At 44.9% G+C, this 121,896-nt stretch overlaps 4 protein-coding genes and 1 pseudogene across 4 annotated transcripts; 1 reads left to right on the plus strand and 4 right to left on the minus strand.

Moving 5' to 3' along the window:
- Nucleotides 1-31,869: 31,869 nt before the first annotated feature.
- On the minus strand, nt 31,870-37,303 carry LOC149438040 (uncharacterized). Its single transcript, XM_089660327.1, has 2 exons — nt 37,288-37,303; nt 31,870-33,031 (listed from the first exon to the last, which is right to left on the minus strand). Exons 1-2 carry the CDS (start codon nt 37,301-37,303, stop codon nt 31,938-31,940), a joined length of 1,110 nt encoding a protein of 369 aa, XP_089516453.1. The 3' UTR covers nt 31,870-31,937.
- A 367-nt stretch (nt 37,304-37,670) lies between these two features.
- Nucleotides 37,671-39,381, minus strand: LOC149438041 (uncharacterized). Its single transcript, XM_089660328.1, has 4 exons — nt 39,257-39,381; nt 38,741-38,908; nt 38,451-38,654; nt 37,671-37,958 (listed from the first exon to the last, which is right to left on the minus strand). The coding sequence occupies exons 1-4, from the start codon at nt 39,350-39,352 to the stop codon at nt 37,671-37,673; spliced, it is 756 nt and encodes a 251-aa protein (XP_089516454.1). The 5' UTR covers nt 39,353-39,381.
- A 26,803-nt stretch (nt 39,382-66,184) lies between these two features.
- Nucleotides 66,185-107,742, minus strand: LOC149438042 (NACHT, LRR and PYD domains-containing protein 3-like). Its single transcript, XM_089660329.1, has 7 exons — nt 107,643-107,742; nt 89,880-90,194; nt 89,211-89,249; nt 87,241-88,969; nt 76,398-76,568; nt 71,799-71,972; nt 66,185-66,365 (listed from the first exon to the last, which is right to left on the minus strand). Exons 1-7 carry the CDS (start codon nt 107,740-107,742, stop codon nt 66,185-66,187), a joined length of 2,709 nt encoding a protein of 902 aa, XP_089516455.1.
- On the plus strand, nt 97,775-97,889 carry LOC149438043 (U2 spliceosomal RNA; annotated as a pseudogene).
- A 3,545-nt stretch (nt 107,743-111,287) lies between the features above and the next one.
- LOC149438044 (uncharacterized) lies at nt 111,288-116,796 on the minus strand. Its single transcript, XM_089660314.1, has 2 exons — nt 116,656-116,796; nt 111,288-113,188 (listed from the first exon to the last, which is right to left on the minus strand). Exons 1-2 carry the CDS (start codon nt 116,717-116,719, stop codon nt 112,263-112,265), a joined length of 990 nt encoding a protein of 329 aa, XP_089516440.1. The 5' UTR covers nt 116,720-116,796; the 3' UTR covers nt 111,288-112,262.
- Nucleotides 116,797-121,896: the final 5,100 nt, after the last annotated feature.

Below are 121,896 nucleotides of genomic sequence, written 5' to 3' on the forward strand. Positions count from 1 at the left end.
GGATATGATCTCCATGTATAATACATAAGGAGGGTATGATCTCCATGTATAATACATAAGGGGGGATATGATCTCCATGTATAATACATAAGGGGGGTATGATCTCCATGTATAATACATAAGGGGGGATATGATCTCCATGTATAATACATAAGGGGGGATATGATCTCCATGTATAATACATAAGGGGGATATGATCTCCATGTATAATACATAAGGGGGATATGATCTCCATGTATAATACAGAAGGGGGGATATGATCTCCATGTATAATACATAAGGGGGGGGATATGATCTCCATGTATAATACATAAGGGGGGATATGATCTCCATGTATGATACATAAGGGGGGATATGATCTCCATGTATAATACATAAGGGGTGATATGATCACCATGTATGATACATAAGGGGGGATATGATCTCCATGTATAATACATAAGGGGGGATATGATCTCCATGTATAATACATAAGGGGGATATGATCTCCATGTATAATACATAAGGGGGATATGATCTCCATGTATAATACATAAGGGGGGATATGATCTCCATGTATAATACATAAGGGGGGGATATGATCTCCATGTATGATACATAAGGGGGGATATGATATCCATGTATGATACATAAGGGGGGATATGATCTCCATGTATAATACATAAGGGGGGATATGATCACCATGTATGATACATAAGGGGGGATATGATTTCCATGTATAATACATAAGGGGGGATATGATCTCCATGTATAATACATAAGGGGGGATATGATCACCATGTATGATACATAAGGGGGGATATGATATCCATGTATAATACATAAGGGGGGATATGATCTCCATGTATAATACATAAGGGGGATATGATCTCCATGTATAATACATAAGGGGGGATATGATCTCCATGTATAATACATAAGGGGGATATGATCTCCATGTATGATACATAAGGGGGGATATGATCTCCATGTGTAATACATAAGGGGGGATATGATCCCCATGTGTAATACATAAGGGGGGATATGATCTCCATGTATAATACATAAGGGGGATATGATCTCCATGTATAATACATAAGGGGGGATATGATCTCCATGTATGATACATAAGGGGGGATAGGATCTCCATGTATAATATAAAAGGGGGGGGGGGATATGATCTCCATGTATAATACATAAGGGGGGATATGATCTCCATGTATGATACATAAGGGGGGATAAGATCTCCATGTATAATATAAAAGGGGGGGGGGGATATGATCTCCATGTATAATACATAAGGGGGATATTATCTCCATGTATAATACATAAGGGGGGATATGATCACCATGTATAATACATAAGGGGGGGATATGATCTCCATGTATGATACATAAGGGGGATATGATCTCCATGTATAATACATAAGGGGGGATATGATCACCATGTATAATACATAAGGGGGGATATGATCTCCATGTGTGATACATAAGGAGGGATATGATCTCCATGTATAATACATAAGGGGGATATGATCTCCATGTATAATACATAAGGGGGATATGATCTCCATGTATGATACATAAGGGGGGATATGATCTCCATGTGTAATACATAAGGGGGGATATGATCCCCATGTGTAATACATAAGGGGGGATATGATCTCCATGTATAATACATAAGGGGGATATGATCTCCATGTATAATACATAAGGGGGGATATGATCTCCATGTATGATACATAAGGGGGGATAGGATCTCCATGTATAATATAAAAGGGGGGGGATATGATCTCCATGTATAATACATAAGGGGGGATATGATCTCCATGTATGATACATAAGGGGGGATAAGATCTCCATGTATAATATAAAAGGGGGGGGGGGATATGATCTCCATGTATAATACATAAGGGGGATATTATCTCCATGTATAATACATAAGGGGGGATATGATCACCATGTATAATACATAAGGGGGGGATATGATCTCCATGTATGATACATAAGGGGGATATGATCTCCATGTATAATACATAAGGGGGGATATGATCACCATGTATAATACATAAGGGGGGATATGATCTCCATGTGTGATACATAAGGAGGGATATGATCTCCATGTATAATACATAAGGGGGATATGATCTCCATGTATAATACATAAGGGGGGATATGATCACCATGTATAATACATAAGGGGGGGATATGATCTCCATGTATGATACATAAGGGGGATATGATCTCCATGTATAATATATAAGGGGGGATATGATCACCATGTATGATACATAAGGGGGGATATGATCTCCATGTATGATACATAAGGGGGATATGATCTCCATGTATAATACATAAGGAGGGTATGATCTCCATGTATAATACATAAGGGGGGATATGATCTCCATGTATAATACATAAGGGGGATATGATCTCCATGTATAATACAGAAGGGGGGATATGATCTCCATGTATAATACATAAGGGGGGGATATGATCTCCATGTATAATACATAAGGGGGGATATGATCTCCATGTATGATACATAAGGGGGGATATGATCTCCATGTATAATACATAAGGGGTGATATGATCACCATCTATGATACATAAGGGGGGATATGATCTCCATGTATAATACATAAGGGGGGATATGATCTCCATGTATAATACATAAGGGGGATATGATCTCCATGTATAATACATAAGGGGGATATGATCTCCATGTATGATACATAAGGGGGGATATGATCTCCATGTATAATACATAAGGGGGGGATATGATCTCCATGTATGATACATAAGGGGGGATATGATCTCCATGTATGATACATAAGGGGGGATATGATCTCCATGTATAATACATAAGGGGGGATATGATCACCATGTATGATACATAAGGGGGGATATGATATCCATGTATAATACATAAGGGGGGATATGATCTCCATCTATAATACATAAGGGGGATATGATCTCCATGTATAATACATAACGGGGATATGATCTCCATGTATAATACATAAGGGGGATATGATCTCCATGTACAATACATAAGGGGGGATATGATCTTCATGTATAATACATAAGGGGGGGATATGATCTCCATGTATAATACATAAGGGGGGATATGATCTCCATGTATAATACATAAGGGGGGATATGATCTCCATGTATAATACATAAGGGGGATATGATCTCCATGTATAATACATAAGGGGGGATATGAGCTCCATGTATAATACATAAGGAGGGATATGAGCTCCATGTATAATACATAAGGGGGATATGATCTCCATGTATAATACATAAGGGGGGATATGATCTCCATGTATAATACATAAGGGGGGATATGATCTCCATGTATAATACATAAGGGGGGGATATGATCTCCATGTATAATACATAAGGGGGGATATGATCTCCATGTGTAATACATAAGGGGGGGATATGATCTCCATGTATAATACATAAGGGGGGGATATGATCTCCATGTATAATACATAAGGGGGGATATGATCTCCATGTATAATACATAAGGGGGGGATATGATCTCCATGTATAATACATAAGGGGGGATATGATCTCCATGTATAATACATAAGGGGGATATGATCTCCATGTATAATACATAAGGGGGGATATGATCTCCATGTATAATACATAAGGGGGGGTTGCTGTAGGAAAGTCCTGGATTCTTTCTTGGATACACAGAATATAACTGGATATAACATTTATAGGGAACGTTGATCCAGGGAATATCCGATTGCCTCTCGGGGGGTCAGGAAGGATTTTTTTCCCCTGCAGGAGGAGATTGGATCGTGCTTTGCTGGGTTTTTGCCTTCTGGTGGATCAGCTGTGGGTGTCGGATTATAACTTTTATTTTAATGGTACAACTAGATGGAATGTCTTTTTTCAGCCAGACTAACTATGTAACTATGTAGGTCCCACACCGCTGCCTCCCATCTCCTGAGACTGCACTCAGTGACTTGGGTCTGAGACACTACAGACATATCCCTCCACCCGGCACAGCCAGCAGATAACAGAGAAGGTCCCCTGGAGGAGTCAGGCACAAGGCAGGAGACCCCAGTCACATGTCCTGGGTGCCTACATTATGCAATGCTTAGAGTAAAAATCAACATTTTTCTGCCAGCTGAACCCCAGAACCTCCATAAATCCAGTCTAGATACATAAATTGTGTCTGCAGCACAAAGAAGGAAGATTATCCGAGAGAAATCCAGGAATACAGGACGGGGAACACAGCTCAGGAAAGTGACCAGGGGATTACAGGCTGATATCACCCAGTCCCCGCCCTACTCTGGACCAATCAGTGAGCAGTATGGGTGGAGGAATGGATTTAGTGTTCATGACCCACCTGTGCTGATCTCTGTAGGAGTGTCCTCCTCTATAAATGTCCCCGTTATTCCATCCTCCTCCATAGACTGCTGATCATCCCTCACATACGCCTCTTCTTCTTCTGCTTTCACCTCAAATTCTATATCGATTGGATCTCCACTCTAAATCAAGGAAATGAGAGAAAATATCATCTGTAAAATGTAAGATTTATTATTATTATTTATTATTATGACATCACAAAAATTTCACACATTATCTCTACAAGTCCATGTTCTTGATCCTCCATCCCACCAACCTTGTAATAGTGAGGGATGGTGTGACCTTCCTGTGTGGAATCCCGGGAATACAGAGGACGGGGACATCTCTCTGGTGGGTTCCTGGTATTAGGTGGCTCCATCATATCCTTGTGTCCTTCTGAAAACTCCTCCATCACTCCATACTCCTCATCCTCCTCTTTATACTCTTCTTTAACATCAATATTATCATCCCCGAGGATTCCACTCTGAAAGATATAATAAAACATTCATTGTAACAAACATGCTGTGTATAAATCACAACTACCAATAATTGTCATCATCTACCTGATGATGGTGAGGGATGGTGTGACCTTCCTGTGTGGAATCCCGGGAATACAGAGGACGGGGACATCTCTCTGGTGGGTTCCCATGACTGGATCCATCTGTAGGAAACACACACACTGACTGAATCCATTGTTTCTATGTGTTTATCAGATGATGGGGGATCTAGGTGGATCCTCCGTACTGCTCTCTCCTTTACAATAAAGTCTCCTCTTACCCGGTGATGTGAGGGGCGGCTGATTGTCCATCATGACGTCCTTGTAGAGATCCTTGTGTCCTTCTAAATACTCCCACTCCTCCATGGAGAAATAGACAGTGACACCCTGACACCTTATAGGAACCTGACACACACAATGATACAGTCACCATCCAGACACATCCCTTGTCTGTTACTGGAGAATGTCCCAGAATTCCCGGCACCGCTCACCTCTCCTGTCAGCAGCTCAGTGATCTCTCTGGTGACTTCTAGAATCTTCTTCTTCTTTCTCTCTTCTATCAGGGAGGGAGGTGGAGGCAATGTGATGTCATATGATCTCCAGACTTCACAGGAGGAAAACTCTACATCTGAACACAAATAGTCACATCAAATGATATTCCCAGAATCCTCCTCACCTCTCCATTCAGGTCTCCATTTTATTAAAGCCCCACTTCAGGCTGAGGTATAATTCCCCCCCACAGGACCCCCACACTATGCAGGGTATAGGCTTGTTGCAGCATTCTGATGTCATTACATACAACGCAGGACCAACAGTCCCACTTTACATGTGAGGTTACCAAGGGGCCCCACATCCTAAGAGCATCAGAAAAAAGCCAGATGGAGGGACATTGGGAGGAGGAGCTGTGAGGTCAGTGTGATGTCATAGGATCCTCTGACTCTGGATGGAGGGACATTGGGAGGAGGGGCTGTGAGGTCAGTGTGATGTCATAGGATTCTCTGACTCTGGATTGAGGGACATTGGGAGGAGATGCTGTGAGGTCGGTGTGATGTCATAGGATTCTCTGACACCGGATGGAGTGACATTGGGAGGAGATGCTGTGAGGTCGGTGTGATGTCATAGGATTCTCTGATTCTGGATGGTGGAACATTAGGAGGAGGAGTTGTGAGGTCAGTGTTATGTCACAGGACTCTGACTTTGGATGGATGGACATTGGGAGGAGGGAGGAGCTGTGAGGTCAGTGTGATGTCATAGGATTCTCTCACTCTGGATGGAGGGACATTGGGAGGAGGTGCTGTGGGGGGCACTCTGTGAGGTTTCTGAACATTGCTCCCAGGTGCATACCGCCTCTCCAAACATAAAAAAGATGAACTTTGTCTTTGGGCTGTGCCAGGACACATCATATTTCGCAGATCTCCATGTACTCCGGAGACTTTACTGATCACATTTTAGGATGAATATCTGTGTCTGGGATCATTATGGAGAAATATGCTTTCAGGACATTATCATTATACAGGATTTATATAGCACAGTTTGCTTAGCACTTTACAATATAACGGGAGACAATACAGCAACAATACAGTTCAATACAAGAGAGATAGGAGGGCCTGATCTTGGGAGCTTACAATCTAAGAGGGAGGGGCTAGTGGTACAAAAGGTAGTAACTGTGGGGGATGGACTGGTAGGAGGAGTAGAAGATTCCATTATTAGCTGAGTGCAGGATAGGCTTCCCTGAAGAGAGAGATTTTCAGAGATTGACCAAAAGTGAGCAGAGTAGGTGATGGTCTGATAAATTGGGGTAGAGAGTTCCAGAGGACAGGGGAAGCTCTGGAGAAGTCCTGGAGAAGAGCATGGGAGGAGGAGACAAGGGAGCTAGAGAGTAGGAGGTCTTACAAGAAGCGGAGAGTATGGTTTGGGTGATATTTAGAGACAAGATTGGTGATGTAATTTGGGGCAGAGTTATAAATGGCTTCATATGTTATTGTTAGTGTTTTAAATTTTAACCGTTGGGCAATGGGAAGCCAGTGGAGGGATTGGCAGAGAGGGGTGGAGGACACTGAGTGGAGGCAAGTGGAGAGATTGGCAGAGAGGGGTGGAGGACACTGAGTGGAAGCCAGTGGAGGGATTGGCAGAGAGGGGTGGAGGACACTGAGTGGAGGCCAGTGGAGGGATTGGCAGAGAGAGATGGAGGACACTGAGTGGAGGCCAGTGGAAGGATTGGCAGAGAGGGGTGGAGGACACTGAATGGAGGCCAGTGGAAGGATTGGCAGAGAGGGGTGGAGGACACTGAATGGAGGTCAGTGGAGGGATTGGCAGAGAGGGGTGGAGGACACTGAGTGGAGGCCAGTGGAAGGATTGGCAGAGAGGGGTGGAGGACACTGAATGGAGGCCAGTGGAGGGATTGGCAGAGAGGGGTGGAGGCCAGTGGAGGGATTGGCAGTGAGGGGTGGAGGCCAGTGGAGGGATTGGCAGAGAGGGGTGGAGGACACTGAATGGAGGCCAGTGGAGGGATTGGCAGAGAGGGGTGGAGGAGACTGAATGGAGGCAAGTGGAGGGATTGGCAGAGAGGGGTGGAGGACACTGAGTGGAGGCCAGTGGAAGGATTGGCAGAGAGGGGTGGAGGCCAGTGGAGGGATTGGCAGAGAGGGGTGGAGGACACTGAATGGAGGCCAGTGGAGGGATTGGCAGAGAGGGGTGGAGGCCAGTGGAGGGATTGGCAGTGAGGGGTGGAGGCCAGTGGAGGGATTGGCAGAGAGGGGTGGTGGATACTGAATGGAGGCCAGTGGAGAGATTGGCAGAGAGGGGTGGAGGACACTGAATGGAGGCCAGTGGAGGGATTGGCAGAGAGGGGTGGAGGACACTGAATGGAGGCCAGTGGAGGGATTGGCAGAGAGGGGTTGAGGCCAGTGAAGGGATTGGCAGAGAGGGGTGGAGGACACTGAATGGAGGCCAGTGGAGGGATTGGCAGAGAGGGGTGGAGGACACTGAATGGAGCCCAGTGGAGGGATTGGCAGAGAGGGGTGGCAGATACAGAACGGTTAGTAAGGTGGATGAGTCTGGCAGCAGCATTCATGATAGACTGAAGAGGGGATAGCCTGCGATGAGGTCGGCTAATGAGGAGGGAGTTACAATAGTCAAGGTGAGAGATAACCAGGGAGGGAATAAGTTGCTTAGTGGTTTCCGAGGTTAGGAGCGGGCGGAGGGAATACTAAGAGCTCAGTTTTGGAAAGACTGAGTTTGAGGAAGTGGAGGGACATACATGCGATCCAACAGCAAGAGCACAGAATACGCCATATTGAGACAAAAATGGGAGACATAGTCACAGCACATAACGATGTAATTTACGCACATGATGACCACGCTTCTGAAATCGAGCAAATTCACCTAAAACTAGCAGATTTGGGAGATCGCTGAAGATGCAACAATATAAAATTCAGGGGTATGCCTGAAACTGTCGTCAATGATACACCAACAGTACATGAAACTCCTCATTCCATCTCTCTCAGATATGGAGCTCGCCACAGATCGAGCACATAAAATACCCAATCACGCATTCTTATCAGCGTCCATCCCTAGAGACGTTCTAACCCACATTCACTTCTACCATATCAAAGAAAAAATAATGACAGCAGCCAGAAACCCGCCCTGCTCCCGCCATCACATACAAACATCAGATTATATGCGGATCTCTCTAAGGCCACTCTTCTTAATGAAAAAAAGATGGTCAACATCACCAAGGCCCTACGAAACCATGGAATAGCCTATCAATGGGGATTCCCCACAAAACTGACCATCAGACACCAGGGCAGAACACATACAATGAGAACCCTAGAGGCAGGCATCAACCTACTGAAGACTTGGAACATACTACCCGCTGAGCCCCACCAGTCCCCTCCTATCAATATGCAACATATGGAGGCAGAATAAACCTGACTAACCACACTCTTTGTACAACCCATCCTTACCTCCTCAGATACTATACCTCAACATATCGTTTTCTGGCAATGGCCCTTTACAAAATATTCTCATGTTACGAGACATTGTTTTGCATGACCCTTTTGCTGGTCTATGCTTGTTTGCACCCCCCTGTGCTTGTTTGCACCCCCCTGTTTTGCAGTAGCACTCCCTGCTACCCATGCTACTTGCATTTTCCGCAAGTCTTTTTTTGCCCCCTTCTAAGTCCACTCCCCCCTGCACCATCAGTCGATCAATCGGACCAACTGTTCACCTGAAACCAGCCAAAACAGAAGGAAAACATCACATGCATCATCGAGCGCACCAACACCACTATACCAAATCCATGGAAATCGCTATTGTCCCCCCAAGTCTCTGTCACCTATGTTAGCACGCACAGAAACAACTCCTCTACTCTACCAACCTAACCAGCGAACAACAAAATTATTGATATAACATCACTCAATGTACGGGGCCTAAACTCCCCTTTTAAGAGATGGATGCTCCAAAAGGAAGCCCGAACACTTCATGCTGACATACTCTTCATACAAGAGACACATTTCACAACTGCCAAGACCCCTAAACTACAACTGCACCGATTCACCCACATTTATATGGCTACCAACTCCAAAAAGAAAAATGGAGTTATTACAGCCGTGAAAGACTCTATACACTTCCAATACATCTCGGAAATAGCAGACTCTCAAGGGCGCTACCATATCCTATTCTGCAAACTCAACGACATACCATATACCCTAGTAAACGTTTATGGACCAAACGACAGCCAATTGCAATTCTACCACAAACTCCTTTCCACCATCTCTTCTCACAAACATGGCAGACTTCTCATTGGCGGAGACTTTAACATAATCGGCAACCCGCTCCTGGACTCATTCACCAACAAACGCTCTCCAAAACACAACTTTAATCGTTTCTTGCATGACCATGATTTATATGACATCTGGAGATGTCACCATAGCACCGAAAGAGACTACACCTACTACTCCCCATCTCACCTTTCATACTCCAGAATTGACTTCTTTGTTACAGATAAATGGACTCTACATGTTACATCATCCAAAACTGGCACTATAACCTGGTCTGATCACGCTCCAATCAACATAACTCTGGACGACAAGCAACATTCCTCAATCCCCCGAATCTGGAGACTGAATTCCTCGATATTGAAGAACCCAGATAACCAAAAACACCTATTAGAAGCTCACAAAACATTTTTTGAATTTAACGCCACACCTGACACCTCTATAACCACACTATGGTCCACCTACAAAACATACATGAGAGGTATCCTCATACAACTTAACACTCACATCAATAAACAAAGAACCCAGCAAATTGACCAACTTCTAGCATCCATAAAACTAAAAGAAGAAATCAATAAAAAAAACCAAACCCCTCAACGCACAAATCACTATCCTCAGACAGAAATAAACTCCGATCCCTTCTACTGCACAAGATCTTAACCTTCAAAAATCGAAAGCACAATTCTACTCCCTAGGCAATAAGGCAAATTCACCATTAACAAAACTAATTAAACATAGACGTCTCAAATCCAAAATACCCTCAATTACACACACAACCACCCATAAGTCTCTCACAAACCCGCATGACATAGCCAACGCCTTCGCAACATATTACCAAACACTATATAATATTAAAGATGACACAAATACATCCCAACCAACAATGATTTCCATTCAAAAATTTCTAAATACCACAAATCTCCCCCAACTTACCCCATTACAACTCACTTCTATCTCTACCCCTATCTCTCCCGCAGAAATAGCCAAAAACATAAAAACTTTACCTCTGAATAAATCTCTGGGAAATTATGGCTTTACTAATGAATTCTACAAAATATTTGCCCCCGATCTCACACCACATCTCTCCGTTCTTTTCAACCATGCCACTTCTACAGGTGAATTCCCCAATAAAATGCTACAATCCATAACCACCACCATTTCAAAACCAGGCAAAGACCCCCAACTTGTCCAGAACTACAGACCAATCTCCCTATTAAACACGGACATAAAACTCTATGCAAAAATTATAGCACAAAGACTACTCCTCTACCTCCCCACATTAATCCACCCAGACCAAGTAGGATTTATTCCTGGCCACCAAACTCCGGACGCAACCAGAAGACTCATTTCCCTCATCCACAACTTAGAAACCACTAAAAACAACCCTCTCTACTCCTATCCTTGGATGCCGAAAAAGCATTTGACCGAATACATTGGCAATTTATGCAGCTAAAACTCCAAAAATTCAGAATTACAGACTGGATGCTCTCTGCAATCCATTCTCTATACTCCAACCCTTCCACTAGAGTATTAACAAATGGTACACTCTCGCATACCTTTAAAATTTCCAACAGTACCAGACAAGGCTGCCCCATATCCCCCATAATATTTACATTACTCATCGAACCCTTAGCTTCAAAACTCAGAGACGACCCCACCTTTACAGGAATTACACACCTTAAGACTGAACACAAAATTAGTCTTTTTGCAGATGACATCATGCGTATGATAAATAACCCTCACAAATCACTTCCATCAATTCGGGAACATCTCCGTAGTTATTCGGAAATTTCATATTACAAGCTGAATGAACCCAAATCTTCTATTGTAAACCTTCATACACCTACTAAAACTCAAACAATATTAACCAAACATTTCCCCTTTACTTGGGAACATCAAAGCATTCCTTATCTAGGAATCAACCTTACTACCACAACAGATCAGCTTTACACCTCAAACCACAAACTATTGCTCGAATCCATCCCACGAGAACTTAGTCTCCGTACTTCCACACTCTCAAAATTGGGAAGAGTAGCAACCCTGAAAATGAACATACTACCCAAAATCCTTTATATATTCTGCACACTCCCCATCCCCATTCCTAATACCTTCTTTACCAAATTACAGGCGATACTCACTAAATTTCTCTGGAATGCAAAAAACCCAGATGTACTACAAACCTATTAATACGCCCTACGTCCAGAGGAGAAGCAGGTCTCCCACACTTAAAATCATACTATAATGCCACTTTACTGGACCAACTTTACTACTGGTGGCACCCAACTAAGGAAAAAGCATGGTCCACCATGGAAATGCTCCCAAATACCCAACTTGCTCCACATCACCTACTGTTCCTTCCACAATCTCCTCAATCCAAAAGTTATCTCAAACATCCATGCATCCAAGCCACCGTACAAGCCTGGTATGACTTCCTCACCCCTAACCTTGACAGAAGCCAAACAAATACTCCAATTACAACTCTACATCTCATCACCCCATCCTTACCTATACCGCAATGGGAAGATCGAGGCATATCTTTTATAAAAGACCTCTATACAACCCAACATTTGGATCCCTTCCCGACTCTTCAAGAAAAATGTAACCTTCCCAACAAAAAGCATTTTACATACCTGAGAATAGCTCACTCCTTACAAAAGGCAAACATCCCTCACTCTTTGAAAATTCCCTCCATAGCATACCAATTCTTAAACAAAACACAATACCCGAAAAAGGGGATCTCAATCTTTTATACATATATAACCAATACACAATTCTCCCTACAGACTTCCTCCCTATCCAACTGGGAGAAACTACTCTCCCAATCAATACTACTGCACATATGGGAAAAGACCTTCACCATCACCCATAAAGCATCTCGATGTAGCTCTCACTGGGAATCATACCTGAAAGTTTTGCACCAATGGTACCTAACGCCAACCAAACTCTCTTTATACTACCCTCAATGTCCATCCACTTGCTGGAGACAATGTGGAGAAACAGGATCAATCCTCCATATACTATGGACATGTAGATCCCTCAGACCCTGTTGGAATAGTGTTTTCTGACTGCTCTCAACAATTGCAGACACCCCAAGAACACCAGACCTGGTCCTGCCTCTCCTCCACTTAGGTATCAACAAATTCCCTAAGGACTCCCACACTATTATGATTCATACACTAGCAGCTGCTAAGACCAACCTTACCAAACTATGGAACTCCACCGCCATTCCCTCCCTTTCTTCTTATATCAGACCTTAACTTTCAATGTGATATGGAAAGAAGAACAGCCCTCAATAATTTTTACCACCACAAATTCAAACACCAGTGGTCTCGATGGCTAGTAAACCCAAAATGCATTTTTAAAGATTGATAAACTAAACCTATAACACTTAGACTCTTGACCCTTGACTGGTGCATCCCCCCTCTTTTTCACCCAGCCCTCTCCTCTTATCCATGTTCCTTCTCTCTCCTATATAAGGATCATCAACCCAATACAGTTCTCGTCTAACCGAGCATACCTCTGAAATAAAGAGGGGAGGGGAAGGCACCGTTAGAGAGGATAGGTGTTTGAAGACGAGGAGACTGTGAAGGTGATGAGATTGTGATCAGAGAGAGGAAAGGGGGTGTTTGTGAGGTTGTAGGGAGTGCAAAGATGGGAGAAAACAAGGTCTAATGTATTCCCATCAGAGTGAGTGGAGGACCGTGTCCATTGTGTTCAGGACATTTACTACAAATTACATTTTTCTCTCTTTCTTCCTATTTGAATCTTATAAAACAAAGACATAGATATTCCAATCCCCCTAAATATCCCCCCCATCCCCCCGCCTCTAACTAAAGTCATAAAATCCTTTAGTATAGACTGATGAGGTGAGAAGGTGACACCTCTCAACAATGAGGAGAATGTTCTGCCCCAGAAGTGGGGGAATGTTCTGCCCCTGAAGGGGTTAATCTGGGTGTAACGGAGAAAAGGAAGGACAGAACACACAGAGTGGATGACAGACGCACAAAGCTTTATTGAGACAAACAGATGGCAGTCCTTCAATACGGGGGTGGCAGAGAGGGTGGATTTGCCACTAAAGGGTAATGAGGGGGCCCCATCCACTTATAGTCGCCTAGGAGAGCCAAGGGGGTGTCCCTGTAACAGGGGTAGTTCGACACAGGAGAGGGGTGCGAGGGGTCACCACCGCAACAGTTCAGGTAACACAGTGGGGAAGCAGGTACTCACGGATGCAACAGGGTGCCTGGTCTCCCAAGGGTAGAAGCAGAACGCAGGTACCTGTGGAGTCCGGACAAGGCGGGTGGCCTCTGGCTCTGGCAGATGGGCTGTGGTAGTCTCTCCCCCTTCTGTGGGGTCTCTGGCAAAAATCAGACAGACTGGGATAGTCTCTCCCCCTTCTGTGGCTGGGAGGGAGGGGGCCCAGAGTAATTTGATTAGGCCATTGAATTAGGCCATTTGGCCTAGTGACACAGGGAACAATTGGAAGAATACAGAGCGGGACTCTGAGGGCATGTGATACAAGGCATTAATAAGGGGATTAATAATTGGCAGGATCCCATACCGCGACACTGGGTTCCCACACTATATATGTGTGTATCATCATCTGCTGGAGATAAAAGACATCACAGTGACTATGGAAGAAGAGGACGGACGTGACTATGGGGGAAGAGGACAGACATGACTATGGAGGAAGAGGACGGACGTGACTATGAAGGAAGAGGATGGACATGATGGTTGGTTACTGGGTGTAAATAGGAAATAACATCTTATTACCTCCTCTGCTGCCACTTCCAGCAACGTCTCTGATATGCTTCCTGTCTGTACCTGACATCACTTCCTGTCTGTACCTGACATCACTTCCTGTCTGTCTTCCATAGAGACTTCCTGTCTGGGTAGAAGTGAGATTCCCACCTTGTGGAGCTCAGAGGAACTGCAGCCCCGAGAAGCATCTGGTAGTGTGACCCCGGCCTTGTGCTGGGTGTGTATGGACTGTAGATCCTTATAGAGGGGTCACCTCCACTCCCACCAAGGGGGACAGAAATATATGACTGCCTAGTCCAGCCTTTCTCAGCCAGGGGTCCTCCAAAGGTTTCTAGGGGCTCCTTCAGCAATGAACAATTCCTGTCTCTTAGTAACAAATGGCATCAATGATCTGTAAAATCCATTTCTTGGAATACATCACAGGACACGAAGCATCTTTATAAATCCTTCCTAACACTGTTATGCCCACCTACAGGTGATCGGACATTGGCCAACAATAGACAGGACATCCCCTTGTAGAGCAGATCTCCGACATAGGAAAGGTTTGTAGCAAGCCATAGCCCATAACAGGAGGGGACGGATCTCTGGGATTCCTGAGGGACTCCAAGAAATGGATTTTACAGGTAAACCAAAAAATGTCATTTTCTTTGTCGCACATCACAGGACACAGAACATCTTTTACATTCCTTACTAACAGGGATGTCCCACCTAGAACATGAGGGGAGGACAACAAGCCAACAGGTCCCAAAAACAACCAGAAATAGGAAAGAACCTCATGCAGCCGCCTGCAAAAACCAATGTGTCCAAAGGGAAGTGTCCTTAGTGACTCCAACATCCACCTGGTAACATCATAAAGAGTGCACCGAAGACCAGGTAGAGGCTTCACCAACATGATACACTGAAGGTAGGTAGTGTCATCCCTTATAAAGGGGGAACCTGTCCTTTCATACTGGAAACTGGAGCAACAAGCCGACAAATTCAGGGAATAAACGTAGACATGGAAGCTGCGGGATCCTTCTATTCGGTCCTCAGGAGCCACAAAGAAAAATCCTGTCGCCAAATTGAGGCAGTCAACTACAGGTAACCTGATAGACAAACAAATACCCAACGTGATAAAAACCTATTCCCCCAGTTACTGAGCCTGAGGGCAAAGGGAGGTAATACACTGTCCGGGCTGAGATGAGGACAAAGGAAGGTAATACGCTGTCCCGGCTGAGATGAGGGGAAAGGTAATACGCTGTCCCGGCTGAGATGAGGGTAAAGGGAGGTAATACGCTGTCCCGGCTGAGATGAGGGTAAAGGGAGGTAATACACTGTCCTGGCTGAGGGTAAAGGAAGGTAATTCGCTGTCCCGGCTGAGATGAGGGTAAAGGGAGGTAATACGCTGTCCTGGCTGAGATGAGGGTAAAGGAAGGTAATACGCTGTCCCGGCTGAGATGAGGGTAAAGGAAGGTAATACACTGTTCCGGCTGAGATGAGGGTAAAGGGAGGTAATACGCCGTCCCGGCTGAGATGGAAAGGTACAAACCCCTTTAGGTAAAATAATAAATAAATAAAAAGCTAAGGTAAAAAAGCCATCTTTGTGAATGAACAAAGGGAACAAAAGGAAGGTCCTGAATGGGCTCAAATAGAGAATTCTGTAAAAACTGAAAGAGATCCCATAGAAACAATGACAGGCTGACCGGAGGAACAACATACAGGACATCTAGTACCAACGCATGCAACTAGAAAGTGTAATGCAATCAGCCATTGAAAGAAGAGACTGCCAAGGCTGAAATCTGACTCTTGATTATACACAAGGCCAGGCACACATTCACCCCCCACCCCAAGAAGGAAACCAAGACACGGACCAAAACAAGGAGGAAACCTCTCAGGTCAACAAAACGCTAAATATGATTGTAAGGACCTGTGGGAAGTCTCCCTAATTTAGAATTCCTAGCCTTCAAAAGAACAGAAACAACAAAAGGCCTCGATACTTCTGTCTCTCAAAACCTTTTTGGCTGCAATAGTCAATCCAGTATGCCCACTGACACCATAAGGCTGGAAAAATCAGGCTTTGTAATAGCAGGGCTTGACTATCTGGAGATCCAAGGACTTGTGTAGAATCAAAGCAAAACATGAAGCATGAAGTAAGGAGGGGGACAGTTCCAAAATTCTAAGGCCTGGTTCACGCTGCAATGAACAGCTGCTATGCTCAGCTTTTGGGCTGGGTACATTCCCCTTGCCATACCATCTGGTAGCCTGGTGTACCAGTTCCTAAATTTGCTGGACCATCCTATGTTTGGAAGGGGCAGGGGTTGTAGAGGAGGGCAGCATTGTGTCCTGTAGCTGGATAAAGCCAGATGGGCCAGCAGCAGGTTTGGATGCTTAAGGCTTGGCTGGATTCAAAGGACAATATAATAACCCTATGCTGGCAGAAAGGGTCAGACGTTTCTGAGATTACTTCTGTGATGGACACACAGGACTGAGGGCTGCATGTCGTATTAGAAAGAGGTTACCTGGTGCACTGAATTGCTGAGACAGATAGCTACCTGGACACTGGAACTCTGCTCTACTCTCTGATCTTCCAGAAACTTCTGTCTGTGTGGTCCGGATACTGCGGCAGGACACACAGCCTTCTGAGGACCCGTGATGTGCATATGAAGAACCTCTGCGCACCAGACTATCTGTTTCCCTGACTTGCTGCCTGGACTTCCTAAGTTGGAGCCACTGTTGACTGGTGAGTCCTTGAACCTATGCTCTGTCTTTTGCTGCTCATCCCTCATTGTGCCTGGACTATGGTCCTGGACTCTGGAGTAAGTGCCTGCTGGATCCAATTGCTGCCCAGTTCTCTATCCTGTGTTGACTTAGCTCCTTGTCTGCCTGGATCCCTGCCCTGTGCTGGACTCAACCACATGTACACCCGGATGCCTGCCCTGTGCTGGACTCAACCACATGTCTGCCCGGATCCCTGCCAAGTCTGCTGGATTTGACCCTTGCTACATCCTACCCTGGTCCACCTGGATCACTGCATTGTGTGATGGACTTACCCACTGCTGCACTATACTCTGGTCTCTCCAAATCCGTGCCCTGTGGGCTGTGTACATTCCCCTTGCCATACTGCCCGGTGGCCTGCTGTACTGGTTCTCCATTTTGCTTGGCCATCCTACATGGACTATCTATGTGGTATTACATTGCTACCCGGTGGACTATTTTGTTGTGCTTTGTCTTGTTATCTGTAATGTGCCTTCACATTCCCCAATAAACCCCTGTATGTCGGTTTTGTGTGATCTGCCTCCATGTGCTCTCTCTCTGCACTTCTAGTTTATGACTAGTGATGGGCTGAACACCCCCGGTTCGGTTCCCGGTAGAATATTTGAACAGACCAAAAGTTTTCCGCGAACATCAATCCAATCCTAATCGTCTATGGGACTTGAACTTGCAAATTCAAAAGTGCCCATTTTGATGGCTTATATGTAAGGTATTGGCCGTAAAGTGGTATGGGGACTCGGGTGCTGCCCAGAGGGACATGAATCAGGGGGGAAAAAAAATTAAAATAGTACAATTTTAAAGGGGCAGTCATTTTTTTTTGCTTAAAATAAAAATAATTATTAAATATTCCTTTAAATATCATGTCTTGGGGGTCCCCTTAAACTACGTGCAAAGTTGCACATATGTACAATGTATAGAACCTGCTAAAGCAGGACTCACACCGTAACCCTTCAGTTATTCTTGATGAGTGCAGGATTGGACCCGGCTCTAAAAAGTCTAATTATATGCACCTATCATACAGGTGCAGAAAAATTTTGCCTTGGGTGTTGATGGTGCCTGAACACTGTAACCCCTCACAGTTACTATTGCTGGGTGCAGGAATGGGCCCTGCACTTATAAACTGATAACAATTATAGATAAATGGTTAAAAGAATTGAAATGCCATGCTCTTGTTAAACTTGGGGGTTGGTGGTGCCCTAAACCAAAAAATTGTTCAAAGCTAGCAGGATTGAGGAATAGGATCGGCAACATAGGCAGTCTTCAAGGGATCCCAGATCCCTAACAAATGTAATCAGTTACATCAGCATCAGGGGCAAAATAGTTGCTGTTGATCCAGGACTGATTCCTTTTCATAAATGTCAGCTGGTCAGCGGAGTCTGTGGACAGACGCACTCTTTTATCCATTACAGAACCTCCAGCAGCACTGAATGTCCGTTCGGAAAGCACGCTGGATGCAGGACAGGCCAGTAGCTTGATGGCATATTGAGCAAGTTCTGGCCAGTGATCCATCCTCAAGACCCCGTAACCCAGTGGATGCTCAGTTGGAAAGGTCTCCAAGTCTGTTCTTGCCCCTAGATAATCCTGCACCATATGATGCAGACCCTGCCGATGGGTGCTTAAACCTAACAGCCCTGGGCGCTGAGGACTAAAGAACTGTTTAATCGGTCAGCTGGCCGCCTTCTCCACCGCTCTTCCTTTGACAGAACGAAGCCTCAGAAACACGTTGTCCAGGAAATGGTAACCTCCCAGTGTCTGGAAAGGTGTTACACAATTTCAAGGCATCCTCAGGATGTTTCATCCTCTGCTCCCTCTGGGAAGACTGGATGAGCTCTGCACCTTGACCCTTGTAATGTGGATCAAGAAGGGTTGCCAACCAGTATTGATCCCTCTTCTTGATAACACAAATCCTCAGGTTCTGACGCAGGCTTTGCAGAATCAGGGAGCCCATGCAGTGTAAGTTTGAGGAGGCAGGAGATTCTGAGTCCTCTGTGTGACTGAGGATGACATTGTCAGGAACTACCTCCTCCCAGCCATGTACTACTCCAGGCTGGGTTTCTGGGAACTGAAAAGTGTCCCTTGAAGACTGCTCTATGTGATCCTCTACTTCCATGCTGCTGCAATCCTCCTTCACTTCCTCCTCCTGCTGTGTGTTCTGTGGCCCCACAGGAATGGTTTCTGCATAAAGGGGGCCTTGAGAGGACAGGACATCCTCCTCTTCCTCTCGCTGTTCTGCCTCAAGTGCCCTGCCCATGATTCCACATAGTGTGGAACACTAGAGGGATAGTGTCACTTATGCATGCAGTTTCACAGCTCCCCATCCTTGTGGCCTCCTCAGATGGTGACAGGACAGTGCATGCATCCTTTATCAGCAGCCACTGGCGAGGTGAGAAAAAGCCAAGCTCCCCTGAGCCTGTCCTTGTGCCATTTTCACACAGGTACTCATTGATGGCCCTCTGCTGTGTGTGCAGCCACTGCAGCATTGCCAATGTGGAGTTCCACCGAGTGGACATGTCACAAATGAGTTGGTTGGTTGGTGGGCAGATTGAATTCCCATTGAATTTCAGCCAGCCGAACACTGGCCGTGTATGACTCCTGGAAATGGCCACAGACTTTTCTGGCCTGCCTCAGAAGGTCTTGAAAGCCTGGGTACCTGTTCAAGAAACACTGCACCACCAAATTCAGGATGTGTGCCAAGCATGGAACATGTGTCAAGTGTCCCTGTAAGAAGACGGAGAGAAGGTTGGTGCCATTGTCATATACAACCATTCCTGGCTCAAGCTACCATGGCATCAACCACTTCTGAGCATGCCCCTGCAGAGCTGACAGAATCTCTGGCCCGGTGTAGCTCCTGTCCCCTAGACAGACCAGCTGAAGCACCACATGGCATCTATTAGCCTGACTGCTTATGTAGCTCCTTGAACGCTTATGGAGCACTGCTGGTTCAGAGGACAATTCAGCAGAAGAGGCCATAGAGGAAGAGGAAGGGGAGGGGGTGGAACATGTTGGTTATGTGTTATAGAAGACACTGGTAGTGATAGCAGAATTCAGACTTTACTTGTGTGGCTTAAGTTGCAAACATACAGAGCACATTTCTCAGCAGACATATTACAGACACATTACTTCCAGAAGATGATAGAGAAGAACAGGAAGAACCAGCAAGTATTACCTATATACAACTAGTAACCTTTAGTGTACAGTGCCATCTACTGGTCAAGTGACATTAACACAGAATACTGTATATAGTACATTATAGTACATGCTGTTGCATTCCCAACTCCCCTTCTCAACGGCATGTGCATAATTATATGACATTTAGTCTCTTTTGTAGAAAACAATAACGTTCCCTTGTTTTTGGATAATCTGGTTCCATTGGTGTTTTCACTTCCTTTGCATCTTGCATGTGAAACTGTTGTAACATTTCTGTAATTTTCTGACTTCGGTTAAGAAGATAGCTTCCATCCTCTTCCCGCTCTATTTGAATTCCTAGGTAGTGAGTAATGTTCCCCAACTCTTTAATTTCAAAATTTTGTTTCAGTTTGTGAACTATTTGGTCATAGTCCCCTTCTTGTTCAAAACACGTCAAGATGTCATCGGCGTATATTAGGATGTACAGTCATGGCCGAAATTGTTGGCACCCTTGATATTTCTCCAGGAAATCATGTATTTCTCACGAAACGTATTGCATTAACACATGTTTTGCTATACACATGTTTATTCCCTTTGTGTGTATTGGGACAAAACAAAAAAAGGGAGGAAAGAAAGCAAATTCGACATAATGTCACACAAACCTCCAAAAATGGGCTGGACAAAAGTATTGGCACCCTTTCACAACTGCGGATAAATAAGAATGTTACAAGCATGTGATGCTCCTGTAAACTCACCTGGGGCAAGTAACAGGTGTGGGCAATATAGAAATCACACCTGAAAGCAGATAAAAAGGAGAGACGTTCACTTAACCTTTGCATTGTGTGTCTGTCTGTGCCACACTAAGCATGGACAACAGAAAGAGGAGACGAGAACTGTCTGAGGACCTGAGAACCAAAATTGTGGCAAAATATCAACAATCTCAAGGTTACAAGTCCATCTCCAGAGAACTAGATTTGCCTTTGTCCACAGTGCGCAACATTATCAAGAAGTTTGCAACCCATGGCACTGTAGCTAATCTCCCTGGTCGTGGACGGATGAGGAAAATTGATGAAAGATTGCAACGCAGAATAGTCCGGATGGTGGATAAGCAGCCCCAAACATATTCCAAAGACATTCAAGCTGTCCTGCAGGCTCAGGGAGCATCAGTGTCAGCGCGAACTATCCGTCGACATTTAAATGAAATGAAACGCTATGGCAGGAGACCCAGGAGGACCCCACTGCTGACACAGAGACATAAAAAAGCAAGACTACAGTTTGCCAAAATGTACTTGAGTAAGCCAAAAGCCTTCTGGGAAAACGTCTTGTGGACAGATGAGACCAAGATAGAGCTTTTCGGTAAAGCACATCATTCTACTGTTTACCGAAAACGGAATGAGGCCTACAAAGAACAAAACACAGTACCTACGGTAAAATATGGTGGAGGTTCAATGATGTTTTGGGGTTGTTTTGCTGCCTCTGGCACTGGGTGCCTTGACTGTGTGCAAGGCATCATGAAATCTGAGGATTACCAAAGGATTTTGGGTCGCACTGTAGGGCCCAGTGTCAGAAAGCTGGGTTTGCGTCCAAGATCCTGGGTCTTCCAGCAGGACAATGACCCCAAACATACGTCAAAAAGCACTCAGAAATGGATGGCAAAGAAGCGCTGGAGAGTTCTGAAGTGGCCAGCAATGAGCCCAGATCTAAATCCCATTGAACACCTGTGGAGAGATCTTAAAATTGCTGTTGGGAAAAGGTGTCCTTCCAATAAGAGAGACCTGGAGCTGTTTGCAAAGGAAGAGTGGTCCAAAATTCCGGGTGAGAGGTGTCAGAAGCTTATTGATGGTTATAGGAAGCGACTGATTTCAGTTATGTTTTCCAAAGGGTGTGCAACCAAATATTAAGTTAAGGGTGCCAATACTTTTGTCCAGCCCATTTTTGGGGTTTTGTGTGACATTATGTCATATTTGCTTTTCTGCCTCTGTTTTATATTTGTTCCAATACATACAAAGGGAATAAACATGTGTATAGCAAAACATGTGTTAATGCAATACCTTTTTTGTGTGAAATACTTGATTTTCAGGAAAAATATCAAGGGTGCCAACAATTTCGGCCATGACTGTATGTCCATTTGCTTCCGATGGTTTTGCGACCAGGAGGGAGTTCTGTTAGTGACCAAGTTTTATTTTCTTGAAGTGATTTTATTTCTTCTTCAGCTGCTTTTCTCCACTGATCTGCTTCCCTTCTCGGCAAAGTTTCTATGTCTTCCCAGGATGTTGGCTCCTGTGTTTGATGTGTTTTATCAGCGTATGATAACCTGTGGGGTGGTATCCCTTTTGTCATTCGTGAGGATCTTCTGATTTCTTGTTGTTCAGTGGGTTCTATTGGATCCTTGATTGTAAGTTCCACTTCTTGTTCTGGCTCTTGTCCTGCTTCGCATGGGTCAGTGTCTCTTGCCGATTCAGCGTGTAAATCCTCTCCATATTTTTCAAGAATTGTATTATTTGATGCTTCACTTTCATCAAAATAAACACTGCGGCTTACTGTGACCTTGTTGGTCTTTGGACAAAGGATTCTATATCCCTTACTCTGCTCACTGTAGCCCACCAGAATGCCTTCTATGGCTTTGTTCTCCAACTTGGAGCGTTTCTGACTTGGAATGTGGGCATATGCTTTACAGCCAAACACTCTGATGTATCCTACGTTAGGTTTTGATCCATTCCACATTTCATATGGTGTACTCTCAATAGCTTTTGATGGGAGCCTGTTTTGTAGGTATGTTGCAGTCATTATTGCTTCTCCCCAGTATTTGTTAGGTAAGGCAGCGTCCGTAATCATTCATCTGGTCATTTCTACAAGAGTGCGATTCTTTCTTTCCGCTACACCGTTTTGCTCAGGAGTGTATAGTACGGTTGTTTGGTGTATAATACCTTGTTTCTTTAGGTATGATTCCATCTCTTTATTCATATATTCCCCTCCATTGTCAGTGCGTATTATTCCAGGTTTCCTTTGAAACTTGTTGCTTGTCATAGCTACAAACTCTTGAAGTTTTTCTAATGTCTCACTTTTGTGCTTCATTAGATACGTTATTGTGTACCTGGAATAATCGTCGATGAAAGTCAGTAAATATCTGTTCCCGCCAGGTGTGATGGTTTTCATTGGTCCGCACACATCACTGTGTATCAGTTCCATGGGTTTAATGGTTTTACTCTGCCTGGTCTGTGGAAGAGAGGTTCGGGTGGCCTTTGCTTTGATGCAACACGTGCACTTGTTGAGTGTGTGGCAAGGCAATATTTTCATGTCTTCTGATAGACCTCTCTTTGCAAAGTCCTTTATAGCTTCTGGGTTTCGATGCCCCAATCTTCTATGCCACAGGTGGATGCACTTGTCATGTGGGTTATGAGTTGCCGCATTGGCCTTCTCACTTTCAGTGATGATTTTGTACAGATGTTCATTTAATCTTCCTCTTGTTAGAATTTGCTTTCCATTTTGAATTGTGCATTCATCACCTCTGAACTGGACAGTGAGTCCATTGCTTGCAAGGGTTTTAACTGATAGGAGGCTTCCTTCTAGACTTGGAACATATAGAACATTCTTTACAAGGATGCTCTGCTTGCCCCCTGATGGCGTTTTGCAGTTCACAAATCCCTGACCTTTACCTTCCGCTGTAATACTTTTCCCATTTGCTAGGAAGACTTTATCTTTTACACTAAAATCAATTTCTGTGAAGAATGTCTCGTCGCTTGTCATGTGACTGAATCAATGTACCATCCATGTGAGGTACTATTCTGAGTCACTTTAAAAGTACCACTCCATGATGCACTTTCATTTTCTTTCATGACCGCTTTAGCTCTTTCTCTTGTGGGTAGCTCCCGCTTTCGCTGCTCAGCTTTCCAGATTGAACAGTTCTTTTTCAGGTGACCGGCCTTTTTGCAGCGAAAACATACCCTGGTTTCTTTGCTTTGTCTTATGCCTTCATGCACCTTCAGAGCTGCCTCTGGTCTCTCGTTCTCTTCACTATGCAAATTTTTCTTTCTTCTGCTGTATTCATCAATGAATTTTCCCTTAACATATTCGAGCGTCAGTTCAGCTTCCGGTCTAGTTTCTAGAGCATTTATAAGGGCACTGTATGATTCTGGAAGGCTGCACAGAAGTATTGACACAACATGGTTGCTTTTTAATTTTTCACCTATTGCACCCAGCTGGTCCACAATTTCTAGCATAGCATTTACATGTTCACCCATTTCCTGCCCTCTTTCCAGCCTCATCTTATACAGTTTGCGCAGCAGATATAGTTTACTGTTTAGGTTTGCACGTTCATGCAGTGTTTGTAATGCAGTCCACATACCTTTAGCTGTGCTTTCTTTCCTTATATGAATGAGCTGATCGTCCTCCACTAACAGGCTTATGACTGCTTTTGCTTGCCTGTTTCTCCTGTCCCATTCTTCCGGGTTGTCATTGGGTCTGTGTGTATCTAGTACCGGCCACAAGTCATCTTTGGATAACAGCATTTCAAGCTTAAACTTCCATAGCTGGTAGTTGGTATTGTTGAGCTTTGCTATTGTAAACTTCATATCTGAAGCACTTGCCATCTTTCAGTGAATTGGTAGGATTGTAAATGCAGCACTTACTTGCTTGTAGTTTTCCTTTTTCCAGTGTCTGGAGCTGGGCCCATAACCTGTTGGTTATGTGTTATAGAAGACACTGGTAGTGATAGCAGAATTCAGACTTTACTTGTGTGGCTTAAGTTGCAAACATACAGAGCACATTTCTCAGCAGACATATTACAGACACATTACTTCCTGAAGAGATGATAGAGAAGAGGAACAAACAAGTTTTCAGATATACACAACTAGTAACCTTTAGTGTATAGTGCCATCTACTGGTCAAGTGATAATAACACACAATACTATATATAGTACATTATAGTACATGCTGTTGCATTCCCAACACCCGGCACCCCCCTACTCACGCCAACCACCACAACCCCCTCAATCTCATATCTGTCCCCCTCCTCCCCACATCCACCCCTCCCCTCTCGGTTGCACTCCTGAATGCCTGTTTGGTTTGCAACAAGCTCACCGCCATCCACGACCTCTTTGTCTCCCACTCCCTCAACCTCCTAGCGGTCACCGAAACCTGGATCCAAGCCACTGACTCCACCTCCCCTGCTGACCTCTCCAACAGAGGCCTCGTTTGGACCCATTCACCCAGACCGAGCGGACGCAGAGGCGGAGGGTTTGGTATGCTCCTACCACCGCGGAGCACCTTCCAGGTCCTCCCTATCCCCCCTCCCTATCCTCCTCCTTCGAGGCCCACTGCATCCGGCTCTTCTCTCCCACCCCCCTAAGGATTGCGGTAATCTATCGGCCTCCTGTTCCGCATCCCTCTTCCTAGAGGACTTCGCCGCCTGGCTTCCCTTCTTCCTCTCCTCCGAGCTACCGACCATCATCCTAGGCGACTTCAATATCCCGATCAATGCCAACAGCCCGGCTACTTCCCAACTCCTCCTTCTAACCTCCTCCTTCGCGCTCACACAGCACACTCAGTCCTCCACCCACTCCAACGGAAACACCCTGGACCTCGTTTTCTCCCACCTCTGCACCCCCCATGACTTCACTAACACCCCCTTCCCCCTCTCTGACCACCACCTCCTCACATTCTCCATCTCCCCCTCCCTCAACTCCCCCCCCAAAGCATCTAACCATCACCCGCAACCTCCGCAATCTGGACCCGACCCATCTCCACCCAGCAGCTGACCGTCTGTATGACAGTATCCTCCCTCTGTCATGCCCTGACCTGGCCACTACTGCATACAACGACTCACTGTCAGCTGCCCTTGACTCCCTGGCACCCCTAACCACACGTAGCATTAGACCCCGACCGCTTCAACCCTGGCAAAACGACCACACAAAATGCCTCAAACAACGCAGTCACGCCCTGGAGTGCTTATGGTGCAAAACCAGATCCCCTCCCGGGTTCTCCCTCTATAAAGCTGCCTACCTCGCCTACACCACCTCCCTCCACGCTGCCAAGCAAGCCTATTTCATAACCCTCATCAACACCCTCTCCACCTGTCCTCGTCGGCTCTTCTCCACTTTCAAATCCCTGCTCTCTCCCTGTGATGGTTTATGTAAGAATTTATTCTACTTATGAAGGGCGGTGTTCTTTTCCCTTAAACAAAATATTACAGTGCCTCCAGCCGTTAAAATACGGCAATTATTTAATGAACCAATAATTTGGACACCTTAATAATTTGATCACCACTTATTAATATACCTTGAGTCCTTTTAGCCAGTATGATTTCGTACCATACACACAAAAATTGCCTTTATAATAAATAAATAGATAAATTTATTTATGTACAAAAATTATATATATATTAACACAAAGCGCAAAAGACTGGTGATGAATGGATACTGGTACACACGATCAAAGATATACTATACCAATTCTATACACCAAACAATTCTTCTAGATAGTAATAAAGATTAAAATCAAATTTAGTGATAAGTGTTAATTTATAGTACTTCAGAGGTCATTTCTCCCAAAACGTGGCCATAGAAATGTGAGAAAATATTCCCTGATAAATCGTACTATAACCAATTAAAAATTAATTAATTATGCAATATCTATAATTTCAATATTACACCAAACAATTCTTAGCAGTAATAATATGGATCTCTCTATATATATATGAACACCCAATGCAATTACTATCACCCCAATGCAATTACTATCACCCCAATGCAAGAGAGGAAATATAAAATACAATATTAATTCTTAACAATCTCACCACACCCAGAACCTGGATTATGACGCCTCCCCAGTGGATTTAGCTGGCAATTGAAATTCCTGCAGAAGAATGGCCGCAGGGAGCAAGTGAGTGCAATAGGGGGTAGTGTTTAAGAAAAAGTGTAGGATGGTAGAAGTTCAGAGATTTAGGAGTCTAGTAGAAGTTTTAGTAGTTTGAAAATATTGAGAAATAGTGTTAAAAGGTCTTTAAGTTTTTCAGATGGGATAGATTTCAGCCTCGTCAGATTCCTTCAGCTTTTCAGATCTCCTTCCGATTGTTGATTGGTTTTTCTTTAGCTTTCTTATTTTTCTTAGCATGAGTCTTTTAGTATATGTTTTTTTTTAAATAAGGTGCATGGCTTTTTTATACCATCCAAACCATTGTTTTAAAAGACCCTCCCAACAGGCTTTTTGATTGGCCGGTCGAGAAGTGTATATACCTAAGATATCTCTCACCTGTCCACTGGGGGGCAGTCAGGGATCACAAAACAATTTGAGTATTAATGATGACTCATACCTCGGGTGGAAACCAAGGTGATTTTAGATATTAAATATACGTCTTATCCAAATATATTTGATTTTACCACTAATGTTTCGGATAGGAACCATAGAAAGATATATGTGCATTCAGTTATTCATTTCCCTGAGATTCAAACTTGTGTGAAACATTTGCTTTCTGATGGAAACATACAACTGATACCAATTCACAAAATATCTTACTTTTCACCATTTCATACTTAATTTAGTGGTATGCAATCCCCAACTCTGCTGAATATATTTTTGTGTGTGGAACCCTTTATAACATCCCATTGAGATCCCCCACACTTTCCTTGGCTGGGAATATAGTTCATGGGAATATGACAGAGACCCTTATCCATTGTTGAGTGCTTCAAGTACATAGACTGGCCTGTAGTTAAACCTGAATTCAATAGCCTATTGTGACAGTCCATAACGTTTCCTCTGGGAATCCACACTTTCAAGGTTTTATTTAATCTTCTCAGATCTACAAGTATCATCTCACCATTGTCATTTTGGTCAGGTGTGATGACTCACTGTTTGGAAGTCCAACGGTGGTATTTGACTTTGTAATTAACTTTTTTCAGGTGAAATCTCCTCATTTTCAACAGACAATGGTAATTGTTGAGAAAACATACTTTGCCAGTCTTAGAGTCACCGACATCAGATCCCACTATTATCTTTCCTGGGACTTGTTTGACCACCTGTAGAGATTCAAATAGTATATTGTCTCTGGAACAAGTCTCTTCCACTCATTGTGTGTGTGATTTCACGAGAAGGTCATTTGAATTCTCACCAAGAAAGATTAACCCTTAACAGACGGCTGGGCTTGTTACTGTTGGATTGAAATCATATTTTTAATAAATATTCCCCCAAAAGTCACTACATCCCCCCCACCCCCACCCAGCACCTCACTCACCGCCCACGAGATTGCCAATCACTTCCAAAACAAGATTGACGCAATCCGTAAGGACATTGTCAACTCGCAATCCACCTCTCCACCCAGCCTTCTGCCCTCCTTCAACCGTCCCCTCCCCCGACCTCATAGCCGCACTACCCCCCACTATACCTAATGCCCCACACATCATCACCTCGCCAACACTCCGCTCCTTCAGCTCAACTACCCCCTAGGAGGTCTCTAAGGTCTTCCCTGAAGCCCGCCTCACCACCTGCCCCCTAGACCAAATCCCCTCACAGCTCCTCCAGTCACCCCCCTCCATCATTCGCTCCCTCACCCACATCTTCAATCTCTCCCTCTCCACTGGCACCGTCCCCTCCCCTCTAAAGCATGCACACATCATCCCCATACTCAAAAAACCCTCCCTTGACCCCACCAACCTTAACAACCTTAGACCCATCTCCTTGTTGCCCTTCACTTCCAAGCTCCTTGAGCACCTGGCCTACAATTGCCAAAGCCAATGGCCACTATTCTATCCCCCTGCTCCTCGACCTCTCCGTGGCCTTCAACACTGTTGACCACCCTCTCCTCCTTGCCAAACTGCACTCCCTTGGCATCAAGGACGCTGCTCTCTCCTGGTTCGCCTCCTACCTTTCCCAACGCTCCTTCAGTGTCACCTACAACACTGCCACCTCCCCCTCTCTGTCGGGGTCCCCCAAGGCTCTGTCCTCGGGCCCCTCCTCTTCTCCATCTATACCTTCTCCCTTGGCAAACTTATTCACTCCCACGGCTTCAATTACCACCTCTATGCTGACAACACCCAAATTTACCTCTCCACCCCCCCACCTCACCCCCTCATTCTCTGCCCGCATTGCCCACCTCCTAAACAACATATCAGACTGGATGTCGCTCCACTTCCTCAAACTTAACCTATCCAAAACCAAGCTCCTGGTCTTCCCCCCACCCTGTGCCCCCCCCCATCCTCTCCATCACTACTAACAACGCCACCATCACTCCCACCCCACACGCCAAAGTCCTGGGTGTCACCCTGGACTCCCACCTCTCCTTCCTACCCCACATCCAACTGCTATCTAAATCTTGCAGGCTTCACCTCCGCAACATCTCCAAGATACGCACATTCCTCACCCCAGACACCACCAAACAACTCGTACACTCCCTCATCATCTCACGCCTGGACTACTGCAACTCCCTCCTCACTGGCCCACCCAAACGAATGCTATCCCCACTCCAGTCGATCCTAAACTCAGCGGCTAGACTCATCCACCTCACCAAGCGCTCCACATCTGCCTCCCCCATCTGCCAATCCCTTCATTGGCTCCCAATTGCCCAACGCATCAAGTTCAAGCTGCTAACCCTGACCTACAAAGCCATTCACAACGCCGCCCCAAACTACATAACCGACCTGATACCCAGATACTACCCTACCCGTGCCCTCCGCTCCTCTCAGGACCTTTTGCTCTCTAGCTCCCTGGTCTCCTCCTCCCACGCCCGATTGCAGGACTTCTCCAGGACATCCCCCATCCTCTGGAACTCCCAACCCCAATCCATCAGACTGTCGCCTACCCTCCTCACCTTCAAGCGCACCCTGAAAACCCATCTCTTCAGGGAAGCCTACCCCACCCTCACCTAACACCTGACCACACCTAACAACTAACCTCCTCCACTCCTCCCGCCACTCCATCCCCCACAGCCATCTCCTCCTGTGCCACCTTCTCCTCCCTCCTAGATTGTAAGCTGGAAAGAGCAGGGCCCTCGCACCCCTCGTGTACTGTATTGTTACTGTCTTGTCTCATGTTCTGTCCCCCCCGCTACTGTACAGCGCTGAGCAAACCCTTTGGTGCTATATAAATACTGTATAATAATAATAATAATCCTAACAGGAGTTCTGTCATTTTTCAGGATGTCAGGAAAAACATGTCCTCCGTCAGTAAATGTTCATGTTGTGTCAGGAATAAAAGTCACGGAGGGTTGGGAACCCTGCAAGGGGGGCAGAGATATGTGACTGCCTAGTCCAGCCTTTCTCAGCCAGGGTTCCTCCAAAGGGTTCTAGGGCTTCCTTGTCACTTCATTGGGCTGTATATGGAAGTGTCACCGACCAGCCGTTTCTGGATACACAGCTTTGTCATCATTGCACACACACAGGATTTTGTTTTTCATTCAATACATTTTTATTACAATTTCACTTTTAAAAAGATTGAAGCATAAAAATCAGGAAATAGTAAAGGAAGGAATCCGATTGGTCAGGAAGATCCCTTGTCTGGAATGTGGGGGCGGAGTCATTATTATTGGTGTACAATACAATACACAACGTGTTCCATTATTATAACAAAGTATTGTAGAAAAGATCCCAACATAGAAAATGGGGGAAAGGAGGAAATAAAGGCGGATATGAAGGGGAATCTGTGTACGGGGAACACCTTAACAATCACCACCATTTTATTCTCCAGGGCCTCTGATGTCACAGAATAGATGTTTGGGGGTTTATCTCATCTTCAGGACCAAAATCTGCATTTTCCCATGTGTGCAAAATCATGCAGAAACAGCTCTGGCAGTGAGAGGGTTAAAGTGGGCTAGATGGGATCCTTCTGCTGGGGTGACATTAGAGCTCCCCCTAGCTGCAGCCTGGTAATAACATTGCCCTCCATCGATTGGACATAATGGGGGATTTTTCCAGAAATACAGCAATCAATAACAGCACAATACCACATTATGGCCACTAGATGGAGCCAAAGGAATCAGAGTGTGAAATAAAGTATGCCTAATATTCGTCATGGCCGGGCGAATGTCACTCACATTCCTTCTAACTTTTTTTTTTTTACTAAACCTCTGTTTGTGAAAGCTTCCACCATAAATATACTCAGCCAATGAGAGCTGATGACTCCATATTTATTACAGGTACTTCTATAGCACTGTCCATTTATACATAAATTGTTCATTCCCATCAGTCCCCGCCCCTGAGGAGCATACAATCTAAGGTCCCTAACTCACATTCATACATACACATACTAGGGGACAATATACCTACCAGCATGTCTTTGGCATGTGGGAAGAAATCAGAGTACCTGGAGGAGACCCATGCAGGCACAGGGAGAACATGCAAACTCCAGGCAGGTGGTGCCATGGTTGGGATTCAAACTAATGACCCGAGTACTGCCAGGCAGAAGGGCTAACCACTGAGCTGCTATCAATAGCCAACCCGGTCCCACACTTCATCCATGTCTTTGGGGACCTCTGATCTCCTTATCAACTGTTTCTTCCATGATGAAGATCAGCCATGGAGTATATCTGAGGTGTATATCAGGGTGTGCTTCTTCCCCATATGAGAGCTGGGATGTCCAGCAACATTCATCTAGAAGACATTTCCCGCACTCAGGGCACTAATACACCTCCAGGATTGTGTGGGACCCCTGATGTACAGGAAGACAGGACTTCAGTGAGGAACATTTCCCTCACTCAGGACAGGAAAGTGGCTTCTCCACCGTGTGACATCTCTGATGTTTGTAAAGATTGGACTTCACTGAAAAACATTTCCCACACTCACAACAGGCATACGGCTTCTCCCCCGTGTGAGATCTCTGATGTGTGTAAAGATTGGATTTCTGTGAAAAACATTTCCCACACTCAGGACAAGCATATGGCTTCTCCCCCGTGTGAGATCTTTGATGTGCGTGAAGATTAGACTTCTCTGAAAAACATTTCCCACATTCAGGACAGGAAAATGGTTTCTCCCCCGTGTGCAATCTCTGATGAATACGAAGACTGGACTTATCAGAAAAACATTTCCCGCACTCAGAACAGGAAAGTGGCTTCTCCCCTGTGTGAGTTCTCTGATGACTGTAAACATGGAACCTCAGTGAAAAACATTTCCCGCACTCAGGACAGGCATATGGCTTCTCCCCCGTGTGAAATCGCTGATGTCTGTAAAGACTGGACTTGTCTGAAAAACATTTCCCACACTCTGCACAGGAATATGGCTTTTCCCCTGTGTGAGATCTCTGATGTCTGTAAAGATCAGACTTCTCTGAGAAACATTTTCTACACTTAGGACAGATATAAGGTCTTTTCCCTGTGTGAGATCTTTGATGCTTAACAAGATCTGATTTTGCTACAAAACATTTCCCACACTCAGGACAAGAAAATGGCTTCTCCCCCTTGTGAGATCTCTGATGTCTGGAAAGATTGCACTTCTGTGAAAAACATTTCTCGCACTCAGGACAGGAATGTGGCTTCTCTCCTGTGTGAGATGTTTTATGCTCATTAAGACGACATTTAAAACGGAAACATTTCCCGCACTCAGGACAGGAATACGGCTTCTCCCCCCTGTGAGTTCTTTTATGCACATTAAGATGGGATTTATAACAGAAACATTTCCCGCACTCAGTACAGGAGAAGCTCTTCCCTGTTGGAAGGCCGGCCCGGTCCCGCACCGTCTGAGGTTCCTCAGGATACGAGGAATCCGATGGTCCATCTACACTGGGTGGTGCCGGATGGACATTGGAGGGAGCCGGGTTTTCTCCTGGACTATACTGTGTGATGTCCTCATCTTCTACTTTCCAGTCTGGAGACAAAGTGAGACAATCCTCGGAGGTTTTCCTCATCTCCCGGCCATGGACTAAAATACAAAGACAAAGAGGATTACTAGACAGGAGCTGATTGGTTCCCCCAAACCAGGACTCCGCCCACATCAGGCAGCTTGGTCTCTGAGGAGCTTACAATTCCACCCTCAAGGGAACTAGGAAATGGCTCCTCTGATCTCCTACCAGGTCATTTCTTTATTCATGGACCTTAGTCAGAGAGTGAGGAAACAACCAGAACTGTCTTTTATAGGAGGGACAGTGATGAGGGGATTATAGGACGAGGGTCCCCACCCCCTCTATCACTCATCGCCATCTTCCCAACACAAGAAGTACTGCACTTCCTTATTTAGTCCATGATTTAGTCATGAAGAACAGCGGGGCTGAGCCCCACCAGAGGTCAGAGAGTGAGGATGGGGGGAGAACAACCAAGATGAAGACTGGACTGATCCTGAAGACCACCATCATTGGGGTATTGACTCCTCCCTCATTATCACTTTCTGTTTAAAGGTCCAAAGTTGGAGGATGTTATCACATTATTATCACCATGTAAAAGTCTGTGCTCCAATCACATCATCCGATATAAAATGTCCAGCTGGGAGGAAATGGGGGGAAAATAATTAAGGCCTAAAGTGAAGGAAATGTGTATTTGCTCCCCGGCTGATCCTGAATGTTCGCCCCTCACACAGAAATAATCGGTCTAACAATGGAATGTTCGCCCCTCACACAGAAATGATCGGTCTAACAATGGAATGTTCGGTGTAACACTGAGAGACAGAATACAACAACAAATTCAGCAGAAATGCGTCTAACAAATGATGACTGATCTGCATGTTCATGAGGGAAAGAAGGATTTGATCCCCTTCACAAAACATGACTTAGTACTTGGTGGCAAATCCCTTGTTGGCAATCACAGAGGTCAGACGTTTCCTGGAGTTGGCCCCCAGGTTTGCACACATCTCAGGAGGGATTTTGGCCCACTCCTCTTGGCAGATCCTCTCCAAGTCATTAGGGTTTGGTGGCTGACATTTGGCAACTCAAACTTTCAGCTCCCTCCACAGATTTTTAATCGGATGAAGGTCTGGAGATTGGCTAGGCCACTCCAGGACCTTAATGTGCTTCTTCTTGAGCCGCTCCTTTGTTGCCTTGGCCGTGTGTTTTGGGTCATTGTCATGCTGGAACACCCATCCACCACCCATTTTCAGTGCCCTGGCTAAGGGAAGAAGGTTCTCACCCAAGATTTGAGGGTACATTGCCCCGTCCATCGTCCCTTTGATGCGGTGCAGTTGTCCTGTCCCCTTAGCAGAAACCCCCCACCAAAAGCAGAATGTTTCCACCACAATGTTTCACAATTGGGATGGTGTTCTTGGGGTCATAGGCAGCATTCCTCCTCCTCCTCCTCCTCCAAACACGGCGAGTTGAGTTGATGCCAAAGAGCTGGATTTTGGTCTCATCTGACCACAACACTTCCCACCAGTCCTCCTCTGCATCATTCAGATGTTCAGTGGCAGACTTCAGACGGGCCTGGACATGTGCTTTCTTGAGCAGAGGGACCTTGCGGGCACTGCAGGATTTCAGTCCTTGTCGGCGTAGTGTGTTACCAATTGTTTTCTTGGTGACTGTGGTCCCAGCTGCCTGGAGATCATTGACAAGATCCTCACGTTTAGTTCTGGGATGATTCCTCACTGTTCTCATGATCATTGACACTCCACGAGGTGAGATCTTGCATGGTGCACCAGACCTAGGGAGACTGACACTTGTTTTGTGTTTCTTCCATTTGTGAATGATTGCACCAACTGTTGTCACCTTCTCACCAAGCTGCTTGGCCATAGTTTGGTAGCCCAGTCCAGCCTTGTGTAGGTCTACCATCTTGTCCCTGACATCCTTGGACAGCTCTTTGGTCTTTGCCATGGCGGAGAGTTTGGAATCTGATGGTTTGATGGCTCCTGTGGACAGGTGTCTTTTATACAGGTAACACAATGAGATTAGCAGCACTCCCTTTAAGAGACTGCTTCTAATCTCAGCTTGTTACCTGTATGAGAGACACCTGGGAGCCAGAAATCCTGCTGAATGATAGGGTATCCAATCCTTCTTTCCCTCATGAACATGCAGATCAGTCATCATTTGTTAGACGCATTTCTGCTGAATTTGTTGTTGTATTCTGTCTCTCAGTGTTACACCGAACATTCCATTGTTAGACCGATCATTTCTGTGTGAGGGGCGAACATTCCATTGTTAGACCAATCATTTCTGTGTGAGGGGCGAACATTCAGCATCAGCCGGGGAGCAAATATGCATTTCCTTCACTGTATGCAATGTACAACTTACCATATAGGATACAAAAGTTAGGACTAAACAGTATTAGTTTTAATTTTTCAGGATTTCTTCTACATTCATCTGGTGATCTAGCCAGTAAATCTGTTTTATAAAAACTCTACAGCAGAATGTATCAGTTCCAGGGATGAGGCAGACCATTTACCACTGACAGGGGGCTTACAATGATCAGCTTTTATTTATTCATGTAAAACTTTTATCCCAAAAGGAAAAAATCCTGTTTGATGTAACTGATTATGAAGTGTGAGCTGGAGTTTGGCTTCAATTAGTTACTGTTTTTAAATCTGCTAATACATCTAACACTCCCCTCCCCCAGACTGACTGCTGCTGTCTCCACAGTGGGGGTGCTGTGATAGGGGGTGTGTGTTTTACTGGCCAGATCACCAGGTGAAAACAGGGAAAAAAGTCAAAGAAAAGGAATGCAGCCGCCACACCCAATGATTGGTAAGCTGCAATATGGGACATTTGTGGTTTAATATCCCTTTAGTTTGGTTGGTGAAATCTCATCCTATGTCCAGTGATAGCAGTGACATCTACTGGCCACAGTGAGACATCACAAGACAACCTAAACTTAGGGAGAAACCAAGTGAAGAACTATACAATCAGCCTGAGCCAAGTACAGCCCAGCCACAAACTAAACCCACATAGTACCTCTATTCAGGACAAGGGGCCACACTAATAAATAGTGTAAGGATCACATCAAATTGGTGTTTAGTAATCAGAGATCACTTACAGGGGTTGTAACCCCCAGACATGGAATATGAACAAACATATCCCTCTACAGTGTGTACTTGTCTCACTCCAGAGCAATAAGAGCCACTTCTGTCTGCTGTCTCCTTCCTCTGCGATCAGCATGAATCACTTCTGACAAGTCTTCCTGACACCAAGAGAAAAAATGTGAAAGGGGAGAAGCTCCAGCACACAGCCTGTGATTGACAACCTCAGCTCTGTTCCTGTGTGAAAGGGGTGTGTACCTTCCCTCCAATCATCTTTCAGAGCTCACCTCACTGAGCTCTGCAGAATGTCACTTTATCTCTCTGTCTCTTTTTTCTGACTTCTCAGACAAGCTGTTTACATTCTGGGCTTTGAACAGTTGTAGAGAAGATTGCTACAGATAAAAAGGTGCAACATATGTAGGATTTGTTTTATCTCTGTGTATCACCTGAGGCCAGTCACTGCACTGGGTATATGGAGGGATTACAACCACTTTAAATGTTTCCTGTAGACAAGTTGCAGAGATCCCACACCGCTGCCTCCCATCTCCTGAGACTGCACTCAGTGACTTGGGTCTGAGACACTACAGACATATCCCTCCACCCGGCACAGCCAGCAGACCACAGAGCAAGGAATCCTGGGAGAATTGTACTGTCCGAGATCTTACTAGACCCAGGCATGGAGAGGGAGACCCAAATCACACACCCCAGGTGCCTAGGTCTAGTAACATCTATGGTGAAAATGAAAATTTTGCTGCCAGCTGAACCCCAGAACCTCCATAAATCCAGTCTAGATACATAAATTGTGTCTGCAGCACAGAGAAGGAAGATTATCCGAGAGAAATCCAGGAATACAGGACGGGGAACACAGCTCAGGAAAGTGACCAGGGGATTACAGGCTGATATCACCCAGTCCCCGCCCTACTCTGGACCAATCAGTGAGCAGTATGGGTGGAGGAATGGATTTAGTGTTCATGACCCACCTGTGCTGATCTCTGTAGGAGTGTCCTCCTCTATAAATGTCCCCGTTATTCCATCCTCCTCCATAGACTGCTGATCATCCCTCACATACGCCTCTTCTTCTTCTGCTTTCACCTCAAATTCTATATCGATTGGATCTCCACTCTAAATCAAGGAAATGAGAGAAAATATCATCTGTAAAATATAAGGTCACATACAAATTCCACATATCATCTCCACAAGTCCATGTTCTAGATGCTCAATCCCACCAACCTTGCAACAATGAGGGATGGTGTGACCTTCCTGTGTGGAATCCCGGGAATACAGAGGACGGGGACATCTCTCTGGTGGGTTCCCATGACTGGATCCATCTGTAGGAAACACACACACTGACTGAATCCATTGTTTCTATGTGTTTATCAGATGATGGGGGATCTAGGTGGATCCTCCGTACTGCTCTCTCCTTTACAATAAAGTCTCCTCTTACCCGGTGATGTGAGGGGCGGCTGATTGTCCATCATGACGTCCTTGTAGAGATCCTTGTGTCCTTCTAAATACTCCCACTCCTCCATGGAGAAATAGACAGTGACACCCTGACACCTTATAGGAACCTGACACACACAATGATACAGTCACCATCCAGACACATCCCTTGTCTGTTACTGGAGAATGTCCCAGAATTCCCGGCACCGCTCACCTCTCCTGTCAGCAGCTCCATCATCTTCTTGGTGACTTCTAGAATCTTCTGTGTCTTCTGTCTTGTAGGGATCAGGGATGGAGGTGGGGGGATGGTGATGGGATTCTGCATTCTCGAGGATCTTGTGGTCATACGATGAGATCTCCTTCTGGTGTCATTGTCGGTAGATTTCTTCATGACTCCTGTACAGTTCTGTGTGATACAAAGATAAGTCTCACTCTCCCATAATCCCTCACTTCTATGGTCAGCTCTAGATTTATTCTCCAGGGATTGGCCACAATGTGCCGACTCAGCAAAGGACAGACATGTCCATCCAATGATATGATGACAATGGGGTCAGATTTATAGCTCCTTCTAGAAGTCATATAATAGAGTCACTAATGGTTTACTAGTAAGGCTCACTGACCCACCAGGAAATGTCACCCATGGATTTAGTGGTCAGTGGGCGTGGCATGCTGGTAATCATGGGTCTCCCTGATTGGACTAAAGCTGAGATTGTTCTCTTCTATAACCAATGCCGTCATCTTGTGCTATAACCAAATCTCATAGAGTCCGGACACTTTATGTATTCATAGTACTTGTGTGGATGTCGTTATTGATTACAGAACATCAGAAGACTTCAAGTGACTCTGAATCCCTCCCAGTGTACAGCCGAGTCAGATTTAACCCCTTCATTACACTCACCTCTCCAGTCAGCAGGCTGAGGATCTCCAGGGTGAGCTTCAATATCGTCTCATTCCGGGGAAATTCCTTCCTTACAATCTTCACAAAACCCAAAGTCTGCTGATTGTCCATCATGACGTCCTTGTAGAGATCCTTGTGTCCTTCTAAATACTCCCACTCCTCCATGGAGAAATAGACAGTGACACCCTGACACCTTATAGGAACCTGACACACACAATGATACAGTCACCATCCAGACACATCCCTTGTCTGTTACTGGAGAATGTCCCAGAATTCCCGGCACCGCTCACCTCTCCTGTCAGCTGATGGACCATCATGGTGGTCAGTTCCAGAATCTTCTGCTCTTTCTCCCTCTCAGGTATCAGAGAATGAGATGGAGGCACCATGGTGAGGCTCTGGGTTCTGCTCCATCGTCCTGAGATTGGCTCCCCACTAGACTTCTTCTTTACAACATAATCCTACAGATCAGGAGACAAATAAAACAATATCAACCACCTGACATCATCTAAATGTGTGCAAAAATAAAATGGTCTATTGACCAGAATAGACAAGAGTGATGTCATGTGACCTCCCAGAATCCTCCTCACCTCTCCGGTCAGGTCTGTGTGTTATTAATAGAGATGAGAGTGACGTCATGTGACCTCCCAGAATCCTCCTCACCTCTCCCGTCAGGTCTGTGTTTTATTAATAGAGATGAGAGTGATGTCATGTGACCTCCCAGAATCCTCCTCACCTCTCCGGTCAGGTCTGTGTTTTATTAATAGAGATAAGAGTGATGTCATGTGACCTCCCAGAATCCTCCTCACCTCTCCGGTCAGCAGGTAGATGATCTCCAGGGTGAGGTTTAGTATCTTCTCAGTCATGTGACTCCGGTCCTCCTCCATCCTCATTGGTGCCATCATGTGATCTATACAGGTCTCCTTGTAGACGGATAACTTTGGGAAATGAAAGTAAGAATGATTTGGATGGTATTGGTCACACAATGATAGGATGTGGATGTGAGGGGGGAATAGGAGGGTTGCTGGACATTGAAGAACTACTCCCCCCATGGGAACACATTTTGTTTGGACTGTTTAGTGTTTACTACAATTTTGAGGTCCGGGGCCCCTTTTCTCTGTTGGGTTTGTTTGGTCTCTGAACTGGTTTTGATGAGTATTAGATCTGCAGACAAGGAATGATAAATCTGATCCTTCCTATGACTAGTTTGCTCTGAGGCAGTGCTGTGAGGTCAATGTCGGCTCATCATGCAGTGATGGTCACTTTACATCACCCGACGCCCGGGACATGTAGTTCTGGGGGCCGGGCAAGTATTGTTTTTAATCTTTATCCCTGCTGAGGGCAAGCCGCAGGGCTCTCCTTTCAGGTGCCAGCCTCTGCCACCCCGTGTGTGTGAACCTCTCCTGTACCTACTATGCTTCCCCGGCTCCGCCTATCCATCTATGGGCCCGGGTCAGCGGGTGTCGGAGGGTAGAGGGGATGGAGGAGAGCGGACATGTTCACTCCCTTCTTGTCCTGACCCAGAAGTGACGTTATGACAGATTTCCTGACAATCAAGGCCGGTAAAGAATGTAATGCGGTGCGATGTGCTCTACATTACATCCAATGGAGTACAGGGGAGACATTGGGTCCCCTTAAGTAAAAATGTTTTTTTTAAATGTAAAGAATTAAAGTTACACCCAAGTACATAACTCCTCCTCTTAAAAAATTTGAAGCCCCATCCCCACATATTTGCACACCCAAACGTAAGAGCACACGCTGGAGCGCCTACACGTGATAACATTGATTGTGATGCACGTTACATATCGCCGGTCACACCAGAATGAGAGGATAATTCTAGGAGCAGACCTCCTCCGTACTCTATACTGATGACCTAGAAGGGGCTATAAATGTGTCCCCTATAGATAATACCGGGGACTAAAGGTTGTCACCATTTCAGCACACACAACTTAAGGTTTGACATGTTGGATATCTATTTACTCGCTGCAACCTCGGCTTTTATATTGTTACACATAAATGGGTCATTTATTGCTTTTTGTGCCCTGAAATCAGCTTAAGTGTATTTTTTAATGAAATTTGCCATTTCCTAGACTTTGTGATAAAATTTTGTGATATAAAAAATTAGAACTGCCGCTATTTTATTCTCTAAAGTCTCTACTTGCAGAAAATCTATATTTTGGGGGTTTTGTGTCATCTTCAGGATAAAATGATTTTTTAAATGTGCAAAAAATGAAAAAAATGGCTCTGGGAGTGAAAGGCAGAAAGGATAAGCCGGACACTCCCCTTTCCTGAGGAGCAGCCAATCTGTACTCATTACACTGCAAGGTCTCTCCCCTCCCTGCTAGTCCCCGGGTGCGGTGCTGGAGACAGGTGGGGGAGGGGAGGAGAAGATAAACAGAACAATGTTACACATATTACACATTTAAGTTGCTATAAAGCCCCTTTCATTTTTTTAAAGCCACAAACATTCCTAAAAGAGCCTCAGATTTATATACATTTGTTGTAAATAGGAAATAACATCTTATTACCTCCTCTGCTGCCACTTCCACCAACGTCTCCTCTATACTTCTTCCCGCCTCACCTCTCATCTGAAACTTCCTGTCTTTACCTGACATCATTTCCTGTCTGTACCTGACATCACTTCCTGTCTGCACCTGACATCACTTCCTGTCTGCATTCCATAGAGACTTCCTGTGTGAGTATAGGTGAGATCAGCACCTTGTGGAGTTCAGAGGAACTGCAGCCCCGAGATCCATCCCATAATCCCCCTTCCTGTATAATATGTACCTTACAGGGATACTACGGGAGATGAAACATTACTGAATAAAGGAAGAAGAAATAAATGTAACTCTTATGTAACCAACTGTTCAACAAACATCTCTTATTACATATAGAAAAGTCTTACAAACACAGAACACAAAATACAAATGTATAGCTAATGAGAGCGATCCCGCCAAACCTGATCCTTCTGGGGGGGACAATGCAAAAATATATATCAATCCACTCATAATGACATCATCTTCTGCAGCCTATTAGCTCTCATTTCCCTCTCTATGTCTCAGCGGATCTCCTGCAGCCTATTAGCTACCATTTCCCTCTCTATGTCTCAGCTGATCTCATGCAGCCTATTAGCTCCCATTTCCCTTTCTATGTCTCAGCTGATCTCCTGCAGCCTATTAGCACCCATTTCCCTCTCTATGTATCAGCTGATCTCCTGCAGCCTATTAGCACCCATTTCCCTTTCTATGTCTCAGCGGATCTCCTGCAGCCTATTAGCACCCATTTCCCTCTCTACGTCTCAGCAGATCTCCTGCAGCCTATTAGCACCCATTTCCCTCTCTATGTCTCAGCTGATCTCCTGCAGCATATTAGCACCCATTTCCCTCTCTATGTCTCAGCTGATCTCCTGCAGCCTATTAGCACCCATTTCCCTCTCTATATTTCAGCGGACCTCCTGCAGCCTATTAGCACCCACTTCCATCTATATGTCTCAGCGGATCTCCTGCAGCCTATTAGCACCCATTTCCCTCTCTATGTCTCGGCAGATCTCCTGCAGCCTATTAGCACCCATTTCCCTCTCTATGTCACACATTACAACAAGCAGCCACAAAGATAAATGTAAAATAAAAGCAGAGAGGGAGAGAAGGCTGATAAAGCAGCTCATCGATGAGAGGTACATAAGAACATACAATGTCAATACAAAACAGTGACATGGCCATCAATCACAAACGATCGGAGCAGACAGATCGGTGTCATAGGTGTCCCGTGGGTCCTGAACTGCCTCCAGCGCAGGGACAGTAGCAGGGTGTAAAGCAGGTAGGTACTCCAACTTTCTCATTTCTGCTCTGACCTTCATCAGTGCCGGTAACATGGGGGACATAGAAGACAGCCAATGCATGGGAATGGTTCTCCTGGCTGCCCTCATGTAGGTGGAAAGTTTCCTCGCACATTTAGAGAGACCCGAAAAGGTAGACCCAACAGAAAGTAAATGGGCTCAAAAGGGACAGGAGCCAGGAAAAGTAACCACAATGGAGTAAGGACCTCCTCCAAAAGGGTGCAATGGACCGGCAATCCCAAAAAATGTGGAAAAGAGTGTCAGTTTCCGTCCCACAACACCAGCAAACAGAGGAAACATTCGGGTTACTATCATGGAGAACCTCAGGGGTCCGATACCAAAACATGGGGGTCTTAGAAGGATTTTCTGTACACATTACACACACAGAAGATTTAGAAGAGGCCTCCCAAATCCTACTCCATTGATCCAACCCAATATCACATTGAAGGAAACGGGACCATTTACACATATAAAGGGGAGAACCAATAGAAAAAGGGCGACATCTACAAGCAATGTATACGTAGCGGAAATGATGTCCCGGTGGTGTGGGCCTTGGATGCAGATATGATCTAAAGGGGTAGGTTGTTCAAGAGTCAGAGAAGAGGCTTTGGGGGCAAAAATGTGTTGTATCTGTAGATAAAATACTGATGGGGTGGAATGCGAGCAGCTTTTTGAATGTCAGGGAAGGATTTAAGGTTGTGAATTATGGGATTGACCAAATGTTGCAATTGGAATAGATTAACCTCAGCCCAAGGACGGACTCGACCAATGGCCAGACTATCTGGGAGACTTGGATTAAAAATGATGTTGGTCCAGGGGGAACACTTGAGCCTAGGATGAATCTAACCCTACACCTCCTCCATATAGACAACATAAACTGCATGGGTCCTAATATGAGAGGAGAGGTAGTGCGGGCTGTGACAAAATAAGTCCCCCTCATTCCCTCTTTACACCAAGTCATGGCCAGACGTGCATGCCTCGGTTAGCTAGTCACTGTGGGCGTGTGCATGTGGGTGGGATCTGTGACAGCCTCTGATGACTCCTCTGTCATCCAATAAAGCTGATGGACCTCAGATGTCTTCCTTGTCCTACGATGAAGCTGATGGACCTCTGATGTCTCCCTTGTTCTCTGATGAAGTTGATGGACCTCTGATGACTCCCCTGTCCTCCAATAAAGCTGATGGAACTCTGATGTCTCACTTGTCCTACGATGAAGCTGATGGACCTCTGATGTCTCCCCTGTCCTCTGATGAAGCTGATAGACCTTTGATTTCTCCTCTGTCCTCTGATGAAGCTAATGGACCTCTGATGTCTCCCCTGTCTCCAATGAGGCTGATGGACCTCTGATGTCTGCCTATCCTCTGATGAAGCTGATGGACCTCTGATGACTCCCCTGCCCTCTGATAAAGCTGATGGACCTCTGATGTCTCCCTTGTTATACAATGAAGCTGATGGACATTTTGATGTCTCCCCATTCTCAGATGAAGCTGATGGACTTCTGGTGTCTCTCCTGTCATCTGATGAAGCTGATGGACCTCTGACGTCTCCCCATCCTCTCATATCCACCAGTCAATGTTCACTGAAGGAAGAGAGATCCAGGAGCGAACATTCACTAAAGGAAGGGGAGATCCATGAGCGAATGCTCACTCCAGGAGGGAGAAATCCAGGAGTGAACGTTCACCATGGGAAGTGGAAATCCAGGAGTAAATGTTCAATGAAAGAAGGGGAGATTTTCCAGGTGGTACAGAGTTCCATCTGTGCTTCATAAATTTGATCCTAACGTTCCTGACTTATGCTGGAGAGGTTGCCAGGCAACAGGTACTCTTTTGCATATATGGTGGGATTGCCCGCAACTGCAGCCCTTCTGGATAAAAGTTTTGGACATAATCGCACAAGTTACTACATACGCCCTAGACTTTACCCCAGCGCAATGTCTACTCCATCATTCCTCACTTCCTGTGAAGACCTATCGTAAGTCGCTTGCATTACACATGATAAATGCGGCAAAACAGTGTATCCCTGTTCATTGGCGATCAGACTATATTCCCACCATGCGAGAGTGGATTCTTAGGATCAATAGGATCGCGGAAATGGAGGAGCTGATCTCAGTGGCTAAAGAACACTCCGAGTGATTCAGGAAGACATGGGCATGTTGGACTCACTTCCTATCTACTGATACTTATCATGGTTTAATGAAGGAATGAGCGAGAAGATTTGGAAACCTGGAAAGCCTCTAGAACTTTCACTTCAGGAATAATTCCTTTACTGGACTTTACCGGACTTTAACTGGATTATACCCCTAATTTAAGATAGCATCTGTTATAACCAGGCCGATACTATATGATGTGATTGGTTTGGTTATGCTTATTTAATTCTAATCCTCAACTTCCCCCCCCCTTTTTTTCCCCTATTTATTTGTCTTCCTTGTCCCACTCCACCTCACTCTGATATTACTTCCCATACTCTTTTTCCATTTCCACTCGAGTTTCTTTCTTTTCTTTTCTTTCTCCCTTTTGCAACCCTTTTTCTCACATTCTAAATAGCTATATTTTTTACAAGGTCAGAATACTCCTAGATGTACAAGTGTGATAATACTTTAGAAAACTAACCCACGATTTTTGGATACGGATATAGCAGACATCTGTGCCTTGAGATAATACGTTTGTCTTGCACCTCATAGTCATGATGCTTGAGCTCTCTCTACATAGAGACTAATGTATACCATATTTATCGAAAATTACAGACGGTAAATAGTATTGCTATGGTTATACTTTTTGCATATGCTTTACTGTGGGAATTGGATTCATGTTGATCTAAAATCTATTCTAATGTCCTATTCCCGTCTGCGATACGGGAGAACATGTATGAAGATGTGCACGGACTGCGATCCGTATCTGTCTATGATCTGTTTTGTCTTTCTTACTTCAATAAAACTTTTTTGGAACAAAAAAAGAAAGAAGGGGAGATCCAGGAGAGAATGTTCACTAATTTCCCACCCCTCTAACTGGCATCACCCCCTGTGCCGATCCTAGGTGTGCCTGGAGGAGAGCAGAAGGATGACTCTCTGTGGTGTCAGACTTCTCCCTTCTAACCCCCGACACCACAAGCCCAATAGGCAAACACTGCGCCCAACTGATGCTTCATAGCTACTTTCCAAGGTAGAGCTATTCCCTCCCACACCATGCAATATAGAGGCCTGAATACGCATGCGCGTGCCCGTATGGCACCAGTAACTTCAGTCTCTTGGTAACAGGATGAATGTTGGGGTCTTCAGCGAGACACTTTCATTGGTGCACTTACACTCCTATGGTAAAGTATCATTGTAATCCCGTGGCAGGATTTGTATAGCAAAGCAAACACTGTGTCTGTATAGCAGGACCATCTACACAACCCAGTGCCTGGTGAGTATGGGAGAAGTGTCATGTCTCTGTGTGCCGTGTTCCTGTCATCTGCCAGGGGGCAAAATCCCTCTCACCAGATCCTGGGACTAAGGCCCAAACCATGGTCCTGGAAATGAGCGGCTCCTGTGGTCACCTCACGATGAGCCCTTCACACTGTCGGTGTAGGCACTGTACTGTAGGCCACATCTCTCAGGTTGGATGTTCCCTGACTGATGCAGATACCTAAACATGGAGTGAACTGACCCTGAGCACTTCTCTGCCAGGTCCAGACTGTCTCCTGCCACATGCAGACTGCCTCCCCTCAGGAAAAACAAGATGGAGTCCTTCACTCTGCTCTCACTAAGCATGCTGGTCTCTGTAGTTCCATCCCTCATATCAGCCTATCAGGCCATTTATGTTCAGGACTGCATATCCCACAATGCTTTGCAGCTGCACCTCCTGCTTGAGAAAGTCCCTGTCATTGGCTCCTTTAATACCTCTTCTGATTGGCTCTCTCTGTATTACAGTCTGAGAGGAGAAGGGAGGGGCTGAAATCCCTGACTGCCTTGTGTGTATCCAGTGCAAGTGTCAGATTTCACAGGAGATGCCAGTCAGCAGGTTACAGCAGTCACAGATAGGAGTCATTTCCTCCCCTACACAAGGATCTACAGTCCATACACACCCAGCACAAGGCCGGGGTCACACTACCAGACGCTTCTCGGGGCTGCAGTTCCTCTGAGCTCCACAAGGTGGGGATCTCACTTCTACCCACACAAGACGTCTCTATGGAAGACAGGAAGTGATGTTAGGGACAGACAGGAAGTGATGTCAGGTACAGACAGGAAGTTTTGGGCGAGAGGTGAGTTGGGAGGAAGCTGAAAGGAGACGTTGCTGGAAGTGGCAGCAGAGGAGGTAATAAGATGTTATTTCCTATTTACACCCAGTAACCCCCCGTCATGTCTGTCCTCTTCCTCCATAGTCATGTCAGTCCTCTTCCTCCATAGTCATGTCCATTCTTTTCCTCCATAGTCACTTCCATTCTCTTCCTCCATAGTCATGTCCGTCCTCTTCCTCAATAGTCACTGTGACGTCTTTTATCTCCAGCAGATGATGATACACACATATATAGTGTGGGAACCCAGATGAACCCCTTCAGGGGCACAACATTCCCCCACTTCCGGGGCCGGAACATTCTCCTCATTGTGGAGCTGTGTCACCTTTCCCACCAATCACTTTCTCACCTCATCAGTCTATATCAAAGGATTATACCACTTTTATAAGTGGTGGGGGATGGAGAAGCCTATGACATCACACTGACCTCACAGCTCCTCCTCCCAATGTCCCTCCATCCAGAGTCATTGAATCCTATGACATCACACTGACCTCACAGCCCCTCCTCCCAATGTCCCTCCATCCAGAGTCAGAGAATCCTATGACATCACACTGACCTCGCAGCTCCTCCCCCCAATCTCCCTCCATCCAGAGTCAGAGAATCCTATGACATCACACTGACCTTGCAGCTCCTCCTCCCAATGTTCCTCCATCCAGAGTCAGAGAATCCTATGACATCACACTGACCTCGCAGCTCCTCCCCCCAATGTCCCTCCATCCAGAGTCAGAGAATCCTATGACATCACACTGACCTCGCAGCTCCTCCTCCCAATGTCCGTCCATCCAGAGTCAGAGAATCCTATGACATCACACTGACCTCACAGCTCCTCCTTCCAATATCCCTCCATCCAGAGTCAGAGAATCCTATGACATCACACTGACCTCACAGCTCCTCCTTCCAATATCCCTCCATCCAGAGTCAGAGAATCCTATGACATCACACTGACCTCACAGCTCCTCCTCCCAATGTCCCTTTGTTTGGCTCCTTTCTTTTTATTCTATGGTATTAGGATGTGGGGGAACCCTTGGCATCCTCATAAGCAAAAAAGAACTGTTGGTCCTGCGTTATGTTATGACGTCAGAATTCCTTTTAACCTGTGTAGTGTGGGGGTCCTGTGGGGGGAAATTATACCTCAGCCTGAAGTGGGGCTTTAATAAAATGGAGACCTGAATGGAGAGGTGAGGAGGATTCTGGGAATATCATTTGATGTGACTATTTGTGTTCAGATGTAGAGTTTTCCTCCTGTGAAGTCTGGAGATCATATGACATCACATTGCCTCCACCTCCCTCCCTGATAGAAGAGAGAAAGAAGAAGAAGATTCTAGAAGTCACCAGAGAGATCACTGAGCTGCTGACAGGAGAGGTGAGCGGTGCCGGGAATTCTGGGACATTCTCCAGTAACAGACAAGGGATGTGTCTGGATGGTGACTGTATCATTGTGTGTGTCAGGTTCCTATAAGGTGTCAGGGTGTCACTGTCTATTTCTCCATGGAGGAGTGGGAGTATTTAGAAGGACACAAGGATCTCTACAAGGACGTCATGATGGACAATCAGCCGCCCCTCACATCACCGGGTAAGAGGAGACTTTATTGTAAAGGAGAGAGCAGTACGGAGGATCCACCTAGATCCCCCATCATCTGATAAACACATAGAAACAATGGATTCAGTCAGTGTGTGTGTTTCCTACAGATGGATCCAGTCATGGGAACCCACCAGAGAGATGTCCCCGTCCTCTGTATTCCCGGGATTCCACACAGGAAGGTCACACCATCCCTCACCATCATCAGGTAGATGATGACAATTATTGGTAGTGTGATTTATACACAGCATGTTTGTTACAATGAATGTTTTATTATATCTTTCAGAGTGGAATCCTCGGGGATGATAATATTGATGTTAAAGAAGAGTATAAAGAGGAGGATGAGGAGTATGGAGTGATGGAGGAGTTTTCAGAAGGACACAAGGATATGATGGAGCCACCTAATACCAGGAACCCACCAGAGAGATGTCCCCGTCCTCTGTATTCCCGGGATTCCACACAGGAAGATCACACCATCCCTCAGTATTGCAAGGTCAGTGGGACAGAGTATCTAGATCATGGACTTGTGGAGACAATGTGTGGAGTTCTTTTATGTGACCTTACATTTTACAGATGATATTTTCTCTCATTTCCTTGATTTAGAGTGGAGATCCAATCGATATAGAATTTGAGGTGAAAGCAGAAGAAGAAGAGGCGTATGTGAGGGATGATCAGCAGTCTATGGAGGAGGATGGAATAACGGGGACATTTATAGAGGAGGACACTCCTACAGAGATCAGCACAGGTGGGTCATGAACACTAAATCCATTCCTCCACCCATACTGCTCACTGATTGGTCCAGAGTAGGGCGGGGCCTGGGTGATATCAGCCTGTAATCCCCTGGTCACTTTCCTGAGCTGTGTTCCCCGTCCTGTATTCCTGGATTTCTCTCGGATAATCCTCCTTCTCTGTGCTGCAGACACAATTTATGTATCTAGACTGGATTTATGGAGGTTCTGGGGTTCAGCTGGCAGCAAAATGTTGATTTTTACTCTAAGCATTGCATAATGTAGGCACCCAGGACATGTGACTGGGGTCTCCTGCCTTGTGCCTGACTCTTCCAGGGGACCTTCTCTGTTATCTGCTGGCTGTGCCGGGTGGAGGGATATGTCTGTAGTGTCTCAGACCCAAGTCACTGAGTGCAGTCTCAGGAGATGGGAGGCAGCGGTGTGGGATCTCTGCAACTTGTCTACAGAAAACATTTAAGCTTCCACTAATTACTGAATACCAATATTATGAGTCCTGACCCTTACACTGTATAATTTATATTGTACATTACATACCCCTGACCCCTGCACTATATACTCTGTTGTACATTACATACTCCTGACCCCTGCACTATATACTCTGTTGTACATTACATACTCCTGACCCCTGCACTATATACTCTATGTTGTACATTACATACTCCTGACCCCTGCACTATATACTCTATGTTGTACATTCCATACTCCTGACTTCTGTTCTCCCCCTCCCCCACTTCTATATATACACATAATATGGATTCTCTTTTGTTCCCCCCATTTCCTCCCAGCTGGACATTTTATATCGGATGATGTGATTGGAGCACAGACTTTTACATGGTGATAATAATGTGATAACATCCTCCAACTTTGGACCCTTAAACAGAAAGTGATAATGAGGGAGGAGTCAATACCCCAATGATGGTGGTCTTCAGGATCAGTCCAGTCTTCATCTTGGTTGTTCTCCCCCCATCCTCACTCTCTGACCTCTGGTGGGGCTCAGCCCTGCTATTCTTCATGACTAAATCATGGACTAAATAAGGAAGTGCAGCACTTCTTGTGTTGGGAAGATGGCGATGAGTGATAGAGGGGGTGGGGACCCTCGTCCTATAATCCCCTCATCACTGTCCCTCCTATAAAAGACAGTTCTGGTTGTTTCCTCACTCTCTGACTAAGGTCCATGAATAAAGAAATGACCTGGTAGGAGATCAGAGGAGCCATTTCCTAGTTCCCTTGAGGGTGGAATTGTAAGCTCCTCAGAGACCAAGCTGCCTGATGTGGGCGGAGTCCTGGTTTGGGGGAACCAATCAGCTCCTGTCTAGTAATCCTTTTTATCTTTGTATTTTAGTCCATGGCCGGGAGATGAGGAAAACCTCTGAGGATTGTCTCACTTTGTCTCCAGACTGGAAAGTAGAAGATGAGGACATCACACAGTATAGTCCAGGAGAAAACCCGGCTCCCTCCAATGTCCATCCGGCACCACCCAGTGTAGATGGACCATCGGATTCCTCGTATCCTGAGGAACCTCAGACTGTGCGGGACCGGGCCGGCCTTCCAACAGGGAAGAGCTTTCCCTGTAATGAGTGCGGGAAGGTTTTCCATCATAAATTCCTTGTTATTAGGCATAAAAGGTCTCACACGGGGGAAAAACCATATTCCTGTCCTGAGTGCGGGAAAAGTTTTTCTCAAAAGTCCCATCTTGTCAGACATCAGAGATCTCACACTGGGGAGAAGCCACTTTCCTGTTCTGAGTGCGGGAAATGTTTTTCAGAGAAGTCCAGTCTGCACAAACATCAGAGATATCACACGGGGGAGAAGCCGTATTCCTGTCCTGAGTGCGGAAAGTGTTTTTCAGAGAAGTTCAGTCTTTACAGGCATCAGAGATCTCATACGGGGGAGAAGCCATATTCCTGTCCTGAGTGTGGGAAATGTTTTTCACATAAGTTCAGTCTTTACAGCCATCAGAGATCTCACACAGAGGAACCTCAGACTCTGCGGGACCAGACCGGCCTTCCAACAGAGAAGAGGTTCCCCTGTAATGAGTGCGGGAAGGGTTTCCGGTGTAAATCAGAGCTTAATGCGCATAAAAGATTTCACACAGGGGAGAAGCTGTATTCCTGTCCTGAGTGCGGGAAATGTTTTTCAAGAAAGCCCAATCTTTACAGCCATCAGAGATCTCACACAGGTGAGAAGCCGTATTCTTGTTCTGAGTGCGGGAAATATTTTTCAAGGAAGTCCTATCTTTACAGACATCAGAGATATCACACGGGGGAGAAGCCACATTTCTGTCCTGAGTGCGGGAAATTTTTTTCACAGAAGTCCAATCTTTACAAGCATCAGAGATCTCACACAGGGGAAAAGCCATATTCTTGTTCTGAGTGCGGGAAATATTTTACAAGGAAGTCCAGTCTTTACAAGCATCAGAGATCTCATACAGGGGAGAAAGCATATTCTTGTCCTGAGAGTGGGAAATGTTTTTCAGTGAAGTCCCATCTTTATACACACCAGAGATCCCACACAGGGGAACAGACATATTCCTGTTCTGAGTGCGGGAAATGCTTTTCACAGCAGTCCCATCTTTCCAGACATCAGAGATCCCACACAGGAGAGAAGCCACTTTCCTGTCCTGAGTGAGGGAAATGTTCCTCACTGAAGTCCTGTCTTCCTGTACATCAGGGGTCCCACACAACCCTGGAGGTATATTAGTGCCTTGAGTGCGGGAAATGTCTTCTAGATGAATGTTGCTGGACATCCCAGCTCTCATGTGGGGAAGAAGCACACCCTGATTTACATCTCAGATATACTCCATGGCTGATCCTTATCATGGAAGAAACAGTTCATTAGGAGATCAGAGGCCCCCAAAGACATGGATGAAGTATGGGACCGGGTTGGCCATTGATGGTAGAAGAAGAATAAAAATGGAGTCATTGGCTGAGTTTATAAATTGTTGAATGAATGGACTATCATTCACCCAGACGTGACCAGTTTGGTCCATACTTGAAGGAGAAGTTCCCCTTTCCAGACAGAATTTCCCTTCCCATAATACACAGAAGCGTTCCCTGATGCCATCTCTGGCCCAGCCGTCCCGATGGGCTTTCCTCTCCCCTCATCCACAGGACCATCACTTGTCTGTCAGTTTATTGGAACAGATTTTCAGATTGCATCATTTCCTGTCCATGATATCTCAGCATTCACTTCCTGTAGGCCACTTCCCAGAAGTCTTCACTTCCTTGTTGCATCACAGAGGGGGATGTGACAGGGCGTGTTCACCACTCTGGACCACACCTCCTTCATTATAATACCTTCCTATACAATTTGATTGGACAATCTCCTTTAGATCTCCCACCAGGTATGTAGTACAGGGTCAGACAAAGTCCAGGGCAATGAAATGTGTGTACCCCATTATAAATGTGCAAAGAAAACAAATAAAAAATGGCAAACGCATGTAAATGCATAAAACACAGAGAGTGATAAAAGTGATGATATAACTGATGAGAAAACAAATAATAGGAAAAATGCAGCCTAACTAAATGTGTAGAACTTCCTATAAATGTGCAAAGAAAACAAGAAAATCACAAACTGGTAAACGCATAAAACACACTGAGTGATAAAACTGGATAAAGTGCAATAAACCCCGACTTCCCTTGTCCATACAGAGCTTCATAATCCATCGTTCCCCTTTAAACGTCATAAATACTATAAACGCATGTAAACGCATACACATAAAACTAATAGAAACAAACACAGAATCCATAAAAGTCCCGAATTATCTAGTGAGAGATTTCTGTCTTCCAAGTATTGTGTTCTGTGACATGCACACGTCATGAATGCTCAATTCATAGTTGCTGACGTGCCCCACGCACGGTGAGTTTCAGGCCCCATTCACACCCAGAGTAGAGGGAACGCAGGTTTTTTGACACACGTAGGGCAGCCCATTAATTGCAATGGGCTGTGCTACATGGCAGAGTAGCTCATGGGACATCTTGGCTTGGTGCGTGTTGCATATTTTTTACTGCGTGTGTAGTGATGTGATCATTTCTTTGCCCATTTTCCAGTGTATGCTTCTGTTATGCAGTGTTTGTTTTGCCCTTTTCCAATATGGCTCCTATGCTCTCTGTGCACTGAGGATGAGGTCTTTAGAGAGAGCACTTGTGGAAGAGAGAGGTGTGGATTTCCTGCAGAGAGAGCTCAGACTGTCAGTGTTGCAGCCTCCCCTCACTGAGACATGCAGAAAACACTGTTAATGCTTTAATGTTCCTGTGTGGAAGATACTTTATGTTGGATGGTCACTGAATGTGATTTCTCCAATACATGGACTGTCATATACAATGCTGTGTGGATTACTGTCTATGTGGATGATACATTTCTCAGTTGGGATTTCACTTGTTATCCACAAGCCCCATTTGAGTGGAGGAGCTAGTGCTTGTTAGAGATCTTGTCCTGATCACACAGATTATAAGGATTCTGCTCCTGAATTTTATACAGGTGGGGCCATCATACCCCAGTAGCAGCAAGGATTGTACAAAGAGCGCTACACGTGTTTTGCTGGATTTGTCACCTGTTTTTTAATGTGGTAAAATATGTTCTTGTTTCTGTGCTGGGTGTGCCGTTACCAATTAATGACACTGAAAGGACAAATAGGTCATTTTAGGTGTATAAAGGGGCCATACACTATACCATCTGATTGTACAATCTTCTTTAGATTTACCAAAATGATACAATAGGAGGACCTACCATCTATCCGATCAGGCTGGCCCTTGCACTACATCAGGGGTGTCCTGGGGGCTGCATGTGGCCCCAGGGAATTTAGCATGCAGCCTGAGCCCATCTGGGGTAGCCAGGCAATGCACGTGGGGAGAGTTCCCGGGGATGCTGTGAAGAAAACATTGATGGGTGAAAGGTGTGTACCAATGAGGTCAGTGCAGGATTTGTGTCCTAATGAGATCAGCTGGTAATCTACTTCCTGGTCTTACTGGATCCTCCGTCCTCTGTCTACATTCCAGGAAGTGAGAACGATTTCTAAGACATTGACCAAAGACTAAGGTAAGGCCTTGTTCTCCAGACCAGAAACATCTTGTATATTTGTGCAGTGAGGCACATGAATGGTGTATTGGTGCAGAGGGGAGATGGATTCTAGAAACAAAGGTGACCTTAGCCTGTAACTTCATGCTGCTCGTTGGCTCCATATAGTGGCTATAATGTTGTATTGCACTATTTTTACTGATGGGTTCATTTCAGAAGAAATACTGTATGATGGTCACTAGATGGCGCTGACAATCAGAGGAAATCACTGTGTTACTTGAACTATGGCCCTCATATTTCATGGCTGAGTGAATGTTTGTCACAGTCGTCCAGTGAATTTCCTATGAAAAGACCCCTTAGTGTCCTTGGTCAGGATGGCTTCTTACTAATACCTGAGCTCATACCCCCACACTTGTGACTACAGGAGACATTGAAGGAAAGGAAGTTCTCTAAACCAACAATATTAATCTTGAATGAAAATATGACATTGGACCATTAGAACCAGAACCGGCCCAATGCAGCATTTTCCATTTTATATCAACCCACTTAGCAAATATCCTAACAATATTTCACTTCCCCCATTCACACAGAAGGGATGTTTCTGCACTTTCCCCGGGATAATCGCTACGTGGTCATTTATGGATCCATGTCAGGAGACATTTCTATAAAGACGGGAAGTATGGAGCAGAGAAATGAATAGACCTCCCAGCAATGTTATTACCAGGCTGCAGCTAGGGGGAGCTCTAATGTCACCCCAGCAGAGGGATCCCATCTAGCCCACATTAACCCTCTCACTGCCAGAGCTGTTTCTGCATGATTTCGCACACATGGGAAAATGCAGATTTTGGTCCTGAAGATGAGATAAACCCCCAAACATCTATTCTGTGACATCAGAGGCCCTGGAGAATAAAATGGTGGTAGTTCCAGTTTTGTATTTCACATGATTAAGCTCAATGATTTATCAAGATTAAATTTCAGTAAATAAATACTCTAAATGTAATATTAGAGCACAGAAATGCAAGATTTTACTAATTTTATGGGGGATAAAATGTAAAATATGTGGTTGTGCTGAGTGAATAGACATCCAACATGTCCATCCTTAGAATGGTGTCTGCTGATGAAATGATGGAAAATGTTGGTGCCCTAAAACCCCCCCGAGGTGATCATTAACCCTTGTGCTGCCATGGATGGATGTTGTACTGACCTATAGAACTGCTTCCAGCTGGCCAGGTCAGTACGACGTATGTCCATGGCTTTCCCCTTCTGCTATAACCTCATGGTCTCCTGAGCTTCCCTCCACTCCACAGACCCTCTGCCTGTCCTCTAGGATGGCTCCCTGCACCTCTAACATCCCCCCTACAGCACCGATCCCCCTCGCAGCACCCATTGCTCGCCCACAGCACAGATCTACCTTTAGCTTCCCTGCTGCTGGCCTCTTCTCCTCTCCCCTCCCACCAGCTTCAGCTGCTGCAGGGGAGCCACTGGGAATCAAAATGTCTAAATATTTCCCTCTGCCGCTCAGACTCCCCCCTTGTCCTTAGACCTCTTACTGATCCCCTGAAGCACCTTCCCTGCAGTGCTGCTTTGCCGGCTTCCCCTCTACCCCCGCCCATGGCTGTAGCTGCTGCTGGAGTGGGAGATCAGTGTGGTGTTCAGGATGGAGAGTGGAGGGTGGGCATGTCATGTTTACCAGCCCCTTCCTGAATGAACACAATGATTGATCAGTACCGATCACTCCTGTATTCATTCATCACTGAAGCCTAGTAAAGAGTGTTTTCTGTGCTTTAGTTTCATGAATGAATAGATGAATGCATCTGTACAGTAGTGTGACGGGAGTGACTTTTGGGGGTGGGGGAACCCTGTATTATCTCCCCAAATCCCTCTTATGTGTAAGGCACCCTGTGCCAGTTAGGGGTGCAGAGTGGAATGTCCTGATGTTGTGTAGACATGTATAGGTGGGGTGTGGAGGTTGTTCATTGTTTACTGCCACATGGTTGTGCCATTGTTCTATTGTGTGTGTAGTGTCTACTGCCACATGGTGTATCCCTTTGTTCTATTGTGTGTCTTGGTTTGGTGGGGGGTGTTTCCTGCAACCCTTCTCCCTGATGGGTTGGCCTGCTGATGTGTTTCCTGTTCCTGGTTGTATTTCCCCGCCCTGTGTATATATCTTCTGTTTGTGTTAAAATAAAGCAGTCTCACTTCCTGTCTTAAGAAACCTGGTGCTATTTCCTATATGGTCAGCGGTGGTGTCCGTGGATCTGTGTTCAGACAGGGAAGCAAGAGTCTAACAGAAATACCCTAGTGCAGTCGGGGTTCGGTTCCGTTACAAGTAGACTCCTATTTATTCATCTACAGTGCAGGTGAGGTTGCATTGAGAACTCCATTAAAGATTTCTTTAGTCCTCTGATATCTAACCACCCCCCCCCAAAAAAAAAAAAAAATTTAAAATTCTTTACAGGGCACATTACAGCATAGGCCCATGCCAGTCCTTGTTCACCCACACAGATATACAGTGGTGCTCTGTGTATCCCTGTACAAGCAATCCCATTGATGACAATTGGTACACAGCAACTGCACAGACACAGCTGCTGATCTCAATCTTGTTGTCTTATTATAATGACGTCCACACAGGAACAGTTCATATGACAAATCTATTGTCTTATATCAGTAATGGAGGACGTATGACCAGGGTGTATTATATATGTACTATTCCTGCAGCAACCAATAGTCCTTTTCCAGAGAGATGCATTTATGCAGATAAAGACATTTGTTACAGGTGACAGAAATCCAGCTGAATATTTGTAAATGTTACAATGAACAACAGTCCTCAAAGTCCCATTCAAGATACTTCATATGAAGCATAGAGATAGTACACCATCCAGCATATAATATACACCCAGGTTGCTCCCATGCATACAGTAATGTGAGTTATGATCTCTACCTATCATCTGTGTTTTGTCACCCGTATATATATATACAGTTGCAAGAAAAAGTATGTGAACCCCTTGGGATTACGTGGAGTTTTGCATGAATTGGGCATAAAATGTGCTCTGAACGTCATCTAAGTCACAACAATAGAAGAACACAGTCTGCTGAACATAATACTACACAAACATTAGATGTTGCCATGGTTTAATTGCACATAACATGTAAACATTCACAGTGCAGGGAGGAAAAAGTATGTGAGGCCCTAGCTTAATGACTTCTCCCAGAGCTAATTGGAGCCAGGAGTGAGCCAACCTTGACTCCAATCAGTGTGATGATATTGGATGTGTTGCTGACAGTTGTCCTGCCCTTAAAAAACACCCACCTGTTTTGGGTTTACTGGTTTCAAGAAGCACTGTCTGATGTGAACCATGCCTCGCAGAAAAGAGCTCTCAGAAGACCTACGATCAAGAATTGTTGACTTGTATGAAGCTGGAAAGGGTTACAAAAGTATCTCCAAAAGCCTTGATGTTCATGTGTCCACGGTAAGACAGACTGTCTACAAATGGAGAAAGTTTAGCACTGCTGCTACTCTCCCTAGGCGTGGTCGTCCTGTAAAAATGACTGCAAGAGCACAGCGCAGAATGCTGCATGAGGTAAAGAAGAATCCCAGAGTGTCAGCTAAAGACCTACAGAAATCTCTGGCACATGCTAACATTTTTGTTGACACATCTACAATAAGGAAAACATTAAACAAGAATGGAGTACATGGGAGGACACCACGGAGGAAGCCATTGCTGGCCAAAAAGAAGATTGCAGCACGTTTGAAGTTTGCAAAAGAGCACCTGGATGTTCCACAGCACTACTGGCAAAATATACTGTGGACAGATGACACCAAGATTGAGTTGTTTGGGAAGAACACACAACACTATGTGTGGAGAAAAAAAGGCACAGCACACCAACATCAAAACCTCATCCCCACTGTGAAACATGGCGGAGGGAGCATCATGGTTTGGGGCTGCTTTGCTGCCTCAGGACCTGGACGGATTGTTGTCATTGATGGGAAAATGAATTCCAGAGTTTATCAAGACATTTTGCAGGAAAACGTAGGACCATCTGTCCGCCAACTGAAGCTCCGCAGAGGATGGGTGATGCAACAGGACAATGACCCAAAGCATACAAGTAATTCAACAAAACAATGGCTGCAACAGCACAGAATACACATTCTGGAGTGGCCCAGTCAGAGTCCTGACCTCAACCCGATTGAAATGCTGTGGCATGACCTGAAGAGAGTGATTCACACCAGACATCCCAAGAATATTGCTACACTGAAACAGTTTTGTGAAGAGGAGTGGTCCAAAATTACTCCAGATCGTTGTGCAGGTCTGATCTGCAACTACAGGAAACGTTTGGTTGAGGTTATTGCTGCCAAAAGGAGGGTCAACCAGTTATTAAGTCCAAAGGTTCACATACTTTTTCCTCTCTGCACTGTGAATGTTTACATGTTATGTGCAATTAAACCATGGCAACATCTAATGTTTGTGTAGTATTATGTTCAGCAGACTGTGTTCTTCTATTGTTGTGACTTAGATGACGTTCAGAGCACATTTTATGCCCAATTCATGCAAAACTCCACGTAATCCCAAGGGGTTCACATACTTTTTCTTGCAACTGTATACACACACACACACACACACACAATATACTACAAATCTGACATCCATGTGGATGCATGCCCCAGAAGTCACACTGTCTGCATTCAGGGCTGTGCACCCTCCTCATGGATGGCAGGATGGGAGCAGCAGCTGTGTCCTCCATGCAGCTGCTGAATCCCCAATGACACCAATGGGACCGCACAGCACGTGTCCATCACCGTGTGGGGAACCGAGGCCTGGCACGGGCTTACACTATAGGATTTCCTGTGTGAACGAGGCCTTAGGAAGAAGGGTCAGCCACACACCTGAGGATTGATGAATATAGTGTGTATTTATTGATCCATAGGACACACAAAACACCAGGACATGAATACAGGACCTGTTAACGCGTTTCACACCATCTCATGCTTAATCACAACAAAGAAAACAACAAAAGTGCCCTCTTATATAGGTGTTAATTAATAAAGAACACCTGTCCTAATCAGCACTCCTGCATCCTGAGGATACACCTACTAATACATTGTAACAAGACATAGAAAACCATTGTATCAAAAGCAGTGATCTCAGAGAACAAGAAAGGAAGAAAAGAAAAAAGGAAAGTAAAGTGGAATAAAAGGAGATACAAAGAAAGAGAAAAAGAATAATGGATACAAATAATTTTGAAAAAACAATTATGAAAAAATTATAAATGAAAAATAGAATAACAAACACAGATAAAAGTGAGTAAATATCCCAAGATATGAGCTAAGAAGTCACATTTGTAAATAATCAAAATTTAAATATATGCAAAAAAAACGCATAAAAAAAAACAAAAAATGTATGTCTACTTGGAATAAAATACAAAAAAAAAAAATCACAAAAAAACATACATATTCAGACCAGAATATATAAAAACAGCAGAAAAATAAATTACTAAATATATATCAAAAAAGTAACGCATCAAAAAACAACACATCAAAAAACAAAAAAAAATGCATCAAAAAAAAAAAAAAAAGAAAAGGAATATATATATATTGTGGGAACTCGCTTCAACGTGGTAGAGCTTTTAAACGCACACAGCTACTCGCTTATTTTCCAAGGCCTTTTTTAGCCCACTTTTATTTACAAGAAAGTTCAAACAGAAGTTTCCCACACAGGGGTATCGATCATCCACAAAACAAAATTCAATGATTCAGCCTCCTGGCTTACCCCCAGATATACAATCTTCCTGTCTGTCTCCTGCAGACTTCTTCAAGACTTATGGCCACTAGCACACAGCTAGTCTCTAGCAGCCCCTTGCTGCTTTTGGCTTCCACCTCTCCTAGGTGAAGCCCACCTGACTTCCAGGCAGTGACCTCCTGTCTTCCAAGTGGAGCCCTCCTGACTCCTATCTGCCAGGGTGGAGCGGTGGAGCCCAGAACCCTGGTCCTGACTCTATCTAAAGGCCTGCACACACCTGTGCAATCAGTCTCCTGGCCTATCCCAAAACCTGGTCCCAGGATTGGAGATTTCATCCCTCCCAGATCTCTTTGAAATCTCCAGGCTCCAGATCCCAAAACAGACCTTACAAACAAAGGAGGAAAGTGAAAAGCCACTTTCCTCCGTATCAAACACTTAGCCTGGAGCCCCTCAACCTGCCTTGTTGAGAATCCTGGGTGACAGATTGCCACACTGTCACAATATATATATATATATATATATATATGCACGCACATGTGCATATACACACATGTATCTTTGAACGAGGCTTTAGTAGGACTGTAGCAGGAATGAACACCAGAATTGGCAGGTCCACCACTGGCACCCTGTGCTTTTCACAGATGAGAGCAGGTTCACCCTGAGCACATGTGACAGACGTGAAAGGGTCTGGAGAAGCCGTGGAGAATGTTCTGCTGCCTGGAACATGGTTCAGCATGACCGTTCTGGTGGTGGGTCAGTGATGGTCTGGGAAGGCATATCCATGGAGGGATGCACAGACCTCTACAGGCTAGACAATGGCACCCTGACTGCCATTAGGTATTGGGATGAAATCCTTGGACCCATTGTCAGACACTACACTGGTGCAGTGGGCCCAGGATTCCTCCTGGTGCAGTTGGTCCTGGGTTCCTCCTGGTACAGTGGGTCCTGGGCTCCTCCTGGTACAGTGGGTCCTGGGCTCCTCCTGGTGCAGTTGGTCCTGGGTTCCTCCTGGTACAGTGGGTCCTGGGCTCCTCCTGGTACAGTGGGTCCTGGGCTCCTCCTGGTGCAGTGGGTCCTGGGTTCCTCCTGGTACAGTGGGTCCTGGGCTCCTCCTGGTGCAGTTGGTCCTGGGTTCCTCCTGGTACAGTGGGTCCTGGGCTCCTCCTGGTACAGTGGGTCCTGGGTTCCTCCTGGTACAGTGGGTCCTGGGTTCCTCCTGGTACAGTGGGTCCTGGGCTCCTCCTGGTACAGTGGGTCCTGGGCGCCTCCTGGTGTACGACAATGCCCAGCATCATGTGATGAGAGTATGCAGGCAGTTCCTGGAGGATGAAGGAATTGATACCATCTCCTGGCCTAAATCTAATAGAACACCTCTGGGATGTCATGTTTTGGTCCATCCAATGCCCCCAGGTTGCACCTCAGACTGTCCAGGAGCTCAGTGATGCCCTGGTCCAGATCTGGGAGGAAATCCCCCAGGACACCATCCGTGGTCTCATTTGGAACATGCCCCGACGTTGTCAGACATGCATACAAGCACGTGGGGGCCATACAAACCACTGAGGACCATTCTGAGTTTCTGCAATGACATTCCAGTAAAATGGACTCGCCTGCTGCATCATTTCTTCACTTTGATTTTCCGGGTGTCTTTGAATTCAGTCCTCTGTAGGTCGATCATTTTCATTTCCATCAAATGATGGGGCGTCCTTACATTCCTAACATATTAACCAGTCCATGTCAGTATAGAGATCCAGCAGGAGATTTCTCCCCATTCAGATCTGATGGGTTTTCAAAGTTGTCCTTTCATTTTTTTGAGCAGTGTATGAGTATCCACCAGAAGTGAGTCACCCCTCACATATGTGTAAATATTTGATTCTCTCTTTTCATGTGACAACACTGAAGAAATGCACTTTGCTACAATGTGACGTAGTCAGTGTGCAGCTTGTATAACATGTAAATTTGCTTACCCTCAAAATAACTCAACAAAAACGCCATTAATGTCTAAACTGCTGGCATCAAAAGTGACTCCACCCCTAAGTGACAAGGTCCAAATTGGGCCCAATTAGCCATTTTCCCTCCCAGTGTCATGTGACTCATTAGTGTTACAAGGTCTCAGGTGTGAATGGGGAGCAGGTGTGTTAAATTTGGTGTTATCGCTCTCACTCTCTCATACTGGTCACTGGAAGTTCAACATGGCACCTCATGGCAAAGAACTCTCTGAGGATCTGAAAAAAGCTTTGTTGCTGTACAGTGAAACTCTCCAGTGAAATCTCCTCTCATCAATTACTAGTCGGATTCTCTCTATTACCTGCTGTATGTACAAAACTCACCCAAATCTCTCCCCTCCTCACCATCCACTAGAAATTGGAGGAATTGTTTCTTCTTCCTGAAATCCAGACCTAGAGAGGAATAGAAAAGATCCAACAAACCCCACAAAGTCTTTTTATAGAGATTTATTCCATCAAATCCAAACTATTCTACACATATTTATTCCATGGAATATGAAGAGATTTTTCTATCAATAATCCCATCAAATCTGCGTGTTTATTGGACTTTATTCCCAGCAATAATCAATCAGGAATCCATGCCAGCAATCATCAGATCAATAGGAATGTTTCCAATATCCAGTGATCACGGTTTGATCCTCCAACATAACCAGTGCACAGAATGATAAATCTATCCCATGAAATGGATCTTATTGATTGGTTGATGTCATTGATTGATCTATTGATTCCCTTCTATGATAGAATAGATTGATTTCTCCATGTATTGATCATCCTCTCCATATATCTCTTCACCTTGTCTAACATCATACAAATCCTGAATGCTATAAATCTCAGTCATGATGTGTCCTCATCATCCACAGAGGAGAATTGGGATGAAGGATGGAGAGCACTCCCCTCTGTCCTCATTGTCCACAGAGGAGAATTGGGATGAAGGATGGAGAGCGCTCCCCACTGTCCTCATTGTCCACAGAGGAGAATTGGGATGAAGGATGGAGAGCACTCCCCTCTGTCCTCATCGTCCACAGAGAAGAATTGGGATGAAGGATGGAGAGTGCCCCCCAATGTCCTCAACTGTCAGCACAGGAGAATTGGGATAAAGGATGGACAGTGCTCCCCGCTGTCCTCACCGCACTGTCACTGTGTGTTCAGTGTCTTCTACTTGTGTAGGAGGAATCTTCATGTCGTAAACAGAAATTTCCCAGCATGCTGGTCTCATCCATGGTGGCAGTTTTGGTGTGAAGATCCAAAATCACATCTTTATTTTGTAGTAATGAATACATTAAGGAGCAACAATATATAAACTTGAGGAATCTGAGGAACAGTGAATTCACTCTTCAGTAGATATCAAGCATTAGAGCCAGTCATCTTCTGATTCTGAAGAAAAGGAAAATGATGAATAGTCAGTGTCATGAACAGGTTAATCTGATATCATTCCATTCTGGACATTCTCTTCAGATCAGGATCCATTTATTACCTGCAGAGGAGGAGGCGGCTTCACAAGAATCATTTTCTAATCTTCTTCTGTATAGAATTATCTGCCCAGGTGCAAACCTTCAATGAAGAATACAATGAGAGTGTTAGAGGGGGAAATGTTGCTGATGATGGAAAAGGGGGAGCTGGTACTGTGCTCTGGAAGAAATGACGGCCGTTTTTATATACACTAATGGTAACTATTTTTATGTCAGGGCAGCCATCAAATAGGGCCCCTTACACAGCTTTAGGCCTGCCCTTACCCCCCCCACAGGCCTGATCACCAACATTCTCTAGGGCCTGCCCACTGAGCATCCCACCAAGTTCTTCAGTGCACCCACATTTATTTTAAATCTTGCAACTTAATATATGAAAATAAAAATTGTATTCCAAGTCATAAGTGCTTTCAATATTTAACAGTAAGGAATTATATTTTGGCCAAAGAGCAGCAAATAGACATCCCCATTTATTTAGCAAAGAGACATTTGAACCCAGCAAATAGACATCCCCATATATTTAGCAAACAGAGATCCCATATATTTAGCAAAGAGACATCCCCATATATTTAGCAAAGAGACATCCCCATATATTCAGCAAAGAGACATCCCAATCCAGCAAAGAAATGGCCCAATCCAGCAGAGACATCCCCATATATGCAGAAATGAGACATTCCAATCCAGCAGAGACATCCCCATATATGCAGAAATGAGACATTCCAATCCAGCAAAGAGACATTCCAATCCAGCAAAGAGACATCCCAATCCAGCAAAGAGACATCCCAATCCAGCAAAGAGACATTCCAAACCAGCAGGCAGCCTAATTCAGTAAAGATATGGTCCAATCCAGCAGAGACATCCCAATATATTCAAAGAGACATCCCAATCCAGCAAAGAGACATCCCCGTATAGCAAATAAACAGTCCAATCCAGCAAAGAGACAGCACAATCCAGCAAAGAGACAGCAAAATATTACAAAGAGACATCCCCATATAGCATAGAGGAGGTTGAATCTAACAGATATCCCAATCCAGCAAAGAGACCACCCAATCCAACAGAGACATCCCCAGATATTCAGCAAAGAGACATTCCAATACAGCAAAGCTACAGCCCAATCCAAAAAAAGAGACATCCCCATATATCAAAGAGAAATCCTCGCATAGCAAAGAGACATCCCAATCCAGCAAAGAGACATCCCCACAGAGCAAAGAGTCTCCCATATAGCAAAGAGACATCCAATCTAGCAAAGAGACAGCCCAATCCAAAAAAGAGATGTCCCCATAAAACAAAGACACATCCACATACAGCAAAGAGACAGCCCAATCCAGCCAACATACTTCTGAATCCAGAAAATAGACAGCCCAATCCAGTAAAGAGACATCCCCATACAGCAAAGAGGTGGTCCAACGCAACAAAGAGACATCCCATTTAGCAAAGAGCCTGATTCACAAAGAGACAGTCCAATCCAACAAAGAGAAAGCCCAATCCAGCAAAGAGACATCCCAATCTAGCAAAAATACATCCCCATATAGCAAAACACAGATCACAATCCAGCAAAGAGAGAGTCCAATCCAGCAAACAGACATCCCCATATAGCAAAAAGACATCCTCATCCTACAAAAGAGACAGTCACAAACAGACCAAGGATAAATTGCAGTATTGGTAAACTTACCTGTGTCTGGTCCTATGCACACCACCCCTGTCATCTTCTCCCCCCCCCTCACCCTCATCATCATGCTCCTCATTCCCTGCACACACACAGTATGGAGCAACCAGGCACATGGCGGGGGGGGCATGGGCAGGGGGATGTAAGCAGCACATTCATTGGACACAGGGGACATGGGTCTTTGGGTTCAAGTAACCTCTGTTAGGGTGTGTGGTGGGTGGGGTACAGTAAGTACTGTAGATGGTCAGTAAGCAGTGAGTGGATGGGGAGTCTGTGCTGACATACATGGAGAGGGGGTAGCGTTCTGGGTATGGCTGTGTCTGCTTTCTAAGAATTTTCAGTGATAATGGCCTGGCTGTCTTTGTTTACAAGGTGTCTCAGAATATGAAACAAATGAACTCCACATGGGTGGCCAGGCCCCCTACATGTGTATTGGCTTCCCCCTGATAGCAGCCCTGTATGTCTTCCTGGATATGTGTGTGATGTGTAATGTACAAATCTGCAGCCGTACAATGTACGTCAGTGGTCTCCTATGCTGGGAGGAGATCTGACGTATGTCTTGTATGTAGATGGTGGGATGTGTGAGCCCAGTATGCAAATACACCAAACCATCTCCTCTGTCCTCACACTTTAAGGATTTGAAAAGTGTCCCTCATTTATAGGTCCACATAGGGTTGCCACCTCATCCCTTTAACACCAAACACATAATAATTACACAGGTTCTGTGGCTGATTAGGTGGTACTTAAACTCACCTAGTGCCTTATCTGCATTAAATTAGCCTCAGAACCTGTGTCATTCATATGTGTTTGGTTTTAAAGGGATGAGGTGGCAACCCTAGGTCCCCACCACCCTGTGAAGCACCCATCACTGAGGACCTATCACCATGGCAGGGGTCCATATACTCATTGCCATCCCTCCTATGGGATAGCAGACTGTATGCCTATTGTGCTGGGCTGTTATGTGTACAGGCTGAGAACACACATCAGTTATGTAAATTAGATAGACGGAGGGCTTTTTTATGAAAGTAACATTTTGTTTTCTTTAAAGGTAGAATCTTGTGGAAGATTGTAGGACCTGACTAAGATTATTAGTGGTGGATCTGATGTTCCTCATCCACCCATCTCCAATGATAAAACTTGGGATGAGGAATACATTCTCCATCATCTGGGAGATCTGTGACTGGCCCAGGAAATCTCAGTCATCTCATTATCTGTATAACTCCAGAGACCTCCAATGGGTTCTACAGACATTGTATAGAATGGTTGTCACCCCGTCCTTCCATTTTCATTACAGTGCAGCCTGGGTGTCAGAAGACAACTCCCCCCTTCCATCATCATTACTATCTAATGTCTACATTTAACTATTCACAGTCTAAGGCTTAGTATGGGTGTCACCCCAATATATAACAGTGCTTACTCTTCAGTCAGAGTGAATCCGGCATTTTGGAGGACCTGACAAAAATTATCAACTTCTGCGTCTGACATATATTCATCAACTTCCAATGATATGTCCAGTTCGGTCAGAGTTTGGTTTGTGGTGATCAGTGAACAAAGATCATCATAGCACCAGAATGTCGCTTCACAGTCCACAAGTCTGAGGGGAGAAACAGAAGAAAGGTGAAATGTTCTTCCAGTGACTGGCAGAAGTAGACACATTCCTATGAATAATCAGTGGGCGGGTCTTAGAGAATGAAATGTTGGGACATTTGGATGGATAAAGTCATGGAATATTGGTTGGACCCCCCTGTGAAATGGAGGTGATTTGTCACCCACCTGAAAAGTCTTAGTCTTGATATAAACTGTTGCGGGTACTTTGCAGCATATGTGGTGATGCACACATTGGAGGGGTGAATGGCTCCATATAGATTTCACACTAAACTGCGGCACATAAATGGAAACCGCCCACATAGGAAATAATGGGATTTCTATTTGACATGCAACAAAATCCATGAGTATTGCTGCATGAAAACAGACAAGTGTGCATAGGACCTTAAGGCTGATATCACATGTATAAAAGAGACTCATCCAACCAACACTGAACTCCTTATACTAAACACTGATTGGGTAAGCCCATCTTTATTGTTCTCTTAAAGTGGAACAAAACCCTCCCGTCCCTTGCAGCCCAGGAAGGTGCCATTTTATCCTGCGATTATCCTGCAATTAATTGACAACTTCATGGTGCTGCACACGTGATCAGCTATGACTTCAGATATCTGAGGTCTTGAAAGTTTGGTTTAGAGCTTCTATAAACACAGTGGAGGAGTGTGACAGTTATCACCCGAGGCATGCCTTAAATGCAGTGCCCAGGGAAAGGACATCCAGTGCCCAGAAAAAAAATGCCTTTTCACTGGTTTATTGCAAATTAGTCAGTGTCTTTTCAAGAGAACATATGTCAAATAATTTAAATGAAATTAGGTTTAATTAATTCAAAACAGAATTCACCCACACACGTTACCAGCATTTTTGTTTTAGTAGTTTCAGTGCTCTCACAACTTTCTTTTATTGGATGCATAATATGCTGTAAAAAGTTGTTCCTGCTAGTCAATGTCTGATCTGAGGTCGTCAATGAGGGATTTCAAACTGACAAAAAAAACAGGGAACTTGCAGCATGTGCTACCAATGCAATATCACAAGCATGAGACTGGCCTAAATTAGCTTTGGTCTCCACCCAGAGACTGGCCACTTCCATCACCTTGTAGGTGGACAGACAGAAAAGGGAGAATGTATTACAGCCAAAACCAGGATATTGAAATGAGACCACACTCCTGACAATAACCTCGGGAATTGGTTTCAGTATCAGAAAAAGTTCCCCAGCATTGTGGCAGTTTACACAATAATAAACCCCCAGTATCGATGCCAGTTTACACAATAATAAACCCCAATATCAGTGCCAGTTTACACAATAATAACCCCCAGCATTGGTGCCAGTTTACGCAATAATAACACCCAGCATTGGTGCCAGTTTTCACAATAATAAACCCCCAGCATCAGTGCGAGGTTACACAATAATAAACCCCCAGCATCAGTGCCAGTTTACACAATAATAACCCCCAGAATTGGAGACAGTTTACACAATAATAACCCCCAGCATTGGTGCCAGTTTACGCAATAATAACACCCAGCATTGGTGCCAGTTTTCACAATAATAAACCCCCAGCATCAGTGCGAGGTTACACAATAATAAACCCCCAGCATCAGTGCCAGTTTACACAATAATAACCCCCAGAATTGGAGACAGTTTACACAATAATAAACCCCCAGCATTGGTGCCAGTTTTCACAATATTAACCCCCAGTATCAGCTCCAGTTTACACAATAATAACCCCCAGCATTGGTGCCAGTTTTCACAATAATAACCCCCAGCATTGGTGCCAGTTTACACAATAATAAACCCCCAGCATTGGTGCCAGTTTTCACAATAATAACCCCCAGCATCAGTGCCAGTTTACACAATAATAACCCCCAGCATCAGTTCCAGTTTACACAATAATAACCCCCAGAATTGGTGCCAGTTTACACAATAATAAACCCCCAGCACTGGTGCCAGTTTACACAATAAAAACCCCCAGCATCAGTGCCAGTTTACACAATATTAACCCCCAGCATCAGTGCCAGTTTACACAATATTAACCCCCAGTATCAGTGTCAGTTTATCGGTTCCAGTTTACACAATTATAAACCCCCAGTATCAGTTCCAGTTTACACAATAATAAACCCCCAGTATCAGTTCCAGTTTACACAATAATAAACCCCCAGTATCAGTTCCAGTTTACACAATAATAAACCCCCAGTATCAGTTCCAGTTTACAGAATAATAAACCCCCAGCATCAGTTCCAGTTTACACAATAATAAACCCCCAGCATCAGTGCCAGTTTACACAATAATAACCTCCAGAATTGGAGACAGTTTACACAATAATAAACCCCCAGCATTGGTGCCAGTTTTCACAATAATAAACCCCCAGCATCAGTGCGAGGTTACACAATAATAAACCCCCAGCATCAGTGCCAGTTTACACAATAATAACCCCCAGAATTGGAGACAGTTTACACAATAATAAACCCCCAGCATTGGTGCCAGTTTTCACAATAATAACCCCCAGTATCAGCTCCAGTTTACACAATAATAACCCCCAGCATTGGTGCCAGTTTACACAATAATAAACCCCCAGCATTGGTGCCAGTTTTCACAATAATAACCCCCAGCATTGGTGCCAGTTTTCACAATAATAACCCCCAGCATCAGTGCCAGTTTACACAATAATAACCCCCAGCATCAGTTCCAGTTTACACAATATTAACCCCCAGTATCAGTGTCAGTTTATCGGTTCCAGTTTACACAATAATAAACCCCCAGTATCAGTTCCAGTTTACACAATAATAAACCCCCAGTATCAGTTCCAGTTTACACAATAATAAACCCCCAGTATCAGCTCCAGTTTACACAATAATAACCCCCAGCATCAGTTCCAGTTTACACAATAATAACCCCCAGAATTGGTGCCAGTTTACACAATAATAAACCCCCAGCACTGGTGCCAGTTTACACAATAAAAACCCCCAGCATCAGTGCCAGTTTACACAATATTAACCCCCAGCATCAGTGCCAGTTTACACAATATTAACCCCCAGTATCAGTGTCAGTTTATCGGTTCCAGTTTACACAATAATAAACCCCCAGTATCAGTTCCAGTTTACACAATAATAAACCCCCAGTATCAGTTCCAGTTTACACAATAATAAACCCCCAGTATCAGTTCCAGTTTACACAATAATAAACCCCCAGTATCAGTTCCAGTTTACACAATAATAAAACCCCAGTATCAGTTCCAGTTTACACACTAATAAACCCCCAGTATCAGTTCCAGTTTACACAATAATAAACCCCCAGTATCAGTTCCAGTTTACACAATAATAAACCCCCAGCATCAGTGCCAGTTTACACAATAATAACCCCCAGAATTGGAGACAGTTTACACAATAATAAACCCCCAGCATTGGTGCCAGTTTTCACAATAATAACCCCCAGTATCAGCTCCAGTTTACACAATAATAACCCCCAGCATTGGTGCCAGTTTACACAATAATAACCCCCAGCATTGGTGCCAGTTTACACAATAATAAACCCCCAGCATTGGTGCCAGTTTTCACAATAATAACCCCCAGCATTGGTGCCAGTTTACACAATAAACCCCCAGCATTGGTGCCAGTTTTCACAATAATAACCCCCAGCATCAGTTCCAGTTTACACAATAATAACCCCCAGAATTGGTGCCAGTTTACACAATAATAAACCCCCAGCACTGGTGCCAGTTTACACAAAAAAAAACCCCAGCATCAGTGCCAGTTTACACAATATTAACCCCCAGCATCAGTGCCAGTTTACACAATATTAACCCCCAGCATCAGTGCCAGTTTACACAATATTAACCCCCAGTATCAGTGTCAGTTTATCGGTTCCAGTTTACACAATAATAAACCCCCAGTATCAGTTCCAGTTTACACAATAATAAACCCCCAGTATCAGTTCCAGTTTACACAATAATAAACCCCCAGTATCAGTTCCAGTTTACACAATAATAAACCCCCAGTATCAGTTCCAGTTTACACAATAATAAACCCCCAGTATCAGTTCCAGTTTACACAATAATAAACCCCCAGTATCAGTTCCAGTTTACACACTAATAAACCCCCAGTATCAGTTCCAGTTTACACAATAATAAACCCCCAGTATCAGTTCCAGTTTACACAATAATAAACCCCCAGCATCAGTGCCAGTTTACACAATAATAACCCCCAGCATTGGTGCCAGTTTACACAATAATAAACCCCCAGCATTGGTGCCAGTTTTCACAATAATAACCCCCAGTATCAGCTCCAGTTTACACAATAATAACCCCCAGCATTGGTGCCAGTTTACACAATAATAAACCCCCAGCATTGGTGCCAGTTTTCACAATAATAACCCCCAGCATTGGTGCCAGTTTACACAATAATAAACCCCCAGCATTGGTGCCAGTTTTCACAATAATAACCCCCAGCATCAGTTCCAGTTTACACAATAATAACCCCCAGAATTGGTGCCAGTTTACACAATAATAAACCCCCAGCACTGGTGCCAGTTTACACAATAAAAACCCCCAGCATCAGTGCCAGTTTACACAATATTAACCCCCAGCATCAGTGCCAGTTTACACAATAATAAACCCCCAGCATTGGTGCCAGTTTACACAATAAAAACCCCCAGCATCAGTGCCAGTTTACACAATATTAACCCCCAGCATCAGTGCCAGTTTACACAATAATAAACCCCCAGTATCAGTTCCAGTTTACACAATAATAAACCCCCAGTATCAGTTCCAGTTTACACAATAATAAACCCCCAGTATCAGTTCCAGTTTACACAATAATAAACCCCCAGTATCGGTTCCAGTTTACACAATAATAACCCCCAGCATTGGTGCTAGATTTAAATGTAAATGCTAATACCTGTACAGTAAAAAATAAAGCTTTGGATGCTGGTGCCGTCTGAACAAAATGAAAGTTAGTGTCATCAATTCTGACTCCGCCTACACCATATTAATGCACAAAAATTACACATTTGATGTTCAATAAGGATTTATAGGGAGCTATAAATAATTTTTTTATATTTATAATTTAATATGAATTGCTTTTTTGAAGCTGTGCTCTTAGTCATGTGACCGGCACAGCACCAATCAGGGCTGGCCAGACACAGACTCACCATGTAGAGAGCATACATCAGCAGATAAATAGAAGCCCCTCCCAGGGATCTTTACCTGCAGATGCAAAATAAGAGGGAAAGGTCATGTGACCACACAACAGAGTTGCAGGAATAGGGTAAAAATCCAGTGCCATGCTATATAGAATTTCTATGTATGAATTGTGACAATTAGCACTTCTCTGTTCAGAATCACTTTAACTTTCATCAAGGTAACTTGTCTGGATCCCACACACAAACACTTTATTCAAAAATCTGTCAGATTATTGCATCATTTGTAGCTCTCACCTCAGCTCCTGCAGGGGACAGCCCGGATCTTTGAGTACCTCAAACAGAAGTTTTATTCCGGAGTCTTGCAGATGGTTAGTATATGATAAATCCAGTCTGATGAGAGATCGGTTAGTGATAAGAATGGAGCGGAGGTCATCACAGCATGAGGACGTCAAATTACACATAGTCAGACTGCAGAGACAAATACAGATGCAGAATATTATTCTGGGGAAATAACAAAAAGCACTTAGGACCATCGCCATCACAAAACCAACAGATTACTTTTAGAAGTGATCTGTTCTCAGCTACATACTGTAAGGGGCTTATAGAAGTTAGGGTGGAGAATCCGCATCACACTGATATTCCCAGTGAATGGCTGTGCAGTGGGCATGTCAGCACAAGTCTAACCATTGGAGAACAAGCAGGCTGTTCTCCCAGCATTGCCAGAAAACTGACCACGCTGAGAGGGATGTGCTTTTATGCCTAATGTGGTCAGTTTGAAATAGGAAGGCTGGGGACTGGCAGGATCACCAGATATTTTATACAAAGGAGGCAATACAGAGAACAGGATAGTTTTTAACACAAGTACATGGTACAGTACATCAGGCACATAGCAGGAATATGAAATGTTGGAGTAATATGTTCTTTAATGGACATGATGCTGAAAAGCACCTATAGGATAATCAATCAGTGCAGACCTCCTCCTTGTATGTAACACAAGTCCTTAAATCCTATAAGAATCCTTGTAGGGGAACAGAATTATACTGATTAACTTCCACAACTTATAAATCAGACTAAGGACCATAGTCTCACTTAAACATCAACAAGCTGTAGTCATGTAGGTAAAAGGTGCTACAGAGATGCTGCAGCTGATTGTAGAATTAAATCCCACATTTGTATCTTCCAATGAAAATGCAATATTCCAAAACTAGAGTTCAATTGCTTCAGCCAGAGTAAGAAACATCAATCATCCATTCCTGCAGATGGTAACAATAGTCAATACTAAACTCCAACTGAAAAATCAAATTATAAAAAATTATATTGAATAATATACCCCTCCATTGAATGGTTACCAAAATCCAATGTAAAGGTTGTCACGAACCTGTGGTAGTGAGCCCTTGTAGACCACCAACTTGGGGTTCCCCAGGGTGCAGAGTCTAAGCCCCAGCCTGCTTCTTCTCCAGAGCTCCTGATGGTGGGGATGGACTTGCAGCAAGCTGGAACCATGTCACGGCCCCCAGGTACGCTCAGCTGAGGATGTGTAGACCATTTGCGTGAGCATAGTGTAATGGCAGAAGACAACAGGGAAGCCGATAGACAAGCCGAGGTCAGGATGGGCAGAAAACAAGCACAGTCAGTGGACGAAGCCGGGGTCAGTACACGGGTAGTCAGATACAGGAGTTTGCAACATCCAAGAGATCAGAGAACTAAGAAGTTGCTCAGGCAAAGTGGGCCAGACTGAGCATGTCTTATATTGAGGAGCAAACTAGGAGACGGGCCAGGAAGTGATGGAAGGGAAGGAAATAAAACCCAGAGAATATCAGGCGATGCCCATAGGTGAGCACAGACAAACACACATGTGAAGGGAATCAGGAACAGCACTGCAGCAAGGAGGGAAGAATGCATAAACAGGAAACTGCAGGATAACTTGTGACAAAGGTCCTCAATGAGAGAGGAAACTACATTGAATTCCTCCAAGTCCTTTACAAAGTGATGAAGACACAATAAAGAAGGCAGTATATGACTACAGGGGTCATATCTTCTTATTACATGATTGTTCTATAAAATCTGCTGATGTCTGACTTCACCGTATGGATCATTTCCTAACCATGGTTTTGTCTTGAGTCCCCCCATGTCAGGCCTTGTCTGCTCCTGATCAGTATGTACTCCTTATGTCTCTGTGTGATCTCACCAATGATATGGAAGACATTCTACTCCAGAGACAAGCTTTCTATAGAGTGAATGGACTGCTGGAGATATTTACCCTCCCCCTTCCATGGATGACCTTAAAGCAGAGTTCCACTGAAAAGTGGAATCTCCGCTTATTTTCCTCCTCCTCCCTCCACTGCCATATTTGGCACCGTTCGTGGGGGAGCGGGTACCTGGTTTTGACAGGTACCAGCTCCCACTTCCAGCTCAGTTCACCACGGTGAAGTGAGCCAAAAGTTTGGCCCCTCCTCCCTCCTGCAGTCTCCTGGGAACTTTCACAGGCCACAAAAGACTGCTGGACCTATTATGAAGCGCAGCGCGACTTGCGCATGCACAGTGGGAACCAGGCTATGAATCCGCAAGCTGTTACAGCCCGGTGCCCATGGCTGAGATGCCGGCACCATGGAGGAAAGAAGGAGAGAGTGGACAGCGCCGGTGAGAACATCACTGGACCCCAGGACAGGTGAGTGTGTGTTTATTAAATGTCAGTAGATACTGTTTTTGTAGCTGCTAACTTTTAATAAACACTAAAACAGATGGAACTTCTCTTTAAGTGGAATTTACTGATTTTTGTCACCTTGATAATGGGATCCCATTGTCTTCTTACATTTTTCTTTTGTGATTCCAAAGTTCCAAGCTTTTTAGTTTTTTTTCCCTAGTATTAATTTATTATATTCTGAAGTCTTACATACATTTTTGTTTAGGTGATGGAGTGTAGTGAGTCATGCACCTCATGACTGACATGATATTGTACTGTATAAAAGGTGATTTGGATGTTTATAGCAGTCACGTGCCTATTATTGAGACAGAACTACCTGACCCATGGACAGTACTACTTAATTCTAATGGGTCTCCACAGCCGGGGATGGTAGCTGTGGTCACCATGTGTACATACTGCCAATAGGAAGACTTTATTGCAATGTTCCCTGAGAAATATATAAAGAAACCTTCCACAAATGAAGAACAGAATGCTGGGTAATGTACTGTTTTACATGCCAAACCTGTAAATCCACGTCCCACACAGTGGAGGTTGGGTCACAAGGATCTTCCATAACCAGAACACATAATGACCATGGACACTCATTCTTGATTTACAAAGTCTATTTTGTTTTTTTATATCCTCCAGAAATTCAAAATTCCAAAATACTCAGTAATAGTAATCGAGGAGAGTCCAGAGAGATCTTAGGCTCCATTCACACTACGCTTTTTCAATTCTGCCCACAATTTGAAAATGTGCTGTCAAAGTATGAAAACATGCGATCATGTTTTCAGGTGCCATTCATTTCAATGGCATCCAAGAACACAGGGCATTTTTTCTGGAATCGCAGCATGTTTTTCCATGCGGCAAATGCACAGCAATTGCACAAATAAAATTGCAGGACAATGCCCATAAAAGGTTCTGGAATCTTAATAGGGGTAAAATGTACTCCATATTCATACACATTGGATGGAGATCTGGGGGCTTCCAGATTCCAAACCCCAGGGACAGCTGATCATCAGTTGTTAAGGGCGCAGTTCCTTCACAACCAGATATACACTGCTGAATGCCAGCAAAACACTAATATAAAAATGGAAAAACGCTGGGAAAAAATTCAGATTTTTTTTATCCAGTGTTTTTTTTTACTTTTTCTTTTTTTTTTTTACAAGCGCCTAGTGTGCATGGAGCCTAATAGTAAGTATAGACATATCTCCTCTCAATGGGATAAAACCCTCCAGATGAAGAATATAAGGAGGATGATCCTCATCAGAGGAGAGCTCTACTCATTTTATGGAGAAATAGTTTGTATTGAGGAAATCAAACAGAACGTATAATACATAGTAGAATAAGTGGTTGTGGAGGGACTCCAGGGAAGGTTTATGTCCATAGGATACGACCTTCATACCTGAACAGAACCCCCACCAGGAGCAGAGAAGGGGGATGGGCACTCACTGCCCAGAGCCTGGACAGAGGAAGCCTGGGGACCTTTTATGGCAGACAAAGACTCATAAAGGAGATGGGAGTTAGGGATGGTCATAAATTCTTTTAGTGATGGGGGATGGGTAGATTTCCAGGATTTAACAATTACTATCCTACATAAGGGAGACAATGACAGATTATATTTCTGGAGTATGAGTTGTATTGGTGATGAAACAGCATTTTTTACAGAAGTGAGAACTGTTTTATGTCTTTGGTAAGGAGAAAACATTACATTCATAGATTTGTAAATATGAAAAATTGTATATAAATAATTAGCATTTTCATTTCAAGCCTGCAGGTGGAACTAGAAACTCTTCTACCCACGTTTACCAGCCTGTCTATCCCTGGTTCAGTGTATAAACCATGTTATTTACAGAACTCAGTAGCTCAATCTGTAATTTTCACTTACAACTGATTGAATAAGAAGAATGAAAGGAAAGGAGAGATCAGATTGCTGAAATCTCACCTGAGGGATTTTCACGGGATATTTTGTGAATTTTACCAATGGACTGGTCCGTGGTGTCTGCAGCTACAGAGGTTAGTGAGGACTCTCATACTTCAAGTCCCATAGATGAGATTACAAAATGAGAGATTTCCCTATAGAATGGAGAATACATGAGAAGAGGACAGATGATGGAAGATTCTACATTGGTAAGGATGAATGACACCCAAAGATATAGGGAAACACCAAGAGATGGAAACTTTTACAAGACATTACATTTCCCAATCACTACAGCATCACAGATTTCTCTTGCCGTAATTCCTGAATTTTACTTTCCGGGTTAATCAGAAAGGAAAGAGTATCAGACTTAATTTTATCTTCTGAAAAGGAGTACTGTTCTTCGTCTTCTGCTTTGTCCTCCTCCAGAAAATCTTTACTGGAAATAATACAACCCAGAAATCTAAAATACAATAATGCCATAATAATTACCACCAATAATGTGTTACCTCTGGCACAAAAAGACAACCAACATTTCCCTTCCACCTGGCTGTCTTCCCTCTGGTTCTACAGTCTCATACTGGAACTGATGAGGAATTTTCATTGGTGGCTATGAGCAGTCTTTGAAGTCACACTCCAAACAAAATCTAAAGGAAGCACAAAGGAGCAGATACTGATCCTGCAGATGTGCTAAGGACCTTCTATGGCCCTGTCCAGCTCTCCTAGAGTAACTGCTTGTTTCTGGAATCTCCTCCATGCTCTTGAGACTGTGCTGGGAGACACAGCAAACCTTCTGGCAATGGCACGTATTGATGTGCCATCCTGGAGAAGATGGACTGCCTGTGCAACCTCTGTAGGGTCCAGGTATGGCCTCATGCTACCAGTAGTGACACTGACCTGAGCCAAATGCAAAACTAGTGAAAAACAGTCAGAAATGATGAGTAGAGAAAAAAATGTCAGTGGCCTCCACCTGTAAAACCATTCCTGTTTTAGGGGTTGTCTCATTGTTGCCCAAGCAGCTGAAACTGATTGACAAACCCCTCTGCTACTTCATTGACCAGATCAATATTCCAGGAGTGTCATTGACTTGATGCTAGACTCTGATTAAAAAGTCTTCCTTTTATTTATTTATTTTTGAGCAGTGTATATATGATCTCTGGCCTACCTACACGCTGTTAAATATCAAAATTGTCTGGATATTCTGCTAACTTATCTTGGTGTGAAAAGTCCAAAATAGAAAGTCCTTGCAACTCTTGTATAAAAACTCAAATATGGAATTAATAATAAGTTTACATAAAATAACAAGTAAAATATTGGAATACAGAATGTTACATAATGTACAAAAAATATAGTCATGTTCTTGAGATAAAAATTGTGTGTGGTATGTGTCTATGAGCTCGTTATACCAGCTTATAATCTACTCTAAGTCTCGTGAAAATGTACCCCTAAAAGGTCTTTATTCTCCTGTATAAGGAGCAATTCAGCCCCCACCTTCTCCTAAAAGTGGGATTGTTTTCCTTTCTTTTCCTTATAGTCCCACAATATTATCCTGTGACAGATGTATCCAACAAACCTTCAGTCTTGCTCCCCCTCCCTTAGGCCAGAGTCTGAAATGTAATACTCAGGACCTCTAATCAGAACTTCACTGACATTCCAACAGTCAGGGGGGATGGGGTGTGTTACAAATATATATACAGTTATGTTCAAAATAATAGCAGTCAGACATCACTAACCGGATCAATCACTGTTTTTGGTAGAAATTATATTTGTACATGGCAAATAATTTCCTAGCAGGTGTAGTACAGTAATAGAAATCCAACAGACCAAACAGTCATGACATGCATGCTGCTGATTCTGTGTCATTGAATCACTCATTGAAAGGGGCGTGTTCAAAATAATAGCCTTGTGGAGTTCTATTAGTGAGGTCATTCATTCTTTGAAAAACAGGTGGCAATGATTGCCCTTATTTAAGGAAGGAAGGCAGCAAATGTTGGACATGCTGGTTACAGTGCATTTCTCTCTGAAATTCTGAGGAAAATGGGTCGTTCCAGACATTGTTCAGAAGAACAGCGTACCTTGATTAAAAAGTTGATTGGAGAGGGGAAAACATATAAAGAAGTGCAGAAAATGATCAGCTGCTCAGCTAAAATTATGGCAAATGCTTTAAAATGGCAACCAAAACCTGAAAAACATGGAAGAAAGCGAAAAACTACCATTGGAATGGATAGAAGAATAGCCAAAATGGCGCGGACTCAGCCAACAATCAGCTCCAGGAAGATGAAAGAAGGTGTGACGTTCCCTGTGAGGACTCAGCCAACAATCAGCTCCAGGAAGATGAAAGAAGGTGTGACGTTTCCTGTAAGGACTGTTACAATTAGAAGACGCTGATGTGAAGCCAAGCTATCTGCAAGAAGTCCCCGCAAAGTCCCACTGTTGGGAAAAAGACATGTGCTGAAGAGGTTACAATCTGCCAAAGAGCACATTGACCGGCCTAAAGAGAAATGACGCAACATTTTGTGGACTGATGAAAGTAAGATTGTTCTTTTTGGGTCTAGTGGGCGGAGACAGTTTGTCAGACGACCCCCAAACACTGAATTCAAGCCACAGTACACTGTGAAGACCGTGAAGCATGGTGGTGCAAGCATCATGATATGGGGATGTTTCTCATACTACGGTGTTGGGCCTATTTATCACATACCAGGGATCATGGATCAGTTTGAATCCATCAGAATACTTGAAGAGGTCATGCTGCCTTATGCTGAAGAGGAAATACCCTTGAAATGGGGGTTCCAACAAGACAACGACCCCAAACACACCAGTAAACGTGCAACATCTTGGTTCCAGACCAACAAGATGGACGTTATGGAGTGGCCAGCCCAATCCCCGGATCTTCATCCAATAGAAAACTTGTGGGGTGACATCAAAAATGCCGTTTCGGAGGCAAAACCAAGAAATAGAGAAGAACTGTGGAATGTGGTCCAATCATCCTGGGCTGGAATACCTGATCACAGGGGCCAGAAGTTGGGTGACTCCATGCAACACAGATGTACAGTAGTTCTCACAAACAGTGCGACTACAACCAAATATTCATGAAGTCATTCAAAGGAAAGCAAAATCTTCAAACATTTCTCAGTTTATATAGTGAATGTTGGAGTTTGTAAAGAAGAATACAAACACTGCGATTTTTTTGAACCGTCTAATATTCACTTTTCTTCAATTATTTTAGAGAAACAACACAAATTTGATGTATTTTTCTTCATGTTGTGATTTGGAATAGAATGTGTCGTGTTCCCAATGCATTTGTGTGGATGGAAATAAAAGCTATTAGGAGTTTCAGCTTTATTCACTTTTTTCAACACACTGATATTATTTTGAAAATAACTGTATATATATATATATCCCAAAAATATTCTTAATGTAAAGTTATATTTTATATAAATATCCTAATCAAGACATATTACAGTATAAATCTTGTTTGCTTAACGTGTATGAAATAAATTCTTACAATCCTCTTATTAGTCACTTCCCAGTGAAACTTTAACTCCTCACAGAGATGGGGGAAGGAAAGCTAGTCAATTATTGTATATAGTCTCCCCAATATGAGGAATCATTTTCAGATTCTTCTGGGGTAATTCTGGATTGATGAGCTGTAATGACGTTTAGTACATTGATTATTCACAATTGATAACACTTTGGACAAATATGTTATTTATTACCTCAACCCAATTTCATCTTTTATATTTAATGGAGAGTTTAAAGATTTTGTGTACATGAAAAATAAATGTAGGGGTCTAATTATTCACAAAGTGCGATGGAAATGTGTAATACGTGCAAAATTCAATATTAGTACCTGTTAATGGTTAATATCATGTTTCGAATAGGTTTGAAATGAGAGTTTCTGCTTCTTGCCTTTCCCAGGGAGAATGGATGGATGGACTTTTGTCTTTTTTCATCCAGACTAACTTTGTAACTATGTAATGTAACATCCCCCAACATTCAATCCTAAAGGAAAATAGCCTTCAGAACATTTGACTAGAGGAGCTCTAGAACATTCTGCCAATAGGGAAAATAGCCTAACAATAGAGGGTGTATTTATAGAAAAGTCACAGATATTCATCCTGGGAATCTGCATGGACATTTGTTTTGTGTGATTGGGGGCAATAAGGAATGTTTTTAAGATATTTTCTCCCTAGCTGAAATGTTTTTCATTTATGAAAATAGAGTGATTGAGGAGAATACTGCATTATGATGAGCAAGGTGCTGCTGATCATAGGAAATAGGTATTTAGGTGTAATGAGTCAGCTACTGCTGAGAGTGAATTCCTTTACAGAACACATCCAATGTTACAGATGATGAGACTCTCTTGTGTCTGTGATAAATATATAGGAATCTATAACAATAACACAGATATCCCTAAGAATAGAAGTGTGAATAGATTAATATGATACAAAACTAAAAAAAAAAAAGGTAACAGAATCTTAGTGCTAATTATCATCAAATCTCTACTAAAAACCCCTAAAACATAAAGTACATAGACATTAGAGTAGAACTTTATCCTAAAAATGTTCCCTCCCCCTCCTGCTACCTATCCTACCTGACCTATGTAAAAAAAATGTATGCTTACCCATTTTGAATCTGCTCCATGGAGAGGGATTGCTTAATAATGGAGAATTCTGAGAGATAAGATGTCCCCCATAGGCTCTCCTCTCCCCTGCAGCTGCTGCTCATTAACACATGGGAGACAGATCATGTGACCGGATTGGAGCAGACTGAATATCATTAGGTATACTGATCACAAGTTAGGCAGCATTAATGTTAGGCTGGAATTATACTTTAAGTGTATTGTTGCCCCTCACCTATGACTCCAAGATTCCAGCTCATGTATAGTTATTTCCAGTTTTATGTTTCTACATTACAATCAGAGCCTTTGAATAAAGACTCTACAATGCTTCTTACTAATGAGGCTTTGGATAATTAAGGAATTTGTTTAATCCTTGGGCCCATGTATATATCCACATGCTTTCTTTTCCAATAAAGAATTTTATCAAATAAATAAAAAAAAAATCAAACCTCAATTTCTTTATAAGCGACCCTTTAGAGGTAGTTAATCCTTTAGGGTTTGTTACCCAGCAAGCTATTTTCTACTTCATTGAATTTTTTTAAGCTGCTTTTTTAAGTGGCAGGCAAAACCCTGAGACAGGATCATCTCTTCTGGCAATGAGCAGTCTCAAAGCTTTCCCAAGCAAAACAGCCCTCTTCAGGCTCTTCAAAAAAGTAGAAGCGGATGAATATGTCTGTATGAAGTTTGCTTTGCTCAAGCAACCAGAGATTAGGATGATGACACTGAACAGTTTGTCACATTCATTAACCTCCCTAGCGGTCTGATTATGTCTATATTTCTGTGCTGAAAGTGGTACATTTTTTTGCATGGAAATATGTATTTTTTTATTTTATGCCTGTAATTTTTAGGAATAACTCCCTGAAATCTGTCCGAACAAGAGTCTAGTAAACATCCCGGGTATGAGAAAACTTGAATCACAAAATCATAAATTATAATTTAATAAATACTCATAAAAAATAATAATATAATAATAATAAATGTAATTCAATAATGTAATCAATCAAAAACACTGAAATGTGAAATATAGCGCCAAGTTCGCACATCGCTGAGCAAAGTCACAAAATCGTTTTCAGTGTCTGATGAGGAATTTCCCCCACGAATCATTATCACTCAATTCTGCAAGTGGTTCTGATTTACTATCGCTGTTCTCTAGCCGGTCTAAAACCGCTTTTGACCTAAAGGGACGCTTTTTTTGGACGCCATGGACGTTTCTCGGTTTCCAGGCAGAAAGAACAGTAACAATGCAGGCAGGGCACAGGACAAAGCACTCGGGACACAATGTATGTGAAATGGGTTGAAACAGTAATGTTTTACTATGTAATATTTGTTTATTAGAAAATGACAGTTTCTAAATTTTTTCAAATTTTGCCGCCGGTTTCAGCCCTCGTACGTCCTGTACGTCCCGACGTCACAGGGACTGGAACACGGAAGCCGGATGCTGGCATCGGCCGGAGGAGATGGCCAGGGATGCTGCAGGGGACGCATCGCGGGAGCGCAGGACAAGGTAAGTGCTGCAGGGAATCCCTATGCAGTGCCGCAGGGTATTCCCAAGTGTAGTTCGGGGGTTACCGCTTTTGGTACTGAAACTTTACCCCGAGCTACACTCGGGAATACTACAAGGAAGGTTAAACAAGTGGCCAGTACACTCAATAGGAGTTGTTTCCACTCACCCTGTGAAAGGGTTATACTGTTCTTCAAGCTGCAATTTGGTTGAAACCTCCCTAAGAGATTGTTCTCTAAGTGGGAAGTGGAGTTTTTTGTGTCAGATGGCCCCTGTTATACATCTCGCTGACAACTGCTTTTCTGATGGCAATTACATTAGAACGGACATAAGAGTGTTGATACTAGTGGCCTTGGGGTTTAAAGAACACTTTCTCATGTTTTTCTCGGACAGAATGGTACTCATGCCAATGCTCAAATGTGTGCCTAAAGTGGTCTTCAGAGTCCATATCACACAAGGAGTTGTCTTTCATATGTCCGTCTTCACAAGTACCCAAAAAGTAAGTTAATTGGATGTGGGCTAAGATTTAAAATATTACATCAAGGTGCCATCAGGCTTTAGGAAGTCGGAGCACCTGTTGGTCATTCCAGGTGGAGCATGTAATGATTTTATGACTTTCATCAAGATTATTGCCTCTTGGTTGGTGAAGCTCATCTCCTTGGCCTACAAGTTCAAAGGGTTGGCTGTGCCAGGGGGGGTCACAACACTCTCCACTAGGAGGGTTTCAGCCTTGTGAGTGGCATCAGGAAGAGTGTTCCAAGACACTATCTGCAAGGCAGCTATGTTGGCATCACAATATACAGTATGTTCATGGCTCATTACTGTATAGAAGCAGTCCTAATGTCAGGTCAGTTTGGCAGAGGCATCCTGGCTTCTGCTTGGTGTGGCTAGTTAGTTCCCAGCTGTGCTGACATGGAGCCATCAGGGAAAATGGAAAATTGAATGACAGATATTCTTTTCCTGAGGAGCTCCATGTCAGTACAGTGCCCAACCAGCTTGGTAGGGCTAGTTGCAGAACACCAAAGCTGCAGGTGGTATTAAATGTATTAGTTAGGTCCTGGAAGCATGGGGTGGCCCATACTCAGCTGTGACCACATGGAGCTTGTCAGGAAAGGAAAATTATGGTAAGTATCTATCATTCAATTTTTCAGCTTTTTGTGCATTGCTATATTTGATAAATGATCCCTCATATAATCACACAACCTTCTGGTGCTTTTCCCACCATACTGCATTCTGCAGATCACACAAGATCTCATATAAAGGACAGACCTAGTTTGGCAGTTGACCAGTTGTTTGACACCAAACATATCACCCCTTGAAAGTGTTGTAACCGTGTGTAAATCTCCTAATAGAGCAAGATGAGGAACACATTGATATAATGCCATAGAACTCACCCAAGATCTTTGGTTTGTTTTAGACCAAAATGAACTGGGAAATAAAATATTACCTAAAGTTGTAGATCTTTTATAACAAAATGCACCTTGTGAAAAAGAACTTGAATTAAAACTAATATCGCTTTGTGAGCTAGGTAGGTATCGCCACAGAATACATTTGACTTCTAACTAATGTAGTAAAGACCATTTTGTTGATCCTGAATCAAGGACCAATCAATCTTGACATTTCTATGACCTGTTGATATGTTGTATGAACACCAGCTCTATGGTAACCCGACCATAATCCGTTTCCTATTGCTGTGTAGGAGTGTCAACCCTTTATGAGTTATCCGTCTCCTTGGAAGTACATTGTGGTCTACAAAGGATCAAGGAGTGTTTATTTATCCTATCAGCTATTCCTTGTCACTGCAGTACAGGAGTGTTAACCCTTTTGGGGTAGTCGGTCTCCTTATAAACACGTTGCTGTTCCATGTAAAGAATTCATAGTTATTCATTCATTTTGTCAGCTGTTAGTCCTGAAAATGCTTCACAGTGCAGTGCACAAGTACAATGAACTCTTGTTTGTAAAGAATAAAAGCCATATCAAACCCAAAAAACAAACATTAGATGTGGTGGCTGCATTAGTTTTCTTTTTTAGGTTGTCTGTCTTTTATCTTCAGATGGTCATCCTGCCAGTAAGTCTGTTGTTTTTCAAAAGAACAATCTCTCTTCCAGATGTATAGTTACAGGGATGAGACAAACCATTTACCACTTACAATGATCAGTCTGTATGTATTTATGTAAAACCTTTATCCCAAAAGGAAGAACGGTTTGCTGTAAATAATTCTAAAGTGTGATCTGGAGTTTGGCTTTAATTTGTTAGTGTATCAAAATCTGCTAGTGCATGTAACATCACCCCTAGACTGACAATGCTGCTGTCTGTTGTGCCCCCTGTTCTTCTTCATCCAGAGTGGGGGTACTCTAATAAAGGAGGTGTGTTACTGGCCAGATCACCAGGAGAAATACATCTAATGATCGGTAAGCTGCAATATCCTATATTTTTGGTCTTGAGTTTAAAGGATATGTTCACCTTTTGGACAAAAATAATAAATACACCGGTAAAAAATGTGCATTTATTATTTTTGCTCAAAGGAGCCTGGGAAGCATTGCACCAGTGGTCAGTAGATAGCTGATTCCTTGCAGGTCTCCAGCAGACTTGTCAGAATATTTGCTTGCCGTACAGGGTGTAAGGGATGTATGGGGTGTACGGGATGCACAGGATGTATGGGGTGTATGGGATGTATGGGGTGTACGGGATGCACAGGATGTATGGGGTGTATTGGATGTACTGGGTGTATGGGATGTACAGTGATGTATGGGATGTATGGGATGTACGAGATGTATGGGGTATATGAGTTGTACGGGGGTGTGACAGACAGCAGAAATATTCTTTTTTTGTGTGTTGTCTGAAGTTCCTGGGCCTCACAGGGGGGAGGGGAAATGGGATGTATCTCCAGATAGAACAAAGGCAGCATGGCTCTGTGTGGCTGGGGAAGTCCAGGCCACTTCTTAGCAGGAAGTTGGGGGTGGGGACAATTGCAGGACCATGTGGACTCGTTGTTGGGAGAGCTGGAGTCATGATGGACAGGGCTACTCCTGCCTGAGCCTTAACTAGGAGATGCTTGGAACTGTACTTTGCTATGTACACTGCTGGCTGGTGAGTCCCTGGATGGCTACCCTGTGACCTGCCCTCTGCTGTGCCCGGACCTCCTGCCTGCCAGAGCTACCTTCTGCTGTGGGCCCTGCTTACCTTGCCTGCCTGAACTGCCCTCTGCTGTGCCCGGACCTCCTGCCTGCCAGAGCTACCTTCTGCTGAGTGCCCTCTCCTGCCTGCCTGAATTGCCCTCTGCTGTGCCTGGGCTCTCTTTGCCTCAACTGCCCCTCGGCTGTGTGCTAGAACTACCCGCTGTTGCTGTGTGCTGAGCAGGGTTGCCGCTGCTGCCGTCCGCTGTGAACCAGGACATCCCTGTCGGACCCGTGAGTTTATGCTCTCCTGTTTTCCCTGAACTGTTCTTGTACTCCCACTCCACCTCCCTGTTGGATTACAACTACTACAGAGACTCACACCACCCCCGTTGGATTATAAACTGCTGTAGAGACTTTAACTTTGCCTTGGGGCTGGACTACAAGTATTGTGGACTCTCTCCCTGCACTACTCCCCATTGAGTGACTGTTGTCTGTTTTAATAAAGCTTTAAGTGTTTGCTGTCTGCCTTGTGTGTTCTGTCCCGCTTACCCTCCATCACATCTGGTCAGGGGTGTATGAGTTGTACGGGGTGTACAAGGTGTACGGGGTGTATGGGGTGTACGGGGTGTACAAGGTGTACAAGGTGTACGGCCAAGCAGATATACTGACAGGAAGCTTCAATAAACTACCATGGTGCTCCACAGCGCCCTGGTAGTTCATTGAGGACTACAAGCCCCCAGCCACTAAGCCTGCTGAGACTTGTAGGAACTCATTTACAGAATTCAAAGATCCGCACGGCCGCATTGTTTTCAAATTTGACAGATAGTGCGAGGAAACTTCTCCCCATATTATCTATCAGAGGGAGGGGGGTGGCTGCAGCTCTGGGAACATGTTACATGGTCCACCCTAAAAACAGGTGGACCATGTAACATGTTCCCAAAGGTGAACCTGTCCTTTAACAAGTGTTTATTTAGCCTGTGGTCTATATGGATATTGGTCTATGGCGAGCCCCACGTATAGTAAGGTGGCCTGGCATGTTCCCAGGTTTGGATCAATCAGTGAGCAGATCCATCTGTACAGCAGGACTTTTCATGTCGGTGGTTAATTAGAGAAGATTTAACTATGTAAGTGCTGCCCCGGTGCTGAGTGCTTCAGGGCCATGGCTGCTGTGATACATGAGTGGGTTTTTTTTCTATTTTATTGAGGTTGTGAAAGACATGTTTCACATTGAGCTTCAAAGGGGGAAAATTGTTGGTGCCGCTTAGCTGGTACCTCTGTGACTGAAGTCACCAGTTTATTTGCCCCGAGGTCCAGTATCAAAGGTGATGACGAAATATACAATTTATGAGAAAAGGTAGTCTGATAAGTATAAGCAGGGTCCTCATGGTCAACTGAGCGAAAGAGACAAAAGGACATTGCGCAGGATTGTGACCCGGAATAAGAAAAAACTGCTGCAAAAGTGACTGCAGAGCTCAATCTCAGTCCCATGAAGACATCACTTCTGCTTTTGATTCAAAACATGTCCTCACTTTCAAACCAGAAAATCATGGTGAGCTTCCATTTTTCGTCTAACCCTTGTAATACCACAGAGCAAACATCAAGCCTGCCAACAGCAGAGGACAAGTCCCATGGAAACCCACAGGTGGAAGACCCAGTAGAATTCAACATGATATGAATATAGATGGACCCTAATATATTGAGCAATGCCCTATCTTCCAATCAGGATAAAGAAGGGAATCAAGTCATAATGTATACAGTATCAGGGTTCTCAAGCCATGGGGACCACACTTTATCAAATTTGGAAGGGCATCACCGGTAATCACCGTTATACTGTATGCAGGTTCCAGTCCATTCTCTGAATATCTGATATTGGGATATCCTTACACTCACTTACCTGACCTCTTGACACCTGTGTAGTAATGGAGAAAGCATTTTCTGGCACTCTGGATTCACAGTGACCGATCCAAAATGTAAAGATTGAAAACTTTCACTCTTCAAAGCCTTCAAGCAATAGCTCAGCTGCTTGCAATAATTACTGTCCAACCACAAAGGATAAGTGCGGCAACCGTACAGCTTCAAACTTGAACAGCGAGACATGACGCTTCTGATGAAGTCCTCATCCTGAGTCTCATACAGACAGAAGATGGTCTGAGTATAGAAAGTCTCATAGATGTCCATCATGGCCCATTCTTTCATTGCAGGTTTGGCTTGGAGTGAAATGTTGATGCCTGTGCTCTCTGAGAATGTCTTCACCTGCTTTTCATTTAGAAGACCAAATAGGAATTGTACAGCTAAGAACAAATAGTCATATTCTGAATTCAAGTCTAAGAGTGAATTTCCTTTACAGATCTCAGGGAGCAAATTACCTTCCATAGATCCAGAACCATCATCCAGCCCATAATACAGAGCAGCAAGGAACTCCTGTACACTCAGATGGATGAAGCTGTAGCAGGTCTGGGTGCGGATGTCCCAATGAAAGATGTTCTCATTCAGAAATACAGACTCCACCTCAGACAGAGAAAGTCCATGTCTTTCTAGATCTTTCTTCTCAAATAAGATTTGTTGGTTCAGAACTCCCTGATTGGCCAGAGCACACAGCTTCTTCAGACAGGTTTGCTTCTTGCATACAGACTGGTCCTTCTTGCAGTGATGGGTTATCAGAACCTCCAGGTAAAGAAGGTAAATTGAAGTCATCGTATTACACTGAATTAAACCCAAATCTTTTTTTATTTCTTGTTTCATTACAGTGCAGACAATCCAGCATGTGATGGGGACGGCACACATTCTGTACAGAAATTTGTTGTCTTTTATTATACTGAGAACCTTGTCTGCATCGTCTTTATTTCCAAAGTATTTATGGACGTATTCATCTCGATCGTCTCTTGCAAATCCCTGGATTTCCACAATGCGAGAATCATCGATGAATGTGTTAAGTTTCTCCATGGCCATTGACCTTGTGGTGATGATCAGAGAAGATTGTGGGAGAACCTGTTTCCTGAGCAATCTTTGGAGAATTATTTCTCTGTGGGTTTCCATAGAAATGTCAAGACCACCCTCAGATTTCTCCTCCAGAGTCCACCTCAGTTCATCAAACCCATCAACTATAGTGAGAAGTTTTCTCTGACTTCCAGGATCCTTCAGAATAGACAGAAGGTCATCTGAACTCTGCAATCTGCAGGCTCTGAATAAAAGTCCCACAAGGCTTATGTCTCCAGGGATGGTGTTGATGTCTCTACAGCTCAGATAAAACACAAATTCAAACTTGTCTTGGTAGAGATCCCCAGAGGCCCAGTCCAGCATAATCTTCTTGGAGGTCATTGTTTTTCCAATCCCAGCAGGTCCTTGTAACACCACAATCTTAGGGATGAAACCATATTCATCAGGGTCAAAGAGGGCCTGGATTGTGGTTGGGGAGTATTCATCTAAAGGACTTTTCTCAATGATCTGTGGATGTCTTTTGTTTGAATTATTTATGTCATTCTCCTCTTTATGCTGGTGTCCTTTTTGCATAGATAACTTGGTGTATATTTTCTGTAGATGCACAGCCTCCCCCATACGTGAATTATATTCTTTAATCCTCTGGAAAATCTCTTTAAAAGATTCTCTGTATTCCTTTCTAAAGTCTTTATGAGAGAAAGGAGAATATATTATTCCTCATGCACACATGAAATAGTATTTATAAGACAGAGTTGGACATTTTGTATTGAAACCATAAACCCCAAGAATGGAACCCTAATAGAAGATATCCCATGAAATACAGGACAATTGTGGAAAGATCAAACTATGCACACATCATCCAAACTACAACAGAATAAAATGTTCATCCAGAAGAGATTTCATATCAAACATTTATGTCCAACTAACCTGCTAATCTGTTGTCGTGTGTCATCTTCTTCACTTTGGCTGAAAAAAATAGAATTTAATTATTGTGCAAGATTAAGGCTGCATTTAGGGGAATATATTTCCCTTAAAATTGGGTTTAAATTCATTCATAAGAATGTTTTAGTTTAGAAGATACTTCTAGACACCATAATCCCATCACCCCCCTGGAGATTGGAGTCTCTCCTCCTCCAATTTCCACCTCCCATGTTGGGGGGGTTCCAGAAAAGCTCCAATTCTCCTTGAAGGCTTTTACTGACACACACTTGGAACCTGGGGCATTGGCTACTCTTTCTGATGAAGGTTTAGATGGATGCATAGTACACAAGTCTCAGAACACTGAGCCACATATATGGAGGTTCTGTCAAATAGGCAAGGGGCTGCAAATGTATTCCACTGCCAGCATCCTAGAGAAGTGTTGCTCTCCTCCCCATCTTTCCTTTAGCTTGTTTCTGAACTCTAATCTTTTCCTTGATCCATAAATCAGTTATCCTTCATTGTTCATCTCTACAAACACCCTTGGTGAAGATTGTGTCATCCAGTCCAAAACTCCTGAGTGGTCATTGGCCTTCCCTGTATGACATTCCTAGCTCTTACGCACACAGATGTTGATCAGGAATTGTTAGAAAATGGTCATTATAGATGGGAACTCACCATTTTGTACTCTCCTCTCCTGGAGGTCATTTGCAGGTCCCATCAGACTGATCAGTGTAAAGACTTTAATTGTGACATCCAGAGCCCCTTCTTCTCCATATGTGTCTATCAGGAGGTCCTTGGTGGTAATCCAGTCTGCATTTTCTAGTCTTCCTCGGGGGATGGGACGTTTATCTCCATAGGAGAAATCAGACAATTTGTTCCTAAATCTCTTGAAATCACATCCTTTCAGATCCTCCAGAGAATATATGATAAGATCCCCGGTGGTTTGTAGACCTTTTCCCAGGACACCAGGGGTTGACCCTGCAGAGGAAAATCAGCAACCATAAACATTAGTTATGATGAAGATGATGAGATAAAAGTGACTGGCTGGAAATGTGATAAAACGAAGGCTGTGAAGTGATGAGAAGATGAACTATGACTACTGGGAAAATGGGAAACTGCATAATAAACTGTGGATGATAGATCTGAAACTTTGCTGAAAATAAATATATGTTTGGTTATTGAATTAGATTAATTAAGGACTTCAATGTACAGATGTGGGTGAGGGTGATATATGAAATGAGAGGATATGAAAGGGTAAGGAATCAAGTGGGCGAGTCAAGCAAGAATGTATGATGATGGTAGTGATATGGTGTGTGTGTAAAAAACAGAGGACAGTACATTAACCTTGAAATGTGACTATATGGGGGTAGAGTAAAGGGGGACACTTAGACCTATTAGTGGAATGAGGAGATGTACCTGGGTACATAAAGAGGAAGAGGGGTAAATCAAATACAAAATGCATTATTGGTGGAGGTAAAAAGTCTTAATGGCCTCTTTGTAGCCATCAAGAAGCAAAGTGTTCAGCCTTTGACATCAGAATGTCTCTTTTTATCATGATTTGTTAAATCTGTTATTATCCCTAGATTCAGGAACTTCTTCAATAATGTCTCTAAAGAGACTGTAATCCATGTCAGGAAATGACTGCTCTTTAAAGACTAATCAGAGGTTGGATCAGTATGTGTTCAGCCTCAGTCAAAACATCTGGATTGTCCTTCCAATATATTGCAGCTGACATGAGAACAATACATAAATAACGTATGTGAGGAGCAATTTAGAAAAGATGTAATGGGCCAACTCAAACCTGTAGTATGAGGCTTAATAATGGTGGTATTATGACACATGGATAGACAACTTAGCACTTGGAGACCCTGCATTTGAAGCTTCCTATTAATGAGGGTGTTTTAGAGATAGAACAGCTATCACTGCTGGGGGGGGGTTATGTTCAGTGTTACAATATATTCTTGAGGATGTGTTTGGAATGCTCTAAAACTCCTTCAAGAGAAGGGGCTATGGGGTAAGTAGGTATAAGTGCTTAGATGAGATGTTTTTGATCTTTTTCCCTTTATTTTATCAGTTGGCTTCATGCTGATGTTTGAAGTCATGCGTAGTCATGCGTGTATTATTTAAAACATTCTATTTATTTTTGTAAACTATAATGAAGGGAGGGGTTTACCTTCCCGAAATGCATTAGTCATGTTTTCCTAGCTAGCTTGCCATGAAATGATTTTAACATTAAAAGACATTGGACTATAAGACATTTGTTTGACAATATTATTGACTTCCCTTAACATGAAATAAAATATGAAGAAGCACACAGAATCTAAATTCAGCTTGTTCAGTTAAGCTTTGGCAGAAAAAAAAAAACTGGAAGATGAATGGGTTCTATGCATTGCTGCATCCGAACTTGTTCTCTCCAGTGTTAGTAAATAACCCCCAAGGTGATTGTGGAATTGATGAAAGCTCCTGAACTCTTCTAATGGATGTACTGACCAGATGTCTACAGGAAATGTCCAGACTACAGAGACATAAGATGTCCTATCATATAATTCCAATCTCTGGAGATGTGAGATGGAGGAAAACATTGGAAAGGATTTTCAGGATCAAGTCATACCTTGTGAGAAGAATGAAGAGGTCGCCATGACATCAGGAGATGATCTGAGATGACATCACCTGGAAGGAGCACAAACAATAACAAACTCATTTTTAGTGCAATGAATGGAATCAATAAGGAGGATTTTGTTCCCTTATGTGGATAACAATTGTCTGCCTGAATGTCCAATCTCTGTCATTCTGTCATTTATATCCCATGACTATGAGGGTAATTAGAACCTTCATCCCAGCATTTATCTGATTGGTATATTGGGGTCACAAAAAGTAAGTTCACACTGTTTAGGGCCACATTTAACACAGACTCATACTTTTAGGGGCCACCTCCACAAATTTGTGCCATTCATAGCCAAGACTGGTACTAATCAGCACCAAAGTATCGGCCAGTAAGATGTCTAGAGAGAGGTCAGGTGGTACTTCAGGTTTGGGGGTCACCTAGGAAAGGGTGGTTAAGGGTTAAGAAGCAGTCAGGTTTAGAGGGTTAAATGAAGGTGAGGAGGAAAGGACAAGATAAGTGTCAGGATGAGAATATGAGGTGTCAGGATCAGAGGGGAATATGGTCCCTGAGGCACAAGTCTATAAAGTAAAAGTCTGTTTTATTGTTAAATCACAAAAGGACAGGTTTTGACTTCAAGTTTCCATGAAAATCACACAGGCGCAGCTCTTTGCCTGCACCTAACACAGTCTTTAAACTGCAAAAGAACTTACCTACTACATGAGAGGTTCAAATATGACAGGATAATCAAGAGAAATAGAACTGTCCTCATCCAGCAGGAAAATCACAAACATGAAAGTCTTACAGTCACCGGTTCTCTGGTATTAGCTTTGCCTGCGACATGTTCCTGTCCTGGAGTGTGACAACCATTTGTCCATTGGCCCATACCACACACTCATGCAGGTTTAGACTTTTTGCAGCACATACTGCTTAGTCATACATGGAGTGATGCCAACCCATGTCACAGTCTACTGACTTATCTTGCTCTGGACACTCTGGACACTGGTTCACCATATGACCCAGTTGGTGGTAGGACCAGCACCAAACTACATGGAGTTCTCTTTCCCCTTCTAGCCCTCAGGAGGGTTAGATCCTGGGGTGCTCCTGGTGGAGATGTCATGCCCCTGGGTGGACACAATGCAGTTGACAGGTGGCATCTTTGTGCTGAGATGCACCTTCTCTCAGATTGAAGAGGGGCCCCCAAAGAAATGTTCTGCCAAGCTAATTCCAGGGCCAGGTCACAGTACACCTGCTGGGTAGGGATGAGCTGAAAGTTTGGTCCGAACCTAAGTTCAAATTGGACATTCGCTCATTTGGTTGAATCCCAAATGTTTGAAATGTTTTACTGGAATTGCACTATCAAACATTCCATAATACAATGCCAAAGTCTTGAACTTGACCTGAGGTCATAAGAGTTTTGATCTAAGTTGCAGCTCACACACTATAAAAGGTGCTTTACCTGCAGACGTTTGTCAGTGTGAGGGAAAGGGACCACCGAAATGTATTTTATATAAAGAGTTGGATATTGTAGTGTGGTGTATTACTACTGTTTTGTGATTTACAGTATCAGTGCTACATTCAGTACTATATTCTGTGCTATATGCAGTCATATTTTCTGCACTATATACAGCATCAGTCCTATATACCCTGCTATATCCTGTGCTATATACAGAAGGTGCAGCATGGTAATGACACAGATTCAGGTTTCAGTAAAACGTGAAACTTGTATTGAAGAGAATGCCAAACTACAAACAACCCCAGCGGGAGAGCACTGCTTAGGGTAACGCTCACAGTTCATTTCAATGCAGGAAGAGATGCACCAACAGCATCTTTCTTCAGAGGGTGGAGTGTGGCCTCGTCAGTCCACTCCCAAAGGGAAGGCATACTTGTAGAATTGCAGGTCCTGAGCCTGTCCTGTTCCTACTTGTCTGGAACCTTTCCCTGCTACTATCACTTTCTCTGACAGATAGGTACTTTTTCCCTACTCTAGCCACTTTACAAATGCTCACTAAAACCTGGGGGCAGGGACTTATAAAGACTATGATGATCCAAGATGGCTGCCAGAGGTCACCTGGATGCAGCATAGCAAACCAGAGCACTGCTTCCAGGAACTTGAAAACCTTAGAGAAGCTATGTATCTCCTGACTTACTCTCTAGGCTGTGACACCACTCCAGTCGAGCGCCACCTACAATGGAATTTGAGCACAGAATGAGCCACGTGCTGCAAGAGGCTGTAAAACTATTTATGGACTTTAAGGTTGAGGAGTTGAGTAACAGGGACCATAGATGGAGGGACACCAGTCAGGAAGAAGCATTTGGCATGATGTTTCCACAGCTGCAACATACTGCCAAGTTGACTCCAGCGATGAGGAGGGAAGGGATGATGATGAGGTCTCTGACCATACTTGGGTGCCCAATAGAGCAGAGAAGGAAATAGGCACAACCTCAGCAAGGTAGTATGTCTGCCAGGCCAAGTCACAGGAAAGTGGAGTGAGAGGCCAACCTGTTCCACTGGATAGCAGAGATTGACAGATGAAGAGCACTGTTGTCCCTTGTTCACACCCCTGAGCTCACCTGCATGGGCCTTTTTTAACATGGGCACTGTTCTTTGTAGTCTCTGCCTTCAGCGTATCAAGCATGGTAATATCATTGGCCATTTGTGTACCACCTATTTGCAGAGACATTTGACCTCTCACCATGCAGCTCAGTGGGAACAGCACCAGAATACTCTTCTTCAGGAAAAGGACTGCAAACCTCCCCTTCCTCCCAGATCCTCCCCCCTTTCCACCCCAGACCCCACTAACTACTATTCCTTCTCAACAGCCTCAGTGGACCCCAGGAAGAAGAATGATAGTATATCAAAGGGTGTGAAAGCTTTTCCCTATGACTCCTCCAGCAGGGAAGAATGTCTGCATGGGGCCCACTCAGAGTATGAGCAAGGGTAGGCTTAAACCTTACTCTGATTCTGCCAACCCCACCAGCTGTAGAATTCAGCAGACAAGTTGTGTTGCCCCAGCTATTAGAGCACAGAAAACAGCAGTATTCCTCAAGACTCAAAATTCTCCACTACTCCTCTGTACCCATAGTGCCCCCAGTACTCCTCACTACTCACAGGGCCTTGAGTACTCCTCAGTACTCTCAAATTCTCCTCCAGTGCTCCAGTATTCCTCAGTACTCATAATGCCCGAGTACTTCTCAGTACTCACAGTGCCCTCAAAACTCCTCAGTACTCACAGTGCCCTCAGTATTTCTCAATATTCACAGTGCCCTCAATACTACTCAGTACTCACAGTGCCCCCAGTACTTCTCATTACTCACAGTGCTCTCAGTACTCACAAGTAACCCTTAGTACTCACAGTGCCCCAGTACTCCTTAGTACTCATAATGCCCCAGTACTCCTCAGTACTCACAGCCCCCAGTACTCACAGTGCTCTCAGTGCTCACAAGTAACCCTTAGCACTCACATTGCCTCAGTACTCCTCAGTTCTCATAATGCCCCAGTACTCCTCAGTACTCATAGTGTCCTCTGTACTCCCCAGTACTCACGGTGCTCATATGTATCCCTTAGTACTCACAGTGTCCCAGTACTCCTCAGTACTCATAATGCCCCAGTACTCTTCAGTACTCACAGTGTCCTCAGTAATCCTCATTCCTCACAGTGCCCCCGTACTCCTCAGTACTCACAGTGCCCCAGTACTCACAATGCCGCCAATGCTCCTCAGAATTCACAATGGTGCCAGTACTCCTCAGTACTCATAATGCCCCAGTACTCTTCAGTACTCACAGTGTCCTCAGTAATCCTCATTTCTCACAGTGCCCCCGTACTCCTCAGTACTCACAGTGCCCCAGTACTCCACAGCATCCTCTCCCATGCATCAGTCCTTCTGGCTCCTTCTTCAATTTAATAATCTGGATTCAACTACCACAGCCCTCGGCATCCTCCCCCAGCCACTCCTTAGTACTCCAGTCACTTATTTGTTGCAGGTCCTGTTCTGCTCCACTTTGCTTCATGTCCTACTGAAACATCACCTCTACAGTCTTCACAGTCTGCCTCTTCATCTTGTCATTTGTTTATCCCAGATCAGGTCTGCCGGATCTCCCTCTGACGTAGAATCTCAGCAGATAAGAGGTACATACTCTCCATTTGCTGATCAGTTCTGTTTTTCTGGCTTGTCTCTCTAAAAGCGCACACTCTAATATGTACAGTATATTAGGAGCACCAAACCTGCTTAGTCTCACTGAAATATTGTTTCCATTTAAATAACAAATATGCTTCATCTCTTCTTCTGACACAGTGGCTAAGGAGATATAGAAACAAACACAATATTGCTGCTACTGCCGTATATACTGAGTTCATGAAGCTTGCGGGTGCTGATCCACAGTCACTCGGCTGTGTACAATGCTTGGCTGAACATATCCACATGACCATTGCTGCTGCTCTTACAATCTTGCATGAATTCAGAATCCACAGTGTATACATTCCAAATACAGAGAGTTGACTGGTTTCCGCCAACATGGCTTTAGTCACCATATAACATGAAACTACAGAATATATCAAAACAGGGGCCCAGCCTAGTAATTGTCTCATCAACCACTTCATTGTACGAGCAAGACAGCTGATATAGTGATCACCGAGTCCGTGCGTGGACTGCTATCTACAATCACACACTATAAACCAATATAAATGTATGGCCATATAAGTGTATGTACCAAGAGGGGAGAACACAAATCCACAAAGAAAAATCTAACAAATCCTAAGAGAAGCAATATAGATGTAAATCTGAATCCCATCTCAAATATAATTCATTTATCCCTTTCACCCTCGTATTTCATCTGAGAATCCACCATGCTTCTCCTCCTAAAAGCCTTCTAGCCCTATCACCACCTCTCTGGAAGTGTGGCAGCCTTTCTATACCGGGAGAGATCCCCAGGATGGCAATCCCTAAAATGATGGGATACATTGGAAATGTGCCTAGTTATTTGTATCACAATAGTGTTTCCCAATCCTAGTTCTTCAACCGACATATTGGAGGTGATCACAAATCTTACAAATCAATGCACTGTTGTATGGAAAACTCTTCTCTGGATGATGAAATGGAAAATGATTGACCCAGAGATGACAATACCTGCAGGTGTTATTATTACAAGGAGAACTACCTAAATATGCAGCCAGGTGGGCTGGCATTCTCTAGACGATGAAAGGAAAAGACGAATGAGCAGCTAACGTCGGTGCTGGATGACTGGAGGAGCGACTGCCTGACTGTAACGAGGTATGTAATCCTCTGTCAGTATAAAGAATTGGTCAATTATAATTTTTCCAATTATTCTGATGATTTGGTGATATTCCTTTGAATATGTAGTGACAAAGGTGACGGAGCGTTGCCACTAGACTGACTCTTGGATCTGGAGGTGTCACCTGGCAGATCTTCTCTATCTCTGGACCTGGCTCCTTGATTAACTACTTGCCGACTGCAGATAGCCGAATGACGGCTGCACTGCGTCCAGCCAGTTCTGGGTGGACATCATATGACGTCCTCCCAGAACGCACTCTCCTGCACGCCCCTGGGGGCGCACACCCAGCGATCTCCATGATCGCTGTGTCCTACGGACACAGCTGATCACGTGATGTGGTAAAAGGCCAATCACAGCGGCCTTTTACCACGTGATCAGCCGTGTCCAATGACACGCTGATCACCTGGAAATCCAAATGCCGGTTCTCGGCTGCACTTTCCTCACGCTGTCAGATCGTGAGGAAAGTACTGCCGAAAACCAGCAGTTGTCAGAGCGGGAATCGGCACCAATCATCAAGGTCACTGATCATCAGTGCCCTGATGATCGGTGCCCAGCAGTGCCACCCACAAGTTCCACCCACCTGTGCCCAGCAGTGCCACCCACAAGTTCCACCCACCTGTGCCCAGCAATGCGCCCACCTGTGCCCAGCAGTGCGCCCACCTGTGCCCAGCTGTGCCTCGCTTCTCGGCCTTTTGGCTAAGATCAAGTGTAGTATCTGTTCTTATCAGTGTCCAGTGGGGGTGCTACCGACCATTCTAGTTTACGGGGAGGGTTGTTGTACAGTACCCTCACTGGTATGATGGGGGTCCGGAAGGCTAGTACCGGAGGGACAGAAACCAGGGAGCGCCATGATTCGTTCTGGGGCCTTGGGAGTAATTCCTCTGGGGAGACCGGAAAGACCCAGTACCTCCTGATCTGAACGTGCTACCTTGGTCTGGCCTGGGGCTGGGGACGCAAAAAGTCCGCAAACTCAGTGCCCCCTGGGGAAGACGCTCTCAGGGGTGTCACTAGTAACACTTGGGTGTGGGACCCCACGGTGTGAAGATGACACATGGCCACTGTTTTTCACTTCTTTTTGCACAGCGCCCTAAGGACCAGGTCTTTTGGCTAAGTCCAGGGCAATTTTTGCTACAGGCCTCAGGGCCTGGTCTGTGCACTATTAGGCACGGTACCACTTTTTTATTTTATTCTATTTATTTAAACCACTCCCACGTTTTGTCACTTTTTCTGTTCTTATGTGTGTGTTTTTCACGGATGGAGGGTGTGGGTCCTCGGGCCTTACCTGAAGTCTAGGGGGAGGATGTGTGGCCATACGGTTCCTTCCTCCCCTGATCCCTAGGGGGTTTTCTCTTCGGGAGAACCCCCTTGCCTAGTACTGGATGTCCGGCTTCGGCTGGGCATAAGGAACGGTGGTCCACCAGGCCTTTTGGCCAGGAGGACCAAATGGGAACCTTGTCCCTGTCAGGAGCTTCGTGCCCCGGGGGATCGGGTGAACGGTCCAACCCTTTCGGGGGTAGGACAAACACACCCCTAAGTGCACTTTTTTCGTGTGGTGTTCTTGCACTTGCACTTTTTTGCGGACACTTACGGGTTTTTACGTTATAGTTGCACGTTTGCGGACTTAAAAAAAAAAAAAAAAAAAAACCTGTGCCCAGCAGTGCGCCTACCTGTGCCACCCAGCAGTGTCACACACCTGTGCCCAGATGTGCCACCTACCTGTGCCCAGTAGTGCCACCCACCTGTGCCCAACCACCTGTGCCCACCATTGCCACCCACCTGTGCCCACCAGTGCCACCCACCAGTGCCCATCAGTGCAGCCCAGCAGTGCTGCCAGTCAGTGCCCAGCGGTTGTGCAGTCAGGGCCCAGCAGTGATGTCAGTCAGTGCCACCTATCAGTGCTCTCTATCAGTACCCATTATCAGTGTCGCCTATCAGTGCCACCAATCAGTGCCGCATATCAGTGCCACCTATCCGTGACATCTCATTAGTACTGCCTATCAGTGCTGCCTATCCGTGCCACCTATCAGTGCCGCCTATCAGTGCTGCCTATCAGTGCTGCCTCATCAATGCACATCAGTGAAGGAGAAAAATTACCTGTTTGAAAAATTTTATAATAGAAACAAAGAAACTTTTTTTTTCAAATTGTTTTGCACTTTTTTTGCTTATAGCACAAAAAGTAAAGTGCCCAGCAGCGATTAAATACCACCAAAAGAAAGCTCTATTTGTGAGAAAAAAATGATCAAAATTTCATATGGGTACAATCTTGCATGACCGCGCAATTGTCAAAGTGCAACAGGGCTGAAAGCTGAAAATTGGCCTGGTAAATAAAGGGGTATAAGTGCCCGGTAGGCGAGTGGTAAGGAAATATGTTTGCTTCATGGGCAGCCAATCTCTGTTATATTTAGGGCTGCTTTGTTGGTGACATCTCACCCTCATTGGATTGTTTATATACCTCATCTCTTCCATCCATTGCTGCCTTGGGCTCCAATCAAACTGCTACTTTGTGACATTTCCTCCCATGGTCTCTGCAGACTGAGCAGTTGTTATGCTGAAGAAGAATCCTGATCCCGATGACGTGTTTCATGTGATTTGTATTCGGCACACAATGCAGTCTGTTACTAAGCAGAGGATCACAACAAACTCGGCTCTCACCTGTTCTGTCCCTGTTTGCCAAGTCATATGACATTGGTGGCCTAAAGAGGAACTCTACTTTTGTTGAGAAAAAACTCTGGGTGATCTCTGTACATTGCGGGGATTTTATCAAACTTTGTTGCAGATTCCTACCTTGTGTTATTCTGCAGAAATAGCTGTTTGCTTGTCTGTGTCCATGTGCAGAGTGAATGTGAATGGAAGTGACTAATTATCAGCCCGCTGGGCACTAATGAGGAAAATTGCAGGGTCTGACTTGTATCTTAGTGCAGACTTCTGGGGAAATCAGTGAGCCAATCACACAAGCAGGAAATGACATTTTCAGGGGACACTCTGTACACACTCTGTGCACAGAACATCCCCAGTTAGCCATATCGCATTTAGTATTTTACAGAAAATGACAGCGCTGCAGAAACATAGAAAAGTGACAGCAGAAAAAGGCAGAGTGGTCCATCGAGTCTGCCTGTTTATTTTGTGTGTTTTTTGTGTTCTCTTCTTTTTTTGGGGGGGTTAACTTTTTGGTCTGAGACCTATGTTTGTCCCAAGCATGTTTGAAGCTATTTACTGTTGACTGGCTCACTACCTCTGCTGGAAGTTCACTCCAAGCATCAACTACTCTTTCAGTAAAATAATACTTTCTGAGATTAGTTGTGAACTTTCCTCCAGTTAGTTGGAGGTCATGTCCTTTTGTTCCCCATCTCTGGACTCATTCTATCTTATCAATATCTTTTTGTAAATGAGGTCTCCAGAGCTGGACACAGTATTCTACATGAGGTCCAACTAGAGATCTTCATAAAGAAACCCTCCTCCTACTGGTGACCCCTCTAGTGATATAAAGATCTATATAGAGGAATCGGGACCTCCTTCCTCCTGCCGGTGACCCCTGTAGTGATAATAGATCTATATAGAGGAATCTGGACCTCCTTCCTCCTGCCGGTGACCCCTCTAGTGATATACAGATCTATATAGAGGAATCGGGACCTCCTTCCTCCTGCCGGTGACCCCTCTAGTGATATAAAGATCTATATAGGGGAATCAGGACCTCCTTCCTCCTGCCGGTGACCCCTGTAGTGATATAAAGATCTATATAGAAGAATCGGGACCTCCTTCCTCCTGCCGGTGACCCCTGTAGTGATAATAGATCTATATAGAGGAATCGGGACCTCCTTCCTCCTGCCGGTGACCCCTCTAGTGATATAAAGATCTATATAGAGGAATCGGGACCTCCTTCCTCCTGCCGGTGACCCCTGTAGTGATAATAGATCTATATAGAGGAATCGGGACCTCCTTCCTCCTGCTGGTGACCCCTCTAGTGATATAAAGATCTATATAGAGGAATCGGGACCTCCTTCCTCCTGCTGGTGACCCCTCTAGTGATATAAAGATCTATATAGAGGAATCGGGACCTCCTTCCTCCTGCCGGTGACCCCTCTAGTGATATAAAGATCTATATAGAGGAATCGGGACCTCCTTCCTCCTGCCGGTGACCCCTCTAGTGATATAAAGTCCTATATAGAGGAATCGGGACCTCCTTCCTCCTGCCGGTGACCCCTCTAGTGATAGATCTATATAGAGGAATCGGGACCCCCTTCCTCCTGCCGGTGACCCTTCTAGTGACATATAGATCTATATAGAGGAATCGGGACCTCCTTCCTACCTGTAACCCCTCTAGTGATGCATCCAAGAATTCTATTTGCTTTCCCCACTGCTTGGTCTATGTTTGCTCATTTTGCAATCATCTGAAATAAGTACCCCCAAGTCCTTTTCCTCTGTAGTGTTGGCCAACACTGTACCCCCAATGTTGTACTCTTTCAAGGAATTCATTTTCACTAGGTGCATTATTTTACATTTAGAAATATTGAACTGCAGTGTCCACTTCTTCCAGCAATGCCAAATCCTGTTCCATGTTACAGACACCTCCAGGGATATCCTCCCTATTACACACCTTTGTGTCATCAGCAAAGAGACATCCCCTTACCCAACAACCCTTTAGTTATATCCCTTACATATAGATTACATAGAACAGGACCCAGTACAGAACCTTGGGGTACACCACTAGTGACTGCTCTCTGTTCCGAGTGATCCCCATTTACAACCACACTCTGGTATCTATCATTTATCCAGCTGCACATCCACTGAACCCCCCAAGGGCTAAGTCCTAGCTTGTCCAACTTCTGTATTAGATCATTATGTGGAACTGTATCACATGCCTTGCTGGAATCAAGATATTCTATGTCCACAGCACCACCCTGGTCCAAAACATTGGTGATAAGGTAAAAGAATCCAATCAGATGTGTCTGCCATGGTCTGCCCTCAGTAAAGCCATGCTGCTTTGGATCCAGCAAGTTGTGTGACAATATGACTTGAGTCACAATTGAAAATGCTTTATAATTTTTTTTTTCCATTTTTTTTTCCTACAAAGCGGAGCTACCCTTTAAGCTTTTTTGTTTTAAAGTGTATACCTTATAATAATTTTTTACTGTATTGCCAACACTCAACTATCACTTCTGCTACTACTACTACTTGAAAAAACGTTGTCAATAACAATGTAGCACCCTCCTAGAGTAGAGCAGGCTGCTGGGTAAATTTACCTAGCTCATCTGTAATCAGAGGAGCCGGTGTTGATTGTTTGGGGCTGCTCAGTGTCTCACAGGCTGCTGGTCTGTTACTTCTCCCTGTATTCCAGAGGATTCTAGAAGTATAGTGGGAGGAAGAACCAATCCTGGTGAGATGTGCCCAGTAGGTGGTTGAGGAGCTCATAAATAGTCTGAGGCCTGGACAGCGGAGTGCAATGTTCCTCACTTCAGTCCTGCAGGAGGGGATGCCTGTGCAGGACCTTGAAAGAAGCTTTTAGTAAGACACAGAGATCCCAGCTAGGCTTAGCTGGAGGGCCTATTTGTAATTCCAGGGATCAAGTTGGATCTGGAGAAGCTCACTGGAGAAAACCTGAATAAAGTTGATTGGAAAGAGTCCAGCTGTGCTATGGTGGTATACATCTACATCCCACTCACTAGGAAGAGCATGGTGGATATTGGCAGGAGGCAACCAATGGTCCTGTGGCTGAGTGAGTAGATGACCCCGGTGATGAAGAATAGTGACTTTGTGTAGCTTCTAAACTCTGGAAGGAGTACAGGTCACAGTCAGCATAGAGATCCTGTGTGACATAAATCTTGTACTGCCAAGCCAAAAGTTGAGGAGTCCACAAGTTGTTCAGTTTTACAGTTTATCAGGGTACTCTATTCACCCCCATCCAAGTTCATTGTGTCCAATAAAAAAACAAAAAGAAACCCCTAGACTGTTCTCTGGAGCCAGTGGAAGAGTGCAGAAAATTCTAAGTGCCTGGCTGTGTGTGCTCAGAGGGGGAATAGAATCAAATTCACCAGTGGCTCATTAGGGGGTGCGCTACAACTACTTATTACTAATTTATTTTGGGGTGGGATTCAATCACATTGGGTTTTTGTTGCTGCTGTAAATGAATACAATAAATGAATAGACATGCATTTTATGTAGTGCCAGAATATGGTGTCCTTAATGCTGTCCATGAGAGTTCTAATCTTCTGTAATTCCATGTAAAGATTTAAATCTCTCCCCAAGCATGTTGTTTAACCGCCTCCCACCCGCCATATAAGGCAATGACGGGTGCAAGGTGGTTCTCTCTTTCTGGGAGGACGTCATATGATGTCTTCCCACTCTAACTGCGCATGTGTGGCTCCGGGAGCATGCAGCGTGGTGATCAATGGCGCACTGTGTCCCTCGGACACAGCGGATCACCAATCAATGGAAAGAGCTGAAGATGTTGACTCAGTCATGTGATCAGCTGTGTCCAATCACAGCTGATCACATGTAAATAGGGAAATGCCAGTTATCTGCATTTCTCTCCTCACGAGTTGTCACGCTGACAGAGGAGAGGAGAGCGGGTAATCGGCATTCCTCGGAGGGGACTGTTGGTTATGTGTTAGAGAAGACACTGGTAGTGATGAGGCAGAACTATGTTTTTACTTGTGTGGCTTAAGTTGCAAACATACAGAGCACATTTCAGCAGACAGTGATAGCAGACATCTTACTTCCTAAAGAGAGAGAGAGGAAGAGAAGAGAAGGAAGAGAGAGAACCAACAAGTTCTACACATATGCACAACTGATAACCTTAGTGTACAGTGCCATCTACTGGTCAAGTGATATTAACATACAATACTATATAGTACATGCTGTTGTATTCCTAACAGGGACATGTATACTGATCATCAGGGCACTGATGATCAGTGTGCCTTGATGATCTATGTAGCCCCAGCAGTGTCACCTGTCAGTGCCACATCAATGCCTACCAGTGCACATCAATGCCACATATCAGTGCCCATCTGAGCTGCCTTTCAGTGTCACCTATCAATGCCAGTCAGTGCCACCTATCAATGCCAGTCAGTTCCACCTATCAGTGCTGTCAGTCAGTGCCACCTATCAGTGCCAGTCAGTGCTGCCTATCAGTGTCAATCAGTGCTGCCTATCATTGCGCATCATTGCCCGTCAGTGCTGCCTATCAGTAGCACCTATCAGTGCCAGTCAGTGCCACCTATCAGTGCCTGTCAGTGCTGCCTATAAATGCCATATATGAGTGCTGCCTTTCAGTGCCCATCAGTGATGCCTGTCAATGCCCATCAGTGCCACCTACCAGTGCCTCCTCATCAGTGCCCATCAGTGCAGCCTATCAGTGCCCATCAGTGCAGCCTCATTAGAGCACATCAGTGAAGGAGAAAAATCACTTATTTACAACATTTTATAACAAAAACTAAGAAAAAACATGTTTTTTTTTCAAAATTTTCAGTTGTTTTTGGTTTGTTTAGCAAAAAATAAAAAAAAACCCAGAGGTGATTAATTAATACCAAAAAAAAAAAGCTCTATCTGTCACAAAACAATGATAAAAATGTCATATGGGTACAATGTTGCATGACCGCGCAATTGTCATTCAAAGTGTGATAGCGCTGAAAGTTGAAAATTGGCCTGGGCAGGAAGGGGGTGGAAGTGCCCTGTAGGCAGGAAGGGGGTAGAAGTGCCCGGTGGGCAGGAAGGGGGTAGGAGTTCCCTGTAGGCAGGAAGGGGGTAGGAGTGCCCTGTAGGCAGGAAGGGGGTAGATGTGCCCTGTAGGCAGGAAGGGGATAAAAGTGCACTGTAGGCAGGAAGGGGGTAGAAGTGTCCTGTAGGCAGGAAGGGGGTAGAAGTGCCCTGTAGGCAGGAAGGGGGTAGAAGTGCCCAGTAGGCAGGAAGGGGGTAGAAGTGCCCTGTAGGCAGGAAGGGGGTGGAAGTGCCCTGTAGGCAGGAAGTGGGTAGAATTCCCCGGTGGGCAGGAAGGGGGTAGAAGTGCCCGGTGGGCAGGAAGGGGGTAGAAGTGCCCTGTAGTCAGGAAGGGGGTAGAAGTGCCCTGTAGTCAAGAAGGGGGTAGAAGTGTCCTGTAGGCAGCAAGGGGGTAGAAGTGTCCCGTAGGCAGGAAGGGGGTAGAAGTGCCCGGTGGGCAGGAAGGGGGTAGAAGTGTCCTGTGGGCAGGAAGGGGGTAGAAGTGTCCTGTAGGCAGGAAGGGGGTAGAAGTGCCCTGTAGGCAGGAAGGGGGTAGAAGTGTCCTGTAGGCAGGAAGGGGATAAAAGTGCACTGTAGGCAAGAAGGGGGTAGAAGTGTCCTGTAGGCAGGAAGGGGGTAGAAGTGCCCTGTAGGCAGGAAGAGGGTAGAAGTGCCTAGTGGGCAGGAAGGGGGTAGAAGTGCCCAGTAGGCAGGAAGGGGGTAGAAGTTGTCACGACCCACGGCCGCCGCCACCAACAGGCGACAATTGCACAGCCGCGACTAACAGTAATACGTCACGCCCACGGCGTCAGACCCCAGACCTTCTCACCAAACTCGTGACCGAAGGGCCGGCCGATCCAAAACCACGGTGTGATGCGCGTAACAAGGCCCCACCCAGCTGCACCCTACACAGCGATTGCCCAGCTAATGGACTACAATCGGTGCCTGCAGCCTGAATGCGCTTGTTACTGGGTCGGGTTAGTTACGCAACTAACCCTCTACTGCCACCACCACTTTTGTCGGACACTGGGAAACTCCTGTTATCAAATATACACTATAATGATTGAAATATTGATCTATATAACACGGCTCGCGGACCTACTATACAGAGATATACAAACAGTAGCGTCTCTTCAAAGGCAGGGATTCGTGAATTGCAAGTAAGCGCTTAGAAACAGTTTAACACTTTCAGAAAGAAAGATTTATTACCAAAAGCGTCAGATGCAAAATAAATATGTACAAAGAGATATCACAAAAATATATATATGTATATAAAGACACAGCAAACATAGAATAGCGAGGAAATTACAGGGTAAGTTACTTGCCTTGCCTGGTTTTAGCAAATTCAAGATGCAGAGCAGAAAGGTTCTTTGATCTCCCCTTGTTACGATGTTGCTGGGAGATCTCGGTGTGTGTGAGTGTCTCTGCGACAAAAACTTTTCACTCTCTTAAAGGTCCCTCTCAGGGGAAGGGAGGGGGGCTCTGACTTGGGAGTGGTCATTGGGGAACTCTACTCTAAATACAACTCATCCCCCATGATCTGAAACATACAGTTCACCTGAGGAATGTGCAGTTATCTTATCTTGATTAAGATGGGGGAGGAAGTACACTTTACAACCTTTATGACTGCTGGATACAGGATGTCTTAACCTGGTTGACTCCCACACCATCTGCCAGAAGATAACGTTTGCCTCACAGGAATGCAGGGGGGATGTGAGGATTCCAGGAAGACCTCAAATACACAGACAGAACACAAAAAAGAGTGTAAAGGGGGACTCCGCTCCAACAAGGATGAGCAAGTTTGCCACACCTCCCCCTTAAGTGGTTGCCAAGGAGTGAGCTACAAGTTCTCTCCTGACGCAACCGACCTCTGTCCAGAGGTTCCTCTTGGGACGTCCTGGTACCGCTGTACTGCGGGAGAACCGAATTCCGTCTGAACAGGCAGCCGTTCTCTCCAGCAGCACTGCTGGGCCGACCAAGTGAGTGGTCACGGGTGGGTACCAGTCGGCTGTGGCTATCCGAATCCCGTGGCAACTGCCGGGGTGCCCACCTGTTCACAAAACACTTCGGCTCAGGGGTGTCCTTTGCTAACATATTAATATGTAGCTTCTTGTCAAGGTAGAGAAGAAGATTTCCCTCTCCTACCTTCTTCCTCAGGCTTAGGACTACATCTGGCCTGAAGGTAGTAGCGTCCATGTGCACCGGAACCGGATAGGCGAATTCTGGGCCTCGCCTCCCAGTGGTGTCCATAGGTACCTTCATCCAAGATGGACAGTCCTCGTTACCTGCTAGCATCCAGGACACCAGTTCCTCCAGTTTCCTGTCTACTAGGTCAGTCACAGGTCCAGCTGAGCCATGATCATCGCATCCAGGCGTCTTACCGTAGCCAGCTGTACCCGCGACTGACGTAACCTGCTTTTTGGCCTGGGGAGCAGACCAGGTCTCAACTGCCTCAGTCTCCCCACGCCCAGACCTCTGGGGGTCTCTTTTTACTGATGGGTTCCTAAACTGAACCACTGACATGCCCCTCTGACAGTTACCCTTCTTGGCTGTCGGACTGGGCACAGGCGGTTTGTTCCAGCCTAGTGACAGGGGCCCAAGTTGCTCTTTCCAGACAGGGCCGAGCACCACGAGGCCCCTAAAGTGGACAACTGCACCCAGGTCCACTGCGCATTGCGGGCCACTCCTGACCGCAGGAGTGGCGGTCAGTGCCTTCTCAACCCCAACTAGCTTTCCCAAGGATTCAGGCAAGCCACATGGGGTAGTGAAGGCTGGCTCGTCTGGAGCTTGCTGGGTTAGAGATGGTGGTCCATGCTCCCTGCTCAGGCCCATGATGGAAAAACAGTAGGCACCTTCCGGATGCTCCATTGCCTCATAGCTCCTGGGCATGGGGTAGACCACAAACCCAGGGCTGGTGTTCAGTTTCCCAAGGTTCTCAGAAAGCCTGGTCATCGTATCCTGCTGGAGGACCGCGACCACTAGGACTGCCCAGACTCTAGCTGATCCCTGGATTCCTGACTGTGCCATTCCCTTTGCCTCTGTGGCCCAATCATCCGGCACCTTCTGAATCCAGACACCATCTATCAGAGGCCTGGGCAGCTGCTCCAGACCCCAAGTGCTAGGGAAGGGTGATTGGGTCTGGGCCTGGAGGCCCTCTCTCTGTAACCCAAGCATCAACCTTCCTGGCCTGCTGCCTCTGACCTCTGTCTGTCTGCCTGTGAACACACCTTGACAAGTGGGATTAACTGACAGGCTTTCAGGCTCCCAGCCCCCACTGACTAGGCGTCTTTCTAGCCTCCTTGCTCTTTTGTTTACTCTCCCCAGCAGGGGGGCTCAGCTCAGGACACAAGCCGAAATATCCATATGAATGACTTTCCAGAGCTGCCTTCCCCGTGGGACTACAAATCTCAGTTAGCTTACCTCTGAAGGTCCTTTGGGACTCACTTTTCAGGGCTTCCTGAACTGTGAAACTGCAAGTCCCAGCCAGCTTACCTCTGAAGGTCCTTTGGGACTCACTTTTCAGGGCTGCCTGAGGCGTGGAACTACAAGTCCCTGCCAGCTTACCTCTGAAGGTCCTTTGGGACTCACTTTTCAGGGCTGCCTGAAGTGGGGAACTACAAGTCCCAGCCAGCTGTGGTGTGCCTTCCTTAGCAGGGCAACTCACAGTTAGCGGGCCTCTGAAGCTCCTTTGGGAATCGCTTTTCAGTGCTGCCTGAGGCGTGGAACTACAAGTCCCAGCCAGCTGCCTAGTCCTATGCAAGGCCAACGGCTGGGCACTTATCAAGGCACAATCTTCTGAGCCTGGGCAAGGGACAGGCCTATCCAGACCATCCCCTTGCTCAACCCCCAGAGACTGTACCTCAGCCCCCAACACTGAAAATGCATCCTTTGTTTCATCACAAATCTCATTGTTAGCATTACCAACATTGCCGTCAACAATACAAACATTATCAATGACATTACTATCAATGTTATTCCCAATGTTACTAACATTAGTAAGATCACCCTCAGTGTCACCACAACGATCCTCAACAGTCACGTTCATAATATCCGTGACACGAGTTCAATACCTCCCCAGGCAAGGGGATTTCTTCTTGTTCTCCAGCTACTGGAGACTCCTGCAGCCCCACACCATTCCCAGCCCCCTCCCTCTGTCCATCCACCGGTGGCCCAGACATTACCCCAATATCTGTCCACAGTACCTTGGCTGGTCCAGAGAGTTCCAGGGGGACCTTCCGGGTCTTCTCGGCAGGGGCATAATACGAAACAAGAGTGCCTAGGTCAGCACCCAACAAAACGGGTGGGCAGTTCATCTGAGACCCCCACCTCCCTCATCCCCCTCCCCGCACCCCAATCTAGGAATACCTTTGCACAGGGTATGCGTGAACGGGTCCCCCCAACTCCTGTGAGGGTCAGGAACTTTCCTGGGATGAGGTTCTGTGGCTCAATCAGCTCTAGCCGGATCAAGGTGACTTTGGCCCCGGTGTCCCGGAAACCAGTTGCAGACCGGTTGCCCACGGTAACGGGCTGCAAGTTATCGGGGGTCATCTTCCTGCGAACGAACAGCACAGAAGAAGAGTTGCTGGCCGGCTGGCCAGGTGATGTCATCTGCTTCTGCTCAGGACACTGCATCCTGAGATGTCCGGCTTTCCCACAGGTGAAACATCTGCGGGTGTCAGGCAGGAATGGCTTGGCTCCAAGCGCTGCAGGGTTGGGCGGAGGTGAAGCTTGACTCACCGAAGTAGGAGAGGTTGCTAGGGACGATTTCCCCCCTTTCCAGCTGTTTGGAGGAGCCTTGCGAGGTTCAGGCACTCTCGTGTGGACGAAGGTATCTGCCAGGTCTGCTGCAGCTTTAGTAGATGCTGGCTCCCTCTCCAAGACGAACTGTCTGACGTCTGCTGGACAAATGTGCAAGAGTTGATCTCTGATCATGAGATCCTCCAAAGATTCAGAAGAATCAACTTTCAGTCCCTTAGTCCACTGTCGGAATGTGGTGCGTAAGCGACTTGCCACATCCGTGTAAGAGTCCCCAGGTCCCTTCTGCATGGTCCTGAACCGCTTGCGGTACACTTCCGGGGTCCTCTGGTACTTTCGGATTATGGCATCTTTTAAAAGTTCATAATCATCATCTTGCCCCTCTGGCAATTCAACAAATGCGTCCAGGGCCTTGCCTTGTAGCCCTGGTGTCAGGTACCGAACCCATTGAGCTTGGGGCACATGGTACTGATGGCACGTTTTTTCAAAGGACAGTAAGTAGGTGTCAATGTCGCTGTCCTTTTCCATCACTGGAAACTTGGCTGCGCCCACGGAAAGAGTGGCGTCCCTGTGATCTAGGGCCCCGAGGTTCTGACCCGGTTGCTTCTGGAGCCTTGCCATCTCCATCTCGTGCCGACGATCAGCTTCCCTCTGCACTGCCTCCCTCTCAGCCTGGCGTTCCTCTGCCAGCCGCTACTTGGCGTTCCATGAACCGCAGGTATGCCTCCAAATCTGTCTCCATGAGGCGTTTCAAGGCCTCCTGCATCTGAGGAGAGTCTCTGCTGGTTCCAGGCACCACAGTGTTAGCGCACTCAGGTGGTGGTGTGACGTTAACCTTTGGTGATCCTCCAGTGTCAGTCTCTGTATGCCCATCCTGTGAGGCCGTCTCTGAGCCACTGGCAATGTGGGTAACGGGAACCCCTCCATGTTCAAGTTCCCCCGAGTTCTGATTTGCTCGGATATCATACTCCACTAGATCACTAATCAAATCTTCACAAGTTTTGCGACCGACGTCCAATCCTCGTGAGGCACATTCAACTTTCAAATCACCTTTGCTCATTTTCTCGTAATCTGCTTCACCAGGCATAATCGCAAGCAAAGATAGAAAAGTAGGAAAAGAAGGAGTTGTTGCTATGTGTCTCTCTATACACACATATATATAAACTAAAATATGCACCGCTTGTTTCTAAGGACTGTTTCCACAAAGGTTACAATCCTTCAGTGCAGAGCCAACTATTAACGCTGCACTGAAGCTCTTAATGCAATTATCCCACGTACGCTGCCACCAATATGTCACAACCCGCGGTCGCCGCCACCAACAGGTGATAATCGCACAGCCGCGACTAACAGTAATACGTCACGCCCACGGCGTCAGACCCCAGACCTTCTCACCAAACTCGTGACCGAAGGGCTGGCCGATCCAAAACCGCGGTGTGACGCGCGTAACAAGGCCCCACCCAGCTGCACCCTACACAGCGATTGCCCAGCTAATGGACTACAATCGGTGCCTGCAGCCTGAATGCGCTTGTTACTGGGTCGGGTTAGTTACGCAACTAACCCTCTACTGCCACCACCACTTTTGTCGGACACTGGGAAACTCCCGTTATCAAATATACACTATATTGATTGAAATATTGATCTATATAGCACGGCCCGCGGACCTGTTATACAGAAATATGACAACCCGTAGCGTCTCTTCAAAGGCAGGGATTCGTGAATTGCAAGTAAGCGCTTAGAAACAGTTTAACACTTTCAGAAAGAAAGATTTATTACTAAAAGGGTCAAAACAGGTGCAATACAATATTTACAAAGAGATGTCACAAATATATATATATATGTATATAAAGACACAGCAAAGAGATAATTAGGAAGAAGATTACAGGGTCGAGTTACTTGCCCATATGCCTGGGTTTGCAGTCCAAGTTGTGAGCAGGGTGAGTTCTTTGATCTCCTCTTGTTACGATGTTACCTCGGAGATCTCTGAGTGTGTCAGTGTGACACAGACTAACTCACTTAACTCTCTTAAAGGTCCCTCTCAAAAGGGAAGGGGGGGCTCTGACTTGGGAGTGGTCATTGGGAAACTCTACACTAAATTACCAGCTTCATATCCCGTGATATGAACCATACAGTTGATCTGAGGAATGTTCAGTTCTTTTGATAAGGTGTGGGGCTTACATAGCTTTGGGTGACCAAAGTGAAACGTTCGTAGACAGCCTGTCTCCACTTCTCATGTCTTAGGTTGTTCCACCTCATCTGCCAGGAGATAAAGTCTGCCTCACAGGAATGCAAGGGGGGGATGTGAGGAATGATTCGAGGAAGATCTCAAATACAGCAAGGAACAGAGGAACTCCGCTTCCAGCTCTGAGGAGCTAGTTTGCTACACAAACCATCTCTACTATATAGGCTGCACCCCAATGAGAAGTCAGCCCAGTGCTCTAGGTCAGGACTCCATTTTTATTCTTCTCCTGATATCAATGGCCAACCCGGTCCCACACTTCATCCATGTCTTTAGGGGCCTCTGTCCACCTTATGAACGGTTTCTTCCATGATGAAGATCAGCCATGGAGTATATCTGAGGTGTATATCAGGGTGTGCTTCTTCCCCACATGAGAGCTGGGATGTCCAGCAACATTCATCTAGAAGACATTTCCCACACTCAAGGCACTAATACACCTCCAGGGTTGTGTGGGACCCCTGATGTACAGGAAGACAGGACTTCAGTGAGGAACATTTCCCTCAGGACAGGAACGTGGCTTCTCCCCCGTGTGAGATCTCTGATGTCTGGAAAGATCGGACTTCTGTAAAAAACATTTCCCGCACTCAGGACAGGAATATGGCTTCTCCCCCGTGTGAGATCTCTGATGTCTGGAAAGATGGGACTTATCTGAAAAACATTTCCCACACTCAGGACAGGAATACGGCTTTTCCTCCATGTGAGATCTCTGATGTGTGCAAACATGTGAACTCTGTGAAAAACATTTCCCACACTCAGGACAGGAATACGGCTTCTCCCCCATGTGAAATCTCTGATGCCTGTAAAAACTGGACATCGATGAAAAACATTTCCCACACTCAGAGCAGGAATACGGCTTCTCCCCCGTGTGAGATCTCTGATGTTTGGAAAGATTGGACTTCTTTGAAAAACATTTCCCGCACTCAGGACAGGAATATGGCTTCTCCCCCATGTGAGATCTCTGATGTTTGGAAAGAATGGACTTAAATGAAAAACATTTCCCACATTCAGGACAGGAATATGGCTTCTCCCCCGTGTGAGATCTTTTATGCCTATTAAGACTGCATTTATAACGTAAACTCTTCCCGCACTCAGTACAGGAATATGGTTTTTCACCTGAGTGAGATCTGTTATGCTCATCAAGATGGAATTTACAACGGAAACATTTCCCGCACTCAGTACAGGAGAAGCTCTTCCCTGTTGGAAGGCCGGCCCGGTCCCGCACAGTCTGAGGTTCCTCAGGATACGAGGAATCCGATGGTCCATCTACACTGGGTGGTGCCGGATGGACATTGGAGGGAGCCGGGTTTTCTCCTGGACTATACTGTGTGATGTCCTCATCTTCTACTTTCCAGTCTGGAGACAAAGTGAGACAATCCTCGGAGGTTTTCCTCATCTTCCGGCCATGGACTAAAATACAAAGACAAAGAGGATTACTAGACAGGAGCCGATTGGTTCCCCCAAACCAGGACTCCGCCCACATCAGGCAGCTTGGTCTCTGAGGAGCTTACAATTCCACCCTCAAGGGAACTAGGAAATGGCTCCTCTGATCTCCTACCAGGTCATTTCTTTATTCATGGACCTTAGTCAGAGAGTGAGGAAACAACCAGAACTGTCTTTTATAGGAGGGACAGTGATGAGGGGATTATAGGACGAGGGTCCCCACCCCCTCTATCACTCATCGCCATCTTCCCAACACAAGAAGTACTGCACTTCCTTATTTAGTCCATGATTTAGTCATGAAGAACAGCGGGGCTGAGCCCCACCAGAGGTCAGAGAGTGAGGATGGGGGGAGAACAACCAAGATGAAGACTGGACTGATCCTGAAGACCACCATCATTGGGGTATTGACTCCTCCCTCATTATCACTTTCTGTTTAAGGGTCCAAAGTTGGAGGATGTTATCACATTATTATCACCATGTAAAAGTCTGTGCTCCAATCACATCATCCGATATAAAATGTCCAGCTGGGAGGAAATGGGTGTAACAAAAGAGAATCCATATTATGTGTACATATAGCAGTGGGGGGAGGGGGAGAGCAGAAGTCAGGACTATGGAATGTACACCATAGAGTATATAGTGCAGGGGTCAGGAGTATGTAATGTACAACACAGAGTATATAGTGCAGGGGTCAGGAGTATGTAATGTACAACATAGAGTATATAGTGCAGGGGTCAGGAGTATGTAATGTACAACATAGAGTATATAGTGCAGGGGTCAGGAGTATGTAATGTACAACATAGAGTATATAGTGCAGGGGTCAGGAGGATGTAATGTACAACATAAAGTACAGTTGCAAGAAAAAGTATGTGAACCCCTTGGAATTACGTGGAGTTTTGCATGAATTGGGCATAAAATGTGCTCTGAACGTCATCTAAGTCACAACAATAGAAGAACACAGTCTGCTAAACATAATACTACACAAACATTAGATGTTGCCATGGTTTAATTGCACATAACATGTAAACATTCACAGTGCAGGGAGGAAAAAGTATGTGAACCTTTGGACTTAATAACTGGTTGACCCTCCTTTGGCAGCAATAACCTCAACCAAACGTTTCCTGTAGTTGCAGATCAGACCTGCACAACGATCTGGAGTAATTTTGGACCACTCCTCTGCACAAAATTGTTTCAGTGTAGAAATATTCTTGGGATGTCTGGTGTGAATCGCTCTCTTAAGGTCATGCCACAGCATTTCAATCGGGTTGAGGTCAGGACTCTGACTGGGCCACTCCAGAAGGCGTATTCTGTGCTGTTGCAGCCATTGTTTTGAAGAATTACTTGTATGCTTTGGGTCATTGTCCTGTTGCATCACCCATCCTCTGCAGAGCTTCAGTTGGCGGACAGATGGTCGTACGTTTTCCTGCAAAATGTCTTGATAAACTCTGGAATTCATTTTCCCATCAATGACAACAATCCGTCCAGCCCTGAGGCAGCAAAGCAGCCCCAAACCATGATGCTCCCTCCGCCATGTTTCACAGTGGGGATGAGGTTTTGATGTTGGTGTGCTGTGCCTTTTTTTCTCCACACATAGTGTTGTGTGTTCTTCCCAAACAACTCAATCTTGGTTTCATCTGTCCGCAGTATATTTTGCCAGTAGTGCTGTGGAACATCCAGGTGCTCTTTTGCAAACTTCAAACGTGCTGCAATATTCTTTTTGGACAGCAATGGCTTCCTCCGTGGTGTCCTCCCATGTACTCCATTCTTGTTTAATGTTTTCCTTATTGTAGATGTGTCAACAAAAATGTTAGCATGTGCCAGAGATTTCTGTAGGTCTTTAGCTGACACTCTGGGATTCTTCTTTACCTCATGCAGCATTCTGCGCTGTGCTCTTGCAGTCATTTTTACAGGACGACCACGCCTAGGGAGAGTAGCAACAGTGCTAAACTTTCTCCATTTGTAGACAGTCTGTCTTACCGTGGACACATGAACATCAAGGCTTTTGGAGATACTTTTGTAACCCTTTCCAGCTTCATGCAAGTCAACAATTCTTGATCTTAGGTCTTCTGAGAGCTCTTTTCTGCGAGGCATGGTTCACATCAGACAGTGCTTCTTGAAACCAGTAAACCCAAAACAGGTGTGTTTTTTAAGGGCAGGACAGCTGTCAGCAACACATCCAATATCATCACACTGATTGGAGTCAAGGTTGGCTCACTCCTGGCTCCAATTAGCTCTGGGAGAAGTCATTAAGCTAGGGCCTCACATACTTTTTCCTCCCTGCACTGTGAATGTTTACATGTTATGTGCAATTAAACCATGGCAACATCTAATGTTTGTGTAGTATTATGTTCAGCAGACTGTGTTCTTCTATTGTTATGACTTAGATGATGTTCAGAGCACATTTTATGCCCAATTCATGCAAAACTCCACGTAATCCCAAGGGGTTCACATACTTTTTCTTGCAACTGTATATAGTGCAGGGGTCAGGAGTATGTAATGTACTACATAGAGTATATAGTGCAGGTGTCAGGAGTATGTAATGTACAACATAGAGTATATAGTGCAGGGGTCAGGAGTGTGTAATGCACAACATAGAGTATATAGTGCAGGGGTCAGGGGTATGTAATGTACAACATAGAGTATATAGTGCAGGGGTCAGGAGTATGTAATGTACAACATAGAGTATATAGTGCAGGGGTCAGGAGTATGTAATGTACTACATAGAGTATATAGTGCAGGGGTCAGGAGTATGTAATGTACAACATAGAGTATATAGTGCAGGGGTCAGGAGTATGTAATGTACAACATAGAGTATATAGTGCAGGGGTCAGGAGTATGTAATGTACAACATAGAGTATATAGTGCAGGGGTCAGGAGTATGGAATGGACAATATAAATTATACAGTGTAAAGGTCAGGCCTCATAATTATCATTCAGTAATCAATTGTAATCTAAATGTTTACTGTAGACAAGTTTCAGAGGTCCCACACCGCTGCCTCCCATCTCCTGAGACTGCACTCAGTGACTTGGGTCTGAGACACTACAGACATATCCCTCCACCCGGCACAGCCAGCAGATAACAGAGCAAGGAACCCTGGGAGAAATGTTCTATCAGAGATCTTACTAGACCAGGGCATGGGGAAGGAGACCCAAATCACATGCTCCTGTGCTTAGGTAGATCAATGCCTATAGTGAAATGAACATTTTGCTGCCAGCTGATCCCCAGAACCTCCATAAATCCAGTCTAGATACATAAATTGTGTCTGCAGCACAGAGAAGGAAGATTATCCGAGAGAAATCCAGGAATACAGGACGGGGAACACAGCTCAGGAAAGTGACCAGGGGATTACAGGCTGATATCACCCAGTCCCCGCCCTACTCTGGACCAATCAGTGAGCAGTATGGGTGGAGGAATGGATTTAGTGTTCATGACCCACCTGTGCTGATCTCTGTAGGAGTGTCCTCCTCTATAAATGTCCCCGTTATTCCATCCTCCTCCATAGACTGCTGATCATCCCTCACATACGCCTCTTCTTCTTCTGCTTTCACCTCAAATTCTATATCGATTGGATCTCCACTCTAAATCAAGGAAATGAGAGAAAATATCATCTGTAAAATGTAAGATCACATAAAATATCCACACATCATCTCTACAAGTCCATGTTCTAGATGCTCCATCCCACCAACCTTGTAATAGTGAGGGATGGTGTGACCTTCCTGTGTGGAATCCCAGGAATACAGAGGACGGGGACATCTCTCTGGGGGGTTCCTGGTATTAGGTGGCTCCATCATATCCTTGTGTCCTTCTGAAAACTCCTCCATCACTCCATACTCCTCATCCTCCTCTTTATACTCTTCTTTAACATCAATATTATCATCCCCGAGGATTCCACTCTGAAAGATATAATAAAACATTCATTGTAACAAACATGCTGTGTATAAATCACAACTACCAATAATTGTCATCATCTACCTGATGATGGTGAGGGATGGTGTGACCTTCCTGTGTGGAATCCCAGGAATACAGAGGATGGGGACATCTCTCTGGTGGGTTCCTGTAGCTGGATGACTCCACCATGGTGTCCTGGTACAGATCTTTGTGTTCTTTTAGAAGCTCTGACTCCTCCATCCCCCCATCCTCATCCTCCTCCTCTTTTATCTCTTCTTTAACTTCAACTTTAGGATCTCTCAGGTTTCCACTCTGAATATATAATAAAAATGACATCAATGGTAACAATGCAGATAATGTACAGATCCTAATGATACTATCAGTGATTGTTCCTCATCTACCTGATGATGGTGAGGGATGGTGTGACCTTCCTGTGTGGAATCCCAGGAATACAGAGGACAGGGACATCTCTCAGGTGGGTTCCCATGACTGGATCCATCTGTAGGAAACACACACACTGACTGAATCCATTGTTTCTATGTGTTTATCAGATGATGGGGGATCTAGGTGGATCCTCCGTACTGCTCTCTCCTTTACAATAAAGTCTCCTCTTACCCGGTGATGTGAGGGGCGGCTGATTGTCCATCATGACGTCCTTGTAGAGATCCTTGTGTCCTTCTAAATACTCCCACTCCTCCATGGAGAAATAGACAGTGACACCCTGACACCTTATAGGAACCTGACACACACAATGATACAGTCACCATCCAGACACATCCCTTGTCTGTTACTGGAGAATGTCCCAGAATTCCCGGCACCGCTCACCTCTCCTGTCAGCAGCTCAGTGATCTCTCTGGTGACTTCTAGAATCTTCTTCTTCTTTCTCTCTTCTATCAGGGAGGGAGGTGGAGGCAATGTGATGTCATATGATCTCCAGACTTCACAGGAGGAAAACTCTACATCTGAACACAAATAGTCACATCAAATGATATTCCCAGAATCCTCCTCACCTCTCCATTCAGGTCTCCATTTTATTAAAGCCCCACTTCAGGCTGAGGTATAATTCCCCCCCACAGGACCCCCACACTACGCAGGGTATAGGCTTGTTGCAGCATTCTGATGTCATTACATACAACGCAGGACCAACAGTCCCACTTTACATGTGAGGATACCAAGGGACCCCACATCCTAAGAGCATCAGAAAAAAGCCAGATGGAGGGACATTGGGAGGAGGAGCTGTGAGGTCGGCGTGATGTCATAGGATTCTCTGACTCTGGATGGAGGGACATTGGGAGGAGGAGCTGTGAGGTCAGTGTGATGTCATAGGATTCTCTGACTCTGGATGGAGGGACATTGGGAGGAGGAGCTGTGAGGTCAGTGTGATGTCATAGGATTCTCTGACTCTGGATGGAGGGACATTGGGGGGAGGAGCTGTGAGGTCAGTGTGATGTCATAAGGTTCTCTGACTCTGGATGGAGGGACATTGGGAGGAGGAGCTGTGAGGTCAGGGTGATGTCATAGGATTCTCTGACTCTGGATGGAGGGACATTGGGAGGAGGTGCTGTGAGATCAGGGTGATGTCATAGGACTCTCTGACTCTGGATGGAGGGACATTTGGGGGAGGAGCTGTGAGGTCAGTGTGATGTCATAGTATTCTCTGATTCTGGATGAAGGGACATTGGGAGGAGGAGCTGTGAGGTCAGTGTGATGTCATAGGATTCTCTGACTCTGGATGGAGGAACATTGGGAGGAGGAGCTGTGAGGTCAGTGTGATGTCATAGTATTCTCTGATTCTGGATGGAGGGACATTGGGAGGAGGAGCTGTGAGGTCAGTGTGATGTCATAGGATTCTCCATCCCCTGCCACTTATAAAAGTGGCATAATCCATTGGTATAGACTGATGAGGTGAGAAGGTGACACCTCTCCACAATGAGGAGAATGTTCCGGCCCCGGAAGTGGGGGAATGTTCTGCCCCTGAAGGGGTTAATCTGGGTTTCCACACTATATATGTGTGTATCATCATCTGCTGGAGATAAAAGATGTCACAGTGACTATGGAGGAAGAGGATGGACATGACTATGGAGGAAGAGGACGGACATGACTATGGAGGAAGAGGACGGACGTGACTATGGAGGAAGAGGACAGACGTGACTATGGAGGAAGAGGACGGACATGACTATGGAGGAAGAGGACGGACGTGGCTATGGAGGAAGAGGACGGACGTGGCTATGGAGGAAGAGGACGGACGTGTCTATGGAGGAAGAGGACGGACGTGACTATGGAGGAAGAGGACGGTCGTGACTGTGGAGGAAGAGGACGGATGTGAATATGGAGGAAGAGGATGGACATGATGGGGGGTTACTGGGTGTAAATAGGAAATAACATCTTATTACCTCCTCTGCTGCCACTTCCAGCAACGTCTCCTCTCTGCTTCCTCCCAACTCAGCTCTCACCCGAAACTTCCTGTCTGTACCTGACATCACTTCCTGTCTGTACCTGACATCACTTCCTGTCTGTCTTTCATAGAGACTTCCTGTCTGGGTAGAAGTGAGATCCCCACCTTGTGGAGCTCAGAGGAACTGCAGCCCCGAGAAGCGTCTGGTAGTGTGGCCCCGGCCTTGTGCTGGGTGTGTATGGACTGTAGATCCTTGTGTAGGGAGGAAATGACTCCTATCTGTGACTGCTGTAACCTGCTGACTGGCATCTCCTGTGAAATCTGACACTTGCACTGGATACACACAAGGCAGTTAGGGATTTCAGCCCCTCCCTTCTCCTCTCAGACTGTAATACAGAGAGAGCCAATCAGAAGAGGTATTAAAGGAGCCAATGACAGGGACTTTCTCAAGCAGGAGGTGCAGCTGCAAAGCATTGTGGAATATGCAGTCCTGAACAGAAATGGCCTGATAGGCTGATATGAGGGATGGAACTACAGAGACCAGCATGCTTAGTGAGAGCAGAGTGAAGGACTCCATCTTGTTTTTCCTGAGGGGAGGCAGTCTGCATGTGGCAGGAGACAGTCTGGACCTGGCAGAGAAGTGCTCAGGGTCAGTTCACTCCATGTTTAGGTATCTGCATCAGTCAGGGAACATCCAACCTGAGAGATGTGGCCTACAGTACAGTGCCTACACCGACAGTGTGAAGGGCTCATCGTGAGGTGACCACAGGAGACGGTCATTTCCAGGACCATGGTTTGGGCCTTAGTCCCAGGATCTGGTGAGAGGGATTTTGCCCCCTGGCAGATGACAGGAACACGGCACACAGAGACATGACACTTCTCCCATACTCACCAGGCACTGGGTTGTGTAGATGGTCCTGTTATACAGACACAGTGTTTGCTTTGCTATACAAATCCTGCCACGGGATTACAATGATACTTTACCATAGGAGTGTAAGTGCACCAATGAAAGTGTCTCGCTGAAGACCCCAACATTCATCCTGTTACCAAGAGACTGAAGTTACTGGTGCCATACGGGCACGCGCATGCGTATTCAGGCCTCTATATTGCATGGTGTGGGAGGGAATAGCTCTACCTTGGAAAGTAGCTATGAAGCATCAGTTGGGCGCAGTGTTTGCCTATTGGGCTTGTGGTGTCGGGGGTTAGAAGGGAGAAGTCTGACACAACAGAGTCATTCTTCTGCTCTCCTCCAGGCACACCTAGGATCGGCACAGGGGGTGATGCCAGTTAGAGGGGTGGGAGATTAGTGAACATTCTCTCCTGGATCTCCCCTTCTTTCATTGAACATTTACTCCTAAATTTCCACTTCCCATGGTGAACGTTCACTCCTGGATTTCTCCCTCCTGGAGTGAGCCTTTGCTCCAGGATCTCCCCTTCCTTTAGTGAATGTTCGCTCCTGGATCCCCCTTCCTTCAGTGAACATTGACTGGTGGATATCAGAGGATGGGGAGATGTCAGAGGTCCATCAGCTTCATCAGATGACAGGAGAGACATTAGAGGTCTATCAGCTTCATTGTAGAACAAGGGAGACATCAGAGGTCCATCAGCTTCATCAGAGGATAGGCAGACATCAGAGGTCCATCAGCCTCATTGGAGACAGGAGAGACATCAGAGGTCCATTAGCTTCATCAGAGGACAGAGGAGAAATCAAAGGTCTATCAGCTTCATCAGAGGACAGGGGAGATATCAGAGGTCCATCAGCTTTATTGGAGGACACGGGAGACATCAGAGTTCCATCAGCTTTATTGGAGGACAGGGGAGTCATCAGAGGTCCATCAACTTCATCAGAGAACAAGGGAGACATCAGAGGTCCATCAGCTTCATCGTAGGACAAGGAAGACATCAGAGGTCCATCAGCTTTATTGGATGACAGAGGAGTCATCAGAGGCTGTCACAGATCCCACCCACACGGCCACAGCGACTAGCTAACCGAGGCGTGCATGTCTGGCCATGACTTGGTGTAAAGAGGGAATGAGGGGGACTTATTTTGTCACAGCCCGCACTACCTCTCCTCTCATATTAGGACCCATGCAGTTTACGTTGTCTATATGGAGGAGGTGTAGGGTTAGATTCATCCTAGGCTCTAAGTGTTCCCCCTTGACCAACATCATTTTTAATCCAAGTCTTCCAGATAGTCTGGCCATTGGTCGAGTCCGTCCTTGGTCTGAGGTTAATCTATTCCAATTGTGACATTTGGTCAATCCCGGAATTCACAACCTTAAATCCTTCCCTGACATTCAAAAAGCTGCTCGCATTCCACCCCATCAGTATTTTATCTACAGATACAACACATTTTTGCCTCCAAAGCCTCTTCTCTGACTGTTGAACAACCTA

Source organism: Staurois parvus, unplaced genomic scaffold (genome assembly GCF_062004578.1).
Source record: "Staurois parvus isolate SC_StPar_1 unplaced genomic scaffold, SC_StPar_1.0 ptg001224l, whole genome shotgun sequence".
Taxonomy (NCBI): Eukaryota; Metazoa; Chordata; class Amphibia; order Anura; family Ranidae; genus Staurois; species Staurois parvus.

Excerpts from the sequence above, each read along its gene's own strand:
- LOC149438042 (XM_089660329.1), bottom strand. The coding sequence starts at position 107,742 with ATGACCAGGCTTTCTGAGAACCTTGGGAAACTGAACACCAGCCCTGGG. Across the intron at positions 76,569-87,240 it reads CACAGGTGTCAAGAGGTCAG|ATTTCTGGGTTGTATTATTT; the intron begins GTAAGTGAGTGT and ends ATTGTATTTTAG. Across the intron at positions 66,366-71,798 it reads TGTCCCCTGCAGGAGCTGAG|ACTTGTGGACTGTGAAGCGA; the intron begins GTGAGAGCTACA and ends TTCTCCCCTCAG.
- LOC149438044 (XM_089660314.1), bottom strand. The coding sequence starts at position 116,719 with ATGGAGGAGGATGGAATAACGGGGACATTTATAGAGGAGGACACTCCT. Across the intron at positions 113,189-116,655 it reads TCCTACAGAGATCAGCACAG|TCCATGGCCGGAAGATGAGG; the intron begins GTGGGTCATGAA and ends TTTGTATTTTAG.
- LOC149438041 (XM_089660328.1), bottom strand. The coding sequence starts at position 39,352 with ATGATGGCACCAATGAGGATGGAGGAGGACCGGAGTCACATGACTGAG. Across the intron at positions 38,909-39,256 it reads TCTACCTGCTGACCGGAGAG|GATTATGTTGTAAAGAAGAA; the intron begins GTGAGGAGGATT and ends CCTGATCTGTAG. Across the intron at positions 38,655-38,740 it reads TCCATCAGCTGACAGGAGAG|GTTCCTATAAGGTGTCAGGG; the intron begins GTGAGCGGTGCC and ends TGTGTGTGTCAG.